The sequence below is a fragment of the Cnephaeus nilssonii genome (genome assembly GCF_951640355.1).
Source record: "Cnephaeus nilssonii genome assembly, chromosome: 4".
In the NCBI taxonomy this organism is placed as follows: Eukaryota; Metazoa; Chordata; class Mammalia; order Chiroptera; family Vespertilionidae; genus Cnephaeus; species Cnephaeus nilssonii.
The window spans coordinates 3403617-3547795 of NC_137075.1; the positions used below are offsets into that span (position 1 = coordinate 3403617).

The following is a 144179-nucleotide window of genomic DNA, read 5'->3' on the forward strand; positions in this document are numbered from 1 at the left end:
TGGCAAAACCCAAAGAAATGAGCAGAGGTAAAGGATTGGGTAGATTTGTAATTGCCCTCCTCCATCCCACACCATGCACCTCATTTGTCTCAACCCTCTGGTTGCAAGGTGGGGATCACTTTCTCTGCTAGTTTGAAGTGCTAGAAAAGGAGGGTGACAATGGGACAGTCTTGTACGTCTCACTGGTTTTTAAAAGTCTTTTGGCGCGGCCAGCGTGGCTCAGTGGTTGAGAATCAACCTATGAACCAGGAGGCATTGCTGAGAGATAAGTGGCAGGTTAGTGAGAGAATAGGGAGAATAAGGCACCAGGCCATGGCAGCTTCATCCCATTTCAACTCTCAAAAGAATATATAGGAGACTATCTCAAAGACTGAGAAAAGGAAAAATTTCTCAAACTAGACCCTCCCAAAAAGTTCATTAAAAGATATCATAAACTAAAAAGACAATCTGGGAAGAGATATTTGCAACAAACAAAGGTATCGTAGCCAGAATGAATTTTTAATGCTTATTAAGATAAAAGCCAAAAAGAAGGGCGAAAGGGGCAAAGTTATGAACAGGTGTGTGCAGAAGAGGAAATACAAATGGCTGGCCCTCACTAGTGATCAGGTAAATACACAGAAAACCATTCCACACCATTGGATCAACACAAACTTTAGTGCTAACATTCCAGCTCTTGATAAGGATGAGGAGCAACGGGAACTTGAACTGCTTGGAGAGTGTAAATTAGTCAAACTAGTTTGGAAAACACTTAGGCATTCATGTAGAACATGCACCTCCCCTAGGACCCAGCAATTCTGCTAATTCTGAATGTGTGCCCCAGGAGACCCACAGCACTGATGGTAGTTACTTTGCTGTGAACCACTAATTACCAAACACTGGTGGGGGCCAAGGCCCTGTGGTCCCAGCCAGAGGGGAGGGTCTACAGATGGAGGGGGTTGCAGACCTGGGCCTGCCCTCAGACTAGGCAGTACTCATCATACAGAGAGCACTAAGGAGTATGACCCAGCAACATTTTGGGATTCAGGAAATTTTTGGTCACCTGTACAGTCTTGAGGGGAACAATGAGGCATCTTGCTCCCTTCCCCAGTGCTGTTCCATCAGCATCTCCCAGCCATTATGCCGATTGTTTGAGTCAAGGTATAGTCCCAGGCAGGCCCCTGTGGGTATGGAGCTATGAGACCAGGGTGGGGTGATGTCCTGAGGGAAACACTAGACCAAGATAGGAACCAAGCACCCCCACTCCTTTTCCAGACATCCCTGCAGGAGGTGGGCTCTGAGCTGGCCCAGATGCGGGCTGAGCTCCAGAAAGATGGACATGGTAAGAGTTTGGAACTCGGAGAGAACCAAGATGGCGGCATAGGTAAACATCTGTATTTGCTGCCTCCCACAACCAAATTAAAATTAAAATATATAACTACCATCCAGAACCACAGGAAAGCTGGCTAAGTGAAAGTAGTACAACTAGAGAGGTAAAGAAGAAAGCACTTTGAGACTGGTAGGAGGTACAGAGGCGTGGAACAGGCTGGCTCCCAAGTGTGCGGCTTTTTTAATCGGGAGGGAGATAAAAGCTCCCGCTTGCTCTGAGCTCCAGTGCCAAGCTAGCCTCTGGGGGACCCAGACACATACGGGGAGAAACTGGACTGTCTGGCATCGGGCCAGGAACTCGGGGATGGCTTTCTTCCAGACGGAGGTGCTTGCAACCGTCATTGTTCCTGTGCTGGGACTTCCCTGGTGCAGGGCTGACTGGCAGCCACTGCTGTTTGTCACGCCCTAGAGATTCCCTGAGACCACGCCCTACCCAACTTAAAACCCCACCCAAGCTGTGCGCAGCAGCTTTTGCATATGAATGGCCTGGCCTTTCTTAGCCTAAAACCTGTCAAACAAGCTGCAGCTGGGTCAGGGAGCCCCAACGCTATCAAAAGAAGGCCCAAGGCCGGCACCAGCAGCAGCATGCCTTGCTTCACAGCTGGGCCTTGTCTGGGCACTTCCAAACCCCATACAAAGAGGAGGAATCTGCAGATCTCTCTGTAGCTCCTGCTGGGTGGCCCCAGGCAGTGGCTGATTTTGCACCGCCTTGGAGATCCAAGAGCCAGTGTAACCAGTGGTCAGAGTGAGACCATATCGGATTACAACTCTTCACATCCATAAGTGACACACTCAAAGGGCAGACTCAGTGAACACCAAAGCCCTACTGAAGCAAGCCCTGCCTCATAAGGGTGTTTCCTGCACAGCAGCTCTTCTATTATAGACACAGCTGGTCCTCACAGCCAATTGGCCTGGTGGTCAATTCCTCCCAGTGATACCAATAGCAATCAAGGCTCAACTACAACAAGACTGTGCACACAACCCACAAAGGAATGCACCAAGAGCGTCCACCTCAGGTGACTGGGGAGGCTGAGCCACTGGGCCCTATTGGACACCTACTACACAAGGGTCACTCTATCAACTGGGTAGACTTAGCAGCTACCCAGTACATACAAACAAATAGAGGGAAGCAGCCAAAATGCAGAGACAAAGAAACATGTCACAAATGAAAGAAATGGATGAAAGCAAACTACTGGCTATAGAGTTCAAAACCACAATTATGAGGTAACTCAAGAATCTTCTAGCCCTGGCTGGTTTGGCTCAGTGGATAGAGTGTCGGCCTGTAGACTCAAGGGTCCCAGGTTCGATTCCGGTCAGGTGCATGTACCTTGGTTATGAGCACATCCCCAGTGGGGGGGGGGGGGGGGTGCAGGAGGCGGCTGATTGATGTTTCTCTCTCATCGATGTTTCTAACACTCTTTCCCTCTCCCTTCCTCTCTGTAAAAAATCAATAAAATATTTATTTTTAAAAATCTTCTAGAAACCTCCAAAGAACTTAGACCTTCAAGGATCTTAGGGAGAATGCCAAAAAAAAAAAAAAAAAAAAAAGGACCAGTCAGAAATTAAGCATACACTTACTGAAATAAAAAATAATATAGAGATTCAACAGTAGACTAGAGGATCCCAAGAATCAAGTCAAAGATTTGAAATATGAGGAAGCAAAAACACCCAACCAGAAAAGCAAAAAGAAGAAAGAATCCAAAAATATGAAGATAGTGTAAGAAACCTCTGGGACAACTTCAAGCATACCAACATCCAAATTATGGGGGTGCTGGAAGAAGAGAGAGAGCAAGATATTGAAAACCTATTTGAAGAAATAATGACAGAAAACTTCCCCTACCTGGTGAAAGAAATAGACTTACAAGTCCATGAAGCACAGAGAATCCCAAACAAGAGGAACCCAAAGAGGACCACACCAATACACATCATAATTAAAATGCCAAGGGCAAAAGACAAAGAGAGAATCTTAAAGTCAGCAAGAGAAAAACAGTTACCTATGAGGGAGCACCCATACAACTGTCAGCTGATTTCTCAACAGAAACTATGCAGGCCAGACGGGAGTGGCAAGAAATATTCAAAGTGATGAATAGCAAGAACCCATAACCAAGATTACTCTACCCAGCAAAGCTACCATTTAGAATTGAAGGTCAGATAAAGAGCTTCACAGACAAGAAAAAGCTAAAGAAGTTCATTACAACCAAACCAGTATTATATGAAATGCTGAAGGGTATTCTTTAACAAGAGGAAGAAGAAGAAAAAGGTAAAGATAAAAAAAAATATGAACAACAAAGTGACAACAAATACATATAAACAAGTGAATCTAAAAATCAAATGAATAAAAAATCTGAAGAACAGAATAAACTGGTGAATGTAATAGAATCAGGGGCATGGAAATGGAGCAGACTGACAATTCTTGGTGAGGAGTCGGTATGGGGGTGCGGGAAGAGATTGAATAAAGATCTTATATACATGTATGCAGTACCTATGGATGCAGACAGTAGGGTGGTGAGGGCCTGGGGTGGGGTAGGAACCAGGTGGAGGGGAGCTATGGGGGGCAAAAAGAGGGACATCTGTAGTAATCTGAATAAAGATTTTAAAAAAAGAGTTTGGAACTCAAAAGTTTTTCATTGACAGGTGTGCCGCCTTGTCATGTGCCAGTCTGTTCCCCTCCCGGGGCCACGTAGATATGGTACATGGGCAAGGCGGCCTGGGGTAGGTCTAGGCTCTGCTCTTGGCCCTTGGTAGAGACAACCTGATCCTGACTCACTGATTCTATCAAGCCAGCAACACCGCTTCCCCCACCCCCCCGGCCCACCAACATCTCAGGTTCAGCTCTACCTTTACCTCTCCAGGTGGCCTCAGTATCAGCTCCTCTGGTTCCTAGTCACAGAGCCCAGTCACAGGGCCTGGTCCACACAGCAAAGGAAGACCCCTCCTCCAACCCCACCCCCAGCTTGATCTGGGTTGGGGGACTGCCAGGATCACCTAAGCCAGCTCTCACTTCTGTGGGGGTGCAGCCGCTTGGCCCCAGCCTTCCCCGAGTTCTCCCCTCTGCCTCTGGTGGGGCCCAGGGACTCCTCTTTGGGCTTTGGCTTTAGCCACTCCTGGGGACGGTCCCATTCTGAGCATCATTAGCCCAACCAAGGCCAGTGGGCTACTCAGCTGGGACCATGGCACAATTCCAAAGGGCTGGAGAGAGTGTGCCCTTTGGACAGTGACCAGCTAGGTAAACTAAGGGTGATAAGATCACTGAGGGTTAGAACCCTGGGTCCTGCCCATACTGCTCCCAGTATACAGACAGGACCAGAGCCCAGAAACAGCAAGGGGCCTCACCAGGGCCAAGGCCACAACCCCATCTACATCACCTTGGAAACCCTGCTGACTGGCGCCCAGGAAGGATTCCACAGTTGCTTCCCTCACAGAATCTTGGGTCCGAGTAGACCATGGCCTGCCTCCCTCACTTGATGTGGAGGAGGTGCCTGAGACTCAGTGAGCAGCACCCCCTACTCCCTGTGTCACTCCAGCCTCTGCAGCTGTCAGGGTCCTGAGATTAGATGAGGGGAAAACAAGATCCCAAGTCACACCCAGCACCCTCAGCAGGAAGGTCATCAAACTAGGAGCTGTTATGGGTTGAACTGTGTTCTCCACAAAAAAAGATTTGAGTTCTAACCCCTAGTATCTTAGAATGTCACCTTATTTGGAGATGGGGTCTTCACAGAGGTGATCAAGTTAAAATGAGAGAATTAGAGTGACCCCTAATCCATTATAACTGGTGTCCTTATGAAAAGGGGAAATTTGGCCACAAAAAAAACATGCACACAGTGGGAGCACTTCTTTATTTTTTCGGTTTTGGTTTGTAGAGAGAGAAGGGAGAGGGTGACAGAGAGCAGCATTGCTGTGGGAGCCAAACATCAATCAGATGCCTTCTGCACAGTCCCCTACATGAGGATCGAGCCTGCAACCCAGGCGTGTGCCCTGACTGGAATTAAACCAGATGGTTAACAGAGACACACCAGCCAGGCAAGGAGGAAGCACCTTGTGAACATGAAGGCAGAGACTGGAGTGATGCATCTATGAGCCAAAGAACGTTAAAAGACTGCCAGTGACCACCAGAAGCTGGGGGAGAGTCGGGAACAGATTGTCCCTCACAGCCCTCAGAAGTAACCAGCGTTGCCAACACCCTGATCTCAGACTTCCAGCCTTCAGAACTGTTCCTGTTGTTTAAGCCACCCACTATGTGGTACCTGGTTATGGCAGCCCTAGCAAACTAAGACAAAAGGTGAATAGGTGAACTGGATCAAACCCCATCGGCAACTCTCTGACTCCAAAGGGACCCTGATTTAGAAGGGGACTTTCACCTCAGCGCAGTCATGCCTGTAGCAGTGTGAGGTGTGTAGTAATAGTAATTAATGTTTCATGACTGCATGCCATGTGCCCAGCACAGCACTGAGCCTGTTACAGGGCTATTGAATTTCACCCTTTCAGCCAGCTGATGGGGAAGGAAAACTGTTATTGTTCTTGCTTCTTTCGTTTGTTTTTACAGACGATGCCCACAGAGGTAGAGTAACTTTCCCAAGGTCACCAGCTAGTATAATGTGGGGCCAGGATTTAAGCCCATATTTTAGGTGCCTGAGCCCACAGTCATTTTTTACCTTAAAATTTATTTTTCAATTATTAGTTTCAGGTGTACAGCACAGAAATTAGACATTTATATACCTTATAAAGTAATCCCACCTGGCAACACATATCTACATATATAAAAGGCTAATATTCTAAGTGTCCCTCCAACCGTCCAGCCACTCACAATGATGCACACTGACCACCAGGGGGCAGATTCTCAACGCAGGAGCTGCCGTGATGTGCACTAGCCATTTAAAAAGAAACGGCACTGTGGACCTGGTGCCAACCAAGCAACACTCGGTTTCCCCCAAGTGGGACAGAGGCCCCGCCACCACTCCAGAGCGACAGCCCACCAAACTGCACCCAACGCTACTGAGACCCCATGGCGCAAAATGTGGCCCACAGACCAGCCCAGCCTGGAAATGGTCACTGTGGGTGCCGGGTAATGACGTCACATAGCAATGCCTGGCTTCCTCTCCCTAGCAACTAGCCTCCTTACAGTTTCTTCAGCCTATGACTACAACTCGCTTTATAGCCAGGTGCAAACATTTTACACTTTAACCAAATGTCTGTGAAGCATTTTCCCGTGCCTCATCTCATTTGATCCTCACAGAAGTCCTGGAGTAGGTAGATAAGAGACTTGGTGGAATCCTATTAAATTAGCCAGAAAATGGAGATTTAGAAAGCTTAGAAACTTGACCAGACTGTAAAGAATTAAGAAATTGTGGACCTTGAAAATGACTTGGGTTTGATACCAGTCAAGGGCATATGCCTGGGTTGCAGGCTTGACCCCCACTAGGAGGAATGCCGAAGGCAGCCAATTAATGATTCTCTCATCATTGATGTTCCTACCTCTCTCCCTCTCCCTTCCTCTCTGAAATCAATAAAAATATATTTAAGAAAAAAGAAAATGACTTCAGGATTCTCACTGCGCAGAATATAGTCAAACACTGCTGCAGTTAAATATTTTACCCTTTGCTCTCCATGTGATCAATAATAATCTGCTTCGTGTTGATATTTACTGCTGTGTTGCTGACAATTACCTGAAAGAGAAGTTGGGGTGCTTCACTGGGCTGGAAAAAGTTTAGCTAAATCAGAAAGTGGGTCTAATTAAGCAAGTTTATTCTCTATATATAAAAGGCCAAATTGACTTGCGCATGCGCAATATATATAAAGCTCTCACTGGTGCCAATTGCATGCGTGTGTTTCGATCTGTCATTGTCAATCGTGAATTTGGTTGATACTTCTATTATAGAGACAGAGCAAATAGCAATATTAAAATATTTCTTCTAATTAATTTCCTTTCAATGTGCACAAATCCATGCACTGGGCCACTAGTAGTTATTATAATAGTATTGACTATATTCCATATGCTGTGCTTTACATCCCTGTGACCATTTATATAAATGGCAATTTGTACGTCTTAATCCCTTTTTGTTCACTCAGCCTCCCAACTCCCTCCTTGAACCCAGTCTCAACCACTAATTTGGGGACAGTGAAGACCATAGAATCCTGGGAATGAGGAGGAAGACAGACTGAGGTAGAGACCCAAAAAGTGTCAGGGTGGAAGGAGCTGGAGGTTGGGGATGGGACTGGAGGTGGAGCATGTTGGAGGCCCTGGGAGCCCCGCCCACCAGTCCAATGAAGCAGCATCCAGATCCTATCCAGCTGCTGTCCCCTCTCCCTGAGAACCTCTGCCCGTCAGCCACTCTCCACAGGACCCTGCCCATGACCCAGAGTCACTCTCCCCGGACAGGCCCAGGGCCTCTAAGTCCCCACTTGCTCACAGGTGAGCCCTGGAAGGGCCTCCCCAGGGCCAGGGAGGGGGGAGAAATGACCTGGGCAGCCCTAAGGGACAACAGGCTGGAAGGCCCTGGAGTTGGGGACTGTTGGCATTGGTTCGGCGTGTTGTTTGTATAGGACTCACTTGGTGCCACTTGCTTCCAGGAGTCTGAATGGTCAGAGGGCCCGGCCCACGGTCACTGTGGGCCCTGCCTTCTCGCTGACATTGCCCACCGTAGGCCCCCAACTTGACCAGCATGCACACCCCATAAAAATAGTCCATCCAGACCCCAAGAAGACAATCTACAATCCTCAAGGGTCTGGGTTGAGAGACACAAAAACTGAGATTTTGTTTCTTACAAATATGTAGTTGCAGGCTTTCTTGAGGAGCTAACAGCCTTCTCAGAGACCCTAGTTTGAGACAAATTGATTTAGACCAATTCCACCTTTTGTAAGGCTCAAGGCCAGCAAGGTACTGCTGCTGAGACACCCCCTGCCCCCCTGCTTTCCAGCCAGATCAAAAGATTTGCTCCAGTAGGGGTTCCTGCAGCAGAGCAGGATTCCATCCTGGGTCCTTACAAACTCTACATTCCTGTGACTGCAAGCCATCTCCTTGATGTTTCTCTGTTCTGGGTGTCAGCTGTGCACCTTGGTGTGTGTGTCCATATGTCTGTCTGCCTGTGCACGTATGTATTTGCCCAGGAGACTAGGAGAGGTTATTGGCCAGGAGTGGCAGTCACTAAGCTGGAGTTCAAGTCAGGTGGACAGGGCCTGGGACACGTAAGCCCTTGCTCTGGCCCCTGTCCTACCTTTTACGGTAACCCCCTCACCCACTCTACTTCTCATTTGGTTCAGGGACTATGTACATCCCCACCTCCAGGTCTCTCCTCTCTGGGCCTTGGTAAAGCTTTGTTCCTTCACTCCTGGAAAATGCTCCTGTTCATCTTTCTTTAAGGTTCAGAGGCCCAGAAACCCTGAATGTGGGGAGGACCTTCCTATGTGCGGCCCCCTTGTGCCTTTCCTCACTAGACACATTAAAGTGCAATTGCCAGCTTGGTGACTGTGTGCCCCCAAACCATAAGCTCTGGGATAGGGCGTGTTCTGGCCTGAATTTTGTTCTCCCCTGCACAGAAGGGGGCCAGGCATAGAGATGCTCAGTGAATAAATGAATGGATGATGGAACATAATGAGAAAGGGGCAGAAGGGGAGGAAATGTAGGATAAAGCTCCGTAAGGAGGGAGACTAATTGGCTTGCAGTAGGAAAGACAGGGCAGTGGGGAAGAGCATGGGGAGGGAGGGGTTGAGGGGAGAGAGAGGAAGGGGGAGCATACACCTGGGGAAGCCAGGCCTCACTTGTTTCTGAAGTCTCTGCAGTTCCTCCTCTTTAAATTTCAATGCAACTACCACCTCCCCCACCTGCTTTCCAATACTCAGCCCCCTCCTGGAACTCTTCACTAGGGGCACTGTGCCTCCTGGACCAGGAGTGTGCTAGCAGAAACGGAGCAGTCTGCACAGTGTGTGCCCTACACTGCCTGACCCATTTCAATGATTTCCTTCCAGGCCGCATGGATGTCACACTGTCTCGTCGGTTGGGATGGGGACTGGGGCAGAGATGCCTCTTTCACAGCTCCCTGTACACACACAACTCTCTGCCCTGGGCACTTCTCCTCAGCATCCTGACAGGGGCCTGGTAGATACGTTATTCAGGTCACCCCGGACTGGCCCTGGGCCAGCAGGAGGGGCTCAGCCATGTGGAGTGGAGACCCGGCTTCTTCAGGCTGAAAGATTTCCCACACGCTCCCATAAAAAGCCAGACTGTGACAAACAGGAGTGCCAACACTTGGGGGAAGGGGTCTGGCTTTGGGCATGTTTCAGGGTTTGGTGACAGAGGCTGGCTTACCACATGCCCACAGGGCCACCTCACCCAGTGTGGAGGCCCTGCTCTCATCTGCCCCTCTTGGTTATTCTCTTTACTGTGGTGTCCCTGGAGTCCCTCACCCAACTTTGGAACCCCCGAAGGACAGTGCCCAGGCTCCCCGGCATCTCTGCCCCTGGCCCAGGGGGGCGCCGCCTGGCTCAGTTGGTGCCCTGGGCTTCCTCTGGGGCTGACCCTGCCAGCTGCCTGACCCCCTCCGGGTGAGCTTCAGCCGCCACTCCTGCAGTAAGGTTATGGAGAGAGCCTGGGCGGGGGCCTCAGCTGGCCCCACGGAGACCCCCTCTCCACCCCAGCTCTGCACCTGGCCCTGCAGGCCGGGCACTAGCGTCGCCTGCAGGTGCACTCAATCCAGGATACCAGGTCTCTTCTGAGGCTTTCCTTTAGGAATGAAAAGTCCTCAATGGTAGAATCTCAGGCATAACAGCAGTTGGACTGCAGGCTTTGGCGAGGGAGATGGCTCCTATTCTGCTTAAGAAGAAGAGAGCTGTTTTGTTACTAGGAGTCAAGGACTTCTGGGTTCCCGATGGTGGATGGTGGGAGAGCTGGTAGGAAGGTGGACCCGACTTACCCCTTAGAACCTAGCACCCAGGATAGGAGCCTCTGCTCTCAGCTACCGACCCGGCCCTGGCTTCCAGGAGCCATGGGAACCGCGGCAACACTAAGCGGTGGGAGGAGGGCACACCAGAGTCCTCCCAACCTCGTCTCAATGGCAGAAATGATGAAACTGACCGCAGGCCAAGCTAAGGGGTGGGATCTAGGGGCGGGGACACTCGGGCTCGGTCGTCTCTGACACTTGAAAAGGCCCCAGAATCTCTATATTGGGGCGGGGGGGGGGGGGTGCATTTGGTTGGCAGGGGACTAGGAACCGATCTTGAGGATGCCTTAACGCATCCCGTTTTCACTTCGCTTCGGCTAAAAGCGGTGGAGCCAGCTGAGAATGGGGCACGCCGCCAGGGCTGTCTAAGGGGAGCCAGACACCTAGGACTTGAGGGACCCCCGCAGCTCGGGAGGGGAGGGCTCCGCTCGGACGGCGCCTGCGGGGCGGGCCGGGGGGGCGGCTTTGCTCCCCCCGCAGGCGCCCGGCCCGGCGTGGGCGCGGTCGGGAGACCCTCCGGTCGCTCGGCGGGAGCCGCGCCGCGGGGGCCGTGGGGAGTGCGCGCCCACCAGCCGCGCGGTCTCCCTAGGGCTCGTCCTAGGGTTCCTACTCTGGGAAACGGGCCTCGGGACCCCGCCCCGACCCAGCGCGGGCCGGGGGGTGCGGGGTCTGGGCCTGAGGAACACGGCTCGAACCTGTGCGTGGCTCCGGGAGCGCCTCCCTCGCCGGCGGTCCCGTACTCGGCTCGGCGGTCCCACGGCCGGGGCGTGCCGCCTCCGCCCCACCGCCCAGAGAAGGCGGTCCCGTTTCTTCCTTCATTAAGCGCGAGTCACCACGGCCTTCCTCGGGGCTCGCCGGGCCTCCCGCCGGCGACGGCGTAACAATGCCTCCCGGCGCCAGGTGGGCGAGCGCCGTCGGGGCCGGGGCCGAGCCGGCTGAGCCCGGGGCCGAGGCGCGGCTCCGTCTTTGGGCTCCGGGCGCCCGCTGGCCCGGAAGCTACGTGCGTCGCGACCCGGCCGGGGCGGGCCGGGGGTGCCCGAGGCTTTCCCGGAACCGGTCTCCGCCGACTCGGCGCGGACCTGGGCGGGGCAGGCGGGTCCTCCAGAGCCTTCGAGTCGGGAGCTAGAGCGGCCGGGCCGGCGACTGGGGCTGGCGACAGCGGCGTCACGCGAGGGGCGGGGCCGCCGCGGGCGGAGGCTGCGGCCGGAAGCGGAAGAGGTGCTGGGAGCGGGAAGTGGGGCCTAGTCGCCGCCGGAGCCCAGGAGACGGTAAGTGTGGTCCCAGACCCATCGCGGCCCAGTGGGCTCGCCGGATGCGGGCCCCTGGGTTCCCGAGCTGGTGTCGGCCTGCTCCGTCTTCTCCTTGGCACCGCGGGCCCCGGTCCCGACGCCCCGGGCCCCCGACCTCTCACCCCTGACCCGCCGCTCTTCCCCCGGGGGGCGGTCACCGGAGACCCCGACCTCCCGATTCCGCGGTGTCGGAGTCGGAGCCCGAGCGGCCTCTGAGGCCCCCGAAGGGATTCCGTTTGGGCCCTGCAACTGTCTGCGGAAGGGGGTCGGGTGCTCCCTAGACTCACCTGGCGGGGCCCTCCGGTCCCTCCCCGCCCCGGCTCGAGGCTGGGTCCGCCTCCTCCCCTCGCGGCCTGGAGTTTGATTCCGACCCGGGCTGGCGTTCCTCCGCCCGCCCGCCCCGCCCCGGTCTTTGCCCCGCCGCCGTGCGCGGCGGTTACGGGGGACGAAGCTCTGAGATCTCTGGGACCCGGCGCGGCAGGAAGGGCCGCGAGCGAGGGCCACAGGCTCCGCGTGTTTCATTGTGTGGATGGAGCCGCTCCAGCCCGGGGGAGGGGCTCGGCCCAGCTGACAGTGCCCGTGCCCGGCCGCCCCCGGCCGGAGCTGCTGCAGTTCCGGGTGCGGAGCTCTGGTGTGGAGCCGGGGTGGGGATTGCCCGAGCCAGGCCCCTTGACGTGGTGGAGCTGGCGGCCCTCCAGCTTCCCTGTCCATGCCCTTGAAAAGGAGCGTTCACTCGGTGGTGGCGGCTTGCAAGGTGGCAGGTTTGAAATTGCAGCGGTGGAGCAGCGTCAGCCAAAAATAACCATGGGGCCCTGGGGTGGCTGGGATCCGGAGGCAGCCGCTGGCCTGGCCGGCTGCTCTGGTCAGCCCAGTTCTGGCCAGGAAGAGCCAATGAGGACCTACTGGGTCTGTGCTCAGAGAGCTGGCACGCTCTGCCTGGCTTCCTTCACCGTGTAGAGCAGAGTCTTACTGAGTATGATTGTGGCCCTTGGCTTCTTTAACCTGTTTGCTGGCGTTTCAGGGAGTGATAATTGAAGAGAAATGGGCCCTGGAGCCCTGGCTGGGAATATAATGAGGGGCACTAGATAGACCCAGTACTTACCTGCCTAGAATGTACTGAAGGAGAGGTTATTTCCCCTGTGATCGCCTTGTGTGAAGTACTTTATAGCTTGTCATCTCTTTTGCCAAGTTGGCTGGGAGATGTTATCTGTATTTTCCAGGTATAGTAAATGGTAACCAAGAGCTAGAGTGGCTTGGTCAGGAGGCCAGCACTGTAGGGTTTTCTACCCAGAGCTCCCCGCCCCCTATGGTCCCTTGGAAGATACTTTAAAAATGCCCTTAAGGCATTTAACACAGACTTAGGTGTTACCTGGAATCTTTTCTAAAAAAATATTTTTATTTCAGAGAGGAAGGAAGAAGGGGGGAGAGAGAGAGAGAAACATCAATGATGAGAATCATTGATCGGTTGCCTCCTGCACACACACACACGCGCACACACACACACCGGGGGATTCAGCCCGCAACCCAGGCATGTGCCCTGACTGGGAATTGAACTCTGACCTGGTAGGTTGAAGCTCAACCACTGAACCATGTCAGCTGGGCCACCTGGAACCTTTTTAACTTAATGAAGAACTGCCTTCAGTACCTCTTGTGGGCACAGACTTGGGTTAGGCATTTGACCTAAAAAGATAGGCATCTTAGTAAAGGGATGACATACTGTAATCCTCACAGAACCCTGTAAGGGATTACCCTAGCGCCGTGGTTGGCAAACTGCGGCTCTCGAGCCACATGCGGCTCTTAGGCCCCTTGAGTGTGGCTCTTCCACAAAATACCACGGCCTGGGCGAGTCTCTTTTGAAGAAGTGGGGTTAGAAGAAGTTTAAGCTTAGAAAATTTGGCTCTCAAAAGAAATTTCAATCGTTGTACTGTTGATATTTGGCTCTGTTGACTAATGAGTTTGCCGACCACTGGCCTAGCTGTGAGAGGAAGCGGAAGGTCAGTAGCTTAATAACTTGCCTTAAAGGCACACATCTAAAAGTGGCATTGCCAAGATTCACACTGACATCTGTCTGACACTGAAGCTGTGCTCTTTCCTCTAACATGAGCATGTGCTGGCCTGGTGTGGACTAGACCGTGTCCTTCGGCTCTGGTGCTTTGTCTGCCCAGTGAGGATGGGCAGGGCATCTTCCTTGTCACTTAGGGACATGTGAGATACCTTCCACCTTCATTTCATAGCGTGGGCACCTGACCCAGGGTAATTGCAGGAAAACAGTGAAACATTAGTCAGCTGATCATCAAAACAGAACAACATTCTAAGTACTTGAGGAGCTGTGGGTAATTTTACATAGTATTTACCTCCAAGGATTGCTGGGACCTGGACTTCCAGGTAGACAGGGGAAGAAACCTGCTCATGGGTGACTGAGGGCAGAGACTTTCTTAGGATCACAGAGAAGCTCCCAGGAGTTTTGTCAGATATGCCTCACTGCTCTGCATTCCATTTTGCTCTTTTCCTGACAGACTTCTCTTGAGATGGGGCAGTCTCAGTGAGTTTGTCCAAAATGTGCTTGGTCAGGCAAACCTAAGACTGACCACCATTGGAGGTTGGCTATGTCCAAGTGAAGGGTTGGGAGTAAGGGTGGCCATGGTCTCTGGCCCAGCCTTCCCATGGAGGCAAGCAATGTCAGGGTTTTGGGGTGGGTGGAACAAGGAGCTGGCCTCACATAGCTATCTTTCTCAGCTGGTGGCTGCTACAGCCTGGCAATTTCCTGTAGCGGATATTGGTCCTTGCTGATCAAGGATAGTGACGTGGGCACATCAGCCTGAGATGGGCACAGGAGAAAAGTTCTAGAGCAGAGGATCTAGAAGAGGGGACAGTACTGTTGGCTAGAGGTGAAGCACTGCCCCAGCATGGCACGGAAGGTGTCTGGATGGTGCTGAATGCGTGTCGGGCAAAACACTTGGGTGCTCTGTCCCAGCATCTTTACTGGTGCTGACCCCGAGTGTGGACCAGCCAGGGCTGGCCAGACCACGGTGTCTGCTGGGCCAGGGGACGTTTGTGAGGCCCTCTTACACCTTCTCCAGGAGCTGCTTCTTGTTTCTGCCGGGAGCTCCTCCACAACTGGTGGTCCTTGCTTCTTTGAGGGGGTCCAGTTCAGGGCCTCCGCGGGCACCTGGGCTGTCCAACCTGAGCACTTTCCTCCTTGGCTCCTCTGTGTTGGCCCCCTGCCAACAGCCGTCTGCCCCTGGCTTGACAGAGCAGGTGCTTCCTAGGGCCCACAGACAGGCAAGAGGGCATTGAGCACAGGAGGCTTCCCTTCCTCCCATCTCCTGATGGTGCTTCCCAGCCCCTCCCTGTGTTCCCTCTCAGCACCTGTCCTGGCCCGCCTGGTTCCCCAAGTGCTCGGGCCATCAGGCCGATCGGTGCTGCTGTGCTGGGGAGGCAGCTTTCTGTTTGTTCATTGGCAGAGGAGGGTGTTGCCTATTGTCTGCTCTTTGACCACTGTGACCTCAGAGTTCTCTTTCACTTCATAAACCCCTGGCGGGGCTGCCTCAGGTGGAACAATGGACCTCTTCTCCAGGAGTGCCGAGGCTGGCTGGCTGCATGTTTAGCAGGGCTGTCCGTTTCTTGTGGCCTAGATGCATCACTGTAAGCGATACCGCTCCCCCGAGCCAGACCCGTACCTGAGCTACCGATGGAAGAGAAGGCGGTCCTACAGTCGGGAGCACGAAGGGAGACTGCGATACCCATCTCGAAGGGAGCCTCCACCCCGGAGATCTCGGTCCAGAAGGTGAGAGGGAACTGGGTCAAAAGGAAGGGCTCCTTCCCTCATCTGGGCCTGGGAGACGGCGGAGGCCTGTGGCAGCCCTGGGCTCCTTCACGTGGCTGCTGCCTCTGCTTGGCTGCACCTAGGTCACTGCCTGTCCTCTCTGGAGTCCTCCCTGGTTTCAGCTGCATTCCCGGCCTCAGTGTTTGCTTCCATTCTTGCTCTGGTGGATCTTGCAGAGTCTCACCACGTTCCTCTGGCCGACAGCAGGAACCTGGCTGGTGGGAGGAAGGCCCTGTCTGACCAGTGTCCCCATGACCTCTTGGCAGCCATGACCGCTTACCCTACCAGAGGCGGTACCGGGAGCGCCGTGATAGCGACACCTACCGATGTGAAGAGCGGAGTCCATCTTTTGGAGAGGACTACTATGGATCTTCACGTTCCCATCATCGTCGACGGTCCCGGGATAGAGAGCCGTACCGGACTCGCAAACATGCCCACCATTGCCACAAACGCCGCACCAGGTCTTGTAGCAGTGCCTCCTCGGTGAGTGGTGGCCAGAGTGTGCTTGCTGGGGCTTTAAGGCCTCATCTGTTCGTAGCCTTTCTCAGGTTGGCTGGTCTGGGTGAGTACTGCTAGCCCTGCACACGTGCATTTGGTGTGTGTGCGTGCGTGTGTTTGTGTGTGTCGTCTGGTTCAGGTACAGGGCTGAGCAAAGGGCTGGCTTCTCTGTCTTCTGGCCCATTGGCAGTGTCAGCTGTAGGGGCTCTGGTTGCGGCGCTGGCAGGCTCCTGGCCTGTCTTGTCTCCACATTGCCCCAGGTTCAGGCTGCTTGGGTGCAAGTGGCCAGGGATACCTCTTAGGGACCCTAACAGGATTGCTGGTGTGTGGTCTGGAGCTGTATGGCCTGGTCCTTCCCACTGAGAGATTGCCTCCACACATAGCTCAGTGCTCTGACTGGTGTGGATGGTACCCACATCTGCAGTCTCACTTCCACGCCCCTCCCCAAAAGCCCGGAGGCTGGAGTGCCTACGGGTAGGGGAGGGTCTTCTTATCAGCTCCGGCTGGGAGCTTCCCTTCTGACCTCCAGCCAGGCCTTCTTCAGCCTAGCCTCTTCGCAGGAGAGGCAGTCAAGACGAGGGATGAGCTGCCTGTGGGGTGGGACATGTAAAAAGAAATGACAGAAAGGCCTACAGCCTAGGCCTTGTCCAGTTGCAGGTCACTTGCCAGGAACAGGGCCTGGTGGTGTTTCTATTGTGCAAGGTTGTATAGATCTCTGCTGAGACCTGGAGCCCACACTGTAGTCACACCTCTGGGAAGGAAAGCCTGTTGTGTGTCTCCGAGGTTATGTGCTGTCTTCTCCCCCTCCTCCCTCCCTCCCTCACTCTCTCCCTCTCTTTTGCCAGCCACGAGGCCCCTGAGGAGTAGTGGTGGAACCAATGGAGGGCCAGGCATCTTCTCTGCTGAGCTCTCCAGTGACTACTTTGCGTGGCCATGGTTTGCAGGTTGACTGTGTGCACCCTCGTGGCTTGGTGGCCTCTCTGCACACTGCACACACTGCCACAGGAGGGCAGTGCAGGTCTCTGGCTCTGTGTCTCTTTTGGTGCCCTCTGTCATGAGGCTCAGGATGCGCCTGGCCTATGAGGAGCATGGGTGCCATGGCAGGAGCTGGCTTGGGGCCTGTGTGGGCCATCATGGTAGGAGGCCTGGAGGTTGACCAGCCAAGAGAATCCCTGGCTCCTTCCCTGTTGGAGGTTGGTGGCAAAAAGGTTGCTGATGAAGGCCGTTTCTGGTGATGATGTTGAGTCTGGCCATGGATGCTGTCTGGAGGCCTGTAGTAGCTTGGCTCTGAGTGGCAGCTGTCGAGTATGTGCAGGGCTGTGTGGGCAAGACAGAGGCAGGCAAAGACAGGCTAGGCATTCTGCAGCTGAAGCCAGCGTGGCCTCTGACCCTTCTGGATGATGGACCAAGGCTTGGGACAGCCGCATTCTTGCGCCGTTTTCACTGCGTCTTCACCCTGGCCGAAGCGTACTGGGAGGGGCTGGGAGGGGAACACATAATAGAGAAGGGTGTCAAGGCTGTGGCTCTCCGCATGGCCCGGCCCCTCAGCAGCAGAGGCTGGTCGTCTTTCTGAGCGTCCAAGTTGTCTTTACATACCTGTAGCTGTTTTTACTTTTCTGTTTTTGAAGTCAGTTTGTGTCTTGACGTGTCCCTTGCAATATCCCTATCGTTATATATGCTGTGTGCCTTATGAAATGCTGGGATCTGGAAAATCCAACCAACCAACCCACCGGCTCCTCACCGTCTCCACCTCTGCCTTTGACTGACACCTCAATCTGTCAATCGGAACCGCCTACCATGCGATTGGTCGGATGGCGTTTCGGGGGGCGGTGCATGCAGAGAAGCCAACAGAGCAGTAAGCGCAGCAGCCGGAGTGTGGAAGATGACAAGGAGGGCCACCTGGTGTGCCGGATCGGCGATTGGCTCCAAGAGCGATGTACAGCCACCTTTCGTAAAACTTTACCTCTCTACTTTCTACCCCCTTGTTAGACCAGACCTCTCCTGCCCGGAGGGGCCTCTAGTGCGCGTGGTGCCTTAGCGGGGCCACCAGTAATTGCCTGAATGACACAAACACTAGCAACTTCTGTTTTTAAGAGTGTAGCAGTGAGAGAGAAACCTTTTTTGTTTTTGAGAATTTGAATGCTGTGAACTTGCAGGAGCTGCCGGCCCTCTGCCCTCCAGTCCCTCACGCCCTGCTTCTTTTCTCTCCTAGATGAGATTGTGGGGAACCTGGGCGAAGGCACCTTTGGCAAGGTGGTGGAGTGCTTGGACCATGCCAGGTGAGCTGTGGCTGCAAAGTGCTTAAACACCTTGGACCCAGGAGGTTAGGGTTGGGATTAGTGAGCATAGGGTCATGTAAACTAGACGTGACCAGAGAGAGAACTGGCAGATCTGAGAGATGTGACACATGGTGGCAGCTCAGCTCTCTGGGCTGTGCCACTCTGAGTAGCCAGAGGGAAAATTAACTTCTGGAGTCATTATGGGGCAGGACGGCTCAGGGGCCTTCTAGGGACTCAAAGGGAATCAGCCAGGGGGGTTGTGAAGAGGTAGAATTCAGCTCAGGAAAAGGGCCTTTCAGCCCTGCTCAGGCTTCCACAGGCCCCCCTGTGCTGAAGGTGGGAATGCCACCAGGGGGTCCTGTTCCAGGAGGAGGCTGGTGGCTATTCCTATGAGGTCCTTTCCTGTCTTGAAAATCTGAGGAAAGGAGATTTTCTCTTGGGAGAGAAAAGCAGGGTGGGGAATATCTGACCCTCGGGCTGTATGAGGCCCGTGAAATCCTTTGGTCTGGCCCTCCCAAGACATTAGGGGTAAGTTAATTAAATGTTCCACCAAAGATAGCAGGCTAATGTTTAAGTTGACAATCTTGTGTGGCCTGCCAGTGATGGTATAAATATCCAAATGGCCCTTGGCAGAAAAATGGTTCCCCACCCTTGCTTAGAAGATACCTCTTCCCTGGGCCTGTGAGCTTTTCCTAGGGCACCAAGGTAAGCCTCCCAGAGGTCTCAGGCTACACCCTTGCAGGACCGAGCTGCTTGTTAGTTCCCAACCCAGCATCTGAATTCTGGCTGTTCCAGCCTCAGTAGGTCATCCTACAAGTCACCTCTGGGGGTAGTCACCTCTGGGGGTAGTCACCTCCGGGGGTAGTCACCTCTGGGGGTAGTCACCTCCGGGGGTAGTCACCTCTGGGGGTAGTCACCTCTGGGGGTAGGGGTGGGCTTGGGGGATGCAGAACAGGAGTTGTTAAAATCCTCACTGGACACTCGGTGATCTCTGATAGATGCTGTGGCTGGTAGGCAGGCAGGTGGGACTGGAGGGAATGTGGTAAAGGGAACAGCCCTTGGCCTCCTAGTGAGAGGCCCCTACTCTGGGCACCCTCACCTCTTGCCAGGCCTTCACTTCATCCTGGAACCCCCATCCCAGGGGAACCATTTGTCCATTTTTGCAGACGTGATTAGGAAGGTCAGGAGGCAGCCTGACAGGGATCGGGGCTGGCTCGCCTGCAGGTTGGGTTATTACTGGGCGAGCTCTGGGGCTGCTTTTGGTCAGTGGGAGAGGCCTGTACACCTCGGCCCACTCTTTGCTGGGGAGCTGGGAGGTAGCTGAGACCGTAGAGCCTGAGGTGCTAGAGGAGCTTGCTGTTTGGAGAGTAGAGGTCTGAGGTTGCATGGGACAGGCTGGGCGTCAAGTGTCTGTTCTCAGGGTAGGCCCTGTCCCTTGAGTCCTGGGTGGTGTCTGCCAAGAGTTGCTGGGTTGGGGTGGAAGGTGGGGGAAGAACTGGGCAGCTTTTCACGAGAACCTCTGCTTCCTTCCCCGGTGCAGAGGGAAGTCTCAAGTTGCCCTGAAGATCATTCGCAACGTGGGCAAGTACCGGGAGGCTGCCCGACTAGAAATCAATGTTCTCAAAAAAATCAAGGAAAAGGACAAAGAGAACAAGTTGTGAGTGTCAGCAAGGAGTGATGAAAGCTTTCACTGGGGACAGCAGCCTCTCTAACCCTAATTCCCGGGACCTTTCTGGGGCTGAGCAGTAGTATCCTCTCACTTGGTGGCATCATGCCCTCTCTGTGCACTCAGAACTAGGGGAGTTGGGTAAGTGATCCTTGTTGGAAGGAGGCTTTGGATTCCAGCTCAGGTTGTACCACAGCCAGCTCTGAGTTCTGAAGCAGGCCTCCCAGCCCTGCGTTTGTGGGCCTTACTGAGTGTGGTGGGCATTAGACAAGATAAACTGGAAGCGGGGGCTCACATCATCAGACGCCCACAGGAGAGCCACCTTTGGCATACGGACGCAGAGCCCTGCGGACTAGGAGTTTCCACTGAGATAGTTGGAAAAGGCACTGCTAGTCCTGTGGAGTGTCCTGGCATCGTTCCATCTTTCTTGGAGATGCAGGGATTATGCCCAATATCTTATGTAGGTAAGACAGGAGACCTCAAATCAAATGCCCCCCTAGCCCACCCCCCTCATAGCATTAAGTTCTTGCTCAGAGCTGATCTGGGTGATGGCTGGTGGGAGATGTCCTCTTGCTATTAACTGATCCTCTTTATGTGTCACACACTACAATGTGCATCTGCATTGTGGTGTGTGACCCAGTGGCCTGGGAGGGAGTGGGGACTGGCTTCATCTGAGGGAAGGGGTGGGGCAGCCAGCCCCCTCAGCACAGCCTGAGCCCCATCCATCTTTCTCCCCTAGCTTGTGTGTCTTGATGTCTGATTGGTTTAACTTCCACGGTCACATGTGCATCGCCTTTGAGCTCCTGGGCAAGAACACCTTTGAGTTCCTGAAGGAGAATAATTTCCAGCCTTACCCCCTACCACATGTCCGGCACATGGCCTACCAGCTCTGCCACGCCCTTAGATGTAAGTGTCCACACTCAAATGGAGCATGGGGAGGCTACACACCTGGCGGGAAAGTCACCTGGCTCGTCCCCATTCGCTCTGGCACACAGCTAACCATTCTGCTGAGCCTGGGACCTATCCGGGCCCCTTTGACTGAGCGGCACTTAGGTTTGAATCTGCAGATGCAGAGGCTGGTCTTCTCTGGGGGCCTTTGGAGCCAGCCTCTGCCCACAAGCACTCAGGAAGAAAGAGCGAGCTGCTCTAGAATTTTCCTAGCTATCAATCCTGTTCACACCTTCCTGCAAAGGATGCAAAGGTCCAAGTGACCTGGGAGATCCACCCACGGACACTGACTACTACTTCCCACCTGCCTGCTTGGTTGACCGCACCCAGCATTGCAGAATTTGTGGTGGTTGGAGCAGGACAGGAGGTAGATAGACCTAGAGCAGGGACTGTGTAGATGGAGGGGATGGTTAAGAGCACTCCAAGCAAGGCAAGTAGCTCAGTGATGGCCTGGATCTAGCACATGCTGACACTCGTGGAAAAGGGCCCATGTTGGGGAGAGATGGGCCACACTGCTGTGAGGGTCTTGAGTGCCAGATAGGAGCCTGAGTCTGAAAATGCTGGGATAGGGATTGGTGGGATAAGGATTGGAGGAAAAAGGAAGATTCCCTGCTTAGGGCTAGGGATGAGAAGAGGCAAGCCTGGCTTCATGGATGTTACTTGGTTTAATACTCTGTTGCCACCAGCTTGACACTTAATTTTTATTAATAAGGGGACCTGCATTTTCACTCAACAGCCCCTGCAAACGATGTAGCTAGTGCTGGGGAGATAGAACCACCCCAAGGCTGATGCTGTAGCTTTGGTGAGAGACCAGGCTGAGGAGGCCTGGCCCCTGCAGGGAGAGGCGGGGGGAGGTGTTTTGAATTGAAAGTCCCCCCTCTCCCCCTCTCCGGCGTCTTCTCAAGCATTCAAACCCTCCAAGGCCCCAAGCACAGAGAATCTTTGAGAGGGAAGCCAGTGTAAAGGCAGAGCTGTGTCTGTTCCTGCAGCCCACTGTGAGGGTCTCTGGCAGACTGGCTTTGGAGGCTGGATCTGGCCTAGAGCTGGCCGGAGCCAGAGAAGCCCAGGTCCTCAGAGCCCACTTCCCCCTCTCTCCTGCCTCTCCAGTTCTACATGAGAACCAACTGACCCACACAGACTTGAAGCCAGAGAACATCCTGTTTGTGAATTCTGAGTTTGAAACGCTCTACAATGAGCATAAGGTATTGATGGGAAGAGGGGAGGCCCCACTCCAGAGCGAGGTTACCCATTGGGACAAAGTTCTGATCTGGCTCTCTTCCTTGCCTCAGAGCTGTGAGGAGAAGTCAGTGAAGAACACCAGCATCCGAGTAGCTGACTTCGGCAGTGCTACCTTTGACCATGAGCATCACACCACCATCGTGGCCACTCGTCATTACCGCCCCCCTGAGGTGATCCTTGGTGAGTGGCCACAGCCCCAGCCCAGATAGAGTGGGCTGCTGCTGGGAGGGAATGAGCAGAGGCAATGGGTGCCTGCCTGCCTGCCCCCCATTGACTGCTTGCCAGTCACCGTGGCTGTCAACTTGGCCTGGCAGAGAAAGGGACCTGTACTGGGGTTGGGCAAGAGTCCTGTCAACCAGTGTGGCTGCTGCCCTGTGACCTCTGGGGCGAGAGCACAGCCTCAGAGCCTCTCCATGTTGGCTTTCAGAGCTGGGCTGGGCACAGCCCTGTGACGTCTGGAGCATCGGCTGCATTCTCTTCGAGTACTACCGGGGCTTCACGCTCTTCCAGGTGAGGCCCCTCCCTCACGGCCCCGCTCCCCTGGTGCTCACACGGGGCCTGCTGTGGGCAGACCATCCTGAGACTGAGCGTGGTAGATGCTCAGAGAAAGGAAGAGGCTAGGATAGCTGAAGCACTCAGGGAGTCTTAAGCTCAGCCATTAGGGATGAAGGGTTGGGGCTCAAAGAGTGACTATTTGAGGCATGAGGCTGTGGAGGTGGGCTGGGGCAGTTTGCGTTCTTGGGAGAGAGCGAGAAACATGGCCTTATCCTTGGCAAAGGGTAGCAGGCTGCCGCAAGGTCACAGAAACTGGGAAGGCACTTTGTCTCTTATCCTCCCTGAGGGGCTGAGGCTTGTACTGAACCCTGCTTGCTCTATCCTTGACCTTCCATAGACCCACGAAAACCGAGAGCATTTGGTGATGATGGAGAAGATCCTAGGACCCATCCCATCACACATGATCCACCGAACTAGGTAAGGAGCCCTGGCCCATAGACCTTTCCCATCTTGCTTGTGGGTCAACAAGCTACTGCAGTCTTTGCAGAAGATGCTGTGGCTCATCCAGGCTCATCGCTTTCCCTGTATGCCCCTCCGAGTGACCCGACAAACCTGCTGTCCTGCTGGGTCAGTCTAGGATTCCCTGCCTGGCTTTGCTGCCATTCCCCAGGCTCCCGCTATCTTCGCCGCCCCCACCCCCAGATGATCTCCTGTTCCTTCATTTTCAGGAAGCAGAAGTACTTCTACAAAGGCGGCCTGGTTTGGGACGAGAACAGCTCTGACGGCCGGTATGTGAAGGAGAACTGCAAACCTCTGAAGGTCAGTTCCTGGCTCCCCAGCTCAGCTCACGCCAAGGCACTGGGCAGACATGTGGCAGCGACAGGCCAGGCAGCCTGGTTCTACGGGAGGCTGCTGGGTGCTGGTAATGGGCTCCTTTCAAACTGCTCCAGAGCGGTTCCTAGCCCTACCCCTTCCCAGCAGGGTGGCTATGGGTGTAATTGGGGAACACCAGAAGAGCCAAGTATCAGAGACCGTACTACTTCCAGCCCCCCCTCTTCTCTCAGTTTTGGGAAGAACTAGGCAGGACTGAGGTGAGGGGGAGGGAAGTAGACATGACCAGGAAGCCTCTGTCAACTGCATTTGGTGCACGGACAGTAAATTTCACAGAGGCGATTTCTACCTACCTGTCAGGACTTTGCATGTGGGGCAGAGGCACCAAACCAGCAAAACATCCAGTAGCCTGACAAGTTCAGAGCCAAAGGCTTTAACAGGCATAAAAGAAAGGAGCCACTCACTGTCCAGGAGGGCAGTCTTCCAGGAGGCACCCACGCAGGAGGGCTTCCCACACCCCTGCCGTCACACTGAGATACCTTGTATCCCTGAGCAGAGTTACATGCTCCAAGACTCCCTGGAGCACGTGCAGCTGTTTGACCTGATGAGGAGGATGTTAGAGTTTGACCCTGCCCAGCGCATCACACTGGCGGAGGCCCTGCTGCACCCCTTCTTTGCTGGCCTGACCCCTGAGGAGCGGTCCTTCCACACCAGCCGCAACCCCAGCAGATGACAGGCACAGGCCACTGCCTGAGGAGATGGAACTGGGCTGCCTGGCCCTCTCTCCAACCTCTCACCACCGGGCCCCAGGGCCAGAGCCACCCAGTGAACAGTGCAATGTGAAGGAAGGCAGGTGCCTGCAAGGGCGGAGACATGCCCAGCTGCCAGAAAGCACAGATTTGACCCAAGCTATTTATATGTTGTAAAGTTATAATAAAGTGTTTCTTACTGTTTGTAACCCCTGGTACCAGTGCGTCGTCTCCAGGCTCCCTGTCTTATTAATTAATAAAGTCTTTCTTAGCAGTTCAGCTTGTGGAGAGCTAAGTATGAACTGGGCCAGGCACAGAAGGACCAACCAGTGAAAAGACCAGAAGCTGGGGTGTTCCTTTGGGCCCAGAAGGGCAATTTTAGCCTTTAGCCTGCTGACAGACCCTGTCTTGTACCTGTTCCCCACTGGCCTTTATATACCTCAGCTCCAAGGACTTTAAGGGGAAAGACCCACTGTAACTCACCGGGGGCATCTAGTTTTACTCGCTGTATGTACCCCAAAACCATAGCTGATGAAGGCTGTCAAGCATGGGACACGGTGGGCTCCTAGGGCTACGGCAGTATCTTACTGCAGTCTACAGAGTAGAACTTGGCAGAGCACAGGACTGTGTCTTTCAGCTTTATTTTAGTGCTGGTTTTTGGTCCCCCAAGAGCTGTTTGAATGAATCTTGACTACCTGACTGGGGGCCCTTGGGGACTGGGCACTGCGGGCAGGATGCCTCTGAAAAGAGCCAAAGACAGGAATCGTGCTTATCTTGAGTACCACTGTGAAATGCCCAGGCTGAGGGCACAGTGCCACCACGGGAGAAAAAATAGGCTTGAGCATAAATTCCCAGTGGCCCCTCAAGGCCATTATCCCCAGGCCACAGCAATTTACTAGAGCAAGCTCTTTTGGACCAGGGTTGTCCTGGCGCATTTTCTACTGTACCCAATCAAGGGACCTAATCACATTAATAGCCAGCCAGAACTTAGCGGTTGCTCACTAAAATGCCTGTAATCTAGCACTGCTCAGATTATGGCCTGTGACTAAAAAGGACCCAATCTTGGGAGCTGCTTGGTCCTGAGGGTGAGCAGAGGCCAAGGGAGGATGCACAGCCCAGGGCTGACAGTCTGTCCTCCCACTGCTGGAAACAACTTAACATTTGAGGAAGGATGGGAGGAAGAGGGACCAGCCCTCTGCCCTGCCTCCTTTGTTCCTGGCTATGCTCCTATAGGGAAGGAATAAGCAGCCTGAAACCAGTGCCTGCCTACCTGTGTCCGTGATCCTTGGTGAGCCTTCCCACTCACCCCTTTAACCAGATTGGGTAAGCACAAAGCAGAAGGCAGCCTGAAGCCCTGAGAAAAGCTTTAAACCACAAGTCTTTTGCTAGGGCAGCTGCCAGGCACTCCAGGGCATGGCTCCTGTTCTCTCAGCCTCCCGGGGCCTAGGCCTGTGAAGGTCTAGGACAAGCATGTCAAACTTGAGGTCGGCAGGCCACATGACTCATTTAAGTCAGCCGCGAGTTTGACATGCTTGGTAGGGGCTTAGTGCCTCAGGATCTGAGCAACAGTGTTTCTGTGGCTGAGCTCCACCAGCTAACTTACCCAGAACTGGCCTCATTTCGGCATCTCTGAGATGAGGTGCTGGCCCCAAGCCTGTTCAGATGGGACAACCAAAAAGGGTTCCAACAAGGGAGGGGCATGTGCCCTGCTCTTGGGTGATGGCTACGGAGGGGAAACCGTAGGGCTGTGTATGCGCTGGCACAGAGGCGGCCTAGGACAGAAGCACCAGGGCCCCCAGCTAGAGGGCACAGGTTAGGGAGCACTGCTGGCAAGATGGGCATGTTGGTTCCGCAGTAACATAACCTTGTATTACCTGTGAGGAAGCCACCCCTTTCCACGCCCCTCAGAGTGGGTTAGAAAGGAGGGCCCTTGGGGAAAATCCCAGCATAAAGCTTGGTGAGCTAAGGGAAAGGGTAAAAAGCCTCCGAATCTCCTGGTGGGACTCCACGGCCCTCACAGCGAGTGGGGAGTGCAGTCTGTCCTTCAGTGCACAGCTGCAGTGCGGTCAGCTGTACATGATCAGAGGGACACAACGCCACCAGCTCTGCAACAGGAAGCACAGGCCCCACACAGGACCTACCCAACCCAGGCCCAGCGGCTGTAAACCTGAAACACAGTTTGTGAGCTGCCTATGGTCTGTAAACAAAGCCCGACCTGGCCATGCAGGGGACCGAGTGTAGAAATGCCTGGAGCCACTGCACACTCGGCCTGCCACCTGCCTCCACACCCAGCGGGAAAGCCTTTCCTGGCGAAGGGCAGGTGACAGGTCCGCTTTAAGTACATGTTAGCAAAAGAAAAAATATATATGATCTGTCCTCTCACAGAAGAAACAAACCCCAAAGAGAAAAAAACTTAACAATAAAGGTCCATGAAGCTTCACATCCTCTTAAGGCATTCGTTGTCGAGTTCAGTGTCAGGAGCAGCAGGGGACTACCAGGTCCAGCTTGTCCAGAGTCCCTCTAGGCAGAGTGTAGTGGGATTACAAACTTGCAGCCAAAGGGTGAGTGGTAGTTGATCCCCACCTCCTGGAACACCTGCTGGGGAATGCCGATGTCGCACAAATAGACGCGGCCCGCATGCTCTCCCAGTGGGAGAGGCAGGCCCAGAGCCAGTGACCACTTGGCATCAATGCCCTGCTCGACTTCATGCACTGGAGGATCTATGCTGAGTACTGGTGCCCGGTTCTGGTTGGCCCAAGCCACAGCTGCCTTGTACCAGGGCTGATCCCGCAAGAAGGCGTTCTCGGGACAATCCAGACAGTTGATCACCAGGTCCACAGGACTAGTGGGCAGATCTGCAAGTGGAAAAAAACATCATCTGAAAATCCCTCCAAGCAGGGAACCTAGGTCGGGAGTAGAATCCAGGTGGCCCTTCAAGTGTCGTGTTCAGACACTCCTTCAGTGCTTCTCCGAGGCCAGCCTTCTAAGGCTGGGCCAGGCCTGAGGCACCGGGAGTTCCAAGGCTTGGTGGGAGGGATGCTAGAGACCGACGGCATGTCAGCCAGATGGACCACTGTCCCCACGGAGCTCAGAGGCTGAAGCACTGTCCTGCTGGGTGTGCAGACCTCCTCACAGCATAATCTGACGGACTTCCTGGGAATATGAGCTCCAGGAAGGCGGGGTCTACTGCCAAGTCCGCACTCACAGGGAGGCACTGACTGCCATTTGCTGACTGGCCCTAGAAGTGATCAGGCAAGAGCATGCTCACCTACTCTGCTCCGGGCTAGCCTGATCTAGCTGGTCTCTTCACTAGTCTCATGGACATGGGTCTTCCTTGCAGCCCACCTTAAGAATGGGGAGGGAAGCTGTCACCTCTCCAGGCATTTACAAGGGCTTCTCTGCTCTCACCAGGCCTCTGGGCCAGTATACAGTAAGAACAGATGTTTGTGAGCATGTGACTCTTGACCAAGGTAAGAGGTTAAACTGAGAATAGCAGAAGTCAGACCAAACAAGGCATCCTCAGGCTTGCACAATTGGGACAGGAAGCCTTTAGGGCAACAAGAGAAAGAACTGCCTGGAATGGCATCACGTTATAGATTACAAGAAGGGGAACTCATACCAAGCCCCCTTCCCAACTCTCAGCCTGAAGTAATGACTTTTCTCAGAGACCTTTGGCTTCCTTACGTAGGACGGGGCACCATAGGGCTGTCTGAGTGCCCATAGGCCTGAAAGTTAAGAAACTGGCTCAAGCTCTGGCTCCAACTTGCCACCTGACCCCTGGCAAAGCCCTTTCTGTGGGCCACATTTATTCTCTCCACTTAAACTCACTCTGATCAGATTTTACCGCCACCCTACTCCACTTGAAACTGCTCTTCCACACTACTAAATCCAGTGGTCAATTCTCATTCTTAATTTAGACAGCCTAGAATATCTTGCTGACACAGTTCATCATACCCACCTCTGTTCACTTGTCTTTCAGGTACCAGACTCTCCTAATTTTCCTTCTCCTTCACTGATCACTCCTTCTCTGTCTCCTTAGCTGGTCTCTGACTCCCTGACTTGTAAACAAAGAAAACAGTGTAACAACTTCTCTATCTACTCTCTCTTCCTAGGAGATACCTTATCCAGACTCATAATGGCTTTAAATACCACATATACACTTATAACTCCAGAGTGGATCCCTTCACTAAACTCCAGACTCATATTTACATATATAAATTTCCACCTGTTTATCCAGCGGTACCTCTGAGCTTCTGCTCTTCCCCCAAAGACCTCGTCCCTCAAATCTTCCTATTTCAGTGATGGCACCTCCATCCTTCCAGTCACTTAGGCCAAAGACCTTGGAGTCACTCATTTTTTTTAAAAAAACAACTCTTCATTGTTGAAAGTATTACAGATGTTCCCCTTTCCCTCCCCATTGTCCCCCTCCAATAGGATCCGGTCCCGCCCCAGGCCCTCACCACCCTATTTATCATCTGTGTCCCTGGGTAATGCATGTATGCAATATGAGTTCTTTGGTTAATCTCTTCCTCCCCTCTCCCCTTCCTCAGAGATTCATCAGTGTGTTCCATGTTTCCATGCCTCTGGTTCTATTTTATTCACTAGTTTATTTTGTTCATTAAATTCCTTGTTCATTTGTTCTGATTTTTAGATTCCATTGTTGATATATATTTATTGCCATTTTATTGTTCGTTTTTTATCCTTTTTTTCCCTTCTTCTTCAAGAAGATCCTTTAACATTTCATGTAATGCTGGTTTGGTGGTGATGAACTCCTTTCTTGTCCGTGAAGCTCTTTATGTGACCCTCAGTTCTAAATGAGAGCTTTGCTGGGTAATCTTGGTTGTAGGTTCTTGCTATTCATTACCTTGAGTATGTTGCCACTCCCTTCTGGCCTGCATAGTTTCTGTTGAGAAATCAGCTGACAGTCGTATGGGTGCTCCCTTGTAGGTAACTGACTGCTTTTCTCTTGCTGCTTTTAAAATTGTCTTTAACCCTTGGCATTTTAATTCTGATGTGTCTCAGTATGGGCCTCTTTGGGTTCCTCTTGTTTGGAACTCCATGAGCTTCCTGGACTTGTAAGTCTATTTCTTTTACCAGGTAGGGGAAGTTTTCTGTCATTATTTTTTAAAATGGGTTTTCAATATCTTGCTCTCTTTTTCTCTGGCACCCCCATAATGCGAATGTTGGTACGCTTGAAGTTGTACCAGAGGCTCCTTACTCTATCTTCATACTTTTGGATTCTTTTTTCTTTTTGCTCTTCTGATTGGGTGTTTTTGCTTCCTCATATTCCAAATCATTGATTTGATTCTCAAAATCCTCTACTGTTGAAGCCCTGTAAATTATTCTTGATTTCTGACTGGACTTTTTTTTGTCTTTGATAGTCTCATTAAGATCCTTGAATGTCTCACTAAGTCCCCCAAAGCTCTTTGAGCCCCCTGAAGATCTCATTAGGATCCTTGGGTAACCTTATAACCATGGTTTTGAACTCTGTATCTAGTAGTTTGGTTGCTTCCATTTCTTTCATTTGTAACATGTTTCTTTGTCTCCAAATTTTGGCAACTTCTCTATGTTTGTTTCTATGAATTAGGTAGAGCCGCTATGTCTCCTGGAATTGGTAGAGTGGCCTTATGTAGTAGGTGTCCTGTAGAGCCCAGTGGCTCAGCCTCCCCAGTCACCTCAGCTGGGCACTCTAGGTGCATCCCTGTGTGGGCTGTGTGCACAGTCTTGTTGTAGTTCAGCCTTGATTGCTATTGGCGTCACTGGGAGGAATTGACCACCAGGCCAATCAGCTTGAGGACCAGCTGCAACTACAGTGGGAGAGCTGCTGTGCAGAAAACACCCCTATGGAGCAGGACTTGCTTCAGTGGGGCTTTGGTGCTCACTGAGTCTGCCCCCTGTGTGTGTCGCTTGTGGATATGAAGAGTTGTAATCTGCTCTGGTCTGAAGCTGTCCACCAGGTGCACTGACTCTAGGGCCTCCAGGGAAGTGCAAAGTCAGCCTCTGCCTGGGCCACCCAGCTACAGAGATCTGCAGATGGCTGCTATTTGTATTGGGCTGGGAAGTGCACAGACGAGGCCCAGCTGTGAAGCAAGGCAGGCTGCTGCTAGTGCCAGGCCTGGAGCCACTGATTGAGAGGTATGGGGTACACTGAGGCCAGCTGCTGCTTGTTCAATTTTAGAGAAGTCTGAAGCCTGAGCCAGGACAAGCCGTTCTTATGGAAAAACCACTGCAAACAGTTTGGGTGAGAGCTGCAAACTGGGTGGGGCAGGGTCACAGGGAATCACCAGGGTGGGATGAACAGTATAGTCCAGGTTGATGGAGACTCAGATATGGTGATGCCTCTTGGCACTGTGGTGGGGAGGTAGGTCTCCGAAAAGGAACAACGGCCTCTGCCAGCACTTCTGTCTGGAAGAAAGCTGACCCCCAGTTCTTATGATGCCAGACAATTTAGTTCCTCTCCGTATGTCCCTGGATTCTTCCAAGCTGCTTCCCCAGCACTGGAGCTCAAGAGGGAATGAGTCTAAGTTTGTGCGCCAGCCCTTTAAGAGGAACTGCCTGGGATCCCAGTAGCCTCCAGGTCACTCAGCCACAATTCCTGCTGGTTTTTACAGCCTGAAGTTATTGAGACTTCTCTTCCCAGTACTGGTATCCTGGGCGTAGGGGTCTGGGATACCTTGCTCCTCACAGGAGGGCCTCTGTGGCCAACATATCCCTCCTGGTTAAAAACACGCCAAGTGGGTGTCAGACTAGACCAGTGGTCGGCAAACTCATAAGTCAACAGAGCCAAATATCAACAGTACAACGATTGAAATTTCTTTTGAGAGCCAAATTTTTTAAACTTAAACATTGGTACATTGTTATTAACTTAATTAGGGTACTCCTAAGCTGGCCTCTGCTAAAAACTCAAGGGGCCAAAGAGCCGCATGTAGCTCGCGAGCCGCAGTTTGCCGACCACTGGACTAGACTATTCCATGCCTCCACCCCTTCTACCAGTCTCAATGTACTTGCTTTAATTCCCTAGTTGTAGGACTTCCATTCAGCCAGATTTCAGGTGATTCTGAATGACGGTTGTTCTGTGGTTTAATTTTGATGTGGAACCTGAGCTGGATTATACTTTTCTTCTACTTAATCCTCCGGTGACTTTATATCTCACCCTGGTAAAAGTTCAAACCCTTACAGTGATCCATCCATAGGCTCTTGATGACCTGATGTGGAAATATCTAAGTCTGCTACTCCTCACCCAACCCTCCAACACTCTCTTCTCCGCTTTATTTGTTTCCAAAATACTACAAAAAATGTTACTTATTCATCTGTCCTAACCAGAATGTTAAGCTCCATGGAAGCATGGATTTAAGAAAAACAAAAACTATTGCTTTATCCCTTGTGTCAGGAACAGTGCCTGTTCCATTAATATTTGTGAAATGAATAAATGGGTCAACAGCTCTCTATCTGAGTATGGGACAAGGAGGGTGAAGGGATGGGAAGTAGGCAAGTCAATACCAAAGTAGTTCCCATTTGTACTATGACTCCTTACAACAGGCAGAGCATGCCTTAAACACAGGTGTTTTTCCACCTGTCGCCACTGGGCAGTACAATCAGACCATCAAACTACTGAGGAGGGAGGCAGCCTCAGCCCAGCCTCGCGCAAGTGCTCACCTTTGAGACTAGACACTTGTTGGCCTTGGGTCTTGCTGAAGAGAGACAGCTCATTGGTGATGGACTCGAGCATCTTGACAAAGTTGGGCAGGAAGAGGATCACCTGGACATCATGGTTGGCTAGGTGCCGTCCACAGCTGATACCCTGAGCCCCCTTCACATGGGGCCCACATAGCAAAGCCACTGTAGGCCTCTGGTGAACATTTTTGGGATTCAGCCTGGAACAGAGGTAAAGACGCATTCTCAATTGCAGACCTGGCAATCCCTTGCACCCAAACCAAGAGCCTCGGCACCTGTTGCTCTCAGCGTTCCTGATGGTCCCGGGTTGCAGAGGTCTACAGCGTGTCCCATACCCCAGTGTCACTTCATATGCTGGAGCTTCTCACTAGGCAGTTCATCCAGATCTTGTTCCACAGAACACTGTTTTCTTACCAACAACATTTACTGTTCTCACAGTGTGAACCTATCAGGTCCAAACTCTGCTTAACCTCAGCAGCCTTCTTTACTTTCCTTCCCCAACAAGCCTGCCCACTGCAGTTAGGTCTGGTCTCATCATTCTCTCCTGCACTTGTAAGCTCTTTCTTGATTCTGCTCAAACTGTTCCCTGCCCAGAAAGCCCACCTTTTCTGTGAGCTCCAGCTCAAAGCTCACCTTTTCCAGGATTACTCTGGCTCAGCTTCTAAGAAACTCACAGTAAGCACCAGACGGGATAGTTCTAAATCGTCCTCCACTGGTTACCAGTCCACGTTCTCTTTACTAAGCTGCCAGTAAGCTTTAATAAGGGCAACTTTGTAGATACTAATAGGACCAACTTCACAGGATGCTGTGTGGATCAGTTCTGAGAACAGAGCCCAACACACAAAAAGTGCTCGTAGATGTTGCACTATCATAGTACTCGTCATAGAGGAGGCAGCAAGCTAGGGGTTTCCCAGCCTCCGAGGCTGGCAATTGACTTGGACACCCACTTCCTGATGACATCACTTTGAGTTTCCTCTCAGGTCTCAGAGAAGCCGCACGTTAAGGTAGGGATGAGCCCTGGGAGCTGTGCCCAACCCAAAGGCGGTACAGTCTGCCCCTGGGCAGGGAGATGGGGGAAATGTACAGAAGCAGCCTCAGGTCCCTGCTTGGGGTGGAGCAGTGCCGGTTACTTACTGGTCTCCCAAAGGGAGAAAGATGACAGTGCTGTCAAACCAAAGAGGAAATCCCCAACCTCCAATAAATTTGGGGGATACCATTCATTTCTTCTATATTTCATCTTAAGGAAATAGGAGTACTCCCTTCAGACAGACACTGCATAGTTCTGGCATATGACTCACCTACGTCTTTTTCCTAAACGGACTCTCCCTCTCACAGAGGCATTCCCCATCGGAGGACTCAAAGCAGACCATGGTACCAACACACACAACAGTAGGGAGCAGAGCACAGGCACTGGAAACATCTATGTATATCAGACACCTGGCTCCATGTCTGAGCAAGGTCACATGGGCAAGTCTTTGGCTCTAGCTCTCTGAGCCTTAGCTGGCTCATCTTAGAACTCTAGACTACTACTTACCTTTGAGGTGAAGTTATGTGAAAGCACAGTGAAAAAGTGCGTGGTCGCTTTAGCCAGTTTGGCTCAGTGGGTAGAACATCGGCCCATGGACTGAAGAGTCCCGGGTTCAATTTTGGCCAAGGGCACGTACCTCAGTTGTAGGGCTCCATCCTGGCCATGGTTGGGTACGTGTAGGAGACAACCAATTGATGTGTCTCTCTCACATCGATGTTTCTCTGTCTCTCCCCCACCCCCTTCCACTCTCTCTAAAAATCAATGAAAAAATATCCTTGGATGAGGATTAACAACAACAAAAAGTACATGGTCCTTGATATACATGAAACTGCTTACTAAGTGGTAATCTTTCTCAAAGGAAAGCCAGCAAATGCTGCAAAGGACAGGGGACAGTCTCCTGAGAGTTCATATAGGCACAAGCACAGCCAGCTCCAAGAAGCTGGCTTGAGAGAGTATAACTTCTGTTTCTGGGAAGCCACTTAATGGCCTCAAATACTCCTAGGAAGAACTTATTCCAGGAGCTGCCCCAATGGCCAATTTTGGGGAGGTGCAGCAGTCACCAGAGCCAAGGGCCTGGTGCTCCATCAGAGGGCAGCTTGCACTATTTCCTTCTTTGGGGACGGGTGTGTGTGTGTGTGTGTGTGTGTGTGTGTGTGTAGGTGGGGGTGAGGAACAGGGTCTCCGTTGCCTCTTTGCTGGCATAGGAGAAGCCAGGAATCCAGCACGGTTGAGAAGCAAGCCTAAATCAAGGGCAAGGAGGAATAAACACACCTACAACGCTATAGGGCAAGGTGAGTGGAAGAGAAGAAGGGGAAACCTCACGTCCAGACTGGTTCCCTTTAGACACCTCTCTCCCACAAGGTTGCCACTGTCCTCTTTATTGACAAATCCAGCAGACACTTGTCAACTCTAATTTTGCTTGCTATCTCAGCAGCACCAATGCTGACCATTCCTTTATTCTTCAAACACTATTTCTTGGGTTCTGAAGCACTATCCTCTTAGTTTTACCTCTCTAGCTTTCTTTCAGCCATTTTGGAAGGCTCCTGATCACCCAACTATGCCTTTAGTGCTGATGTTTCCCAGAATTCCACCCTAGGCCCATCCTTTCTTTATACTCTCTTTATAGAACCTCATCTATTCTATACCATTTATGAGCTGATGACTTCCAGATCTCTATCTTCTGCTCAGGCTGTCTTTTAAACCACAGATCAAGACGGCTAATAGTTTGTTGGGCTACTTCACAGGCCTCTCAAACCTAACCTATCCAAAACAAGATCCACCATCTCCTCCAAACGTGCTCCTCTTCTCACATTTCCTATCACAGTGAATGTTATCACCATCCAACAAGATAGCCATGTTGGAAAGCTTGAAGTTCAGTGACTACAGACTCTCCACTTTTCATCACCTCCAACATCCATGCAATGGCCCTGCCCTGATTTTATCCTTAAAAAACAAAACAAAACTCTTCACTTATTTCCCCTTCTCTGATCTCTACTTCCCTGGTTGAGGCCACCATCATTTAGCCCCTGACTCAGTTTTCTGTTACAGTTTGCTAACTGGTCTCAATGTCTCCAGTCTTGCCTCCACTTAATCTACTCAGCCAAAGTCATCTTTGTAAAACCCAAGACTAATCATGTCACAACCCAACTGAAATCCCTTCAGCAGCTCCCTACTGCTCAGTTGCACCAAGCCCTGTTTTCCAGCCATACTTAATGACTCACAGCCCCTCACTTTCCACGGTCTCTCAATTCTCTCTGCTCTTGGCACATGCTACTCCATAGATCTAGACTACTTTTCTCCATTCCTGCAGGACTCAGCTTGGATGCCCCTGCTCTAGGAAGGTTGACTGGCTTCTTCCTGGAGTAGGAAAAAATGTGGCTTGCTGGAGAATCTTCTTTTTCCTCTACCACAGCATCGTGCTTTTTGGAGGCCCCATTAGGCTACTAGAGGGCGGAAGCAGTGTTTTCTCCTTCTCTGTATCCCTAGTCCTAGCACAAGGCTGGCACATTGTATCAGTAAATGTCCACAAATAAAATTAAGCACTGCTCCTGACATATAAACCGAAATGGTAGGTGCGAAGATACCAAACTCGAGCTCTCCCACCCAACTGTGAGGGTGGTTTTGGAAGTTCTCGGGTATGGAACTCAGGATCGATTTGTACCCCAGCCCCTTTGAATGACAAGTGCCAAAGGTTCTTAGAAGGCAGGCCTCTGGTCGTCAGCAGCAGTCTCAAAGCCAGCTCTCACCAGGAAAGAAAGAGCCAAAGGGTGGCTTGCTGGGAGAAAAATGAGGACTCACCAGAGATGGATTAGAGAAGCGAACAAAAACCTCCAGCATCCAGAAAGTTACTTCATAAAGGCATTCCCATTAGCCAAGCAGGAACTGTCTAATGAGCCTCTTGTGTGAGGCTCTGTGGTGGCCCATGCAGAGCAGCATCAATGCACACGCATCCCCCGCCAATCCGGAGGCATTTACCTGTTGGGTCCTCCGAGGAGGGTCAGTGCCATCTGACTGGCACACACGCCTGTCATCTCCAGTCTCCGCTCCAGAGTCAGCCCATGCTTTTCAGCCACAGACAACAGCTTTTTATGTAGCTCACAGGAAACACTTGGGACAACCAAGCCAGAATCTGCAGTACAAAAGGAGGTGTGGAGAGAGAGGGGCAGCGATTACAGGAAATCAGGTTCACAAATGCGTGTACTGAACCCAGAATTCTGTGAAAGCCAGGTCTTTCAGACTGACCCTCCCCGACCCATCTGCCTCGCCTGGGACTGAGACATGCTATGCAGCCCCAGAGGCTCAGGCAGTGGATGGGACACAGAGGAACAGCTTGTTCAGGTTTCCACAGAACAGGGTTTGTGAAGCTTGGACCACGAAGACCAAATCTACCAAGATATATTAGGTACTACCATGAAAAGGCTGGCAAAGAGCACGTAATAGCAACGAGAACATGCTTGTCCCAAAGAGGGAGAAAAGCTGTCCTGGCAGTGAGGTTTCTCTTACTAGCAAAACCCTTATCCTTCCCCAGAAGTGGAACAAACATGACCTAACCCTCCTGACCCTCTGGTCCCACTATTCAATTTCAAGGCAGGATGACTTGTTCACCCCATCTACTCCCCACTTCTTCCTCCTCCTCTCCTCTACTACCCTTCCTCTTTGTAAAAAATTTCAACTAGCAACTTGTTTTCTCGAAGAATTTGTTATTTTCTGCCTATCTGAGGTAATGTGACCCAATAATCATACCACAGGGAAAGAGTATATGGAAAGTAACCTATGGCTTGCCTTAAACTACTCAGAAGAATCTTGAACATTTTATTCACCATAAATAAAGAGAACGCTATAAAAGTTAGAGAGACTCAGTCACTGCAAGTACTTGGTTTTAAAAGGCCAAAGTCTGCAGCAGCTGATACTCTTGAAGTCTGTCTATAATAATAAAAGAGTAATATGCTAATTAGACTGAACAGCCAGACGACGCCAGGGATGCGAGGGCCGAGCCCCTTGCATGAATTTCGTGCATCGGGCCTCTAATCAATCTATCTATCTATCTATCTATCTATCTATCTATCTATCTATCTAAAAGGCTAATATGCTAAGTGTCCCTCCCACCGTCCAACTGGCCACTATGATGTGCACTGACCACCAGGGGGCAGACGCTCAATGCAGAAGCTGCCGTGATGTGCACTTGCCATTTAAAGAAAAACGGCAGCATGCATCTGGCGTCGACAAAGCAACACTCAGCTTCCCCCAAGTGGGACAGAGGCCCCGCCACCACCTGGAGCAACAGCCCACCAAATCGCAGCCAATGCTGCCGAGACCCATGGTGCAAAATGCGGCCCACAGCCCAGCCCGGAAATGGTGGCTGTGAGCGCTGGGTAATGATGTCATGTAGCAACGCTCAACTTCCTCTCCCCAGTGCCAGGCCATCTATATATATAAAAGCCTAATATGCAAATTGTCCCTCCAACAGTTCAACCAGTTGCTATGATGTGCACTGACCACCAGGGGCAGACTCTCTGATGGATAGGTTAGCTTGCTGCTGGGGTCCAGCCGATCGGGACTGGGCTAGATGGGCCGGACACGCCCTGCAGTCCTCCCACAGTCCCTCCCGGGCCCTGATTGTGCACCGCTGGGGTCCCTGGGCCTGGCCTGTGTGCCCTCTTGCAATCTGGGATCCCTTGGGGTATGTTGGAGAGCCGGTTTCAGCCCAATCCCCGCAGGCCCCTAATTTAACAATGAAGGGCACTACAGACCTGGCGCCCACAAAGCAACCACCCCGGGGAGCGACAGCCCACCAAATTGCAGCCAACGCTGCCGAGACCCCATGGCGCAAAATGCGGCCCACAGCCCAGCCCAGTCCAACAATGGTGGCTGTGGGCGCCAGGTAATGACATCACATAGCAATGCCCGGCTTCCTCTCCCTAGAGACTGGCCTCCTTGCAGTTTCTTCAGTACAGGAACACAACTTGCTTTATAGTCAGGTGCAAACACTTCACACTTTAACCAAATGTCTGAAGCATTTTCATGTGCCTCATCTCATTTGATCCTCACATAAGTCCTGGAGGAGGTAAATAAGAGACTTGGTGGAATCCTATTTTCTTTTCATTAGCTGGAAAATGGAGATTTAGAAAGCTTAGAAACTTGACCTGACTGTAAAGAAGTAAGAAATGGTGGACTTGAAAATGACTTCAGGTTTTCTCACTGTGCAGAATATAGTCAAACACTGCTGCAGTTAAATGTTTTACTCTTTGTTCTCCCTGCATGATCTACAATAATAATCTGGTTCACGTTGATATTTACTGCTGTGTTGTTGACAATTACCCGAAAGAGAAGTTGGGGTGCTTCACTGGGTTGGAAAAAGTTTAGCTACATCAGAAAGTGGGTTTAATTAAGCAAGTTTTTTTCAATATATATGAAAGGCCAAATTGACTTGTGCATGCACAATACATATAAAGCCCTCGCTAGCGCCAATCGCACATGGGTATCTCGATCTGTCATTGTCGATCGTGAATTTGGTTGACACTTCAATTATAGAGAAAGGGCGAATAGCAATATTAAAATATTTCTTCTAATTAATTTCCTTCCAATGTGCACAAATTCATGCACCGGGCCACTAGTAGTATTATATGCATCAGTATCAACACACATATGCCCAGAAAACCAGGACAGGAAAGAAACAGCGAAGTCAAAGACTTCACTGCATAGATCTTTCAGAAAAAAGAAAATCAACAAGGAAACAATGATTCTATAAATGACACACTGGGTCAGATGGATTTAACTGACATTTACAGAACATTTCACCCCAAAGATGCAGAATATACATTCTTCTCAAGTGCACATGGGTCATTCTCAAAGACAGACCACATGTTAGGACACAAGCTAAGTCTTTACAAGTTCAAGAAGACTGAAATCATATCAAGTATCTCCTTGAATCACAATGGCCTGAAATTAGAAATCAACTACAGTAAAAACACTCAAAAACATTCAAACATGTGGAGGTTAAATAGCATGTTATTAAATGATGAATGGACTATCAATGAGATCAAGCTTCCTGTAAACAAATGAAAATGAACATACAACAAGCCCAAATCTAGGGGTCACAGTGAAAGCAGTCCTGAGAGGGAAGTTCATAGAACTACAGGCCTATCTCAAAAACCAGGAAAATTATTTATTTTTTTATTTTTTTAAATATATTTTATTGATTTTTACAGGAAGGAAGGGAGAGGGATAGAGAGCTAGAAATGTCGATGAGAGAGAAACATCGACCAGCTGCCTCCTGCACACCCCTGACCGGGGATGTGCCCGCAACCAAGGTACATGCCCTCGACTGGAATCGAACCTGGGACCTTCCAGTCTGCAGGCCGACGCACTATCCACTGAGCCAAACCGGTTTCGGCAAAAAACCAGGAAAATTATTAATAAATTATTTAACCCTACAACTTAAAGAATTAGAAAGGCAACAACAAGAAAATCTCTGAGTAAGTAGAAGGATGAAAAAAATAAAGACCAGAGCAGAAATAAATGACATAGAGCCTAAAAACAAAACAAACAAACAAAAGATCAATGAAACCAAGAGCTGGTTCTTTGAAAAGATAAACAAGATTGATGAACTCATCAAGAAAGAGGACCCAAATAAATAAAATCAGAAATACCAAATAAACTGCAGTTCCAGTCAGACTGCTCCAAAACCACTCAAGCAGGAGGAGAAAACTGCAGTTTTTGCTGTAGCTCCAGCTGAGTGGCCTCAGACAGTAGCTGACCTGCACCCCATTGGAGACCCAGAAACGAGGGCATCTAGTGGTCGGTGTGAGATGACACCAGATTTCAACCACTCGCATAAGGGACACATTCAAGAGGCAGACTCAGTGAGCGCCAAAGCCTTCCTGCACCAAGACCCGGCCCATAAACGTGTCTCCCGCACAGCAACTCTTCCTTTATAGACACAATTCCTCCCAGTGACACCAACAACAATCAAGACTTAACTATACAAACAAGGACCAAGATGGAGGCATAGGGCGGAAGCCTGATTGTTGCCTACCACAACAATTTTGAGTCTACGACGGGAGAGCAGAGCAGACACCATCCAGAACCACCGGAGGGCTGGCTGAGCAGATGCTCTACAACTAGAATAAAAGAGAGGGGGACGCGGGATGATGCTGATGCCGGTGAGCCAAAGATCACACTTTAAGAACTACGGCTCTGGCGACACAATGGCGGCCTGGAACGTGCTCGGCGCAGTTCCCCCGGCGGTCTCCGGCTGAGGGGAAGGCTCCACTCGCTGCCGAGCACGGACAGACGAGCCCCTGGGAGACATGGGGTGGGAGACTCCGCACTTGCTGACCTCCGAGTCCTTCAAGAATCTCTGCGCCCCGGAAGTGGTCAGGTGCGCACGCCCGGCGACCGGCCACTGCTGCAGACCCGAGCGCCGATGTAGCGACCCCGGACCAGCCCGCTGCCGCGCACCGGGCACACCGGAGCTTCGCTGAGCCCGCTGCCCAGCGAGGTCCGTGGCAGCCGCCCTGGAGCTTTGAGAAAATGGCCGGAGGAATTGCTGAGAAGGAATTGACTGATGAGAGTTGGGATTGGGAAGACGAGGCCCCGCTGGGTCCTGGATCCAGGAGCGCTCGCCCGGCGACTGGTCGCCGCTGCAGACCCGAGTGCCGCTGCAGCGACCTTGGACCAGCCCGCCGCCGCGCACCGGGCACACTGGAGCTTCGCTGAGCCCGCCACCCAACGAATTCTGTGGCAGCCGCCCCAGAGCTTTGAGAAAATGGCCGAAGGAATTGCTGAGAGGGAATTGACCGACAAGAATTGGGATCAAGAAGACGAAGCCCCGTCCCGGGTGAGGCCGTGGGCCCCTGGATCCGGGTGAGCCTGGCCCCGGGTCCGGGCGAGGCCGTGGGCCCCTGGATCCGGGTGAGCCTGGCCCCGGGTCCGGGCGAGGCCGTGGGCCCCTGGATCCGGGTGAGCCTGGCCCCGGGTCCGGGCGAGGCCGTGGGCCCCTGGATCCGGGTGAGCCTGGCCCCGGGTCCGGGCGAGGCCGTGGGCCCCTGGATCCGGGTGAGCCTGGCCCCGGGTCCGGGCGAGGCCGTGGGCCCCTGGATCCGGGTGAGCCTGGCCCCGGGTCCGGGCGAGGCCGTGGGCCCCTGGATCCGGGTGAGCCTGGGTCCCGGGTCCGGGTGAGGCCGTGGGCCCCTGGATCCGGGTGAGCCTGGGTCCCGGGTCCGGGTGAGGCCGTGGGCCCCTGGATCTGGGTGAGGCCACGTGACCCTGGGTCTGGGAGAGGCCACGCGCCCCTGGGTCCGGGTGAGGCCATGCGCCCCTGGGTCCGGATGAAGCTGAATCCTGGGTCTGGGCGAGGCCGTGTGCCCCTAGATCCGGGTGAGGCTGGATCCCGGGTCCGGGTGAGGCCGTGGGCCCCTGGATCCGGGTGAAGCCGTGCCCCTGGATCCGGCCGAGACCAAACCAGAGGGAGTCGGACCTGCATTACCACCATTTGTCCACCATCCAGAGCTGAGGGGTCAGTGCCGACATGTACTCATAAGGAACTGGTGGACATTGATATTGGGTCTCAAAAGAACTGTTGGACCAGAAAGAAACTCACTACAGACTGATTCATTTGCCTGTCAGCATAACTATTATTGCTCGTCGCACATTCAATTCTTATAAGTATATCTCTAGTGACACATGATTTCGCTCATCTAGGGGAAATGATGAACAACATAGACTGATGAACAAGAACAGAACCAGAAACAAGGAGGCATCGATCGGACTATCGGGCCTCAGAGGGAGGATAGGGGAGGGTGGGGGGAGGGGGGAGAGATCAACCAAAGGTCTTGTGTGCATGCATATGAGCCTAACCAATGCTTAAGTTCAACAGAGGGTTGGGGCATCCATGGGGAGGGGTGTGGGATGGGAATGGGGGGATGAGGACAAATATGTGACACCTTAATCAATAAAGAAATTAAAAAAAAAAAAAAAAAGAAGACGAAGCCCCGCTGGGTCCCGGGTCCGGGTGAGGCCACGTGCCCCTGGGTCCGGGTGAGGCCACATGCCCCTGGGTCCAGGTGAAGCTGGATCCCGGGTCCGGGTGAGGCCGTGCGCCCCTGGATCCGGGTGAGGCCACGTGCCCCTGGATCCGGGTGAAGCTGGATCCCGGGTTCGGGTGAGGCCGTACGCCCCTGGATCCGGGTGAGGCCACATGCCCCTGGGTCCGGGTGAGGCCACGCGCCCCTGGGTCTGGGTGAAGCTGGATCCCGGGTCCGGGTGAGGCCGTGCGCCCCTGGATCCGGGTGAGGCTGGGTCCCGAGTCCGGGTGAGGCCGCGCCCCTGTGTCTGGGAGAGGCCACGTGCCCCTGGGTCCGGAAGAGGCCACGCGCCCCTGGGTCCGGGTGAAACTGGATCCCGGGTCCGGGTGAGGCCGTGCGCCCCTGGGTCCAGGTGAAGCTGGATCCTGGGTCCGGGAGAGGCCACGCGCCCCTGGGTCCGGGAGAGGCCTCGTGCCCCTGGGTCCGGGTGAGGCCACGCGCCCCTGAGTCCGGGTGAAGCCGTGTCCCTGGGTCCGGCCAAGACCAAACCAGAGGGAGTCGGACCTGCATTACCACCATTTGTCCACCATCCAGAGCTGAAAAGTCACTGCCGACATGTACACATAAGGAACTGGTGGACATTGAAATTGGGTCTCAAAAGAACTGTTGGTCCAGAAAGAAACTCACTACAGACTGATTCATTTGCCTGTCAGCATAACTATTATTGCTCGTCTCACATTCGGTTCTTATAAGTATATTTCTAGTAACACATGATCTCACTCATCTAGGGGAAATGATGAACAACATAGACTGATGAAAAAGAACAGAACCAGAAACAAGGAGGCATCGATCGGACTGTCGGGCCTCAGAGGGAGGGTACGGGAAGGTGGGGGTGGGGGGAGAGATCAACCAAAAGACTTGTGTGCATGCATACGCGCCTAACCAATGGTTAAGGACCACAGGGGGGTGGGGGCATCCGTGGGGAGGGGTGTGGGATGGGAATGGGGGGATGAGGACAAATATGTGACACCTTAAGCAATAAAGAAATTAAAAAATAAATAAATAAAAATAAAATCAGAAATAAAAGTGGTAAAGTAACCAACTGACACCACAGAAAGGATTGTAAGAAAATACTGTGAATAACTACATGCCAACCAGCTGGAGGATCTGGATGATATGGACAAATTCCTAAAAAAATACAATCTTCCAAAACTGAATCAGGAAGAATCAGAAAACTTGAATAGGCCACTAACAACTGAGGAAATAGAAGCAGTAATAAAAAAAACCTCCCAGCAGCACCAGCTGGTTTGGCTCAGTGGATAGAGCATCAGCCTGTGGACTGAAGGGTCCTGGGCTCGATTCCAATCACGGGCACATGCCTGGGTTGGGGGGGCTCGATCCCCAGTGGGGGGCATACAGGAGGCAGCCGATCAATAATTCTCTCTCATCATTGGTGTTTCTATCTGTCTCTCCCTCTCCCTCTCTGAAATCAATAAAATATATTTAAAAAAACACATTCATAATTAAACAACAAACAACAATAACAAAAAACTCCCAGCAAACAAAATCCCTGGTACATTCAAAGAAAACTAACACCTATACTCCTCAAACTATTAAAAAAAAATTCCAAGAAGGAACACTTCTAAGCTCTTTTTATGAGGTCAGCATTATCCTAATTCCAAAACCAGATAAAGACACTGTAAAGAAAGAGAATTACAGGACAATGTCCCTGATGAATATAGATGCTAAAATCCTCAACAAAATATTAGCAAATCAAATCCAGCAATCTATATAATAAAAACCCAGTGGTCGTAATGCCGTAACAACCAAAGACCGGTCACCAGGAGGTGCAATGATGGGTCCCGTGGCGCGCCAGGTCTGGGTCTTGCGCGATTTTGCACACTGGGCCTCTAGCATAAAAAGATCATACACATGACCAAGTGGGATTTATTCCAGGAATGCAAGGCTGGTACAATATTCACAAATCAATAAACATGATACATCACATAAACAAACTGAAAGGCAAAACTCACATGATCATATCAATAGATGCAGAAAAAGCATCTGACAAAATCCAACACCCATTTTTGACACCCACTCTCAGCAAAGTTGGAATAGAGGGAGCATACCCCAACATAATAAAGGCCATATATAACGAACCTACAGCGAACATCATACTGAATAGGCAAAAACTACAAGCATTTCCCCTAAGAACAGGAACAAGATATGGATGTCTGATTTCACCACTCTTATTCAACATAGTTCTGGAAGTCCTGGCCATTGCAATCTATACTAATAAAAGCCTTGGGGGTGATCAGGCCAGCAGGGGAGGGTATTTGGGGGCAATCAGGCCTGCAGAGGAGCAGTTAGGGGGCAATCAGGCCAGCAAGGGAGCAGTTAGGGGGCAATCAGGCAGGTAGGTGAGCGGTTAGGAGCCAGCGGTCCTGGATTGTGAGAGGGATGTCCAACTTCAGGTTTAGGCCTGATTCCACAGGGATCGGGCCTAAACCTGCAGTTGGACATCCCCCGAGGGGTCCCATATTAGAGAGGGTGCAAGCTGGGCTGAGGGACACCCTCCCCAGTGCACGAATTTCATGCACCGGGCCTCTAGTTAGACAAGAAGAAGAAATAAAAGGCATCCAAATTGGAAAGGAGGAAGTAAAAATCTCATTATTTATAGAAGACACATCAATGCTAAAGATGTCACCAAAAAACTACTAGAGTTAATAAATGAATATCAGGATACAAAATTAACACCCAGAAATCAATGGCATTTTTATATACCAATAATGAACTCTCAGAAAGAAACACAAAAACAATCCCATTTACCATTGTAACAACAAAAAAATTAAGATACTTAGGAATAAACTTAACCAAGGAGGTAAAAGTCTTGTACTCAGAAAACTACAGAATGTTGTAAAAAGAGACAGAAGAGATATAAACAAGTGGCATATACCATGTTCATGGATTGGTAGAATTAATATAATTAAAATGACCACACTAACACAAAGCAACCTACAGATTCAATGCAATCCCTATTAAAATACCAACAGCATATTTTACAGGTTTGAACTAATACTCCAAAAATTTACATGGAACCAAAAAGACCCCGAAAAGCTACAGCAATCTTGAGAAAGAAGAACAAAGTTGGAGGAATCACAATACCAGATATCAAGTTATACTACAAAGCCAATGTAATCACTGGCATAAGAACAGGCATATAGATCAATGGAACAGAACAGAGAACCCAGAAATCGACCCAAACCACTATGCTCAATTTAAAAGTTGACGCTTTGGCCGAAACCGGTTTGGCTCAGTGGATAGAGCGTCGGCCTGCGGACTGAAGGGTCCCAGGTTCGATTCCGGTCAAGGGCATGTACCTTGGTTGCGGGCACATACCCAGTAGGGGGTGTGCAGGAGGCAGCTGATCGATGTTTCTCTCTCGTCGATGTTTCTAGCTCTCTATCCCTCTCCCTTCCTCTCTGTAAAAAATCAATAAAATATATTTTAAAAAATAAAAATAATAAAAGTTGACACTTTGAAATTACACTACTGAGATAGCCTTTGAAATTCACATTTGAAGTCACATATTGATAAATAACAATTATAAACAGGGCAATGTACTAGCTGCTTTTCTACATGATCTCATTTTACAAGTATTATCCCAATTTACAGATAAGGGAACAGGCTCAGCAGCCCCCTTCCAGCTATGGAACTCAATTCTCTGACTCTACAGAAGCCTCCTTGTTGCAACCTTTAATAGTAACTCCTTCACCCCTATTCCTCAGTGTAGTAACTACAGTATCTGCTTTCTCTGGGCTCAGCCACAAAGCACTACAGGAGCACAGTGGACTTAACCCACTATAAATCCATGCAATCTGACTGCAATTAGACTCTCACTGATGTTTTTCCTGCCTCACAGGTTTAATGCCTTTCAATCTTCTTGATCACCCTATCTTTTCTCACTTGTTTTCAATAATCAAATCCTATCAAATTCCCCTTTGTCACTTCTCTCACATCTGTCTTCTTTTCCATTCAGAAGTCCAAATCCCTGGTACATTCGTTATGTCATGAGCCGAAATGATTTGAGCCTATTCTGGTCTCTCTTCTCATTCTACCCTGAATTCTATCATGAGACCAGTCTAAATAGACTCAGCCTTCCAAAAAGACATTTTGGATTATGAATTTTCAGAACCTTTCCGATGTTCCCCGTGGCCACAGGACAAGGACAGCACTGGCACACGGGCTCTCTGTGCTTTGTCCAAAGCTATTTTTAATTCCTGCACAACATAAACTTCCTGACCTGGCCAAACCAGCCAATGGCTGATCTCGCAGGGGCTCTTTCCTCGCTAGCACCTGCCCAGCCTACTCATGAATATCCTCTTCACGTTTGTCTGATGAAATCCTGCCCATGCTTCAGGGCTTTTGTGCTGTTCCCTTTGGAAAGCCTGCCCTGATCAGCCCAGTCTTCCAGACCTCTCCTGCTTCTCAACATGCAGTGCACTCTTATTGGACTCCAGGCATACATAGTATATTGCCATTTCCCAGTACATTTAATAACTTGAACACAAGGACTGTCTTTGAATGACTTACAATAAGCATAGCATTTTGACTGATCCAAAGTGTCTTAAATATTTCGTTTAGAATATTATGAATGTTGAGCAAAGATTCTCTGAGGCTTTACCACTCTCCTGACCAGTGTTCTTTGGGGACCTCTCACTATTGAACAAAGAGTGCTCACATGCGTCTAGCATTTTATAGCCAAACCTAACACACACGGATGTGGCCTCTGATATTATTTAGCAGGGTAGGTCCAAGCTGGAGGAATATCTGATAATCTGTGACTGCTGGAGACAGCAGTACTGTCAAAAGACTCAAAAGGGCTTTCCAGAGAGAAAAGACTTGTTTTAAACAAAGAGCTAAATTTAGTTGCTTCCTGAATGCGTTTTCCCAATCAACAGAACTTTTATACCATTGCTCCCCTGTAGCCCCCACAGCGGTGAAGAGTATTGCCAAGAGAAGAAGTATAAGCCATTAGTAATGGCTTAGAAACTGTTAACACCACGTGGCCGTAGTATATGGAATACCAGCAGCGAGCTCTCAGAACCTAACACCCCAGCCATCCCCAAATGGGTAGTTACTTGTTCTGTTGCCTCTGGGTCTGGGGATTAGTAGAAAACAAGGTATCTGAGGTTCTAGAACATGAATGCCACAAGGCTAGATTGAGGAGTTATCCAAGCCACTTTTCATGTAATGGCTGAGCTAAGTTGGCCAATTTCTGAGGGCATACGAAAGAGAAAAGACTATAGTCTATTTTGCCATTAAACTGCCCTTCTCATACTATATTCTCCTTTCTTGTTAACTTAACTGCATTCAGAAGAGGAAAGTAAATAGGATCAAGTTTTTAAGAGCCTTTACTACTCTGGGCTTCCATGTCCTCATCTGTAAAATGAAAGAATTATATACTAGGTAAGCAAGTAACCTAACACTAACATTGTATGAACCTAGGTTGTGTCCCCACATATTCCAGGTAGTTTGCCTTATTCTGACCCTAACATTTAGATAGTGGATCCAACTGGGAAAGTGTCCCCAGCACTATCTGAATAACATTCAGTAAAACCTGCTTTGAGGCTTATTTATGCCTTGGATCTGAAGCTGAGATAAAAATCACCTGTAGAGCCCTAAATGGTTTGGCTCAGTGGATAGAGCGTCGGCCTGCGGACTGAAAGGTCCCAGGTTCGATTCCGGTCAAGGGCATGTACCTTGGTTGCGGGCACATCCCCAGTAGGAGGTGTGCAAGAGGCAGCTGATCAAAGTTTCTCTTTCATTGATGTTCTATACCTCTCCCTTCCTCTCTCTAAAAAAAATCAATAAAATATATTTTTTAAAAATCACCTGTAGAAACTGCTCAGCAAGATAACTGTTTGCTGACTCCTTTTCCGACATAGACCCTGATAGGCAAAAGGGCTTCATTTCCCACTCCTTAGCACGGTTGACACTTGACTGATTCTCACTGTTATTCTCTCTCTGTTACTTTACTCCAAGGCAGGCTATCATCTCCCTGAGCTCAGGAATTCCAGGGAAACCACATACTGAATGACCAACCGCCTCAGTCCAGAGAGTGACCAGTAGAGGCAGTAAAAGGGGAGCAGTCAGAGGTAGATGGATGGCAGGATCTGAGGTACTACCTGAACTGCTGGATGATAGCTGCCTTCGAAAAACTTAAAACCTGGCCAGTTAAATTAAGCCTGATTCTGAGCTACACTGTTTGCCTTTACATAGGTGGTAAAAATCAAAGGAGTTCAGCAAGATACACTCAATGCCACTTAAGGAAACTACCTAAGTAGTTTAGAGGCACCTCTGCCGGAGTCTGCCAGTGAAAGATGGAAACAATTTAGGAGTCTTTCTTAGCTTGACAGTCTGCTTTTTTTTCTTCCACATGAGAAGTAAGTACAAACGGCTACACTCAGCAAAACCAAATACAACAGAGCTCTATAGCTGTCTACAAAAAGCCATGCCAGCCTGGCTGGTGTTGCTCAGTGGTTGAGCGCCCACCATGAACATTTCAATTTCTGGTCAGAGCACATGTCTGGGGTGTGGGCTCGATCCCCAGTAGATGCTGTGCAGGAGGCAGCCGACTGATGATTTTCATCATTGATGTTTCTCTCTCCCCCTATCCCTTCTTCTCTCTGAAATCAATAAAAACATATTAAAAAAAAAAAGCCATGCCAGATCTGATTCTTCTCCATGTAATTAACCCTTTGCACTCGCTTTTTTCTCGAGCTGCTACCGATGCTAACCGTGTCGAGTCACACTCGACATCCGAGTGCAAAAGGTTAAGCTAGCTCCATAATTCTCTCTATAAGCACTACTAGCATTCAAAACTTCAAACCAATTACTCAGTTCCTTCTCTACCTATTAAAATGATTATGATTCCCCCTTTAGCTTAAGATCGTTCAATAACAATGGTTTTCAAACTGTATTCCAAGAAGCCCAGATAAGAATGTGATTTGGAAGGGACAAGGGTGAGGTAGACCACCTCTCCCACAGCTGCTTTTACATGTTTGAAGACTCTACTGCTAAAAACAAAGAAAGAAACTTAAAAAACACTGGGGTAACAGACTAGACTATCATATACTAACTACAGTGACATACATAATTACCAAGGTACTGTTTTGTTATATGACAATTATGACTAGTCAACTCTCAATGACCAGGGCTAGCAGGAGATGAAGACAGTGTAGTAAACAAATGTAATTTACTGAAACCCTAATTTTAACCAGTGGTTTCAAACATCCATCTCCAACTGTTTTTTACCACAGCAAATAATTAGTGAAGAAGAGTTGAATTTCTGCTAAAATGTTCAGGCAGTAACAGGGAAGCCAAAGTGAAATTCACATAGATTGGATTATGTGAATCTAGATAGTTGGCCCCTATGCCTTTAGTTATTAATCGTAACATCCTATATAATAAAACCCTAATATGCAAATCGACTGAACGGCAGAACAACTGGTCGCTATGATGCGTACTGACCACCAGGGGACAGACGCCCAACGCAAGAGCTGCCCCCCGCCCATAGGCCCCGACCAGCAATGGCAGCGGGGGGCGGGGCCAGTGAGCGGGCAGTGCCAGGCCGCCAGCCAAGGCAGGTGCCAGTGGGGGCCCCCCAGATCACCCTGCCCGTCACCCCGCAGAGGGAGGTGACCGGCGGCACCAGGCCAGCCCAGGTGGGTGCAAGAGGGGCCCCGATTGCCCTGCCGGTCACCCCATAGATTGGCCCTGATTGCCAGCTAGGCCTAGGGACCCTACCTGTGCATGACTTTCGTGCACTGGGCCTCTAGTACTAAATTAACCGCAGAACAGATTCTGCCAGATGCAGGATATAAATGGACATGTAGAGAAATCAACTCCCCTACAATGGTAGGTCATTATGTTGTATTGGATATAATCCCCAAGAGAAAATAATAATGGCCAACCACCAAGCCACTTTAGTTAATTCCTACTATAAGACTCTGAGTCAGAATCTGGGTCATTCTGCTTCAAGCATAATAGGGAGAGCAGCCAGAAGGGTGTGGGGTCTGGTGCAACTCACCTGTGCAGAACTCCTTGCCCACACTGTGGGGCACTGTGATCCGTCGGTAGACTATGGGCTCTGACTCCAGGATGTTCTCATCGTGGCGGTACCGAGTAGGCCTTTCGCTTGGGACCCCCCTGGAACGGGTACCACTTCTCCTCTCATATGTATCAATCTCCTCAAACACAGCTGCCTTGTCAAACAGGGCTAGGTTCCCTTCAAAATCAAAATCTGTGTCTGGGATCTCTTCAATATCATCCCCAAAGCACTCGTCATCTTTATTCTTCATTTGGCCATTCTTTAAACCACTTTTCTTTGGAGTTGCCTGATTTGGGTGCCTGCTACTGGATGACCCTGGAGAAAAAATAGGAACTAAATTCAGTGTGCCCACAGAAAAGTGCTCAGTGGAAGTAGAAAATGCATTAGTTCTTTGTGGAGAGTGTTACAGGAATCAAAGTGAAGATGGTAAGCTATTCTTCAATCATATTAAGTAGCACAAACTACCACAAATTTCATGAAATAATAGATTTCATATATTACCCAAGTAATAGTGAACATAAAATAAGCAGGACTGCCCTGGCTGGTGTGGCTCAGCTGATTCGAGAATAATACCGAATTCCCGGTCAGGACACATGCCCAGGTTACAGGTTCAATCCCTGGTCGGGGTGTGAATGAAAGGCAGCCAATCAATGTTTCTCTCTCTCCCTCTAGAATCAATAAAAAACATATCTGTGGGTGAGGACTAAATAATAATAATAATAATAATAATAATAATAATAATAACAATAACAACAACAACAACAACAACAAAAGAAAATAAGCAGTACTCCTGGAAGTTTAAACCAGTTCTCTCTTCAGAAGGAAACTGGTAATGACAGAGGCTTTTAAAAAAAAAATTGTTGTTGTTGTTGCAATCCTCACCTGAGGACATTTCCCCCACCCCCACCCCCCACCCCCTATTGATTTTTAGAGCGTGGAAGGGAGGGAGAGATGGAGGGGTAGCGAAAGAGAGAGAGAGAGAAAGAGAGAGGGGGAGGGAGAAACATTGATGTGAGAAAGACACATTGATTGGTTGTCTTCTGCAAGCGCCCCAACCGGGCAGGGGATTGAACCTGCAATCCAGGTACGTGCCCTTGACAGGGAATCAAACCCACCACCCTTCGGTATGCAGGATGACACTCCAACTACTGAGCAACAATGGCCAGGGCTTAATTTTAAAAAAATTCATTTGAGAGAGAGAGAGAGTAAAAAACATCAATGTGAGAGAAACTCGGTCAGTTGCCTCCTGAACATACCCGGTACCCTGACTAGGGATCAAACCCACAACATGGGTATGTGCCCTGCCTGGAAATGGAACCTGCCACCCTCTGTGTACAGGACAACGCTCCAACCAATGAGCCACACAGGCCAGGGCTGAGAGAGGCTTTTCTGACAACTGAATATCAAAAAGTGAAAGGGCAGAAATACCGTAGTCTCCTCCCACAAGTCTGGGTGGGTTGATTCTGAATGTTAAATAATTAAGAAAGAATACTCCAATGTGACAGCCGCTCATAGGAAGATACTATTCAACCAGCTCTTAATTCTATCTTACCACACAAGCAACCTTCTGATTTTTAATTTGGCACCAGGCTAGAGCCCAGTGGGTTGGAATCCCTGGTTTAGACAGATTTCAGATTCTAAGCCAGATATATATCTCCCACTATACATCATTATTTTTAAATATATTTTTATTGATTTCAAAGAGGAAGGGAGAGGGAGATATAGAAACATCAACGATAAGAGAGAATCATCCAGGGGGGCAATGGTAAGATATGTACACATATAATACCTTAATAAAAAAATTGGAAAGAAAAAACAAAAAAACAAAAAAAAGAGAGAATCATCCATCAGCTACCTCCTGCACGCCTCTCCCTGGGGATCGGGCCTGCAACCTGGGCACATACTCTGACAGGGAATCGAACCTGTGACCTCCTTGGTTCATAGGTTAACTTTCAACCAATGAGCCACACCGGCCAGGCTAAAGTCGGTATTTTAACTTATAAACCTGTCCTTAGATCTTTGGGTTAATGTGATCTCTTTTCTCAAAAATTTATCACTTCTGGGTAAACAATTTCTGACCCATCAAATAATGACAAGGACCACATCGACCTGATCCTGCAGAGGCCACACCAAGATACACATCAGCAACAGGGCAGCCAGCCACCCTTTGTCTCTAAGACTCTATGTGGCTGGCACACATCAGTCAATTGCTCCCCTGGCAGTGAAGGCCCTACAGAATTCTCCAAACCATTCATTCCAAGAGAATCCTGAATTGAGTTTGTACTCTGATCCTCATCTGACCACCTGAAAGGATGAACCAGGTGCCCGGTCTGCCAAACGGAACTTCCAACATGGTCTAAATAAATGTAAGGTACTTCCTTGAAGACACTAGGCTCCTCAATTACTGAAAATACACAAGTAGAGGTTAGGATGGTCATAAGCAAACCCTCTCACAAGTACCATCCCAACTATCCTGTTCTAACTCTTCTCAGAGCAACTCCCTTCCACCCAATGGGCCGTGAGTCAGGAGACCTAGGATCTAGTCACAGTTCTGTCAGTAACTTGATATATAATCTTATACCTGTCATCCAACTTCTCAGTTCCCTTGTATGTAAAATGCTCACTATGTATCCCCAGCAGGGTTTCTAGTACATAGCACACAGTCTGTCAGTAGGTATTTAATGAATTAACCAACACCAGCAAGATTACTTGCAATAATTATTCTGAAAGCTATGTACTATGCAAATGTAACTGGTGTTGTAATCTTCCTAACTGCCAAATACTGGTATGGAAGAGGCTGTGGCTGGCAGTAAAAATGAGATTTAGGCCTCTGGGAAAAAACTAAAGCTGACCAAAATTACAAATGGAAGGAAGAACTGGCTGAGCCACCAAAAATAGCTCAGATTAATTATGAGCCACTAAGAAGCTTGTCAATGGCTGGGTAAGTTCTGATTCCAATAACTGAGCGAGAGCATGCTGTGTGCCACAGCTAGGTGCTAGGACTGCAGTACATAACCAAGACATGCTACTCAAAAAGGGAGGAGGAGAGAGATATAAGCAAATAAATAAAATATGATGTGATGAGAGTTAAAATAGAAGCTTATATAAAGTTAGAGAAATATGGATGAAAAAGCAGAGCTGGATTAGGAATGGGAGAGTAGGCATGAAAATACAAAGTCAGGATAACACCATTAACAATGTATGCTGGCAAGGGAAGAACTAGAGACAAAGTCCAGTTTGCAAAGTTATCAATGTGCTGCCTCAATATTCCGTAAAACTGTTCTGTGAGGAAACAGGGCGCTGGCCCAGCGGGTGTGTGCACACCCAGGTGCGCACAGGATGGTCATGGGAGCAGAGAGACTGCACTAAATATTCTATTTACATTCTTTTTACTAAAACCAACAAGAAATCAATCTTTATGAATTTAATGTATGGATGGTAATTGACACTCTTATGAGGTTTCATGTCAGTATTTGAGATATCTGAGCAAAGAGTGATGCGTTATAGAGCATCACAAGTTACATCATTTTTGTGTGTGTGGTAAAATATATGTAACATAAAATTTACTATTTTAGCCATTCTTAAGTGTAAATTCACTGCATTAAGTACATTCATATCATTGTACAACTACACAAATTTTTAACTAAAGCAGTGATGGGCAACCTTTTGAGCTTGGTGTGTCAAACTTCGCCAAAAAACTGAGCATAACTCGGGTAGTGTGTCACTTTGAGGAAAAAACATTATTTCGCAAATGTTTCATTCTCAGGAGCAGCAAATGTTTCATCCTCGGCATGCGGCCGCTGAGGCGGCCGCGTGTCATCAGAAATGGCTACGCGTGTCAGTGCTGACACGCGTGTCATAGGTTCGCCATCACTGAACTAAAGTATTAAAAAATGAGTGACTTAAAAACACTCCTATTAAAAAATGCATTAAAGGCCCAGCCAGGGTGGCTCAGTGGTTGAGTGTCAACCTATGAACCAGGAGGTCACGGGTTTGATTCCAGGTCAGGGCATATGCCTGGTTTGTGGGCTCAATCCCCAGTAGGGGGTGTGCAGGAGGCAGACGATGAAGGATTCTCTCTCATCATTGATGTTTCTACCTCTCTCTCTGTCCTTCTCCTTTCCTTTCTCTCTACAAGCAATAAAAACGTATTTTAAAAAATGTATTAAAGATAATACTAATAATGCAATCCTAAGTGAACAAAAGAATGGCAGAGCTAACACTTCCCATAGTACTCTTATAGGCCTTCAGCCAGCATGAGGTCTTTACAAATCAGTCTAATCAAATTTATAGAGATGAAACTTTCAAATTAAAAAGTATCAAGGTTATTCCAAATATAAATCCATATGGACTATCACTAAGTGCCAACTTCACCCTAAGTGTAAATACACCACATGGGGAGTCTACGGATTATCGCCCAGGGCCAAATCTAGCCCACTGCCCATTTCTATAAATAACGTTTTACTGTTTATTTGTTCACATATTGTCTAAAGCTGCTTTTGGGCTACAAAGGCAAAGCTAAGTATTAGAGACAGAGACCTTATGGCCTGCAAAGCCTCAAATATTAATTAATTAATTATTATTTTTTAAAATATATTTTATTGATTTTTTACAGAGAGGAAGAGAGAGGGATAGAGAGTTAGAAACATCGATGAGAGAGAAACATCGATCAGCTGCCTCTTGCACACCCGCCACTGGGGATGTGCCCGCAACCAAGGTACATGCCCTTGACCGGAATCGAACCTGGGACCTTTCAGTCCACAGGCCGACGCTTTATCCACTGAGCCAAACCGGTTCTGGCAAAGCCTCAAATATTTAAAATCTGACCCTTATAGGAAATTTGCTCACCCTGCTCTACATCATGCCTCTCAGGTATTCTTTCTAGCTATGATTGCCATGAAAATAAAATAAAAATTTGATTAACTGAACCTGGGACCCATTCTTTGACTATCAGTTTCATTCAAAGTGTTAAGTGTGTCACTTTTTAAACTACCGTCTTTGAACTCCACCCTTACTTACCCTTTGTGAATCGGGACTGGAACTCTGCAAACTACATTTTTCTGTCCCTAGCTGGCTTCCTGTCAGGTTCCAGCAGCAGCAGCAGGTACCGAAGAGGCCGGAAGGGAGGGACTATTTCTTCCTTTGCTTGCCATTTGTACCGGCACTGCCCCGGCAGTTGGCTCCGTCTCCAGCTTTGCTTCCTGACTTGTGTACACACCAGCTTCACTGCTCCCCGCAGAAGCACTGGCATCAGCTCTGTGAAGCCCCTTCTCTGAAATTTGAGGTTCTGATAGCTCCAACCTCTTCCCTTTTTGCTTTTTTAATCTTCCAACACTTACTCAACCATTTCCTTACATTAATTTTTTTCTCTAAAAACTAGCAGTTACTATTTTCTGTAGGGTTATACCAAAATTTTAAAAATGACTCACAGAGCCCTAACTGGTTTGGCTCAGAGGATAGAGCGTCGGCCTGCAGACTGAGGGGTCCCAGGTTCGATTCCGGTCAAGAGCATGTACCTTGGTTGCGGGCACATGCCCAGTAGGGGGTGTGCAGGAGGCAGCTGATCCATGTCTCTCATCGATGTTTCTAACTCTCTATCCCTTTCCCTTCCTCTCTGTAAAAAATCAATAAAATATATTAAAAAAAAATAAAAACGACTCACAGAGAATCACTCTGTTCTAACCAAATAATGTTTTAGAAAATTATTTTGAGATATTTGAATATTACTGTAAAAATAGTTCATGCTTATCTAATCCTTTTTAATTTGTATAGGTAAAGACATTTCTGATTTACAGACACCTACACATACAGAGAAATAGAGCATATATTTTCAATTCTAAAATCTCAGACAGGAGCCCTAGCTGATTTGGCTCAGTGGATAGAGCATCAGTCCTTGGACTGAAAGGTCCCGGGTTCAATTCCGGTGAAGGGAATGTACCTCAGTTGCAGGCTTGATCCCCGGCCCTGGTCAGGGCGCGTGCAGGAGACAACTAATCAATGTGTCTCTCTCACATCGATGTTTCTCTCCCTCTCTCTGTCTCTTTCCCCCTCCCTCCCTCCCTTCCACTCTCTCTAAAAATCAACAGAAAAACACAATATTAATAGAAAGGGAAAAAACTAAAGAAACAGAAAGTCAGCCAAGTTCTATTGCTGCTTTGGACTCACCCCTGGGAGCTAAGAAAAGATGCACCTGTGGTCCATGTGCTCATGAGTTGCATTACTGGTTATTTTTTTTAACAGATTTACCGAGGTATAACTCATATATAAAAACCTGCACATACTTAATGTATTCAATTTGATTAATTCGAACATATGCATACACTGTGATACCATCACCACAATCAAGATAATGAACATGTCCATAACTCCCCTTCACCCCGCAAAAAAGTCAATGACTCACAATTAATCACTCTGTTCTAATCAAATGTTAGTTTTTTATAAAGCAAAAAATATTTTGAGCCATTAAACCAGTGATGGGCAACCTTTTGAGCTTGGTGTGTCAAACTTCGCCAAAAAACTGAGCATAACTCGGGTAGTGTGTCACTTTGAGGAAAAAACATTATTTCGCAAATGTTTCATCCTCAGGAGCAGCAAATGTTTCATCCTTGGCATGCGGCCGCCTCAGCGGCCGCGTGTCATCAGAAATGGCTACACGTGTCAGTGCTGACACGCGTGTCATAGGTTTGCCATCACTGCATTAAACCATATCTGAACCTGTAAAATATTACTTTAATATAGTTCACTTCATGTTTATCTAATCCTTTTAAATTTGTACTTTTGTCTCACATCTAATCTACACTAATAAAAGAGAAACATGCAAATTGACTGTCCCTCCGCTACACCCAACAGCCAATCAGAGCGAGCATGCAAATTAACACAACAAAGATGGCGGTTAATTTGCATATGCAGGCACCGAGCAGTCTGAGTCTCGGGAACATCCTCAGGACCCAGGCCGCTCCTAGCCTGTAGGTCCACACTTAGGCCCTGAACGGCAGGGGTCCCAGAACGACTCCTGGCCACTCCAGGCCTACAAACGCAGGCGCCAAGCGGCGGTCCAGGTCCACGCCCCCAGCTCAGCGCCCACGACGTGGGGCTGGCTGCCGGACCTGGGGGCGTGCGGAGACCCTGGTGGCCACTGCCGCGCACTGCCCGGGGGTCCCCGCATGCCCCCCAGCCCGGCGCCCAAGACACGGGGCTGGCTGCCAGCCTCGGGAGAGTGCCCCTTTCCCGCTCCTCCCCCCCCCCCCCCGGTGGCAGGGCACACCCCTAGTCCAGTGGACACAATCTGGGCGTCCTCTGCCTCATGAGCTGCAGAGGAAACACCTTTTCTTTTTTTAAAAAATATACTTTACTGATTTTTTACAGAGAAGAGGGGAGAGGGATAGACAGTCGGAAACATCGCCTCCTGCACACTCTCCACTGGGGATGTGCTTCCAACCAAGGTACATGCCCTTAACAGGATTCAAACCTGGGACCCTTCAGTCTGCAGGCCCACGGTCTATCCCAGTGATGGCGAACCTATGACACGTGTGTCAGCACTGACATGCGTAGCCATTCCTTTTTTTTAAAATATATTTTTATTGACTTTTCACAGAGAAGAAGGGAGAGGGATAGAGAGTTAGAAACATCGATCAGCCACCTCCCGCACACCCCCCACTGGGGATGTGCCCGCAACCAAGGTACATGCCCTCGACCGGAATCGAACCCAGGACCCTCCAGTCCGCAGGCCGACGCTCCATCCACTGAGCCAAACTGGTCTCGGCATGCGTAGCCATTTCTGATGATACACAGCCGCTGAGGTGGCCGCATGCCGAGGATGAAACATTTGCTGCTCCTGAGGATGAAACATTTGCGAAATAATGTTTTTTCCTCAAAGTGACACACTACCCGAGTTATGCTCAGTTTTTTGGCGAAGTTTGACACACCAAGCTCAAAAGGTTGCCCATCACTGGTCTATCCACTGAGCCAAACCAGTTAGAGCGTAAACACTTTTTCTGACTGCTCATTGGCTAAGCTCCCTGTACGCCGCCACTTGCAGTGTTCATGGTAACTTGGGTTATAAGAATCCAAGAAGGTGTTCTAGGGTTTTTCCACCACACTTCTGGAGGAAAAAACGAAGGTCCGCTGCTGGAGGGGTTAAGAAATGTCATATCCTGCCCTAGCTGGTTTGGCTCAGTGGATAGAGCCTCGGCCTGCCGACTGCAGGGTCCGGGTTTGATTCTGATCAAGAGCATGTACCTAGGTTACAGGCTCCTCCCTGGCCAGGGCCCAGGTCAGGGCTCATGCAGAAGGCAACCAATCAATGTGTCCCTCTCACATTGATGTTTCTCTCTGTCTCTCCCTCTCTTTTCCACACTCTCTAAAAATCAATGGAAACATATCCTCAGGTGAGGATAAAAAAAAAAAAAAAGAAAGAAATGTGTCTTTAATATCCTATTAAAGACACATCTTGAAAATGCCTAAAGAAAGTTGTCATTTTTTCACAGTGAAGGGACTAGAGTCCATGTTGATGAAAACACCTTGGTGGCTGCAGTGGCTGGCAGTGGCTGCAGCAGTGGGGTGATGGGGCTGGCGCCTTCCCCTGATCAGCCCGGTCACCTCCCGTAGAGGGTGGCCAGACTGTAGCTTAGACCCGCTCCCCAGGGGGTCATCAGTAGGACATCCCCTGAGGGCTCCCAGTCTGTGAGAAGGGGCAAGCTGGGCTGAGGGAAACCCCCTCCGTGCACGAATTTCATGCACCGGGTCACTAGCGTATATAATATGCAGGTATATTAAGTAAATAAACCGATGATCCAATCAAGAGTTGTTATCAATGTCATGGAAATTGTTAATTCTGTTTTGTTGTTGTGGCTGTTAATCCTCACCCGAGGATATTTTTTCCACTGATTTTTAGTGGAAGGGAGGGGGCAAATGAGAGAGAGAGAGAGAGAGAGAGAGAGAGAGAGAGATCGATTGCTTCCTGCACATGCCCTGACCTATCAAACCTGTAACTGAGATATGTGCCCTTGACCAGGAATCAAACACAGGACCCTTCAGTGCACAGGCCAACACTCTAACCACTGAGCAACACCAGCCAGGATGAAATGGTTAGTTCTAAAGGAGGAAATACAAGAAACCAAATGAAATAATATCAATATTATGAGTCAAATACTTCAAGCTTATTTTAAGGCACTATTTAGGCCAAATCATAATTCCTCTGAAGCTGAATATAGTTTATTTTGAAGAAAGGAATGGGGGTGGTCTATTCGAGTCTCTGATTTCCAGCCAACTGCATTTATTTATTTATTTTATATTTTTATTGATATCAGAGAGGAAGGGAGAGGGAAAGATAGAAACATTAATAATGAGAGAGAATCATTAATTGGATGCCTTTTTCACACCCCCTACTGGGGATTGAGCCCGCAACCCAGGCATGTCCCACTGACCGGAATCAATCATGGTGGTGGTCATGTCAATAACTGATTTTAAGTATGGGTATGCAAAGCAATATGGGTATGGCTAAGCAGACATGATGGGGCAGGAGCTAAGAGGAAAAAGATATTGCAGCAGTTTCTGATAAAGGTTTCCTCACTCCTGAGGAACTTCTGGTTCTCAATTGGGCAACTTTGCCTCCCATGGGACATTTGATAATGTCTGGAAACATTTTTGTTTTCAACTGGTGCTGTTTGGGTGTACTACTGGCCTCTAATAGGTAGAGTCAAGACAATGCTGCTAAACACCCTACAATGCACAGGACAGTCTCCTACTCATAAAATTTTTTTCTGGGCCCTGGCTGGTTTGGCTCAGTGGATAGAAAGGTCCCAGGTTCGATTCCAGCCAAGGGCACTTGCCCGGGTTGCGGGCTTGATCCCCAGTAGGGGGCATGCAGGATGCAGCCGATTGGTGATTCTCTCTCATCATTGATGTTTCTACCTCTCTTTCCCTCTCCCTTCCTCTCTGAAATCAATAAAAATATATTTTAAAAAATGATCTGGCCCAAAATATCAAGAGTATTGAGGTAGAGAAATGATGCTAAAGATGATACACTGGAAGAGATGGTGTCTTTTCTCTTTTGAAGAATGTTAAATCTGGAACTACTGAAGCCAGCCAGTATCAATTCGAGGACAAAGCTAACACACAAAGAAGAGCTTCAGAGAAACAAGGATGAAGCCCTTATTGCACTACTAGAGGCCCGGTGCACAAATTCGTGCACCAGTGGGGTCCCTCAGCCTGGCCTGCAGGATTGGGCCGAAACCAGCTCTCCGACATCCCCCGAGGGGTCCTGGATTGAGAGAGAGCACAGGCCAGGCCAAGGGACCCCACCAGTGCACTATCGGGGCCGGAGAGGGACACGGGAGGTTGGCCAGCCAGGGATGGACTGCGAGAGGGCTCCAGGGTGTGTCTGGCCCATCTCGCTCAGTCCTGATTGGCCGGACCCCAGCAACAAGCTAACCTACCAGTTGGAGCATCTGCCCCCTGGTGGTCAGTGCATGTCACAGCTAGCGGTTGAGTGACCTTAGCATATCATTAGCATATTATGCTTTGGTTGAATGGACGACCAGATGACCAGACACTTAGCATATTAGGCTTTTATTATATAGGATACCAGAAAACATCAAACCTCTACTGTGACATTTCTTTACTATTTGAACCACTGAGTAGGGTTTCCTATTACATCTAGAACATCCTAACTGATATACTGTCTAGTACTTTAACGTTTACCGTGAACTTTTTCACAAAGATTACTTCATTAATTCTTATAATACTCTAAGAAACATGGAAATACTTTAAGATGATTATTTTCTACAGTCATTTACTAGCTGAGAGTAAAGGAATAAAGACACTAAGGACTCCCCACTTGTTATCTATTTTTTTTTTTTAACTTTACCTGAGGATATGTTTCTATTGACTTTTATAGAAAGAGGAAGGGGAAGAGAGAGAGGGAGGGAGGAAGAGAGACAGAAAGAGGGAGGGAGGGAAGGAGAGAGAAAAAAGAGGGAGGGAGGGGAAGAAAGAGGGATAGAGAAAGAGGGAGGGAGGGAAGGAGGGGGGAGGGGAGGAGCGAGGAGGGGGAGGGAAGGGGGGGGAGAGAGAGAGAGAGAGAGAGAGAGAGAGAGAGAGAGAGACCATCAATGTGAGAAAAACATCCATCGGTTGTCTCCCCCATACACAACCCAACCAGGTATCGAAACTGAAAACTTTTGGTTTACGGAACAATGCTCCTACCAACTCGGAAACCAGGCCAGGGTCCCCTTGTTATCTTGCAGAGTCTGTGTACCTGGCACCATCTTAGGCTTTCATATACACATTATCTCAGTTTGTCTTTAAAATAACCTGATTAAACTTACCATTCTACAAATGAGGAAACTAAGGGTACCTTAAATTTACATAGTTAATAATGTCTGAGTTGGGATTTGAACTTTAATCTGTCAGATTCCCAATTCTGCACTATTTCCACATATAAAAATGTGGAAACAAGAGTAGGGATACCACGTAACTCTGATAGACCTAGTAGAAAAAACCTATACGTAAGCAACTGGCTGACCGGCCAACTGGCCAGTAGCTATGAGGCGCAATGGCCACCAGAGGGCAGACGCTCCGACCGGTAGCTATGACATGCACTGACCACCAGGGGGCAGACGCTCAATGCAGGAGCTGCCGAGCTGCGGTGACTTGGCAGCTTTGGTTTTCGGGTGATGCACCCACAATCAGAGAGGAGGAGCCCATTTTTGTTTGCATCACCTGAGAATCGCCCTCTCACAATCACGGACCCCTCAGGGGATGTCAGAGAGCCAGTTTTGGCCCAATCCCCGCAGGCCAGGCCAAGAGACCCCACCGGTGCATGAATCCGTGCACCAGGCCTCTAGTCTATAATAATAAAAGCATAATATGCGAATTAGACCGGACAGCCGAATGAGTTTCTGGATGACCTTCCATGCAACCATGCTATGACACCCACTGGCACCAGGCCAGCCAAGGTGGGTGTGATGCGATTGGTTGGGAGCCGGTCATCGCCCCACGATCGCCCTGCAAAGGGAGGCCCAGGCTACGCCACCGTGGTGCTGCGGTGAATGGGCAGGACCTCCCTCTGCGGGGCTGATCCATCGGGGCTGATCCATCGTGGAGCCCCGGCCAGCTGGGCAGGGCCTACATCATTAGGGAGATTGACGGTGAAGCCCCACAATCGATTGCCCCAAAGAGGGAGGCCCAGGCTACTGGTGGCAGCGTTGCGGCAGGGAGGCAGGGCCTCCATCTGCGGGGGGGGGGGGGGCGGGCGATCCATCACAGAGCCCCAGCTGGGTGGGTGGGGCTTACCTCTTTGAGGCAATCAATTGCAGGGCTCCCAGACTGTGAGAGGGCACAAGCCGGGCTGAGGGAATGCGCCCCCCGGTGAATGAATTTCATGCACTGGGCCTCTAGTTATATCTATAAAAAGAGCATATAAGGCAAAAGCAAAAAAACTATTCAACACAGCACAATGGTAAAAAATGAAATTAGAAAGCAACAGCAAACAAGTATTCCTTTTAAAAAAATAACATTTTGTTAATGTTCATAGTGGATAATGCATAAAATATATAGAAAATTACATTTTGATGTATTTCCATTTAGTTAAAAATATGCATTAATCTTTTTCTTTTTAAAAAAAATATATTATTGATTTTTCACAGAGAGGGAGAGGGAGAGAGAGTTAGAAACATCGATGAGAGAGAAACATTGGTCAGCTGCCTCCTGCACACCCCCTACTGGGGATGTGCCCGCAACCAAGGTACATGCCCTTGACCAGAATCGAACCTGGGACCCTTGTGTCCGCAGGCCAACACTCTATCCACTGAGCCAAACTGATTAGGGCTATGCATTAATCTTATGAAGTTTTGTATCCTGCCTTCTTAGTTAGTAGAGTATCTTACTGTTTCATAAAAGATTTCTCCAAATATTTTTTTGTGGCTGCATAAATTATAGATACCATATTGACATAAGTGGGATTACAGTTGTTCATATGGAAAGTAATACAATAATTAATAAACAATAATATGTTTCACATACAACTATAAACCTACTTTTGCCCACTGCTGTATATACATCATATGTACTGAACTTTTAAGCTATTTCTCATTTTTTAAAAAAATATATTTTATTGATCTTTTACAGAGAGGAAGGGAGAGGGATAGACAGTTAGAAACACCGATGAGAGAGAAATATTGATCAGCTGCCTCCTGCACACCCCCTACTGGGGATGTGCCTGCAAACCAGGTATATGCCCTTGACCAGAATCGAACCTGGGACCCTTCAGTCGGCAGGCTGAGCTCTATCCACTGAGCCAAACCAATCAGGACTATTTCTCATTTTTATTGTTATAGACTCAGCCCAAACATATGATCTCTGATAACTCCAGCTGAAAAATCACTCATATTTGACCACTTGTAGCAGGTGTGGGTACTGTTCATCTAGCATTTACCCTACACTACTTACTTTGTTCTGTAGTTATCTGTGTTCTTAAGCTAACTTTCCAAGCAACATGTAAGCTAACAGTGGGCAGAACCTGTCACCTAATACTATTGGTATATCATAAGTATACAAATCTCTACTGAATTAAGGAATGAAAAGAGCCACATCAAAACAAACAATAAAAGTTAAAAGTCTAAAAGGTTATAAAGAAAAGGCAACTTGAGATTAACTATGAAAAAGAAAGGGAACCATCAAAAATGATGACAAGTGTGTTGTGTGACTGAAAAGGACAGGAAGATGAAGTTGTCGATCTATAATAAAAGCGTAATATGCTAATTAGACCGGACAGCTGAACGACCTTCCAGACGTTATTCCGGACATCCTTCTGGACAAAGCGCAGTGGCAGGGGCTGAGGCAGAGATGGTTAGGGGCGATGAGGCAGGCAGGTGAGTGGTTAGGGACAATGAGGCAGCCAGGCAGAGTGGTTAGGGGCAATGAGGCAGGCAGGAGAGTGGTTAGGGGTGATCAGGCAGGCAGACAAGTGGTTACAGGCAATCAGGCAGGCAGGCAAGCTGTTAGGGGCGATCAGACAGACAGGCAGGCAGGTGAGCGTTTAGGAGCCAGCAGTCCCAGATGTTGAGAAGGACAGGAAGATGAAGTTGGTCAGCTGCCTCCTGCACACCCCCTACTGGCCTAAACTATCAGTTTAGGCCCAATCCCGCAGGGATCCCTGTGGGATCGGGCCTAAACTGGCAGTCGGACATCCCCCGTGGGGTCCCGGAATTGCGAGAGGGTGCAGGCCAGGCTGAGGCGAGAGAAAGATGCAATTGACCATACGCCCACCAGCCAATCAGGAGTGAGTATGCAAATTAACCCAACAAAGATGGCGCGACACTTGCGTAGTCACCATGGCGATGATGCAGGCATTCTGCACCACCCCAGCCGCTCCGGGCCTCTGGGCAGCATGGGAAGGTAGAAAGGCAGCTCGGGGCTGAAGCAAAGGCAGAAAGGTAGCAGCCAGGGGAAGGAAGGCCCATTCTTGTATGAATCTTCATGCATCGGGCCTCTAGTAATAATATAAGAAGGGGTACATAGCAAGGGCTTCAGAGAAAAGGAGTTCAGTCATGTCTAGTATGGCCCAACCAACTGATAATGAGCTATCCTGGACTTACCACAACGACAAATGAAGACAAGCAATTAATCAATGGAGAGAAGACAGGGTCAAATAGCAAAATGGGAAACCATTTTTGGCTCAGCCCTAAGGACTCCACAAACAACTTGCAACCAACCCCAGAGCTATGTTTTTAGAAGGTGTCAGGTATTTTCTTGTGCTCTCTGCATAAAGATCTTCCATTCATTCATTTGACAAATATACACTACAGACCAACTATGTTCTAAATACTGTCAGGGAAGCAGAGAGAGAAAAAAATTTCTAAGAGGAATTATTGACATCAAACGTCAGCAAGAGAAAGATAAGAGAATGTAAAATAAATGAAAGGTGGGCAACTGTGTCTTATTCTTTTCTTTCCTCATATTTTAATACAAATATTGAAAAATCCTAGATGAATAAGCTACCTCAATACTTGACTTACTTTGACTAAGGGCCTGGCTCTGTATTAAACGGGCCTTTGGTCACTGGGAGAGAAAAGCATTTCCCTTGGAAAAGATAAACAGTGCTTCCCAGGTTTCTTTACCTTTCAAATATGTATTAAGACAGGAAGCTAGCGGTCTTCCCTTTGCCATTTTGTTGCCAGCCCCTTGGCCAGGATAACATAACAAACCCATCTATATATATAAAAACCCAGTGACCAGAACAGCGGAATGACCAGAACGACCAGAATGACCAGTGGCTATGATGTGCATTGTGGCAGCCAACCAGCCTGATCCAGCCCCAATCGGCCCCCAACACCCCGATCAGGGGCAGGGGGCTGGCCAGCCAAATACCCGTGGCCCCCCCCAGATGACCCCATCCCTAATCAGCCCCAAACACCCCGATCAGGGGCAGGGCCGGCCGGCCAACCACCCACAGCCCCTTCACCCTGCTGGCCCAGCCTAATGGGCCTCCATCGGGGCAGGCTGGCTGGACCCCACCCATACATGAATTTATGCACCGGGCCTCTAGTCTTATATAATAAAAGGGTAATATGCAAATTGTCCCCTGGACTGGGAGTTCGACCAGGGGACGGGGGCAGTCCACCAATAGCCCGGGGCCCCTCCACCCGACCGGCCCTGCCCCCGATCCACCACCCATACCTCAGTCGGGGGCAGGGCTGGCCCACCAAGGCCCACGGCTCCCCCCCACGGCCAGCCTCACACCCAATAGGCCCCCCCATTCCGATCAGGGGCAGGACCAGCCGGCCAACCTCCTGCATCCCCTCCCCCCGGCCAGCCTGGCCGATTGGCCCCAATCAGTGCGGGCCGGCTGGACCCCACCTATGTACGAATTCGTGCACCAGACCTCTAGTTGTTGTATAATCCTCAGTGTCACCTTTTTTCTTGAAGTGTCACTTTTTTATTGGTTTTTGTCACATACATATCATAAAGGGAACCTCTGTCCTGCACTTAGCAGGCTAAAGGGCACCTGAGCATCAAATTACAAGAGCCAAACTCAAAAGGTTTTCATGAGGAGGAGCCTGAAAATATCTGGGGCCTTCTTTTCAACTCTCAAATTCTAGGCCCTAGCATCAGTCAACTTCTTGGGCTAGAGCAGCAGCACCACCAAAATTTTCAAGTCTATTGGAAAATAAAGCACATTCAAGGAGGTTACAAAGATATAGTGGGACCATGAGAACTTGGCAAAAAATAACTTTCTGACCTCAGATAGAGGGCTCACTGTCAAACTGAATAGGCGATACACAAAACTGTTCCCTTAGCAGACCTCAAGTGGTATCTCTCTGCTCCCTGAGAATGAAACTTCATTTATCTACTTGAAAATACTTTAAGTGATCAGTTCAATGACCAAGGTCATAGAAACTATATATATATATATAAAAGGCTAAGTGACCGACTGTCCGTCCATCCGATCTTCAGACCAGCCGGTATATATGATGTGTGCTGGCAATCTATAATAATAAAAGCCTAAGCAACCATTGCAACTGAATGGACAACCAAACAGGCTGTGTGGGGCGACTAGGCCAGCAGGGGGGTTAGTGAGGGGCGACCAAATGACTAAGCAGCAGGCTGTGTCGGGCAACCAGGCCCACAGGGGGGGCAGTTGGGGGCAACCAGGCTGGGGGGGGGGTGGTGAGGGGCGACCAGGCTGGTGGGGGGTGTGTGTGATTGGGGGCGACCAGGCCGGTGAGGGGGGGGGCAGTTAGAGGCAATCAAGCAGGCAGGCAGATGAGCAGTTAGGAGCCAGTGGTCCCGGATTGTGAGAGGGATATCCGACTGCTGGTTTAGGCCCGATCCGGGGATCAGGCCTAAACCGGCAGTAGGACATCCCCCGAGGGGTCCCGGATTGGAGAGGATGTAGGCTGGGCTGAGGGAACCACCCCCGCCCCCATGCACGAATTTCGTGCACCGGGCCTCTAGTTTAAAAATAAACATTGATCAATTCTCTGAACGATGAATAGCTGGCAGCCTTACAGACTATAACTTCAGCCATCAAAGACCAAACTGTACACCTCAAATGCTTTTTCTTGGATGGTCCAGGCAGTAGTGGAAAAACATCTTTATAACGTTTTAATAAATTATATTAGAGGTCGTGGTAGTACTGTTTTACCCAGAGCATCTATAGAAATTTCTGCAAATTTACTTCTCAGTGGAAGAACCTTTCATTCCCAATATAAATTACTAATTCCATTAAATGAAACTTCAATTTCTAGACTTGACATAAAGAGTGAAGTTGCTAAACCCATTAAAAAGGCCAAACTTCTCATAATTGATGAATGCACCATGGCATCCAGTCATGCTATAAACGCCATGGACAGATTACTAAGAGAAATTATGAATTTGAATGTTGCATTTGGTGGGAAAGTTCTCCTTCTCAGAGGGGATTTTCGACAATGTCTCAGTGTTGTGATTGGCCATAGTACAAACAAGTTTAAAGTACTTAGTGTCTGGGGATGTTTCAGACAGTTGTCTCTTAAAACAAATATGAGATCAGAGGATTCTGCTTATAGTGAATGGCTAGTAAAACTTGGAGATGGCAAACTGGATAGCAGTTTTCATTTAGGAGTGGATATTACTGAAATGCCCCATGAAATTATTTGTAACAGATCTATTATTGAAGCTGACTTTGGAAATAGTATATCTATAAATAACATTAAAAATATACCTAAATGTGTGATTCTTTGTCCTAAAAATGAGCACATTCATAAATTAAATGAAGAAATTTTGGATATACTCAATGGAGATTTTCACACCCAATTGAGTGATGATTCCATTGATTCAATGGATGATGCTGAAAAGAAAATTTTTTTTAAAATATATAAAAAAATATATTTTATTGATTTTTTACAGAGAGGAAGGGAGAGGGATAGAGAGTTAGAAACATCGATGAGAGAGAAACATCCATCAGCTGCCTCCTACACACCTCCCACTGGGGATGTGCCTGCAACCAAGGTACATGCCCTTGACAAGAATCGAACCTGGGACCCTTGAGTCCGCAGGCCGACACTGAGCCAAACCGGTTAGGGGTCCCATTGAATTTCTTAATAGTATTACTCCTTTGGGAATGTTATATCATAAATTAAAATTGAAAGTAGGTGCAATCATCATGCTACTGAGAAATCATAATAGCAAATGGGGTCTTTGTAATGGTACTAGATTTATTATCAAAAGACTAGAGGCCCGGTGCACGAAATTCATGCGGGTGTGTGTGTGTGTGTGTGTGTGTGTGTGTGTGTGTGTGTGTCCCTCAGCCCAGCCTGCACCCTCTCCAATCTGGGACCCCTCGAGGGATGTCCGACTGCCCACTGGGATCGGGCCTAAACAGGCAGTCGGACATCCCTTTCACAATCCAGGACTGCTGGCTCCCAACTGCTCACCTGCCTGCCTTCCTGATTGCCCCTAATCGCTTCTGCCTGCCAGCCTGATCACCCCCTAACCACTCCGCTGCCAGCCTGATTGATGCCTAACTGCTCCCCTGCCAGCCTGTTTGCCCCTAACTGCCGTCCCCTCCAGGCCTGGTCACCCCTAACTGCCGTCCCCTGCAGGCCTGGTTCCCCCCCAACTGCTCTCCACTGCAGGCCTGGGTCCCCCCCCATCTGCCCTCCCTTGCAGGCCTGGTCCCTCTCAACTACCCCCCTCTGCCAGCCTGGTCCTTCTCACCTGCCCTCCCCTGCTGGCCATCTTGTGGTGGCCATCTTGTGTCCACATAGGGGCCGGATCTTTGACCACATGGGGACAGCCATATTGTGTGTTGGAGTGATGGTCAATCTGCATATCAATCTTTTATTAGATAGGATAGAGGTCTGGTGCACGGATGGGGACCGGCTGGTTTGCCCTGAAGGATGTCCCAGATCAGGGTGGGGGTTCCCTTGGGGCATGGGGCAGCCTGAGCAAGGGGCCTGTGGTGGTTTGCAGGCTGGCCACGCGCCCTGACAACCCAAGCGGAGGCCCTGGTATCTGGAATTTATTTACCTTCTACAATTGAAAGTTTGTAGCCTGGAGCAGAGCCAAGCCTCTGTGGCCGGCAGCCATTTCTGTTTGGATTTGTTTACCTTCTATAATTGAAACTTTGTAGCCTTGAGTGGAGGCTTATGCCAAGAAGGGCAGGCGGAAAGCTTGGCTTCCTCCGTTGCCTGGGAAACACAAGCCTCCCTCGTCCTCCTTGTAGCGGTAGCCATCTTGGTTGGGTTTATTTGCATATGTGCTCTGATTGGCTGTTGGGCGTGGCTTGAGTGTAGTGGAGTGATGGTTAATTTGCATATTACTCTATTATTAGATAGGATTGCGACCTAACATAATCGAAGCTAATGTATTAACAGGATCTGTGGAAGGAAAGGTTGTTCTGATTCCAAGAATTGATTTGTCCTGCCTGACACTGGCCTCCCATTTAAATTAATTTGAAGACAGTTTCCCGTGATGCCAGCATTTGTTAAACTATTAATAAATCACAATGACAAACTCAAGACAGAGTAGAAATATTACTACCTGAACCCATTTTCCTACATCGTCAATTATATGTTGCTTTCTCTCGGGTTCGTAGAGTGTGTGACGTTAAAGTTGTAAATACTTCATCACAAGGGAAATTAGTCAAGCACTCTGAAACTGTTTTTTACTCTTAATGTGGTGTACAGGGAGATATTAAAATAAGTTTGATCAACTTATCAGTCATTGTTTTTATTAATGTTGTTTTTGTATGTTTTTGTTATTTTTATACTAGAGGCCCGGTGCATGAAATTCGTGCATGGTGTGTGTGTGTGTGTCCCTCAGCCCAGCCTGCACCCTCTCCAATCTGAGACCCCTCACAGGATGTCCGACTGCCGGTTTAAGCCCGAATCCCTGTGGGATCAGGGCTAAACTGGCAGTCGGACATCCCTCTCACAATCCGGGGCCGCTGGTTCCTAACCACTCACCTGCCTGCCTGCCTGTTTGTCCCTAACCACTTCTGCCTGCCAGCCTGATCGCCCCCTAATCACTCCCCTGCCAGCCTGATCGACGCCTAACTGCTTCCCTGCTGGCCTGATCGCCCCAACTGCCCTCCCCTGCTGGCCTGATCACCCACAACTGCTCTCCCCTGCTGGCCTGATTGCCCACAACTGCCCTCCCCTGCTGGCCTCTTCGCCCACAAATGCCCTCCCCTGCCGGCCTCTTCGCCCACAAATGCCCTCCCATGCCGGCCTCTTCGCCCACAACTGCCCTCCCCTGCCACCTCCTCCATCGGGCCCCGCCTCCACTGTGTGCATGGCCATCTTGTGACGGCCATCTTGTGACAATGTTTGAGCATGATTTATGAGGGCACGACGACCACCTCGGCTATTATTAGTATAGATCATGTTTTTATTCTTTTTATATCATGTTTTTGTTGTTTTTATATCACGTCTTTGTTGTTGTTATATTATGTTGTTATTTATTAATCACTTTATCAATCATTGTTTTTATCAATGTTTTTATATCGTTTTTGTTATTTTTATATCATCTGTTGTTTTTATATCATGTTATTGTTTATTTTTTAATCAATTTATATATTATTTTCATATACATTTTACCAATTTTCTTTAATCTCTGACACTTCTATTATAAATGGTGAATAGTGATATTAAAATATTTTGTATTTTAATTTTATGATACTATATTATATATACTATTTTCACATGTAATTTTTTGCAGTAACGTAATTACCACACGAATCTCTCTTCTAATTAATTTCCTTTCAATGTGCATGAATCTGTGCACTGGGCCACTAGTTCTTTATAACTGTCCCCCACCCAAAGAGATTAAAATCTGTTTATACTAAATCTCTCATCAATGTTGGATTAGGTAACTAGAACCAACAAATCCCTCAACAATTCATACTAACCTTGAAAGAACACTTACAAGCCAGAATTGAAATTACTATATTCCAATAGTTTTATCAATCTACTAGTTCATATATCAGAAGGAATTCTATTTATAGATTTCTATAATAGAAACCTAAATCTAAATGAAGAAAATACTGATAATCTACATTACAACTGTGGTGGGAAGAAACCAATCTACTTCCTTGGAATCCTTACCATGCTAAATAAATGCTAAGTCAGTCAATCTCTGATACACCTTTTTACTCATCTTACAGGGCCACTGAACAGATAAATAGATGCAATTCTATTTTTTATCACAAACCAGTCCTGAGCCACATTTCATGATCAAATTCCCAGGCCACAGACATTTCCCACACAATCTGAATTCAAAAAAAGTCCTCTGAAAGAGAATAACATTTTTCTTTTTATATATATATATTTTAATTTATTTCAGAGAGGAAGGGAGAGGAAGAGAGAGATAGAAACATCAATGATGTTTCATCACTGATTTGCTGCCTCCTGCACGTTGGACCGAGCCCACAACCCAGGCATGTGCCCTTGACCAGAATTGAACCTGGGACCCTTTGGTCTGCAGGCCGACGCTCTATTCACTGAGCCAAACCGGCTAGGGCGAGAATAACATTTTTCTGTCCATGAACTCTTCATTTACATGTAGTTAATCTAGGAAAAGGGAATGGACCCAACAGCAAAAGCAGAAGCTGCATCACTTTTTAACATACCAAAGTGAATTGTTAAAGATCAAATAAATTACTTGTTTTCAAGTAAACTGCAGTCTTCAAAGAGAGTTGCTATGATGGTTAGTATATAACAAAAATAGGAAAAACTGTATCTTACCAACATCCAGCAATGACACTTCTAGGTATTTACGTAACTTATCTGAAAACTTATATCCACATAAAACCTGCACACAAATGTTTATGGCAGCTGTATTCATAATCACCAAAAGCTGAAAGCAACCAAGATATCCTTTAATAGGTAAATGAACATCTATACAATAAAATGTTGTTGAGCAATAAAAGAAAATGAGCTATCACGGCACAAAAAGAAATGGAAGACTCTTAAATACATACTGTTAAGTGAAAGAAGACAGTCTGGCCCTCACTGGTTTGGCTCAGTGGATAGAGCGTCGGCCCATAAACTGAAGGGTCTCGGGTTCGATTCTGGTCAAGGACACGTACCTTGGTTGCAGGCTCAATCCAAGGCCCTGGTCAGAGCACGTGTGGGACGCAACTAATCAATGCATCTCTTTCACATCGATGTTTCTCTCTCTCTGTTTCTCCCCCTCCCTTCCACTCTCTCTAAAAATCAATGGAAAAACATCCTTGGGTGAGAATTAACAACAACAAAAAAAGACAGTCTAAAAAAGCTACATACTGTATGATTTTAATTATGTTATAATCTGGGCTGGGGGCAGACTGGGAGAAAAAGATGAAGGGATTAAGAAGTACAAATTAATAGTTACAAAATAGTCACAGGGATGTAAAGTACAGCATAGGGAATATAGTTGATAATATTGCAATAACCATGTGTGTTGAACACTTTGTAAAGTATATGATCGTCTAACCACTATGCTGTACACCTGAAACTAAAATAATATTGACTGTAAACTGTAATTGAAAAATAAAAATTAAAAATATTATGTGATATTCTGGAAAAGGCAAAACTACAGATTGGAGGATCTAAGGATGGAATGCAGAATGTGACAGAATCTGTTACAAACATATGAGACAAGTCAATGGAGGTATGGATTAATAATTCTGATACTGCTATACGTGTATATTGGGATTGAATATATATTTTTTCTTTTTTTGGAATAATTTAAGTCAATGGATGGCAGAAGATAGGAGACAGGTGTCTCACTGTTGGAGTTACACATTAGAAAAGGAGGCTAGAATGATCCACATGCTAATAGATTAAAACTGCAGATATCTATATACTCATATTTAGCTTCATATAATAGAGAAGTTACATATATAAATACTTACAGGTATGTGTATATACACTGTTTAAGTATGCATATATATTTCCCTGCTCTGTCAGCTTAAAGGGCAACACCCAGTAGCGGTGCAGATGCCTAGGACCCAGATCATGGTTTGTAGTACATTGTCCAATAAAATAAAATAGGGCTCCTTAGAGACATGGATGATTCTAGGGCTGGGACAGGAAATACAGAAGATAAACCTGGAGCCTCTTGTAGTGCCAGAAAGTAAAGAACTACTGGTAAAAAAACAGTTTGTTTGTTGTTGTTATTTGTTTCCCAGTAGCCAAAGCTAAAACGATGAGCACTAAAATAAAGCAGTATTGAATGTAGTCCATACTGATAAAAATAGGTGAATGAATAAATACATAGGGGAGAAATCTCTGGTGAAGAATTCAAAAAAATTTATGTAGATACTCTGCATAACTCCCTGTTCCTTGGGTGTGGGCTGCCCAGAGTGGCTTCCTTACAGAGAGCACAGTTTGTAAAGGGGGGAAAAGAAGTCACTTTATAGAAGAAACCTGACACACACTACCTCAGCCAGGCAATCAAGGTCAACATCAAAAGTCATAAACCATTTTGATAGTAGATACCCTCGAAGTGATGTTAATGAAAATGACATTATCTCTGTGGTCTTCCTCCCCAAAACACCAGTCAAATAATGAGAAAAACATCAAATACCAATTGAGGGATATTCTACAAAATATCTGACCAGTACTTATCAAAACTAGGTCATCAAGAACAACAAAAGTCTGAGAAACCATCAGAGCCAAGAGGAGACATGGCTACTAAATGTAATGTGGTATGCTGGATAGGAACATGTAACAAGGACATTAAGAAAAAACTAAGGTAACCTGGCCAATGTGCTCAATGGTTAGAGCACCACTGGGGGCGTGTGTGGGAGGCAGCCAATCAATGTGTCTCTCTCACATCGATGTCTCTCCCTTTCTCTGTGTTCCTCTCTCCCTCCCACTTTCTCTAAAAAAAAAAAAAAATCAATGGAAAAAGTATCCTCAGGTGAGGATTAACAAAATAACACTAACAACAAAAACTAAGGCAGTTTGAATAATATAGACTTTAACTAATAATAATGTATCAACACTGGTTCATTAATTATAACAAATGTACCATGTTAATGTAAGATGTTAATGACAGGGAGAAAATATGTAGAAAAATAATATATAAATGGTTAATAAAAATGATCTCCAATTATATGAGATTATAAATTGCTTCAGTATTTAAACATTTAACAAAAAAAGTATGGGGGCGGGCTGGAGGGGGTCAAGGGGGAAAAAAGGGAACATATGTAATATTTTCAACAATAAAGGCTTATTTAAAAAAAAAACCACACCAAAAAAAGTAAACATTTTTGGTAAAGAAAGAAAAGTCTATTTTTAAAGAGAGAATAAAGCAAAGTAATGAAGGTTAAAGTCTAAATGTCATAGCCACAGCAATCAGACAAGAAGAGATAAAAGGCATCCAAATTAGAAAGGAGGAAGTAAAACTCTCATTATTTGCAGATGACATGATATTGCACATAGAAAACCCTAAAGACTCCACCAGGAAACTACTAGACTTAATAAATGAATTTGGCATGGTATCAGGATACAAAATCAACATCCAGAAATCGATGGCATTTTTATACACCAATAATGAACTCTCCAAAGGAGAAACTAAACAAACAATCCCATTTACCATTGCAATAACAAAAAATAAAATACCTAGGAATAAACTTAACCAAAAAGGTAAAAGACCTGTACTTGGAAAACTATAGTACATTGAAAAAAGAAATAGAGGAAGATACAAAAAAATGGAAATGTATACCATGTTCATGAATTGGAAGAATTAAAATCATTAAAATGTCTATACTACCCAAAGTAATCTATAGATTCAACCCAATCCCTATTAAAATACCTATGGCATACTTCACAGAATTAGACTACTCCATAAATCTATACGGAACCATAAAAGCAATCATGAGAAAGAATGAAGTTGGAAGGATCAGAATACCAGATTATCAAACTACTAGAGGCCCGGTGCATGAAATTCATGCACGGCAGGGAGGGGGGCGGGGGGGGGGGTGTTGTCCCTCAGCCCAGCCTGCAGTCTCTCCAATCTGGGACCCCTCAAGGGACCTTCATTTTTTCCTTCAAGAGTGTGGTGGAAAAACCCTATATTACCTTCTTGGATTCTTATAACCCAAATTACCAAGAACACTGCAATTGGTGGCCTACAGGGAGCGTAGCCAATGAGTTGTCAGAAAAGGTATTTACTCTCAAAATGGTTTGACTCAGTGGATAGATCGTGGGCCTGCAGACTGAAGGGTCCCAGGTTTGATTCCTGTTAAGGGCATGTACCTTGGTTGGAGGCATATCCCCAGTGGGGAGTGTGCAGGAGGCGGCTAATGGATGTTTCTCTCATTGATATTTCCGACTGTCTATCCCTTTCCCCTCTTCTCTGTAAAAAAAACAAAAACAAAAATCAATAAAAAAATTTTTTAAAAAGGTGTATCATCTGCAGCTCATGCAGCCCCTGGGTTGTGTCCACTGGCCTAGGGGTGTGTCCCTGCCAGCCGGTGGTGGCTGCTGGGGTCTCCGCACATCCCAGAGGCCAGCAGCCATCCCCCTGTGGAGGGCGCTAGGCTGGGGGCATGGACACGAACCGCCACTTGGTGCTGGAGCTTGGAAAGCCTCTGGGGCGGGGTGGGAACATCCCCGTCTCCAAACGCCCCAAGGCCAGCAGCCAGCCTGACCATGGGCCTCAGGCTCGGGGCTTGCAGGGACCCCGGGAAGCACACAGCAGTGGCCGCCAGGGTCTCGGCACACCCCAGAGGCCAGCGGCCAGCCCCTGGTCCTGGGTGCCTGGCTGGGGGCGTGGCCCCAAACCGCCGCTTTGTGCAGGAGCCTTTGCAAGCCGCTGGGGGCGGGACGGAACATCCCCGCATCGCTATGACGCAGGGATGTTCCCGCCCGCCAGGTTGCTTGGCGCCTACACCCATAGGCTCTGAGTGGCCAGGGGGCGTTCTGGGACCCCTGCCGCTCAGGACCTAAGCATGGGCCTACAGGCTAGGAGCGGCCTGGGTCTGGAGGATGTTTCCTGGACCCAGGCCGCTCAGCGCCCGCATATGTAAATTAACCGCCATCTTGTTCGCTCTGATTGGCTGTGGGCGTAGCAGAGGTGCGGTCAATTTGCATGTTTCTCTATTATAAGGTAGGATACTATGAAGCCATTATAACCAAAACAGCATGGTACTGGCACAAGAACAGGCATATAGACCAATGTATTAGAACAGAAACCCCAGAAATTGACCCAGACCATTATGGTCCATTAATATTTGACAAAAGAGGCAAGAACATACAATGGAGTAAAGCTTCTTCAACAAATGGTGTTGGGAAAACTGGACAGACACATGCAAAAAGATGAAACTAGACCACCAACTTATGCCATACACAAGAATAAACTCAAAATGAATAAAAGACTTAAATGTAAGCCAAGAAACTATAAAAATCTTAGAAGAAAACATAGGCAGTAAAATCTCAGATATCTCACATAGCAGAATTTTTGCCGATACATCTCCTAGGGCAGTGATGGGCAACCTTTTGAGCTTGGTGTGTCAAACTTCGCCAAAAAACTGAGCATAACTCGGGTAGTGTGTCACTTTGAGGAAAAAACATTATTTCGCAAATGTTTCATCCTCAGGAGCAGCAAATGTTTCATCCTCGGCATGCGGCCGCCTCAGCGGCCGCGTGTCATCAGAAATAGCTACGCATGTCAGTGCTGACACGCGTGTCATAGGTTCGCCATCACTGTCCTAGGGTAAAGGAAATAAGGGAGAAAATAAATGGGATTACATCAAAATAAAAAGCTTCTGCACAGCAAAAGAAACCACCATCAAAATGAAAAAGGAACCCACTGTATGGGAGAACATTTTTGCCAATGATACATCTGATAAGGGTTAATATCCAAAATATAAAAAGCACTCATATAACTCAACAAGGAAGACAAACAATCCAATTACAAAATGAGTAGAAGAGCCCTAGCTGGTTTGGCTCAGTGGATAGAACGTCAGTCTGTGAACTGAAGGGTCCGGGGTTCGATTCCAGTCAAGAGCACGTACCTCGGTTGCAGGCTCTTCCCAGGCCCAGGCTCTGGTTGGGACGTGTGCAGGAGGCAACCAATTGATATGTTTCTCTCACATCAATATTTCTCTCTGTCTTTTCCTCTCTCTTCCCTCTCTCTAAAACTCAATGGAAAAATAACCTTGGGTGAGGATTAAAAAAATAAAAATTGCGCAGAAGATCTGAAAAGACATTTTCCCAAAGAGGAATGACATATAAATGGCCAGGAAACATGAAAAAATACTCAAAGTCACTAATCATAAGAGAAATGCAAATTAAAACCACAATGAGATAACACCTCACATCAGTCAGAATGGCTATCATCAAAAAATCAACAAGCATCCTCGCTGGCAAGGATGTGGGGTGGGGCGGGGGGGGGGGGAGGAAGGCAACTCTAGTGCACTGCTGGTGGGAAGGGAGATTGGTGCAGCCACTATGGAAAACAATATGTAGTTTCCTGAAAAAATTAAAAATGGAAATGTCGTTTGACCCAGCGATCCCACTTCTGGGAATATATCCTAAAAATCTCGAAACATCAATCAGAAAGAATATATGCACCTCTAAGTTCAGAGCAATGTTATTTACAACTAGAGGCCCAGTGCACGAATTCGTGCATGAGTGGCATCACTCAGCATGTCCTGTGGGAATTGGGCTGAAACGGACAGTCCAACACTGCCTGCCACTCCCGCTCATCCCGGCCCCACGGCACCCAGTCTGGCACCTGTCCTGAGTGGGATGGGAGCGGGGGCTGGGACACGATCAGCCCTCCGGGCGGGCAGTGAGATGCCCTTGCTGGCCCAGGATCCGGATCCGTCCCACTGACGTTCGCACCAGTTGTCGGGAGCCACCTGGCGGCCGCTTTTATATCCTTTCTTCCTTGCAGAGCATCTAGGGAGGGAAAGCAGCCGCGGTGCCCGAGGCCGACTTCCAGGAGGCCGGCGGTGCTGTAGGAATCGTGCCGGCGGTGCTGGTCTGTCGGTGCCTGGCCCGTTCTCTGGAGATTGGACCTGCAGGACTACTGAGGGTGTGAGTGGCTGCCGCTGGGCTGGTGGGCCACCAGGATGCATTGGTCAGCTGAGCGGCGCTCCCCCTGTGGGAGCACACTGACCACCAGGGGGCAGCTCCTGTGTTGAGTGTCTGCCCCCTGGTGGTCAGTGCGCATCACAGCGACCAGTCAACCAGTCGTTGGGTCGCTCAGGCTTTTATATATATAGATAGCTAAGATTTGGAAAGAGCCCAAGTACCCATCAGTAGATGAGTGGACAAAAAAGCTGTGGGACATTTACACTATGGAATACTACTTTTACATATAAAAGCCTAAGCGACCGAATGACTGGTTGATCAGTTGCTATGACACACACTGAACACCAGGGGGCAGATGCTCAATGCAGGAGTTGCCCCTGGTGGTCAGTGCGCTCCCGCAGTGGGAGCACTGCTCAGCTGGCTGCCGGGCACCAGACGCTGGGCTCATGGCTAGCAAGTGTAGCTACGGCGGCACAAGCCTCTCCCACCTCTGCAGCAGCACTGCCAAGTGGTGGTGGCGGCAGCAAGTGCAGTGGGGCCAGGATGAGCAGGAGTGGCGTGGTGCCCGGCCCGGGCTCAGGCTCTTCCCTGGCCGCCTGCTGCTTCACACACTACTATATCCCTCGGGGGATGTCGGACTGCCAGTTTTGCCCTGATCCCCGCAGGCCTGGCCGAAACCAGCAGTCTGACATCCCCCAAGGGATCCCAGATTGCGAGAGGGTGCAGGCCAGGCTGAGGGACCCCACCGACGCATGAATCCATGCACCAGGCCTCTAGTGCAGCTATAAAAAAGAGGCTCTCTTACCTTTGGGAAAGCATAGATGGATCTGGAGCATATTATGCTAACTGAAGCCAGTCTGAGAAAGACAAGTATCACATGATTTCACTTATTTGTGGAATCTAATGAACAAAATGAACTGACCAATAAAATAAGACCGGAAGATGGAGGCATGGAACAGACGGACGTACCTTGATGTGGGGTCAAGGGGACAAGAAGATATAAACCAAAGAACTTATATACTTACTAGAGGCCCAGTGAGCTACTGAAATTGCGTGAGGAGGCGCCCTGCCTCTCGCCGTGCGAGGAGGCACCCAGTGGGGGGCTGGGACTTGCGCCTGACTCACAGCGTCCCCCGGCCCTCCTGTCTGTGTCCGCTCCGGGGCCGCCTGAGCTGCCACGCCAGCTCGAGCAGGCCCCCCTGCCTCTGTCTCTGCTACAGGCCTCACCTGCCCGCGCAACCTCCTCCTGTCTGGTCGTGACCCATTACAGAGTCCCAGCCTAATTTGCATATTACCTCTTTATATACACACACACACACACACACACACACACACACACACACACCTAGATAGATAGATAGATAGATAGGTAGATAGATAGATAGAGATATGCATAGCCCATGGACACAGGCAATAGGGTGGTGAAGACCTACCTGGGGGTGGGGGAGGGTGGGGATTGGGCAGAGGCAGATAAAGAAGAGACATTATCTGGGATAAACAGGAGACATTCGTAATACTATCAAAAATAAAAAATATACATAAAAAAAGAGAAAAGACTCATTTTCTTTTCAAGCATTCTACAGTTTTTGAAAGGATACAAAAATAACAATTCAATTTTAGTCTCAGGTTTTCAATCGTTGTCAATCCAGATAATTGCATAAGAAGCACTGAAGAGCCCTGCCCAGTGGTTCTACGTGGTTAGAGCATCAGCCCCGGCTCCAAAAGGTCTTGGGTTCAATTTCCAGTCAAGGGCACATACCTGGATTGCGGGTTTGATCCCTGGCTCTGATCGAGGCATGTGTGGGAGGCAACCATTCGATGTGTCTCTCTTACATCGATGTTTCTCTCTCCTTCTCTGTCATTCCCCTCCCTGCCTCCCTTCCACTCTATCTAAAATCAATGGAAAAATATCCTCAGGTGAGGAGTAATAAAAAAACAAAAACAAAAAAAGCACTGAAGAAAAGTACCTTGAAATATGTATTTTTTTTAATTTTGAAAATTTCAGGACTTTATTCACAGAATCAGGTATTTTCAAAACTTAAAAATGATGACCCCTGACATCAATGCCCACAGATTCTAGTGAATCTGTTATAATTCACTATTATATAAAAGATTCACATTATTTCGAGCAAATCAGTGAATTAACTATGGTTGTATAATGAGCAAATAACATTCAACAATTTGTTAGTACTAAACAAAACTGGACATCAGTACACACCAGTGCATACTCTCTGGATGTGCCAGTAGGGACAGTGAGTACAGCAAATTTTAAATTGTCAGTCTGTCAGAAACTAATTTCACAGAGGTTTCTAGGCAAGTGCCTTCCTCTCCTCTAATTGAGGATCAGAACCAAATCACAAGAAGAAAAGTTATTTAAGAATCCCCTGGAAGAGCCCCAGTGCAGATCCAACTCAGACATCACTATGACCATCAGTTACCAGATTAAAAACAATATCACTTCTGTCTATATGAACTCCAGGCAGATTTTTTCTTGAAGAAAAGAAACTGGTATGAGTCTCTAACAGTATATTTCTTTTCTTTTCTTTTTTTAAAAAAAAATGATTCAGAGAAAGGGGAAGGGACAGAAACATTAATGAAGAGAATCATTGTTTGGCTGCCTCCTGCACGCCCCCTACTGGGAATTAAGTCTGCAACCCGGGCATGTGCCCTGACTGGGAATCAAACCCTGACCTGGTTCTTGGGTCGACACTCAACCACTGAGCAACACTGGCAGGTCATCTAACAGCTTATTTCTTTTTCCTTAATATCTTATAGCTATGGAATAAGAGAACTGGGCTATATTTTTGTGAAGCTCTGCCAGCATCCTTTGTATTAGGGCAGTGATGGCGAACCTATGACACGCGTGTCAGCACTGACACGTGTAGCCATTTCTGATGACAAGCGCCGCTGAGGCGGCCGCATGCCGAGGATGAAACATTTGCTGCTCCTGAGGATGAAACATTTGCGAAATAATGTTTTTTTCCTCAAAGTGACACACTACCCGAGTTATGCTCAGTTTTTTGGCGAAGTTTGACACACCAAGCTCAAAAGGTTGCCCATCACTGTTAAGGTAATAAAAGATCTGTTTAAAGAATAGCAGCGGAAAAGAACTTACTGCCCTCAAATATCAGGTTAAGAAGAAATATCAACTTGCTCCAACTTACAAGAGTTGTGCCGGCGACGGAAACTTTTGGACTGGCTCAAAGGCTCCGTGTGCCTGTCCACGTAGCTCCTGGAGCACTGCTGCTGGGGGGAAGCGGCAGCGTCCTGGCTCTTCACATCCGTCCTCCTAGGGATGTTCTGAGGGGCGCTGCTGGAAGAGGCTGGCTTCTTGACCAACCTGCCCGTGCCGTTCTGATTGATACCCACTTGGTACCCAGTACCAGAAGGGCCTGATTCTGTCTGATGAAGGTCTCCAAAATGTTGGTTTTCTCCAGGACCTGGTATCTCCAGAATTTTTAACTCCATAATGTCACCTGCCCTGAAATGCACAAAAGAATCCAACTCTTAAAACTACAATAGTGGTAACAGTGATGAAACTGAAATCAAGAGCAACCAAGCATGTCAAACTTGTGGCCGGCGGGCCGCAAGTTTGACATGCTTGAGCTGTACCTTTGCAAGGCTGCATTTCCATGAGTTATCAAAGGCAAAAACTAGGAAAGGTGGTAGATCACTTAAAGACAAGACAGCCACCAACATTCAACAGACACAGCACTGGTCTTTAAAGAACCCTATTGTTAATCACAAAACTATCATTAGTATCTTAGATTTCTAGAATGTTTAATAGCTTTTTTTCATTCATTCACTCACTTGCTCATTCAGTAGGCGTATACATAGTACTTAATATGTGGTAAGCCCTGCACTGGAAATGGGGTATAGAGAGATGAAAAGCAATACATGCTTACAAAGAACTCACAGTCTGGTCAGCAGAAAGGACAGGTAGATAATCAAAAGTGTTAAATACTATGACATAAGTGTGCGTAAGAGACTAGAGAACCCAAAAGGAAAATACAGACGTTAGTTTGGCAGAGATCGATGAAACACGTATGCTAAGTCTGGGTGGGTATGGAAAATAAGAGTTGTCCAAGCAAGAGAGGCATTTGAAGCCAAGGCTCAAAGACTAAGAAAATGTGGCCCATTTGATGAACTGCAAATGTTATGGTGTGACTAAAAGGAATGATGTTTGTAGAGGGCCATTAGGAGGAAGGCCTGTGAAGGTAATCAATCAGGGGCCAGTCATAATCACATTGGATTTTTCTGGTGGCTGTAGGTGAAGAAACTAGAGTTAGGAAACCAGGCAAGAAGTAGGAGGGGATAAATAGGGCAAGTGACAATGAAAAGAGAGAAGGAAAAATAGAACCATGAGACATTTGAAATTCACAGGATTTTGGTGACAGGAACATTAAAGAGAAACAATAATTTATTATGGTTCTGAAGTTTCTAACTTGGGTGGAAGGTGTCATTAGTCACCTATTAAGGGTAGATCTTTGGGGGGGGGGGGGAGCGGAAATCTGCAGTAACAAATCCAGCTTTGAAAATCGTTTCTAAAAAAATATTTTTATTAATTTCAGAGAGAGAGAGAGAAACAGAGAGAGGAACATCAATGTGAGAAACATCAATCAGTTGCCTCCCTTACATACACTAACTGGGGATAAAACCTGAATCCCGGGTATATGCCCTGACCAGGATTCAAACAGGTGACCCTTTGGTGCATGGGACAATGCTCAACCAACTGAGCCACACCAGTCAGGACAGCTTTGAAAATCTTAAATTGAAGAATTAAGGATATCCACCTCAAAAATGACCAGAAGACAAAATGTCTGAAGTTCAGAAAATGGGTCTAAATTAAAGATTTGATATAGGCAAACAGAGAAGTCACCAGTAACAATGGCCAGTTTATAAATATTCTCATGGGGATAAATGACATGATATATGCAAATATTTAAGTCTAGTATTAAGTTATTAAAAATTAAATAAATGTTTATTATTACTACTAAAAAAGATCTGGGGTCTCAGCCTATATAATAAAGAGGTAATATGCAAATTAACTCACATCCTCACAAGATGGCTGCCTACAACCAGGCCGTCAGGGAGGTTAGTGAGGGACGACCAAACAACTGAACAGCAGGCTGCGTGGGGCAACCAGGGCGGCAGGGGAGTTAGTGAGGGACGACCAAACGACTGAACAGCAGGCTGTGTGGGGTGACCAGGCTGGCGGGGGGGGGGGGGGGGGGGGGGGACGTGAGGGGCAACCAGGTTGGCGGGGGGGGGGGGGGGGGGGAATGCCATTGGGGGTGACCAGGCCGGCGGGGGAGCTGTTAAGGGTGACCAGGCAGGAAGGCAGGTGAGCAATTAGGAGCCAGTGGTCCAGGGTTGTGAGAGGGATGTCTGACTGCCGGTAGCCTAAACTGGCAGTCGGACATCCCCCAAGGGGTCCCGGACTGGAGAGGGTGCAGGCTGGGCTGAGGGGAACCCCCCTCCGTGCACGAATTTCGTGCACTGGGCCTCTAGTATATTTATATACTGTATATTAGGCCCCTAGAACTGTAAGAAATGCAAAAAATTGACTGTTAATAACTCATTCTCGAATTGCCCCCCTTAAAAATCAAATTGCCCCCCTTAAAAATCAAATTGCCCCCCCTGTGGGGCATGTGCCCCATGTTGGGAACCACTGGACTAGAGAATGAGGCCACAAAAGGAATGAAGACAGACTACTTAGCTCTGAAAAGAACTACGAGTGTAAAGAGAAGGAAATGATAGTTGCAAACGCAAGTTGTATGTGGAATGGGGGCAGAATGTGTACTACAGGGGAAGCCTGGGAATGTTAGAATGCAGAGAGGAAAGAGATAGTTTAACAGTTGAAACTAAAGACACACAAAAGATGGACAGGGTCTCAAAGATGATAGAAAAGGATAGCATATAAAGCATCTATACTAATAAAGGGGTAATATGCTAATTAGACCGGGAGACCTTCTGGGAGACCTTCTGGACAAAGCCATGGTGGCGGGGCTGAGGCAGAGGCAGTTAGGGGCGATCAGGCCAGGAGGGGAGGCCAGTTGGAGGCTAGCAGGCTGGCAGGGGGAGGCAGTTGGGAGCGATCAGGCCGGCAGGGTGGGGACAGTTGGAGGCGAGCAGGCCAGGAGGGGGGGGCAGTTGGGGGCAATCAGGCCGGCAGGGGGGACAGTTAGGGGCAATCAGGCTGGCAGGGGGGACAGTTAGGGGCAATCAGGCCAGCAGGGGGGGACAGTTAGGGGCAATCAGGCCGGCAGGGGGGACAGTTGGGGGCAAGCAGGCTGGCAGGCAGAGTGGTTAGGGGCGATCTGTCAGGCAGGCAGGTGAGCGGTTAGGAGCCAGTGGTCCCGGATTACGAGAGGGGTCCCAGATTAGAGAGGGTGCAGGCCGGGCTGAGGGACAACACCCCGCCCCCTGCACGAATTTCATGCGCTGGGCCTCTAGTACATGATAAGATGAGTCCTGAACACAAAGGAGCTATTGACTTCAGAGGAGTTAAGAAATAAGATTGGATACACCTACAGAAAAGGTTATGTGTGTAAGTTTGCCACACTGGTAAAAAGAGGGATGTGAAGACAACTGAACTTCAGATATGCTGGAAAACACTAAGAAAAATACATCCCTGTAGCTAAGAACTTTAACTACTGGCTACATTGTGCTTCTGGAGATAAACTATGATACAGATCTACAGGGAAAACCAGTAACAACCTCAGAGTAAGAAAGCACAGTGATACAAAACTGAGAAGTAAAATCTGAAGCCATAAAGATTCTGAATTTGACCCATCCATTTAAATAATATAACACTGCATGCTTGATAGAGATAAGAAAAAAATTTCACAAACCCTGAACCATTAGCTGAGAGCCAATTATGATAGTCTACTGAAACAGCAGCAGGACTGCAAAATCTCACCTCCGACAAGAAGACTGTATTCAAAAGCAGCGCTACACAAGAGAATATTGGCAATCTGGCCTAGGTTCAGACCACCAGATCACCAGATTAGATTTGGAAGAATCCGTCGGGATGCTCACCTGAAGGTGACTTCTGGCACAAGGCACTTCACTCCATTGTGGAAAGGCCGAGTGAGAGAAATGGTCTGGCTGACCTGATCAACTGCTGACACTCTTCCCTGATAGACACCCAAGCTATCTCCACAGTTGATGGACACAATACTGCCCAGCCAATCGGTAGCCATGTTTCAGATGTGAGACCACTGTGGAGAGAAGAAACCAGGCAGTATACCTTAAGAAACAGACAAATCTTTAATTAAATTCAGTAAAGAATTATGTCAGGCTCTGTATCATGTGTTGCTTAATAATACATACTAATACTCTGTCACATCCTTAACTGATGTAATAAAACATAAAAAATAACTTTTTCCAGAAGGAGTATGCATATTAATGAAAAAGCAGTATCATATAATACGTATATATATAAAGATCTTACAATTGCTTTAAAGCACATGTACTAGATAAAGATACATATTTACCCAGATATCAAATCACACAAACTATAACTTGTTTATAACCTATTATATTTTAATATATCTGCCATTAGAATGCTTTCAAAAAGAATATGAGGAAATAATATATAAAATATTGGTAATGCAGAATAGCTCAAATCAGAATAACCCTCTTGAAATAATAAATTCTGGACAAAATTTTTCTTTAAAAGCTGGCTGAAGGCATTACAGAACACTACACCTGACAATTACAGAATATACATTATTTTTAAGTCTACACGGAATGCTCACTACTGTATGCTGGGCCTTAAACTAGTACCAATTCATTTCAAAGGACTGATATCAGTCCACAATAAAACTCAATTTGAAATTGATAACAATAGATCTCAAATATTTGGAAATTAAGCAAGACATTTCTAAATAACCTATGGGTCGAGGAAGAAATCAAAAGAGAAGTTAGAAAATAGTTCAAACTCAGTGATAATGAAAATGCAACATTTGTGGAACAAACTGAAAACAGTGCTTAAAGCCCAGCCAGTGTGGCTCAGTGGTTGAGCATCGACCTATGAACCAGGAGGTCACAGTTCAATTCCTGGTCAGGGCACATGCCCAGGACACAGGCTCGATCCCTGGTGGGGGCATGTAGGAGGCAACAGATGAATGTTCTCTCTCATCGATGTTTCTATCTCTCTTTCCTCTCCCTTCCTCTCTCTAAAATCAATAAAGACATATTAAAAAAATAAAAACAGTGCTTAAAGGGAAAATTAGAGCTTTAAGTACTTATATTAGAAAAGGAAAAAAGTTCAAAACCAAAGGTTGAAGACTCCATCTTAAGAAGCCAGGAAAAAAAGAGCAAATTAATCCAAAATAATTAGAAAGAAAATAAAGAGTATAAATCACTGAAACAGGAAACAATTCAGAAAAATAAACAAAACCAAATATTAGTTATTTGAAAACAATAAAGTTGATAAATCTTTACTACTAGGCTAATCAAGAAATAAAGATAAAACACACATTGTAACATCAGAAATGAACAAGGGGCCATCACAGGCATTAAAGAGGTGACTTTATGACAGTAAACCTGACAACTTACATGAAACACAGAAATTCTTTGAAACCCAAAAGTTACCAAAATAGATACAAGAAGAAATAGAAAATCTGAGTAGCTTTATATCTGTTTTAAAAACTGAATCCATCAAGAAAATGAGAAACCATATAGTAAGAGAAAATATTTGTAAAAAATATTCCTGATAAAGGATTATTATCCAAAGTATATAAAGAACTCAAACTCAACAATAGAAAATGAACAATCGCCTGGCCGGTGTGGCTTAGGGGTTGAGCGTCGACCTAGGAACCAGGAGGTCACGGGTCGATTCCCCGTCAGGGCACATGCCCAGGTTGTGGGCTCCATCCCCAGTGTGGGGTGTACAGGAGAATCAATCGGTGATTCTCTCTCATCATTGATGTTTCTGTCTCTCTCTCTCTCTCTCTCTCTCTCTCTCTCTCTCTCTCTCTCCCTTCCTCTCTGAAATCAGTAAAAATATATTAAAAAAAGAAAAGAAAATGAACAATCTGATTTAAAAAATGGGCAAAATATCAGGACACCTCACCAAAGAAGATATGTAGATGGCAAATAAGCATATGACAAGTTGCTCCATATTATATGTGATTAGGGAAATGCAAATTAAAACAGCAATGAGATACTACTACATACCTACTAGAATGGCCAAAATCTAAAACATTGACAACAACAAATGCTGGTGAGGATATGGACCAAGAGGAGTTCTCATTCATTGTTGATGAGAATGCAAAATGGTACAGCCACTTTGGAAGACAGTTTGGTAGTTTCTTACAATACTAAATATACTTTTACCATATAGTCCAGAAATCATACTCCTTGGTATTTACCCAAATGAGTTTTTAAAAAGCTGAACACAGATGTTTATAAAAGCCTTATCTACAACTGCCAAAATCTGGAAGCAACCAAGAAGTCTTCATGTAAGTGAATAATAAACCGTGGTATATCTAGACAATGGAATATTATTCAGCCCTAAAAAGAAACGAGTTATTAAGCCATGAAAAGAAACGTAAATGGATATTACTAAGTAAAAGAAGCCAATCTAAAAAGGCTATGTACTATGATATTCTGGATAAGGCAAAACTTTGGAGACAGTAAGATCAGTAGTTGGCAAAAGTAATCCAAAGGAGGCAACATAGCTTTTACAACAAATAGTACTGGAGCAAAGAGATATCCATCAATAAAAATAAACCTTGACCTAAGTCTTATAATTTTAATAAACATTTACTCAAAATGTATCTTGAACTTAAATGTAAAATATCAAACTATAAAACTTTCAGGAAAAAGATATGAGAAACCTCTGGTGAGGTAAAGAGTTCTAAGACTTGACACCAAAAACATGATCCATAAAAAGAGAAACTGATCAATTGGACTAATTTTATTTTTTAAATTTACTTCAGAGAGAGGAAGGAAAGGGAGAGAATGATAGAAACGTCGATGGGCTGCCTCCTACATGCCCCTACTGGGGATCCAACATACAACCTGGGCATATGCCCTGACCGGGAATTGAACCAGTGACCTCCTGGTGTGTGGGAGACACTTAACCATCTGAGCCACACAGGCTGGGCTCAATTGGGCTTCTTGAAAATTAAAAACATTTATTCTGCAAAAGACTTTAGGAGAAAAAAAAGGACACATTACAGTCTGAAAGAAAATATTTGCAAACTACATATGGACAAAAACCAAGGGCTAGGATCTAAAATATATTTTTTAAAAGTCTAAAAACCCAATAGCAAAAACAGAACAAAAATAATCCAATCAAAAGGGGCATGAAAAGATATTTCAACAAAGATATACAAATAGCACACGAAGCCCTGGCTGGGTTGCTCAGCTGGTTGGAGTGTCGTCCTGTGCACCAAAAGGTTGCTGGTTCTATTCCCAGTCCGGGCACATAGAGGAAGCAACCAATCAATGTTTCTCTCTCCCTATTTCTCCCTCCCACTCTTCCTCTCTCTCTTTCTCAAGTCAATAAACATATCCTGAGGTGAGGATAAGAAAAAAGCACATGAGTCCGGCTGGCGTGGCTCAGTGGTTAAGCGTCGACCTATGAACCAGGAGATCATGGTTCAATTACCGATCAGGGCACATGCCTGGGTTGTGGGCTTGATCTCCAATGTAGCGCACGCAGGAGGCAGCTGATCAATGATTCTCTCTCATCACTGATGTTTTTGTATCTCTCTCCTTCTCCCTTCCTCTCTGAAATCAACAACAACAAAAAAGATATTTTTTAAAAAGCACATGAAAAAATGTTTAACATCAACCATTAGGGAAATGCAAATTAAAACCATAATGAGGTATCATTACACACCTATGCTAAATTAAAAAATACTGATCATACCAAGTGCTGACAAGAATGTGGAAAAACTGGATTACTCATGCATTATTGATGGGAATATTAAATAGTGTAGCCATTCTGGAAAACAATTTGGCAACTTATAAAAAGTCTAAACATGCAACTACTGCATGACCCAGAAAATGCACTACTGGTCATTTATCCCAGAAGATTAACTTAGGTTTACACAAAAAATCTTTACATGAATGTTTTTATCATGTTTATTCCTAATAACACCAAACTGGAAGCAACCCAGACGACCATCAACAAGTGAATGGTTAAACAAACTGTGGCCCTGGTCGGTTTGGCTCAGTGGACAGAGCATCAGCCTGCGGACTGAGGGGTCTCAGGTTTGGTTCCGGTGAAGGGCACATGCTTGGGTTGCAGGCTCAGTTCCCAGTGTGGGGTGTGCGGGAGGCAGCTGTTCAATGTTCTCTCTTTTCATTTATGTTTGTCTCTCCCTCCCTCTCCCTTCCTCTCTGAAATCAATAAAAATATATTTAAAAACAAAACAAAACTGTGTACATCCATACCATGAGAAGAAATGAAAAAAGCCAGCCCCAAAAGGCTACATTTTGTATGATTCTATATGTAGAACACTCTAGAAATGACAAACTATAGAAATGGAAAAGAGATTAATGTTTCCCAAGGGGTAGGGAAGAGGTAGCAACAGGAGGGAAACAGGTATGTCTATAAAAGAGCAACATGAGGTATCCTTCTGGTAATGAAAATGTTCTGTGTCTTAACCATATCAATGTCAATATTCTTGTAGTGATATTGTGCTATACTTTTTAAAAATATATATATGTTTTATTGATTTTTTACAGAGAGGAAGGGAGAGGGATAGAGAGTCAGAAACATCGATGAGAGAGAAACATTGATCAGCTGCCTCCTGCACACACCCTACTGGGGATGTGCCCGCAACCAAGGTACATGCCCTTGACCGGAATCGAACCTGGGACCCTTCAGTCCGCAGGCTGACACTCTATCCACTGAGCCAAACCGGTTAGGGCAATATTGTGCTATACTTTTGCAATCAGGTAGGATATATGGAATTTCTCTGTATTATTTCTTACAAATGCATATGCATGTACAATGATCTCAAATAAAAAGTTTATAATAAAAAACCAAGGTCTTCTCTTGGGAAGATGGCTGCTAGATAGTGTGTGAGTGAGAGAACGAAAGGCGAGTGTGTGGACGTGCGGGGAGTGTCTATTTGTGGGTGAGGGACAGCTATACTCCAAGGGACTGTTGGGGACTGCCGGACCGGCTCCCCTGACCGGGCAGCCTCCACTGCTGCTGAAATCTCTCCCGGAGCGGCCGGCTCTGCCGCAGAGACTGCGCCGTCCTGAAGGGGAGAGCGGCTGTGGTCAGAAGCCCAGCCTTACCTTCAATCGGGAAGAATGGGATAGCTCCCGGGACCCCACAACCACAACGCCCAGGGACCAGCTGTGAGCCCACAAACACCGGTCTCAAGCAGCACGAATACACGGACTTGGACGAGCCCTGCACCTTCTCACAGAAATGTCAGATTTCACCCAGAGAAAGGCGAGGTCTGCGATCCAGGCTGAAGGGAGAAACGTGTGCACCAGGATCTAGAGGTTCAAAGGAAGTCTGCGCCCCACAAAATCCGCTGACTTTGGGGCCAGCATAATCCGCGAATGTGGAAGGGGGTCCACAGGGCCGCTGACAGAAGGGAACTCTAGAAATCAACCCATAGCCGGGCTGGGCACAAAAAGGCAGCCTGAAGCTTTACAGTAAACCGGCTGCGCTGTGCCAGGGGAAAAGACGTGCAGAGACGTGAGCAGTCACGCGCAGTGCCGGGGAGAAAAAGTCGAGAAATCCCGCACTTATACAGGCTCTTTTTTCTCTTTAAATCCTTGCTTTTGATTACTAAGCCCAGTACATAGGATCACCCAATTGGGGGCACTCTCAGAGACTGCAGGGGAAAGTTGTTTTTGTGGAACCTGGGGATCAGAGTGGGGAAAAATGATCAGAAAACCAGCTCTGGGGCAGTCCATACCCCCAAACCAGTATTAAGTGCAGCCGGGAAAACAAATTCTAAATACTGGGTAGAGAGGACTTATAGCCCCGGATGTCAATACAGAAACACTGCCACCCAGGGGTTGAATAACAAACTGACTCTTGTGTAAATACAACCACAGGCAGGCTGAGTAACAAAGAAATACTGCCTGCTGAAAACAAGATTCTGGTGTACGACACAGAGGAGCTGTGGAACGCAGGAAACTTCAATACTCAGTCTTGACTACCTGACAGGAAACAGGCATGCCAAACAGGACAGTAGAGGAAGTGAATGACCTTCACAACTGCACATTTTTATTTTTTACTTAACTAAATTTTTTTTTCTCACTTGATTTTACCCTTTTATTATATTTTTATTTTTAATCAGTATTATTACTACTATTTAACTTTTTTTTAAGTTTCATTTTACTTTCTCTTTATTTTATTTTGGGATTAGTGTTCTACATTCTATTTTCATTTTCCGTTTAGCATCATTTTACTGTATTTCAACTTTACCTTTATGCCAACACTCTCCTCTTCACTTTCCCCTTTTTGTTGTCATGTTTCTCTTACCCTATTCCTGCTTTAGATTTTCCCTATTCCTTCTTTTTATCCCATTAAAAACTCATCCTACTTATATATCTAATTAGGGGCCTGGTGCACAAAATTCTTGCACTGGGCGGGGGGGGGGGGGCGGGGGTCCCTCAGCCCAGCCTGACCCCTCTCACAGACTGGGAGCCCTCTGTGGGAGGCGACCAGGCTGATCAGGGGAAGGCGCCAGCCCCATCACCCCACTGCTGCAGCCACTGCCAGCACCGCAGCCATCAAGGTGTTTTCATCAACATGGACTCCAATTCCTGCACCATGAAAAAATGACAACTTTCTTTAGGCATTTTCAAGATGTGTCTTTCATAAGATATGACATTTTTTCTTTTCTTTTTTTTTTTTTATCCTCACCTAAGGATATGTTTCCATTGATTTTTAGAGAGTGTGGAAGAGAGAGAGAGGGAGAGACAGAGAGAAACATCAGTGTGAGAGGGACACTTTGATTGGTTGTCTCCTGCATGTGCCCTGACCAGGGCCCCGGCCAGGGAGGAGCCTGTAACCTAGATACATGCCCTTGATCAGAATCGAACCCGGACCCTGTGGTCGGCAGGCCGAGGCTCTATCCACTGAGTCAAACCAGCTAGGGCAGGATATGACATTTCTTAGCCCTCCAGCAGCAGACCTTCGTTTTTTTCTCCAGGAGTGTGGAGGAAAAACCCTAGATCACCTTTTTGGATTCATATTACCAAAGTTACCAAGAACACTGCAAGTGGTGGCGCAGAGGGAGCTTAGCCAATGAGCAGTCAAAAAAGGGTTTACGCTCAAACTGGTTTGACTCAGTGGCTAGAGCATTGGCCTGCAGACTGAAGAGTCCCAGGTTTCATTCCTGTTAAGGGCATGTACCTTGGTGGGGGGCACATCCCCAGTGGGGAGTGTGCAGGAGGCAGCTGATAGATGTTTCTCTCTCATCGATGTTTCTGATAGTCTATCCCTCTCCCCTCTTCTCTGTAAAAAATCAATAAAATATATTTTTTTAAAAAAGAGAAAATGTGTTTCCTTTCCAGCCCATGCGCAGAGGATCCCCTGCATTGTGTCCACTGGGCTAGGGGTGTGTATCCGGCCACACCCACAAGCCTGGCGGCCATGTGTTCACTGTGTCCGCCGGGCTGAAGGCCTGGACCCGGCGCACACAGCGCGCGGCAGCCACCGGGGGCAATGCCCCCGCAGCCCAGCGGCCCTGCATTCGCTGTTTCTGCCAGGCCGGGCAGCGTGGACCCAGGCTGCTTGCACTTGGCGCCCCTGGCCGCTCCTAGCGGGGGCGTTCTGGGACCCCGGCCACTCAGGGCCTATGCACGGGCCTACAGGCTCTGAGAGTGGGGCCCAAGGATGTTTCTGGGACGCATGACGGTGGGCACCCACGTATGCAAATTAACCCATCTTTGTTTGGTTGATTTGCATACTCACTCCTGATTGGCTGGTGGGCGTCACGGAGGTACGTTCAATTTGCATCTCTTTTATTAGTGTAGATTTCCGATCCCCTGTTCCAACTCCTCCACACACACTTCTCTCTTCTCTTTCTTCACTATCCAATTGTTTTTCTCTCTTCCCTTTTTTGGTTTGCTTTTTGTTGTGTTGTTTTTTTATTTATGTTTTTTGTTTTATTTTGTTTTGCCCTTCTTTCTCTCTGTCCTATTGTTGTTTGATTGCTAATTAGATTGGTTTGTTTGTTTGTTTGTGTGATTGTTTCTCTTTTTTTTGCTTCTGTTTTTCCTCTCCTTGTTTGTTATTAGTTGTTTGTAGTTTGCATTCATATCTGGGTGTTAGTTGTTTGCATTTTTTTGGATTAGTTTTTCTAGTGGAGTTTTCTCCCCATATAAATAGTTTTTCCCCCTTCTTTTTTATTCTCTTTCTTTTCTCTCTTACGTTTTTTCCTTTTCTTGATATCATTTTTGCACTCTTTTTTTTTTTAATCTCCAAATTCTCTTTTCTCTGGTAGTCACCTTTATTTGGGGTTATTAGTATCATGAATACATTTGTGTTCAGTGCCTTCTGCGTTTTACCTTTTTGTGTTGTATTTTGTGCCTTTAAGTCAACGCAGGAGAAAGAGAGCTACATAACCAGACACATGGAGAGGAGAGATCATGGGGAGACAAAGAAACAGTTCGCATACGAAAGAAAAGGAGGCATCACCAGAAAAGAAAGTAAACGAAATGAAGGCAAGCAATATGTCAGAGAACGAATTCAGAGAAATGATCATTAGGTCGCTGAAAAGAATGGAAGACAAATTCAACAATATGTGTAAGAATCAAGAGGAAATGAAAAATGACATTGCTGCAATAAAGAACACAATGGAAAGCATCAAAAGTAGATTAGAAGAAGCGGAGGACTACATCAGTGAGCTAGAAGACAAGGTAGGGAAAAATACCCAAGCAGAGCAGCATCTAGAAAAAAAGCTTAAAAAACAAGAGGAGAGTCTAAGGGAACTTTGGGACAACACGAAACAAAACAACATCAGCATAATAGGGGTACCAGAAGAAGAGGAAACTGAGCAACAAATAGAAAACCTGTTTGAAGAAATAATGACAGACAACTTCCCTGATATACAGAAGAAAAAACTCACACAAGTCCAAGAAGCTCACAGAGTCCCAAACAAAACGAAACCCAAAAGACCAACGCCAAGGCACATTATAATTAAATTGGCAGATACCAACAACAAAGTAAGAATCTTAAAAGTGGCCAGAGAGAGACAGAAAGTTACCTACAAAGGATCCCCCATCACATTAGCAACTAATTTCTCAACAGAAACACATCAGGCCAGAAGGGAATGGAATGAAATATACAAAGTCATGCAAAGGAAGGGTCTCAATCCAAGAATACTGTACCCAGCAAGGCTATCAATCAAAATTGAGGGTGAAATCGGGAGCTTCACAGACAAAAAAGGACTAAGGGAGTTTATCACCACCAAACCAGCAATGCAAGAAATGCTAAAGGGTCTGCTGTAAAAAGAAGAAATAGGAAGCAAAGAAGGAACACAGGCATAAAAAATAAAAATGGCGACAAACAAGTACCTATCAATAGTAACTTTAAATGTAAATGGATTAAATGCCCCAACCAAAAGACATAGGGTAGCTGAGTGGATAAGAAAACATGACCCATATATCTGCTGTCTACAGGAAACCCACCTCAGAAAAAAGGACGCATACAGACTGATGGTAAAGGGATGGAAAAAGGTATTTCAGGCAAATGGAAATGAAAAAAAAAAAAAAAAGCTGGGGTAGCAATACTTATATCTGACAAATTAGATCTCAAAATGAAGGACATAACAAGAGTTAAGGAAGACCACTTCATAATATTAAAGGGAGCAATCCAACAAGAAGATATAACTCTGGTAAATATATACGCACCCATATAGGAGCACACAAATACATTAAAAAAAAACAAAAAACTTCTGGAGGATATTAAGGGAGAGATTGACAGCAATACAGTCATAGTAGGGGACTTTAATACCCCACTAAGACCACTGGACAAGTCCTCTAAACAAATATCAATCCTAAATGACTCACTAGATCAGGTGGAATTAACTGACATCTTCAGAACATTTAACCACAAAGCCACAGAATATACATTCTTCTCAAGTGCACATGGATAATTTTCAAAGACAGACTGTATGTTGGCACACAGGCAAAGTCTCTTCAAATTCAAGAAGATAGAAATCACATCAAGCATCTTCTCAGGTCACAATGACATAAAACTAGAAATCAACTACAATAAAAACAATTTTAAAAAAGCAGACACCTGAAGGCTAAATAGCAACAATGACTGGGTTACCAGAGAGATCAAAGAAGAAATAAAAAGCATCATGGCAACAAACGACAATGAAAACACAACAATTCAAAATCTATGGGACACAGTGAAAGCAGTCTTGAGAGGGAAGTTCATAGCTCTACAGGCCTACCTCAAAAAACAAGAAACAATAGTAATAAATTATCTAACCCTACAAATCAAAGAGTTAGAAAGAGAGCAACAAGAAAAGCCCAGCGTAAGCATAAGTAAGGAAATAATAAAGATCAGAGCGGAGATAGACGAAATGGAGACCAAAAAAAAAAAAAAAAAAAACAACACAAAAGATCAACAAAACCAAGAGGTGGTTCTTTGAAAGGATAAACAAGATTCATGTACCTCTAGCCAGGCTCACCAAGAAGCAAAGAGAGAGGACCCAAATAAACAAAATCAGAAATGAAAGGTGAGAAATAACAACAGACCCCACCGAAATACAAAGGATCGTTAAAAAATACTATGAAAAACTCTATTCCAACAAACTGGACAACCTGGAGGAAACGGACATATTCCTAGAAAAATACAACCTTCCAAAACTCAATCAGGAAGAATCTAAAAATCTCAATATGCCAATAACTATAAAAGAAATTGAAACAGTCATCAAAAAGCTTCCAGAAAACAAAAGCCCAGAGCCAGACGGCTTCACAGGGGAGTTTTAACAAACATTCAAGGAAGAACTAAAACCTATCCTCCTCAGACTATTCAAAAAAATTCAAGAGGAAGGAACACTTCCAAGCTCCTTCTATGAAGCCAGCATCACCCTAATACCAAAACCAGATAAAGACAACACAATGAAAGAGAATTACAGGCCAATATCCCCCATGAACATAGATGCCAAAATCCTCAACAAAATTCTACCAAATCGGCTCCAGCAATACATCAGAAAGATCATACACCATGACCAAGTAGGATTTATCCCAGGGATGCAAGGATGGTACAATATCTGCAAATCAATAAACGTGGTACATCACATAAACAGAGATAAAAATCAGATAGTCATATCAATTGATGCAGAAAAAAGCATTTGACAAAATCCAACACCCTTTCTTGATAAAAACTCTCAGCAAGGTGGGAATAGAAGGATCATACCTCAACATCATAAAAGCCATATATGATAAACCCACAGCCAACATCATACTCAATGGGCAAAAACTATAACCATTTCCCCTAAGAACAGGAACAAGACAGGGATGCCCACTCTCACCACTCCTGTTCAAAATAGTACTGGAAGTATTAGCCACTGCAATTAGACAAGAAGAAGACATAAAAGGCACCCAAATTGGAAAAGAAGAAGTAAAGCTGTCCTTATTTGAAGATGACATAATATTGTACATAGAAAACCCTAAAGACTCCATCAAAAACTATTAGACTTAATAAATGAATTTGGCAATGTAGCAGGATACAAAATTAACACCAAGAAATCTATGGCATTTCTATACACCAATAGTGAACTTACAGAAAGAGAGACTAAAAAAGCAATCCCATTTACCATCGCACCAAAAATATTAAGATACCTAGGAATAAACTTAACTAAGGAGGTAAAAGACCTATACGCGGAAAACTACAGGACACTGAAAAAAGAGACAGAGGAAGACGTAAACAGATGGAAGAACATACCATGTTCATGGATTGGTAGAATCAACACAATTAAAATGTCCATACTACTGAAAGCAATCTATAGATTCAATGCACTCCCCATTAAAATACCAACAGCATATTTCACAGACCTTGAAAGAACTCTCCAAAAATTCATCTGGCATTAAAAAACGACCCCGAATAGCTGCAGCAATCCTGAGAAAGAAGAACAAAGTAGGTGGGGTCTCAATACCAGATTTCAAGCTGCATTACAAAGCCACTGTTCTCAAAACAGCCTGGTACTGGCACAAGAACAGACATATAGACCAATGGAATAGAATAGAGAACCCAGAAATCGACCCAAACCACTATGCTCAATTAATATTTGACAAAGGAGGCATGAACATACAATGGAGTCAAGACAGTCTCTTCAATAAATGGTGTTGGGAAAATTGGACAGATACATGCAAAAAAATGAAACTAGACCACCAACTTACACCATACACAAAAATAAACTCAAAATGGATAAAGGACTTAAACATAAGACGGGAAACCAAAAAAATACTAGAGGAATCCACAGGCAGAGAAATCTGACATATGCCGAAGCAATTTCTTCACTGATACCGCTCCTAGGGCAATGGAAAATAAAGAGAAAATAAACAGTTGGGACTACATCAAAATAAAAAGCTTTTTTACAGCAAAAGAAACCATCAACAAAACAACAAGAAAGCCCACTGTATGGGAGAACATATCTGCCAATGTTATCACCGATAAGGGTTTAATCTCCAACATTTACAGGGAACTCATACAACTAAAGAAAAGGAAGATAAATGATCCAATAAAAAAATGGGCAACGGACCTAAATAGAAACTTCTCAAAAGAAGACAGAAGGAAGGCCAAGAAACATATGAAAACATGCTCAAAGTCACTAATTATCCGAGAGATGTAAATCAAAACGACAATGCAGTACCATCTCACACCTATCAGAATGGCTATCATCAACAAATCAATAAACGACAAGTGTTGGCGAGGATGCGGAGAAAAAGGAACCCTCGTGCACTGCTGGTGGGAATGCAGATTGGTGCAGCCACCGTGGAGAACAGTATGGAGTTTCCTCAAAAAACTAAAAATGGAACTCCCATTTGACCCAGTGATCCTACTTCTAGGAATATATCCCAAGAAGCTAGAAACATCAATCAGAAAGGATATATGCACCCCTATGTTCATAGCAGCACAATTTACGATGGCTAAAATTTGGAAACAGCCTAAGTGCCCATCAGCAGATGAGTGGATTAAAAAATGTGGTACTATTCCATCTACACAATGGAATCCTATGCTGCACTAAAAAAGAAGGTATTCCTACCATTTGCAACAACTTGGATGGAACTGGAGAGCATTATGCTAAGTGAAATAAGTCAGTCAGAGAAAGATAAATATCACATGATCTCACTCATCTTTGGGAAATAATGAACAACATAAAGTGATGAACAAAAACAGATCGAGAGACAGGGAAGCATTGATCAGACTGTCAAACCTCAGAGGCAAGGTAGGGGAGGGTGGGGGTAAGGGGGAGAGATCAACTGGTTAGGCTTATATGCATATGTATGCATGCATATAAGCCTAACCAGTGGACACAGACAACAGGGGAGAGAGGGCATGAGTGGGGGGGAGCGGGGTTTGGGAAGGTAATAGGGGGATGAGGACAAATATGTAATACCTTAATAAAAAAAATTAAATTACAAAAAATAAATAAAAGCTAGAGAATAAAAAACTGAATAAAATAAAAAGCATAACTACTAGAAAAGTAGAAGTAAAATAATCTTTATTTGTAAACTATACAACTATGTATATAAAAACCCTAGGGACGATTGAGAAACCAAGATGGCAGCATAGGTAAACACCTGAACTTGCTGCCTCGCACAACCACTTCAAAACTACAACTAAAAGACAAAACGGACATCATCCAGAACCACAGGAAGGCTGGCTGAGTGGAAATTCTACAACTAGAAGGAAAGAGAAAAGCACACTGAGACTCAGAGGAGCTGTGGAAGTGCAGAGGTAGGGAGGCGCGTGCGCGGTGAGGGCTGGCAACTGAGGACATCACTGGCTTTTTCAATCTGCAGGGAGACAAAAGCTCCCGACTGCTCTGAACTCCAGTTCCAGGCGAGACTCTGCACCCAGACTCAGACGGGGAGAAACTGGACTGTCTGGCATCAGGTGGAACTCGAGGGGGGCTTTCTCTCAGAGGTGCTTGCAGCAAGTACCACGGGACACTGAGACCCGGGGGCCTCTTAGGGCAGGGCTGACGGGAAGCCATTGCTGTTTGCTCCGCCCTGAGACCCCGCCCCGTCCAAGCTGTGCATAGAGGCTTTTGCATATGAATGGCCTGGTCCTTTGAAATCTAAACTTACCTAACAAACTACAGCTGAGTCAGAGAGACCCAGAACATCCAAAAGAAGGCCCAAGGCCCCACACCAGCTTGCATTGCTTCACAGCTGGGCCTCATCTGGGCACCTCCAAAACCCAAACAAAGAAGAGGAATCTGCAAATCTCTCGGTAGCTCCTGCTGGGTGGCCTCAGGCAGAGGCTAAATTAGCACCTCCTTGGAGATCCAAGAGCCAGTGTACCCAGTGGTCAGACTAGGACCATCCAGATTACAACTCCTCAAATCCATAAGGGACACACTCAGGGGGCAGACTCAGTGAGCACCAAAGTCCCACTGAAGCAAATCTTGCCCCATAAGGGTGTCTCCAGCACAGAAGTCCTCCCATCGTAGACACAGCTGATCCTCACAGCCAACTGGCCTGGAGGTCAATTCCTTCCAGTGATACGAACAACAATCAAGGCTTAACTACAACAAGACTATGCACACAGCCCACAAAGGGGTGCACCAAGAGTGTTCACCTCAGGTAACTGGGGAGGCTGAGCCACTGGGCCCTATACAACATCTAGCACACAAAGCTTCTCTATCAACTCAGGGAAGCAGCCAAAATGCGGAGACAAAGAAACAGGTCACAAATGAAAGAAATGGAGAAAGCACACTACTGGATATAGAGTTCAAAAACACAGTTATAAGGTTTTTCAAGAATTTTCTAGAAAAGGCCGATAAATTGTGAGACCCTCAAGGATATGAAAAAGAACCAACTAGAAATTAAGCATACACTGACTGAAATTAAAAATAATATACAGAGATCCAACAGCAGACTAGAGGATCGCAAGAATCAAGTCAAAGATTTGAAATACAAGGAAGCAAAAACACCCAACTGGAAAAGCAAAAAGAAAAAAGAATCCAAAAATTTGAAGATAGTGTAAGGAGCTTCTGGGACAACTTCAAGCATACCAACATCCGAATTATGGGGGTGCCAGAAGAAGAGAGAGAACAAGATACTGAAAACCTATTTGAAGAAATAATGATGGAAAACTTCCCCCACCTGGTGAAAGAAATAGACTTACACAGAACCCCAAACAAAAGGAATCCAAAGCACACAGAACCCCAAACCAAAGGAATCCAAAGAGGACCACACCAAGACACATCATAATTAAAATGCCAAGAGCAAAAGACAAAGAGGATATTAAAAGCAGCAAGAGAAAAACAGTTAGTTACCTACAAGGGAGCACCCATACGATTGTCAGCTGATTTCTCAACAGAAACTATGCAGGCTAGACGGGAGTGGCAAGGAATATTCAAAGTGATGAATAGCAAGAACCTACAACCAAGATTACTCTACCCAGCAAAGCTATCATTCAGAATTGAAAGTCAGATAAAGAGCTTCACAGATAAGAAAAAGCTAAAGGAGTTCATCACTGCCAAACCAGTATTATATAAAATGCTGAAAGGTATTCTTTAAGAAGAGGAAGAAGAAGAAAAAGGTAAAGATAAAAATTATGAACAACAAATACATATCTAACAAGTGAATCTAAAAATCAAATGAAAAATCTGATGAACAGAATAATCTGGTGAATATAATAGAATCTGGGGCATAGAAAGGGAGTGGACTGACAATCCTCAGGGGGAAAGGGGTGTCGGGGGTGCGGGAAGAGACTGGATGAAAATCATACACCTATGGATGAGTATAGTGGGGGTGGGGGGTAAGGGCATGGGGTGGGGTGGGAACTGGGTGGAGGGGAGCTATGGGGGGAAAAAAGAGGAACAACTGTAATAATCTGAATAAAGATTTTTTTAAAGGAACCCTAGGGACTGTACCAAAAAGTTAAAAAATCCTACTAAAATTAATAAGTGAATTTAGCAAAGTCACAGGATACATGCTCAATATAAAATAGACAACTGTATTCTATAGAATAGCATAAAAAAAACTGAAAGTCAAAGTTAAAAATACTATTTATAATGATATCAAAAAACATAAAACACTTAGAAATAAATCTAATTAAAAATGTGCAGGATCTCCTGTAGAAACTGATGAGAAATATTTTTTAAATATCTAAATAAATGGAGAGATATACCACATTCATAGACGGAAGAGCTTAATGTTGTCAAGTCTCCCCAAGTGAATCAAATACATATATCAATAAAAATCTCAGCTGGCCTTTTGGGAGCTGAAAAACTGGTCCTAAAATGTATATGGAAATGCAAAATAGAAAAGCCAAAACAATTTTAAAAAATATGCAAAGTTAGATGTTTCACTACCTTCTATCAAGATTTACTAAAAACTGTAGAAATCAGTGTGATATTGTTGCAAGAATAGACAGACAATGAAACAGAAGAGTCCAGAAGTAGACCCACTCACATATAGTCAACTGACTTCTAATCAAGGTACCAAGGTAAATCAATAGATAAATCAAAATAACGTTCAATGAATGGTGATAGAATAACTGGATGGATATGTGAGAAAAATAGCCTATTCCTATCCCACACCAGATACAAAAATTAATTTGAAATAAACTATCTAAACATAAATGCAAAAATTAAAGCTACTAGGAAAACAAAATGCAGAGTATCTTAGTGACCTTGGGGTAAAGATTTCTCAGACAAAACACCAGTGCTAATTCTGATAAATTAGATTTCATCAAAATAAAACGTCATGTTCATCAAAGGCCACCATTAAGGAATACAAACTGGATGCAGAGAGAATGCCATGTCTGTCAGACAGGCAGAGACTGGAGTGATGCTGCCACAGCCGTGGATGGCCAGCAATCACCAGAGGCTAAGATGGAGCAGCTTCTCCCGCAGAGTCCCCAAGAAGGAGCCAACCCTGTAAATGACACTCAGATCAGACTTCTGGCCTTCAACACTGTGAGAATCAATTTCTGGGGTTTCTGGTGGTTGTTTTTTTAAAAGAATACAAACTGTCAGAGGTGCCAAAAACGATGCAGTGCGACCAGCTGGGAGACAGCTCCAGGAGTCCATGTGAGATGATGGTAAGCTAGAATAGGTCACATCAATGAAGGTGGGAAAGCTGATGGATTCAAGACCTATACTCGTATAGACGGTGGTTTGAATTTGGTGATAGTTTAGTGTGGTGGGTAACAGAAAAGGGAAAAATCACCTTCAAGAAAATAAGAGATGATTGGAACACACAATCCCACAACCATTTACACATACCATCCTACTGTGTAAGAACAGCAGCAGAGGTTGCATTTATTGCATTCTTACCATTTCAGGCATGAGCTACAACGTTAGGGGCCATTCTTTCCTTCCAATCGCAAGACAACCCAATGAGGTAGCTACTTTACTATCCGATTTTACAGATGGGGTATTTGCAACCCAGATATTATATTGGATATTTTACACACTTGTAACCAGAGCAAAAAGTTAGCTTCTTAGGCTCTGGCCGAGTGGCTCAGCTGGTTGGAACATTGTCCCGTACACCAAAAGGTTGCGGGTTCTATTCCCGGTCAGGCACATACCTAGGTCTAGAGTTCAATCCCTGGTTGGGGGATGTGCAGGAGGCAACCAATCAATGTTTGTCTGTTTCTCTCTCGCGCTCTAAGAATTAATAAAAACATATCCTCAGGGAGGTTCTAAAAAAAAAAAAAAGTCAGCTTCTTAATACAAAGGCATATTTTCTATGTTGTACATACTACTCCTTTCTTTTCTTTGAACATTCAGATAATTCCATTTTTCATTTATAAAAAATGCAGCAATTATCAATTTCACTTGGTGCTTGTCTTAAATCATTGTCTTAGGATAGAGGCTCAATCAGTTCAAAGGTAAAATAACCTTTTTGTCAGATTACAATGTACCAGAGCAGAAAACTATTTTTTTCAAACCAAATCATCCTCTGGATAGGTTTAGATAGTCATATCTTTTACAGGAAGGGAGAGGGAGAAAGGGATAGATACATCAATAATGAGAATCACTGATGGGCTGCCTCCTGCACGCCCTGCATCAGGGATCAAGCCCGCAACCCAGGCATGTGCCCTAACGGGGAATCAGACCATGATCTCCTGGTTCATGGGTTGACACTCAACCACTGAGCCACGCCTGCCAGGCTAGATAGCCATACATTTAAAATAATGGTACTATAGAGCATTATGTTAAGTGAAATAAGCCAGGCAATGAAAGAAAAATACCACATGATCTCACTCATTTATGGAAAACAAAGAACATTATAACCTGATGAACAAAAAGATACAGAGGCAGTACAGCACCGAACAGACTGGCAAATTACAGTGGGAAGGCTGGGAGTTTTGGGGAGGGGGGGAAAGAGATCAACCAAAGGACTTGTATGCATGCATATAAGCACACCAATGGACACAAGACACTGGGGGGGGGGGGTGGGGGGGGATGAGGGAATGCGACAGAGGGTAGGGGAGGCTGGGGGAAGGTCAAGGGGAAAAAAAGGAGATATATGTACTACTATATGTAATACTTTAAACAATAAAAAAAATCCATAAAAAATAAAATAAAATAATGGTACTATAATAAAATATTTAAGAAGATATTCCATATCATCTTGCCTCATCCCCAAATCACTCCACTGGAGACTACCTCCCAGGCAGCGAAGCACTTCAAGTAAACTTTCAGATTTACCATGGTAAAAAGATGGGCCTGCTTTCTTCTATTATAAACACCCCAAAACAATGAGGAGAAAAAAGGTAAACCATAGTCAAGGAGAAATATTCACAACAGAAGTATCTGATCCAGGGATTGTATCAAAAATATGTAAGGAAAATTTAGCTTGGCCGGTGTGGCTCAGTGGTTCAGTGTTGACCTATGAACCAGGAGATCACAGTTCGATTCCCAATCAGGGCACATGCCCAGGTTGCAGGCTCGATCTCCACTGTGGGACATGCAGGAGGCAGCCTATCACTGATTCTCTCTCATCATTGATGTTTCTATTTCTTTCTCCCTCTCCCTTCCTCTCTGAAATCAATAAAAATAAGAAAGAAAAAGAAAAAACAATATATAAGGAAAGCTTATAATTTTATATTTTTAAAGCAAGCAAAAGAAGTTATCTGAATGGCCAATAAACATATGAAAAGCTTTTCAACATCATTAATTAAGTAAAGGCAAATTAAAACACCAGACAATCCAAATGTCCATGAGATGAATGGATAAACAAAATGTGGCATATACATAGAATGGAATAATATAATTCAGTCTTAAAAAGGAAGTTCTGATATATGTTACAACATAGATAAACCTTGAAGACATTATGTAAGTGAAATAAGCCAGACACAAAGGACAAATTTAGTATGATTCCACTTAAATGAGGTTCCTAGAGTAGTCAAACTCAGAGAGACAGAAAATATAATGGTGGCTGCCAGGGGCTGGGGGAGCAGGGCATGGGGAGTTATTATTTAATGAGGACAGGGTTTCAGTTGGTGATAATGAAAAAGTTCTGAAGATGGATGGTGATGATGGTTGCACAATGTGAATGTACTCAATGCCTTGAACTGTAACAGTTAAATATGGTTAAAATGGTAAATTCTATGTATATTTTACAATAAAAAAAAATCAAATCAGAAAAAACACACACCATAAGATACCATTTTATAGCCACTACAATGACTTAAAATAAAAAGAACTGGCTCGCCTAACCGGTTTGGCTCAGTGGATAAAGTGTCAGCCTGCGGACTGAAGGGTCCCAGGTTCGATTCCGGTCAAGGGCATATACCTTGGTTGCAGGCACATCCCCAGTAGGGAGTGGGCAGGAGGCAGCTGATCGATGTTTCTCTCTCATTGATGTTTCTAACTCTCTCTCTCCCTCTCCCTTCTTCTCTGTAAAAAATCAATAAAATATATTTTTTTAAAAAAAGAACTGGCTGGTAATACCAAAAGTGTGTGATAATGTGGAGCAACTGGGACTCTCTTACAATGCTGATAACGTAAAATGATACAACCACTTTGGAAAACAGTTTGGCAGTTTCTTGTAATATGAAACACACTCCCATGACCCAAAATTTCATTCCTAGGATCTATCCAAGAGAAATGAAAACATATTCACAAAGACTTGTATATGAATGTACATAAAGGGGTAGGCAAAAGTAGGTTTATAGTTGTGAATATGCGCAGAGTTTAATCTTGTATTATTTATCTGTATCACAACTATAAACCTAGTTGCAAACCACCACCATCTCATATTTGCATAAATCCCATATATGGTCTCTCTACTATCACTCCTGCCCCTCCTACTATTCTTTCTCTGCACAGCAACCAGAGCAAAGTTTCAAATGTAAATCAGTTGTCATGATCTTGCTTAACAACTGTACTAGTAATCAAGACAGCCTTCCTTTCCATAACACTATCGTCCCGACATGATCGGATTTCTGCTGACCTCACACAGCTTCATCTCTCACCATTCCCTTTCCACTGTCCTGCACACACACTGGTCTTCCTACTGTCCCTCAAACATGTTAAGCTTGTTCCTTCCCTCCAGAACGTTGCACCAGGTAGTCTCAGAACACACTCTCCCCAGCTCTGTGAATGGCTAGTTCCATCTTGTCTTTCGGGTATCTGCTAAAATGTCACCACCCCAAAGAGGCTTTCCCTGGATACCCAATCTATTCCCCAACACTCTCAAACATCTTACCTTTTGTATGAGCTCAGAATACAGCACCCATATGAATTACCTTATTTGTTTACTAGAGGCCCAGTGCATGAAATTCGTGCATGGGGTGTGTGTCCCTCAGCCCAGCCTGTACCCTCTCCAATCTGGGACCCCTCAAGGGATGTCCGACTGCGGGTTTAGGCCCAATAGGGATGTCGGACATCCCTCTCACAATCCAGGACTGCTGGCTCCCAACTGCTTGCCTGCTTGCCTTCCTGATTGCCCATAACCGCTTCTGCCTGCCAGCCTGATCACCCCCTAACCACTCCCCTGCCAGCCTGATTGCCCCTAACTGCCCTCCCCTGCAGGCCTAGTCACCCCTAACTGCCCTCCCATGAAGGCCTGGTCCCCCCCCCCCAACTGCTCTCCCCTGCTGGCCTGGGTCCCCCCCAACTGCCCTTCCCTGCAGGCCCAGTCGCCCCCAACTTCCCTCCTCTGACAGCCTGGTCACCCCTAACTGCCCTCTCCTGCAGGCTTGATCACCCCCAACTGCCCTCCCTTGCAGGCCTGGTCCCTCCCAACTGCCCTCCCCTGCTGGCCTGATGGCCCACAACTGCCCTCCCTTGCAGACCTGGTCCCTCCCAACTGCCCTCCCCTGCTGGCCATCTTGTGGTGGCCATATTTTGTCCACATGGGGGCAGCCATCTTATGTGTTGGAGTGATGGTCAATTTGCATATTACTTTTATTAGATAGGATGTTGTGAGTCACCCCACTAGACTGTAAGTTCCATGAAGGCAAGGAACCTTGACTGTCTTGTTCAGTCAATAAGAATGCCTAGAATAAAGGGGAACTAAATAAATATTCAATGAATGAGACATAATAAATCTGACATAAATTAATCATTCAAAGTCTAGAGTACCTAAATATTTGTATCTAAATGCCTGGCTGGCCCTAGCCAGTTTGGTTCAGTGGCTAGAGTGTTGGCCTACTGACTGAAGGGTCCCGGGTTCGATTCCGGCCAAGAGCATATGCCTGGGTTGCGGGCTCAATCCCCAGTGCAGGAGGCAGCTGATCAGGGATTCTCTCTAATCATTGATGTTTCTATCACTCTCTCCCTCTCACATTCCTCTATGAAATCAATAAAAAAATATATTTTTAAATGCCTCACTGTTTTTGGAAATGGTTCTAAAAATACAATATCCTTTAAGCATACTCTACGCAAAATCCTATATAAGATATGACATCTAACACTGTCCTAGACACAGAAGGAAGTCAGGAAATAGCAGATGAGCATATGAGTATGTATGTAACTTACTGTTATAATAATGTTATGGTCATAAAGAAACCCCTCTAATGTATGAAATTATTGTGTGAAATGTTTGCTGACCCAAATACTCTGTAACTTCCAAACTGGTGAACACCCCACTATCTTGATGTGAAAGCCCTGAGCCCCTAAAGTGTCAACACTCTGCTCCTAGCATAAGGCACACCGTCTGGCCCACACTGATAAGGACACAAGTTGTTTACTACTGGCTATATAAGCATCGGACATTTCTTCAGTCGACGTCTCCTGCCTGACAAGAGGAGGACTCCCTGTCGCTCCGTGAGATGAGCCCCTGACTGCTCTGCTGTGTGAGCCTGAACCAACTGCGGCCGCCTGTATCCGTCTTCGTCATCGTCTATCGGTGTGCATCGCCAGGTGGCCTTTGCGGGAGCTTAGGACCACTAGGAATATGTAAATAAACCCTGTGTGATTGCATACTAATTCTGTCTTGTGTGTTCATGTGTTCCGGTTCGGCTCAGCTGTCTAGACATTGAAGCACCAGGGGATAGGACGTTATTGCTGACTCCTGGTCACCTGCGTTCGTCCCACTGAGTCTAGACAGATAATTAATTGGGGCTTAACTGGGACACTTACAATATTAAGTACAAAATGAAACACTAGCTTAGTGTTTTCCATGAAAAATAAAAAATAAATAGAATAGCATTTCAAGCTGTTTCAAATATTAATTTCAGAAATATATCTACATAAAATATAAAGTATAAAAAAGGAAAAATAACAAAAAGCATACAAAGGAGCAAAAAAGCACTCCTGTGGTCATCAAAAACATAAAAACCTAAAGACAAACTCAGGTAGCTCTCTAGTGATCTAACTGAGTAAGTATCACAAAACTCTCCTGACAGAACAGAAATAAAAGAACAATGCATTAGCAGGCTCATCCATAAGACTTTTTTTTTTTTACATTTTATTATAGAAAATTTCAAACTACAAAAATGTAGGTAGAATAGCATAATAAACCCTCACATATCCATCACTGAGTTGCAACAATTATCAATATATCTATAAAAATTTAATAAATCAGGTAAATTTCCCATACAACACAATTTCCACAACACTGATGACAGTAAATGGAACAAAATACACATATGTACTTCAGGCTTATTTTCCCCATCCTGATCAGCCTTTGTCTACTTAATGTCACAAAAGTATGAATTTCTTTTCTGATCATTTATGCCCATCATGATTCTATTCTGATGCTTATTTTAGATAGATGCAGAATGAAAAGCTACAGTAAGAATTTTTAAAATACCAGAAATTAATCAAATGTGAAAAGACTTTTACTTCTTTTTGTTGTTGTTGTTAATCCTCACCCAAGAATATCTTTTTCCATTAATTTTTAGAGAGGGAGGGAGGTAGGGAGAAACATCAATGTGAGACAGACACATGGATTGGTTGCCTCCCCCATATGTCCTGACCCAGACTGGAAATTTAACCTGCAACCCAGGGACTTGCCCCTGACTTGGAATTGAACCTGAAACCCTTCCGTGCATAGGCTGACACTAACCACTGAGCATATGCACGCAAGAGAATTTCCACACTACTTTTCATAAACTTGATCTGCCTAGATAATTGGATTATCGAAAAAAGATTTTTAACCATAACATTTATTACTTCAGGACAGGGATCAGAAAAGTACAGTGCATGGGCCAAATCTTGCTCACTACCAATAAAGTTCTCTGGGAACACAACCGTGCTCAGCTGTTCGCTTGTTGTCTGTGGTTGTTTTTGCACTACAATGAAAAAGTTGAACAGTTATGACAGAAACTACATGGCTCACAAAGCCTACCATCTGGACCTTTATAGAAGTTTACTGACTTATGCTTTAGGATAAAATTTTGTGAAAATGGATGAATACAACTTTCATTTTTCAAAAAGAAAAATGAAAAAAATATGAAATGGGCCAATTCCCAGAATGATACAAATTACCAAAAGTGACTCAAGAAATAAAAGAAAATGTGGACAGACCTATTATCAAGTAAAGAAATTGAATAAGTAACTAAAAATTTACTCATAAAGAAAAGTCCAGGCCCAGGGACTTCACTGGTAAATACTATCAGACATATAGAAAGAAATGACTGACAAACTCTTTCAGAGAATATAAAAGGAAGGAACGTTTTCCACTAACTTACCATGGCAGTACAGCTGATCCTGAACAATGAGGGAGTTAGGGGCAGACTAAAATCTCTGAACTTTTGATTCCCAAAAAACTTAACACTGTCCCTTGGTAGCCACAGGGGATTGGTTCTAGAACACTCCCACACCCACGAGGATACCAAAATCCACCGATACTCAAGTCCCTTACATAAAATGGCATAAACAATGCATCCAGTTGACCATTATCGGTAGATTCCCAACTGAGAATTGAAAATACTGTTTTCAATCCACACTTGATTGAATCTATGGAGAGAGAAACCCAGGGATATGGAGGCCAATTTAAAGAAAAAAACACGTGGCTCAGTGGTTGAGTGTTGACCTATGAACCAGGAGGTCACGGTTCAATTCCTGGTCAGGGCACATGCACAGGTTTCGGGCTAGATCCCCAGTAAGGGGGGTGTGCAGGAGGCAGCCGGATGTTTCTATCTCTCTCTTCCCTCCCTTTCTCTCTGAAATCAATAAAAATATATTTTAAAAAGAAAAATGAAAACAATTCGGGTACAAGTGGATCCACGCCGTTCAAACCTATATATTGTTCAAGGGTCAACTGTATCACTCTAATAACTAAGGCCAAATAAATATATCAAAAGAAAAAAATACCTCAGATCAATATCCCTCATGAACACATACAAAAATTCTTAACAAAATATTAGTTAATGGAATTCAGCAACATATAAAAAGTATTATACACCATGATTAAGTGGGGTTCATTACAGGAACACAAGACTGGCTTAACATCTGAAAATCAAGCACAGTAATATAATATACCATTTATATATCTTAGAGGGTTTTAAAAATACATTTTTATTGATTTCAGAGAAGGGAGAGGGAGAGAGATAGAAACATCAATGATGAGAGAATCTGATTGGCTGCCTCCTGCATGCCCCCTAATGGGGATCAAGACTGCAACCCAGGCATGTGCCCTGAGAATTGAACCGTGATCTCCTGGTTCATGGGTGGATCTATGCTCAACGACTGGGCTCTCAGAGGGTTTTTAACGTAATAAAGTTTATTTGTATATTTTAAAAACATCCAATTGTTATTTTATTTAGCCTTGCATTATTTTTACAAAGTCAAAATTTACAATGTCAGAAATTACATCCTTAACTTTGTGTTGTTGTTAATCCTAACCTGAGGATATTTTTCCCATTGATTTTTAGAGAGAGTGGAAGGAGGGAGGGAGGAGGAGAGGAAGAGGGAGAGAGAAACATTGCAAGTGCCCAGATGGGGACTGGGGATCAAACCTGCCACCCAAGGACCTGCCCTTGACCGGGAATTGAATCAGCAGCCCTTCAGTGCATGGGCTAACACTTCAGCCCAGAGCATATCCTTAACTTTGTTTAGCCCTAGCCGGTTTGGCTCAGTGGATAGAGCCTCGGCCTGAGGACTGAAGGGTCCCAGGTTTGATTCCAGTCAAGGGCACAAGCTCAGGATGCAGGCTCAATCCCCAGTAGGAGGCATGCAGGAGGCAGCCCATCAATGATTCTCTCATCCTTGATGTTTCTATCTCTCTCTCCCTCTCTCTTCCTCTCTGAAATCAATAAAAATATATTTTTAAAAAATTAAATGTTTAAACTACTTAAGTTTATGGAGAAAAATTTCAGATGCCAACTTAAAAATAAGAGATTTCCCAATGTTTTAGACACTTTCAAGCAAAAATATTTTAAGACCACACTGACCTTGAATATGTATGAAATGACGATGGGAAAAAGAATCACTCATGCCAAAACAACTTCACCGTATCTTAAGACAGCCAATTAAAAAAATTACTTTTTATAATTTGACAAATTCCAACTCCTTTTAATGTCTAACCTCACAATTAGTTTATTCTTGTAGAGTACTAAGACCTAAACCTAAAATCCCTGGCGTGAGCCAACCAGTGCTGTGGTCAAGTAATGCAACAACCTTCCTTGATCTTACTTTTCCTAGTGCAATCTAATACTGTAGGTCACACCAGTTCTTCTCACAGGCTAACCATACCACTGACTCGGATGACTGAGAGTCCACATCTTTTTATACATGAGCCCCTCCTAGGACACATCTCTACCATCATTAACTGGTGTAACTGAATTTTTTGGACTCAAGTGAAATTCCTCACATTCATAAGATCCTTCCATTCCATTAAGTTGCACTGGGCAAATCTTGAGATTAGCCAGATGATGCTTCATCAAGGTCACATATTTGCTAAGCATACCTTCCAGATAAGACTTCAAAGACATTCTGTGTATAAAGAAAGTGACAGAACCTCAACTCAGATCACCAGATCCCAGCGGTTTTATATCCATAAATCGAACCTTCAAAACACAGATTCTCAAAGTCATGACTCCATCTACTTTTACCACAATCTGGCAAATTCCCCCATCTCATCCACCATGCCATCATAAAAGACTTAAATGCCTTGCTAAAATTGACACTATCACTATGGATATTATATCCACTTTGAGCTACCAATTTGGATGTCCTGTCCTGTTGATCTGAATTTATGAGAATTCTAATAACCTGGCTACTCTGGCTGAGAATAACAGAAAAATTATACATTTTCCACTCTGCATTAACTACAGAATCTCAGGAATCACGAGGAACTTGAACATTTTCTAGTCCAATGTTTTTCAAACTATAGGTTTTAGCAATCAGTCAATTTAGTAAGTTGCAATCAACTATTTTTTCTTTCAATGAAATAATGTCAGAGTGCATCATATGTAGAAAGGGTAAGTTTTTATGTTGTGTGTGTGTGTGTGTGTGTGTGTGTGTGTGTGTACACACTTTGTGCATGCAGGGGGCACACTGAGTCATGATGTAATATGTATCTAGCTGTGGGTCAGTCAAAGGAGTTTGAGAGACACTGCTAGTCCCAAAGCCCTACCCTCACAAGGAAGTTCCAACAAAATATTCTAGGTAATCAAAAGTTGTTGTTTATAACCATCTTCACAGAAAAACCAACAAATAGGAATTTTGTGCTCAGTACACCTAATCTGCTATTCATTAAAAAAAAGACTAGAATCATTTGGGGGTTTCCAGTTGAAATAGGGACCTGCTCAAAAGACTGTCATTTATGCTTTGATGAGATTAAGACCACCATAGACAGACGGCAGGATGAAATCACTTTAGCCTGTGGCTACGAAGAGAACAAGACCATTCTGGGTCTTCAGTTCCTCTTCTGTTACCAGGGGAGAGGGTTTTAGGATTCCAGCTCGCTCTAGAATTGGGAGATTTACTGAAAACTAACTGGCCAAGCAGGCGAGGACTATGCCTCCCACGCAGCAAAATACCTTAACCACTTCTAAGTGAATTATTGTTAAATTCAATCAATATCACACGAAGAGCACCGATAATAAGAAGTTCAGCCTTACTCCAACAGCAGGAAAGAATCAGGGAAGTTCCCCGGATCCAGCAGAAGCGGGGCCCTGGCAGGCACCATTCATTTCTCAGCCTCCCCTCCCTTCCAGACCTAGTCCACGGTCCTCAAGCCGGCAGCCACGGGTGACACCCGCGCTCTTCCCTGCCACCTACTCTGCGGTGCAAAAGGAAACTGAGGCACAGCCATGAGCGGGCGAGCTGCAGCAGCCATCAACGAGGCTGAACCGAGCGGCCGGCCGGCAGCGGCACACCCCCTGCCTCCCCAAAGGGCCCCGAACCCGCGGTCCGGGCCTCCTCCAGCCACGCCCCCGAGGCCGCCCCGAGGCCCGGCCCGCGGCGCGCCCGGCGGCCTCGAGCGTGCGCCCGCCTCTCCGAAAGCCGACGCGGCCCGGACCCCCGAGCTTTAAGGCCACCCCGCCGGGCGGCCCGGACCCCCGAGCTTTAAGGCCACCCCGCCGGGCGGCCCCCGGAAGCCTCCCCCACGAGCGCCCACCGCCGCCGCGCTCGCTCCCACCTCCAAGCCGTCGGCCCGCGCCTCCTCGGCACAGCGCGCCAGCCAGCCCACACTCGGGGGTGAACCCAGGACCACGGGGCTACTCCGACCCACCCCCGCAGGCGCGGCCGCCGGAAGTGCCCGCGCACCACGCCACCGTCGTGAGGTCACTTCCTGTGGGACGCCCGGGAAACGGGGGCGGGCCGACGGGGCGGTCGCCGGGCAGTTGAAGAGCTTGGGAGCCCGCGGGAGGGTCGGCGTTGCTGGCCCGCCTACTGGAGGCCTGCTTGGCGGGGGCCCGACCCCGACCCGATCCCGGGCCGGAAGCTGGGAAGACTGGGTGGCCGGCTCCGGCTCCCCCGCCAGCCCCCCCCACCCCGGCACTGACATCCGAGCCAGCGCGGGGACTGGGGGAACCAGGAGTTGGGACCGTCTTTGGGCAGTTGCAGCCGTGGGTCGCAACAAGTAGGCCCGGGACGGATTAAAGGAAACTAGAAATCCCGTCGTGGTTGATCAGAATTTACCACCTTTGGCCCCTTTGGGGACTCGTGTCAGCCAAGCTCTGCGTGACTGTGACCCCTTCCCCCGAATCCGCCCCCAGTACTGGTTACGCGGGAAAATGCCTCTCCTCACCACCACCCCAACCCCCCGGCTCCCCGGTGGCGTTTTATTTTGGTAGTCTTGATTTTTATGAAACGCAGGTGTTTAGGGCCAACACTAAATAGAATGAAGAATTTAGAACTTAAAATGTACAAGGTCATCTTAAAGCCTGACACCGGTTTGCGAACCACTGCCTGAACAGGCAGCACGGAGAAGGGTAATGGTCCCCAAACGGGCTCTTGGAAATCAGTTGAGGAACTTTATGAAATGCTCACTTTCCAAGGACTCTCCCCTTCCCTCCCCTCCCCTCCCTCATCACCAGAGATTCAGTTTTAGGAGGACTGGAGAGGCCTTGGCATGTATTATGTTAAAGCAGGCATCCTCAAACTGCGGCCCACGGGCCACATGCGGGTGTTTTTGCCGTTTTGTTTTTTTTACTTCAAAATAAGATATGTGCAGTGTGCATAGGAATTTGTTCATAGTTTTTTTTAAACTATAGACCGGCCCTCCAACAGTCTGAGGGACAGTGAGCTGGCCCCTGTTTAAAAAGTTTGAGGACCCCTGTGTTAAAGGTTCCTTCTAGCTTGGGATCCACTGGTGTATCAGCCATAGGGTTGAATCCTGAGTTGAATTTATTTATTACAAACAAGCTATGCAATTCGAGACAAACCTAAGATAATAGCTATCAAAGTTGCTGTGAAGTTAAGTGAGATAATGTGTACCTCAAAATGGTTGATGGTTCCAAGTGACTGGTCATGGGTTGATGGTTCTTGGGGCTGGGTTATAGTATATAGGGCTTTATTATACTACTAGAGGCCCAATGCATGAAATTCGTGCAAGAGTAGGCCTTCCTTCCCCCAGTTGCTGGCACCGGCTTTCCTCTGGTGGGACCTGGGCTTACCTCGCAGCCCTGGCTTCCTTGGGAGGGTCGTCCGATTCCGTCCAGTCTAATTAGCATATTATGCTTTTATTATTATAGATTATTATAGATCATACTGTCTACTTTTGTGTATGTTCAAAAGCCACCATGATAAAGTTTTTAAATAACAAATATTTAAACACACTGGCCACTGTTCAACTTTACCAAGGCCAATGCAGCCTCATTTGATATGTTAATGTAGCTCAAATAATATTAGCTATAAAATGGTTAAGATAGGAACACCTTAGTTGAATTTATTTATTCCTCACCCCCCCCCCAACCTTGCAGGGGCCTGAACCCTCACCCCTTCTGAGGGAGGTCTCCTGCCCCCATGGCTGCTTTGCTTCCCATGCACAGCCCAGATCGGGACACAGGTGACAGAGACTTGGCCCAGCTCAGATCAAGACCCAGGTAACAGACAGAGACTTGGCCGACAGCAGCTGCCCTATATCTAAATCCAGCCTAGCACCAGGAATGCTCAGGACCTACTCAAGAATGCAAATAATCCTTTCCACTAATATTTACAGGGTAAACTAAGATTGTTGGTAGAATATTAAATTTGACAGTAAAATAGTAGTCAAGTTTTCAGATTAATAGGCTAATTGAAATAAGTGAATATCCAAGAAAATGTAATTGTACTGGACAAAAAGCTGTTCCTAAAGTAGTTACTAAAATTTCTATTGGTAGTTCACCTCATAGTAAAATTCCTGAACATGCAATGAATCTAAAGCAGTCATATTTTTGTGCAAAAATTAAAGTTATCAAGACTGCATTATAAAATTTACAAAAGCCTCCATTTATCAAAAAAAAGGGGGGGATAGTAGGGTAATATCATGTAAGGAAAAATATCCTATAAGTAAAGAAAATTTTTACTTTACAAAATTAATTTTCATTTGTAATGCTAACAGCAAGACACCCATGAAAAACACACATGGTGTCTAAATAAGACAAAAGAAAATCGTTTGGGCAAAAATAAAAAGGATCCCAAGATGGCGGCATAGGTTAAACACCTAACCTACAGACTGGCACAACAATTTCAAAAATACAACTAAAAGTCAAAACGGACATCATCCAGAACCACAGGAAAGCTGGCTGACTGAAATGCTCACAACTAGAAGGAAAGAGAAAACCACAAGGAAAATCAGAGGAGCCGTAAAAACCTGAGGTACGGAGACACGGGCGGAGACACGAGCCCGCGCGCGTGCGGGGAGGACGGAGCCGGAGAGGACGGGGCGGCTGACGGCCTGGCCGGCGTTCTCTAGTGGGAAGGAGATAAAAGCTCCAGATTGCGCTGAACCACAGCTCCGACTGCACTGAACCCCAGTTCCGGGCGAGACCCTGGGAAGCCAGGCTCATGCTGGGGGAATCTGGGCTGTGGGGCGGAGGCACAGAGGAGCCACGAAAGGCAGAGCTCTGGAGGCGCGCACGTGAATGTGCGCAGAGGACGGACTGTTGCCTGTGCCGCTGAATTGCCCTGGCGGGGAGGAGACGGGCTCCAGACCATGCTGAACCCCAGTTCCGGCTGCGCTGGGCCCCGGTTCTGGGCGAGACCCTGGGAAGCCAGGCTCATGCTGGGGGAACCTGGGCTGTGAGGTGGAGACGCAGGGGAGCGGCGAAGGGCAGAGCACCGGAGGCGCGCACGGGAATGTGCGCAGAGGATGGTCTGTTGACTGTGCCGCTGGATTGCCCTGGTGGGAAGGAGACAAAGGCTCCAGACTGCGCTGAGCCCCAGTTCCGACTACATGAAACCCAGTTCCGGGCGAGAATCTGGGAGTCCAGATTCATTGGGGGAGAGACTAGACTGTTTGGCGGCAGGAGAAGCTCCAGGGCGCTTTTCTCTCAGAGGTGTTTGCAGGGAGTACAGAGGGACACTGAGACCCAGGAACCTCATAGGGCGGGGCTGACGGGAAGCCAAGGCTGTAAGCTCGACCCTGAAACTCCGCCCCATCCAAGCTGAGCACAGAGGCTTTTACAATTTTGCAAGTCTAGTTGAATAAGGCTGTCTCCCGGCATAGACACAGCTGATCCTCACAGCCAATTGGACTGGAGGTCAAATCCTCCCAGTGTACCAACAGCAATCAAGGCTTAACAACACCAAGACTTTGCACTCAGCCCACAAAGGGGGGTACTAAGAGCGACCACCTAGGGAGATTGGGGAAGCTGAGCTACCGGCCCCTATAGGTCACTGACCACACAAAGCCACTCCATCAACATAGGGAGGCAGCCAAAAGGTGGAGACACCGAAGCAGGTCACGAATAGAAGAGATGGAGGAAAGTAAACTAATGGACGACACAGTGTTCAGAACCACATTTATAAGGTTACTTAAGAATCTTCTGGAGGACCAAGATGGCGGCATAGGGCAGACACCTGATTGTTGCCTACAACAACAATTTTGAAACTACAACTGGAAAACAGAGCAGAGACCATCCAGAACAATGGCCGGAGGAATTGCTGAGAAGGAATTGACCGATGGGAGTTGGGATCGGGAAGAAGAGGCCCCGCTGGGTCCCGAATCCAGGTGCGTTTGCCCGGCGACTGGTCGCCGCTACAGACCCGATTGCCACTGCAGCGACCTTGGACCAGCCCGCTGTCATGCACCAGGAGCACCGGAGCTTCGCCGAGCCCGCCGCCCAGCGAGTTCCGCGGCAGCCGCCCCGGAGCTTTGAGAAAATGGCCGAAGGAATTACTGAGTGGGAATTGACCGTCAGGAATTGGGATCAAGAAGACGAAGCCCTGCTGGGTCCCGGGTCCGGGCGAGGCCACACGCCCCTGGATCCGGGTGAGGCTGGGACCTGGGTCAGGGTGAGGCTGGGTCCCGGGTCTGGGTGAGGCTGCGTGCCCCTGGGTCCGGGTGAGGCCATATGCCCCTGGGCCCAGGTGAGGCTGGGTCCTGGGTCTGGGTGAGGCCGCGCCCCTGGGTCCGGGTGAGGCTGGTTCCGGGTCCGGGTGAGGCCGCGCGCCCCTGGGTCCAGGTGAGGCCACGTGCCCCTGGGTCTGGGTGAGGCTGGGTCCCGGGTCCGGGTGAGGCCGCGCCCGTGGGTACAGGAGAGGCCACGCGCCCCCGGGTCCGGGTGAGGCCACGCGCCCCCGAGTCTGGGCGAGGCCGCGCCCCTGGGTCTGGGTGAAGCTGGATCCCGGAGTTGGGTGAGGCCGTGCGCCCCTGGATCCGGGTGAAGCTGGATCCCGGGTCCGGGTGAGGCCATGCACCCCTGGATCCGGGTGAGGCTGGGTCCCGGGTCCGGATGAGGCCGCGCCCCTGGGTCCGGGAGAGGCCACGCGCCCCTGGGTCTGGGTGAGGCCACGCGCCCTTGGGTCCGGGTGAGGCTGGATCCCGGGACCGGGTGAGGCCGCACACCCCTGAGTCCGGGTGAAGCCACGCCCCTGGGTCCGGGCGAGACCAAACCAGAGGGAGTCGGACCTGCATTACCACCATTTGTCCACCATCCAGAGCTGAAAAGTCAGTGCCGACATGTACACATAAGGAACTGGTGGACATTGAAATTGGGTCTCAAAAGAACTGTTGTTCCAGAAAGAAACTTACTACAGACTGATTCATTTGCCTGTCAGCATAACTATTATTGCTCGTCTCACATTCGGTTCTTACAAGTATATTTCTAGTAACACATGATCTCACTCATCTAGGGGAAATGATGAACAACATAGACTGATGAACAAGAACAGACCCAGAAACAAGGAGGCATCGATCGGACTGTCGGGCCTCAGAGGGAGGGTAGGGGAGGATGAGGGTAGGGGGGAGAGATCAACCAAAGGACTTGTGTGCATGCATACAAGCCTAACCAATGGTTAAGGACAACAGGGGTGTGGGGTGTGGGATGGGAATGGGGGGATGAGGACAAATATGTGACACCTTAATCAATAAATAAAAAAAAATTAAAGTAAAAAAAATAAAAAGGATCCCAAATCAATTATATAGAAAAGATTCCTTTATTAACTTTTGGTCAAGAATATGTTTGTATATTTTCAGAAAACAACTCCAAGACCATGAGGATTCTTGCAACAGAGAGGAATCGACAGGTCTGCTCCAACCACGAAGACAAGAGGAGAAACAGTCCAGAGATGAAAGACACTGACTATGCCTTGCCATGATAGCAGTCAGCGGATGTGCGTCACTGCAGGTTGCCTAGGACCAAACCAGAGAGGGTCGGACCTGAATTGCCACCATGTGCCCACCATCCAGATATCATTGCTGAAATGTACACATAAGGAACTGTTTGACATTGAAACGGGGACTCAGAACTGTTGGACATTGAAATTGGGACTCAAACATTTTTTTGTTATTATATGTTTATTTCTAGTCTGCAGAGGCAAGATTTTTTAAAGGAAAGAAATGGGGGAAAATAGATACAGAGGCAAAGAAGCATTGAACAGACTGCCAAACTACAGAGGGAAGGCAGGGGAGGTTGGCGTGGGGTGGGGGGGCTGTAAGAGATCAACCAAAGGACTTGTACGTTGTACGCATGCATATAAGCATAACCAATGGATACAAGACACAGGCGGGGGGGCAGGTGAGGGCATCTACTGGGGGTAGGGGAGGCCGGGGGGAGGTCAATGGGGAAAAAAAAGGGAGACATGTACTACTATTTGTAATACTTCAAACAATAAAAAAAAAATTAAAATAGGAACACCTTGAGCTATGTAACAGCCAGGGATAAGTTTAATATTACACTGAAAGTGTAGTAGTGTTTGTTTATGGCACATGTGTGAGGCATTCTGGAATCAAATTTAACAATGATTATTATAGTAAAACTAGAGGCCCAGTGCACAAAATTCGTGCATGGCGGTGGGGGGGGGGCCTCAGCCAAGCCTGTGCCCATTCACAGTCGGGAGCCCTCAGGGGATGTCCGACTACATTTTAAAAAAATCACCCTGTACTTAATTTTCTTACTAACTCCTCCTTTTAAACTCCCCTCACTCTCACATTCTGTTTCTTCTTTTTATTTAACTACTAGAGGCCCGGTGCACGAAATTCGTGCACGGGGTCCCTCAGCCCAACCTGCACCCTCTACAATCCAGGAGCTCTCAGAGGATATCCTACTGATGGCTTAGGCCCACTCCCCATGGTTCTCTGCTCTCTGCGGGGCCTGGAGGTTTCCCTGCAGCCATGGAGATGAAGCCCCCATGCCCTGCTGTCGCTCTCTGCCTGCTGCCGCCATGTGCCATGTGAAGGAAGCCCCAATGCCCTGCAGTGTGCTCTGTCTGCCGGGCCTGGGGGCTTCCCAGACATGGACACACTAAGGAAGCCCCCATGCCCTGTTGTCCAGGCTCTGTCTGCAGGGCCTGGGGGTGTTCCCACCGCCACTGCCCACTAAGGAAGCCCCCATGCCCTGTTGTCCAGGCTCTGTCTGCAGGGCCTGGGGGTGTTACCACCACCACTGCCCACTAAGGAAGCCCCCATGCCCTGTTGTCCAGGCTCTGTCTGCAGGGCCTGGGGGTGTTCCCACCACCATTGCCCACTAAGGAAGCCTCCATGCCCTGTTGTCCAGGCTCTGTCTGCAGGGCCTGGGGGTGTTCCCACCACCACTGCCCACTAAGGAAGCCTCCAAGCCCTGCTGTCTGGGCTCTGTCTGCCATGTCCGGGGACTTCCCTGCCACTGCCCCACTAAGGAAGCCATCATGCCTGGCTTTGCAGGGCCTGGTGGCTTCCCGGCTGCCGAGATCAGGAAGCCGCCATGCCCTGCTCTGCTGGCACTGGAGTCTTCCCGCCTCAGCGACCATTGGGAAGACCCCAGGCCCTGCTCCTCCGCCGGCTCCGTGTGCACAGGGCCTGGCATCTTCCTGATCGCCGTGGCGACCATTGGGAAGACTCCAGGCCCCGCTCCTCCGCTGGCTCCGTGTGCGCAGGGCCTTGCGTCTTCCCAATCGCCATGGCGACAGGCCCTGCTCCTCCGCCGGCTCCGTGTGCTCAGGGCCTGGCATCTTCCAGATCGCCGGGGCGACCATCGGGAAGACTCCAGGTTCTGCTCCTCTGCCGGCTCCGTGTGCGCGGGGCCTGGCGGCTTCCCGCTGCAGCAGCACTAAGGAAGCAACCATGCCCTGCTCTCAGTGCTCTGTTTGCTGGTGGGACAGGCCAGACACTCCAGCAATGGGGCTGAGGGGACTGGGCGCCGCCATCTTGTGGGTATGGGGGCCGCCATTTTGTCGTGGAGTGACTCCTAATTTGCATATTACTCTATTATTAGATAGGATTTTCCTGGCCTCACCCCATTTTAGCATCCTTCTCTTTCCTGCTTTCTTTCCCTCCCTCCCTTTGAACCTCCCGAGGCCCCTCTACCTCCCTCCCTCCTCCGTTCTCTCCCTTCTTTCCCCGTGTCTGTCTCCTTCTTACTCCTTCCCCCCCCGCCATTCACCTTTCCCTTGTGAGCCTGAACCCTGCCTCCCTCCTTCCTTCCCTATTATTACCCTCCCTCCCCGCCCCCCGCCATGGTCTCTCTTTTAAACCGTCCCTTTCCTCTCTGGGACCTGCTTCCAGCCCCGCCTGAGCGCACTTTGATATTAAAGCTTCCGTTTGGGGGCCGTTAGCCCCCAGCCCCAGCCAGGCCTTCGACACCCCTCCTTCCCCGGCCTCCCCACCGCCATCCTCCTCCCATTCCCTGCCTGGGACGCCCCAACTTCTAGCCAACAAATTACACTTAACATGCCACCAACCTAACCCTGGCCAGTGTCTTTGGGGTCCAGCCCTCGGGGATGAAAGCGGTACCCTCCTTAGTGCCCGACTCTGCCCCAGCTAAGCTGTGCCTCCCCTCCCAGCATGGGGTGCCCAGCCCAGCGAGGGTGGCCGAGGCCCCCACGGCCTGGGCGCTGCTGCTGCAAAGCAGAAGTTCCTCCACCTGGAAGGCCTCGGACTGTCCACCCCTCCATCCTGGGGCTCGCGGGCGCCTCCCCGCCAACGGCTTGCGCCAGGGGCCACCGCCCTCCTCCCACGTCTGGGCGGGGCTCCCCGCTCCGGGCCACCTGCTCCCTGCACCAGCATGGAGCTTGCTCTGCCCCCGCATGGTCACCACCCCCTCCCACGTGCAGCCCCACATTTCCTTCCTTTTCTATTCATTCCTGCATCTTTTTCTTGTTCCCTTTCTGTATTTCTGTTTCACCTGTCGGCCTGTCTGCATGCAGGTCTGCCTTTCTCTCCCTCTCCTTTCTTATCACCTCCTATCGTACCCTATTCTACTTACCCCAGGCCTCGAAGCTGCCTGAGCAGGGGGCAGGGACGCAGCCTGCTGATCGGTCGTTACGTGACGGTGTCCCAACCAGTTTGCATATTATCCTATTACTAAAGGCCTGGTGCATGAAATTCATGCATGGAGGGGGGGTTGTCCCTCAGCCCAGCCTGTACCCTCTCCAATCTGGGACCCCTCGAGGGATGTCTGACTGCCCGTTTAGGCCCGATCCCACTGGGATCACTGGGATCGGGCCTAAACGGGCAGTCGGACATCCCTCTCACAATCCAGGACTGCTGGCTCCCAACTGCTTGCCTGCCTGCCTTCCTGATTGCCCCTAACCACTTCTGCCTGCCAGCCTGATCACCCCCTAACCACTCCGCTGCCAGCCTGTTTGCCCCCAACTTCCCTCCTCTTCTGGCCTGGTCACTCCTAACTGCCCTCTCCTGCAGGGTTGATCACCTCCAACTGCCCTCCCTTGCAGGCCGGGTGCCTCCCAACTGCCCTCTCCTGCTGGCCATCTTTGAGCAATTAATCAACAATAGAATAGTAGGCAGCTGCTAAAAGTTAATGAATAGCTACTGACCTGGAAAGAAGAGTTTTAAAAAAGGTCACAGAACAGTATGTACATTACAATCTCATTTTTGTGAAAACAAGCTACATATGTGATGTTCCCCAAACAAAAAATTTACATGTGTAAATGCACGGAGAAAAGTCTGAAAGGATAGATACCCTCTAAACTGTACTGTAGCTACCTGGGTGAGAGGTATGGCATGGGAGTACCAGAGTAGGTGAAGAAGATTTTCACTTTTTTTTTTAATATATTTTATTGATTTTTTACAGAGAGGAAGAGAGAGGGATAGAGAGTTAGAAACATCGATGAGAAACATCGATCAGCTGCCTCTTGCACACCCCCCACTGGGGATATGCCCGCAACCAAGGTACATGCCCTTGACCGGAATCGAACCTGGGACCCTTCAGTCCGCAGGCTGACGCTCTATCCACTGAGCCAAACCGGTTTCGGCAGATTTTCACTTTTTACTATGTCATGAGCCACATAACATTTCAGTCAACGACCACATAAATGACAGTGGTATACCATATAACCTAGGTGTGCAGTAGGTTTGTGGAAGTGCATTCTATAATGTTCACACAATAACGAAATAGGATAACAACGCATTTGCTCAGAACATTTCCTGTTTTTAAGCAGCACATGACTGCATATATTTCTGAATTGTTACAAAGATTATTTAACAATTATTTAACAAAGATTATATAATTTAAAAAATGAATAAACACTTTTTAAAATTGTTTAAAAGAGTTCTGAAATGGAGCTTCTTAAGAGCATTCCATCCACCCACTAACCTAGAAAAAGTTAGCTCCCACTTCACCAAAAACAGATCTGGCCATTCAGAATGGGGCATTGGTTACTTATGCAGAAAAGTGTGTTAAAGCTATTAAAAATTATAATTATAATTATAATTTCATGTATACTGTCAATCAGTGGGGAAATCCATTTTAACAACTTGGATCCCAATCAGAGTTACTTCCCACTTACACCCACAAAACGGGGAGTTTGCAGCAATCCTTCCTGTACCTCATATTCTGTGCTGGGTACTAAGACAGGAATAAAGACAGAGTTTCTGCCTTCAAGGTGCTCATATTCCAGAGGGAAAAACAGAATTACAACTACGGTAGCATGATACAAAAGCACCAAGCACTATAACAGCATATAAAAGGGGTCCCTAACAAGGAAGTGGGGGAAGGAGACACTAACGGGGGAGCACAGAGTTTTCTAGATGTGACATTTTGCTGAGGTTCAAAGGATAAAAGTGGATTAGTTAGGTTAAATTAATTAGGTGAAGAAGGTTATTCCAGTAAAGGGAGAAGTGCATGGATAGCCAAGGAAATGTGGGTGAGTGTGGCCCATCCAGGGAAATACAAGTAATTCAACTGGATAAAGTATATCTGTAAAATGAAGTGAAGATAGATTGATCTAGATTCTAGAATGATAAGCAGGAATCAAATCCCAACGGGCTTTCTGGCCCCTAAAGAGCTTAAATTTATCCTGAAGGCAATGGGAAACAAATGAAAACTTTTAAGCAAGAAACTGCTTATGGTGAGAGTGAGACCAGATGACAAATAATGATAATCCAAACTAAGGCAGACAGGTGAGGTTATGAAGTGAAGACAGACAGTATAAAGATGTTTATTTTTTAATATTTTTATTCATTTCAGAGAGGAAGGGAGAGGGAGAGAAAGAAACATCAATGATGAGAAAGAATCATTGATCAGCTGCCTCCTACACGCCCCCTACTGGGGATTGAGCTCGGAAACCCGGGCATATGCCCTTGACAGGAATCGAAACTGGGACCCTTCAATCCGTAGACGTCAACGCTCTATCCACTGAGAAAACCGGAGAGGACTATAAAGATGTTTAGGAGACAGAATCAACTCCCCGATTTACAGCTAAAGCAAAATATTGTTTGGTGGTGCTATTTACTCAGATATGGAACGAAGAGAATAAAGAAGTTGTGGGTAGGCAGTAATAGAGGAGGAAAAGGAGGTAGATGATAAATTCAGGTTTGCATATGTGAGTTTAAGGTACCTGCAGGAGCAGTTAAAATAATTAGATTTGGAAAACTGGGGACATTGCCCTTGACCCCACACTTTAGATGGTCCCCATTCGGTTCTCCTCAAGCCAAACCTTCCTCTTAGTGCTAAGGGGACATGACTTCCCAGAGCTCACCCCCCCCCCCCCCTTTTCAGACATGCTCCATTTCTCATTCCTAGGACTACCAGATTCCCTCCCCAATGGCCCGGGGCCACTTTCCGCCCGTAGACAGGCCTGTTCCCCAGGTCTGTCCCCCTAAGGGTGACCCTCACTGCCACTGCACAACACTCCTAAGTCCAAGGAGTGACCAAAAAAGTGGCTGTTTGAGAGGAGTGTGGATGGAGTTTAGAAATTCAGGCTGAGATGTTCACACATGCAGAACTAAGAAGCCGCTCACAGTATAAGGTAGAAAAGGTGTAAAAAGAAAAGGGGGACAAGTCAGGTATCTCCGTGTGTACTCTTGCCCTGGCCATGCTCATGTTAGGAGTAGGCCTGCTATTGGGCATCTGGAAACTGGATATGTGGGTCTGAAGCTCAGGAAAGAGATGTGAGATTTAGAAGTCATCAGTAACCAGGCTGAATTAAAGTCCTAAAAGTGGGTGACATGGTCCAGGGATAGCAAGCAGCATGAGAAGAGTCAACAGCCAAGAACAGAACATTTAAGGGATATACCAGGTGTACTGGTTAATAATTCGGATTTTTCCAATAGATGGAGTTACACATATGTTGACATATATGCGATTTGATATGTATGCTATTTCGTTGTATTGACAACAAGCTTCAAAACTTCATATGTCAAATTTGCTGAAGGTGTTAACATCACAGATATTTTTAGACTTAAAAATGTCAAATTTCGTGCCAAAAAAGAGCATTTGTGGGAAGTTTTAATTCATTACTTTATTTTGAAGGAAAGTGCTGCTGAATACTTCGGGAAGCTTATGGTGAACATGCTCCATCTCAAGATACTTGTGAACGCTGGTTTAAATGCTTTAAAAGTGATGATTTTAATGTGAAAGACAAAGAATGTCCATGTCAACCGAAAAAGTTTGAAGACCAACAATTACAAGCATTATTGGATGAAGATGGGTGTCAAACTCAAAATAAACTTGCAGAAAGGTTAAACGTTGCTTAATAAACAATTTTCGATAGTTTACAAGCAATGGGAAAGATTTTAAAGGAAGGAAAATGGGTGCCACATCAACTGAACGAAAGACAAATGGAAAACCGAAAAGTCATCAGTAAAATGTTGCTTCAACGGCACGAAAGAAAGTCTTTTTGCATCGAATTGTGACTGGGGATTAAAAGTGGATTTATTTTGAGAAATCCCAAATGCACAAAATCATGGGCTGATCCAGGTCAACCATCAACATCGACTGCAAGGCCAAATCGCTTCAGAAAGAAGACAATGCTCTGTGTTTGGTGGGATCAGGAAGGTGTGATGTATTATGAGCTTCTAAAACCAGGTGAAACTGTTAATACTGATCACTACCGACAACAAATAATCAATTTGAACCATGCTTTGATTGTGAAACAACTAGAATGGGCCAAAAGACACGGCAAAGTAATTTTGCTTTATGATGACGCACCATTGAAGCATCCATCTTATATAAAAACTGCTGTTTGAAATTTTAACCCTGCTATTTTGGCTTCTGTAAATGCTTGCTTGCTTAAATAATAAGGAAATAAGACTACTCCCATTCCAGAGAGGCCATAAACCTTCCCCGGACAAAGTTATCAGTGCTGGCGCCAGGCCAGGACTTTGGTTGAGGTCTCAAAGCCCAGCACATAGGGCTCTTTAAGAACTTGCAAAGCGGACCAGAAAACCCCATATTTGGGAGACAAAGAGGGTAAAAAGGTATAAATACAGAAAACTTCTATGTGTCGGAGCCCAGAATTTGAGAGACATTTTTCTCTGGGCCCTCGTGTAATAATAATATTAATAAATGTAACTCCATCTCTCTAAGCGTAGCTTGGTTCTTCTCCAGTTTTCTGTAACACCATCACACACTTCAAAACCAGTTAAAGACACGTTAAAAGATCTTGCCTGGGAAGTATTAACCCACCTGCTGTGTTCACCAGACCTTGCTCCTTCAGATTACCACTTGTTCTGATCAATGGCACACATACTTTCTAAGCAGCACTTCAAAATGTACGAAGAAGAAGAAGAAAAAAAAAACCAAGTTTTTTTTTTTTTTAAATGTACTTAGAAGTGGAAAATTGGGTCTCTGAATAGTTTGCCTCAAAACAAGAAAAGTTCTATTGGGATGGTATCCACAAATTACCTGAAAGATGGGGAAATATGTAGCTAGCAATGGACATTACTTTGAATAAAGCACTTTTGATGTTTCTCTTGAAATTATCGTGTTTTCTTTGATTACAAAATCCGCTATTATTAACCAGCACACCCAGTACTCAGAAAAAGAATGAATGATTCCAAGGAAGTTGAGAAGCAACAGCTAGGAAAATAAGAAAACCCAGCCCTGGCTGGTGTATCTCAGTAGGATGAGGGTCGTCCCATGCACCAAGAGGTCGCTGGTTCGATTCCCGGTCAGGGCACATGCCCAGGTTGTGGGCTTGATCCCCAGTAGAGGGTGCACAGGAGGCAGCTAGCTGATCCATGTTTCTCTAGCAATGTTTCTGTCTCTCTCTCCCTCTCTCTTCTCTAAAAAACCAAGTAAAACATATTTAAGAAAAAGAAAAGCAAACCCAGCAGTTGGTGATGCCCAAGAAACCCAGGAAGGAGAGGTTTTTTGTGTTGTTTTTTTTAGATAACTTTTATTTTTTCATTGATTTTTAGAGAGAGCAGAGGGGAGAAACAGAGAAACATTGATTGGTTGCCTCAAGCCTGCAACCGAGGTACATGCCCTTGACTGGAATAGAACCCAGGACCCTTCAGTCCGTGGACCAAGGCTCTATCCCCCCAGCCAAACTGGCTGGTTCAAGAAGAGAGTTTCAAGAGATTGGTTGACATACTAAATACTACAAAGAGCTTAAATCAGCAGAAGCCTGAATATGTCCATTAAACTAGCAACTTCCTTTGCAGGAGGTGACCCAGCGGATCATGGGAAGACGCTGCCCCCATCACCCTGGTACTGCTGCCACTGCGGGCCACCACGGCTGCAGCCCTTGGCCCTCGCTTCTTAGCACTGGCCCCGCCCCCCGCCCACTGGTGGGTAGGGCGTGATCTGGGGCCAGACCAGCTGTGGGAGGGGCTGTGGGAGGTTGAGGCACAGCAGGTCGCACCCCGTCCAGGCTCTGCGGAGGTGTGGCGCCGGCCCGGGCCCACCCCGCTGCCTCTGTGGAAGGGGCAGCACTGGGACCTGGACTGCGCAGCCCCCTCTCCCGCTGCCCCTGTGGAAGGCGCCCTGCCTGCACGCCTCTGAGGAAGGGGTGGCGGCGCTGGACCAGCCGGCACCGCGGCCGCTCCCGTGCTGCCTCTGCTCCCGCTCCAGCGCCCATGGCAGCGGCCCTCCGCCCTCGCAGCCGCTGTGGCTTTGTCAGGATGAACGTCCGGAATGTGTCAGGTCTAATTAGCACATTACCCTTTTATTAGCATAGAGTATCCTATCTAATGAAGAGGGAATATGCTAATTGACCGTCACACCCTCACATAGATGGTGGCGCCCAAAGCCAATAAGGAGGGAATATGCTAATTGTCTGCCATGCCCTCAAAGATGGTGGCGCGGACAGCCACAAGATGGCAGCGCCCAGTCCCCTCAGCCCCACTGGGGTAATATGCATGCTGCACAGCCGGGCCTACCCCTGGGCAGGTCCGGCCGCTCCGTGCGCCTGCCTCTGGAGTCCCCCAGTTCCCTCAGCCCCCCTACCACCCAGGGCCGACCCAAGGTGCAGGCAAGCCTCAGATGTCGGCTGCCCAGCTGCCCAGGGCCGGCTGAGGCTTGCACTGCTGGCAGTGGCAGCAGCAGAGGTGTGATGGGGGCATTGCCTTCCCCTGATCGCCGGGTCGCCTCCTGCCCCTGAGGGCTCCTGGACTGTGAGAGGGGGCAGGCCGGGCTGAGGGACCCCCCCCTCTCCAGTGCATGAATTTTCATGCACTGGGCCTCTAGTTAGTATAGATTTCCCAATGGACAAAACTCTCCAGATTGTTGTAGTCTTTGAATCTTTGTCTCCTGTGAGATGAATGTTACTAATTTGTTAGTTTCTACAATGCAGAATGTCTGCTTTTTAGTTTTCTTTATATTTGGGAAACAAAAGATTTAAAAATCAATATTTTAAACAGTCATAAGAGTAATTATTTTCCATTTATTTAGTCCCATGGTTATTTTTGTTTATCCTGATTATTTGCCAGTAGTTTTTGAATTCACTTATTCTTTGAAGTTGTATAAATCTTCATCCAGTTCTAAGATATAATCTCCTTAGAAGCCTGCAATTTAGAGTAAGTCAGAGTCCTTTTATGAATTTTTCTAAAGCTATAATATACCTACAAATGCATCAGAGTAAAGCAATGACTATCCATGAATGCCAAAATTTAAAAGTGGCATGGTTATAGATTTGATAAAAACTTTGCTTTTCTATAAAACATTCCAAGACAACAATTTCTTGGTAAATAATAATTCCTGTAAAATGACATAGAGAATAATATAAAATTTGTATACTTTTAGATTCAATATGTAATTTCAGCATATAAAGTAAGATTTTAAAACGGGGCATATGGCTTATAGCAAGCAGTGTATTGAGCATGGAAAATAATTCATAAATTCCCAATGTGTGAAACGCAAATACCAAGAATATCACTGGTAGATGCCTCCACAGAGAATCATCACTCTTGGCTTGCCTGGTGTCCCTGACTGGACACCTGCTATGTCTGAAAGTTTCCTGTTTGAACTTGACTCTGAATCTGTGCAAGCTCCTTCCTGAAGCAGACTGAAACCTCTATAACATTATATATATATATATATATATATATATATATATATATATCACAGTTAATTTTATTTGACAAAGCTTCCCATGTAATTTCAAGTATATTAAATTGGCCTAATTTAGTTCAAAAATATTTCTTTTAAGAAGAGAGAATAAATCCTTGAGTCATTTCAGGGCCCTTGAAATGTTCCAAAGCTATCTCTCAGTTAAGTCTTGAAATTTAACTTGGAAAGACTCAAATATACAAACCCAAAGATTATATTACAAACTCTTTGTAATTATTCTAAAAGATCAATCAGCCCTAGCTAGTTTGGTTCAGTGGATAGAGCATCGGCCTGCAGACTGAAGGGTCCTGGGTTTGATTCCAGCCAAGGGCACATGCCTGGGTTGCAGGCTCAATCCCCGGTAGGGGATGTGCAGGGGGCAGCTGGTCAATGATTCTCTCTCATCATTGATGTTTCTATCTCTCTCTCCCTCTCCCTTCCTCTCTGAAATCAATAAAGAAATATATTTTTTAAAAATAAAATAAAATACATCAATCAAATTTAAACTGTGTTTAAAAATATGTATATTTTATTGATTTTTTACAGAAATAAAGGGAGAGAGATAGAGAGTTAGAAACATGGATGAGAGAGAAACATTGACCAGCTGCCTCCCGCACACACCCCACTGGGGATGTGCCCGCAACCAAGACACATGCCCTTGACCGGTATCGAACCTGGGACCTTTCAGTCTGCAGGCCGATGCTCTATCCACTGAGCCAAACCAGTTTCGGCTTAAACTGGTTTTAATTTTAAAAATTTTGTCTGGACCATAGAATTAATCCTTTTTTTAAAAAATATCAGGCCAATAAAATATATCCTAGGCTGAAATTTTACCACATGTAGTACACAGACACATATACACACGTACACATAAAGACTATATTTTGAATACTAAATTTTCCAGAGAAAACACAAGAATTATTTTCCTCAAAAATGAATTACCATACTTCATGCATTCTATTATCACAACTATATAATTTTTCCCAACTTAGTTTGTACTTTTAACTCTTAGAAGCCTCACATTTTAGGTGGCAAGTTAAATACTTAGCATTTCTTAGATTAGTAATACATTCACATTTTTAAGGATATATTTCAAATAAAATACAAGACATATTCAATTAATAGATTTAAATCTATCCTCTAGATTGTCCATTTGAGACAAACTCAGATTAATTAATGTTTCAGTATCCTGCTATTTCAAACCTAGGTATTAAAAATTATTATTATTGTTTTTACTATTTAACCCAGCAATGCTCCAAAGCTTTTAAGTTACCAATTATGCATATGAGACTGGAGAAAAGGTGGAGGGGGTGGGGAGCAGGCCCTGCAGCCTCTTCTAGGACTGCAGGTTTCCAGCCTCCAGCAGCTTGGTGTTAACACTGCCACATTTTTCCTTAGCGAGAACATGCTAAGGTTCAGATGATAATAAGTTCAGCTTCTGATAATATCAGGACTCTTAAGTAAAGAAACTGTTCTTTGGGAAGGGGGGTTAGAATGCTGGCCTTGGGATATAAAGGCTCAGGGAGGGGTCCCTTTCTTTTTCTCTGTGACCCATATGCTCCCCCTCTTTTGGGATGTCCATACTCTTGTGGCCTTTAGGGCCAGCCCTTCCATGGGCTATTTGTTCTACAGTTGTGAGCATTATGTTAGCTTTCTGTTTCTGCCTCTGTCATCTCTACGTTCACAGACCTTCTGAGCCTCTTTTAATAGCTTTTCTACACTTCTATCCTTCCAGTTCTCTAACTTTTGTAGTTTTCTTGAGATGTTAGGCCAACTATTGGTGACAAAATGTAATTTTAATATTCCTTGGATTATACTGAGAGGCTTTATTATAAACCCTTCATTTTAGTTACATTTATTTATTATACCTTAACAACTTTGAGATTTTAAAGCCAATTATTGCCTAAACCATTTTCGTAACAGGGATAACTCATCAACCTTCAGTGGCTTTAATGTGAAAGTACTATTTTATTTTATTTTCCTTTATAAAAATAGGAGTACTGCTAAAGGGTACTTGTACAGATCTGTTCCTCCCAGTGTTATGGGGAAAAAATAGAACATTGGGGACTAGTTATGGTTATGAGAAATATTCATTATGCTGTTAACCATGAATGCCTTTTCTGTTCAAAGTAAGGACATACCAACCTGGCTGGGAGTTCCACGCCCCTGGGACCTGGGAGTCAACTTTGGAATGCGGTCCATTATAATTCAAGAACTGCCCATTATCATGGAAACATTAATCTTGTTGCCCAAACCCAGCCTGTATAGCTCACTTACCCATGCCTGTAATCTCTACTTCCCCATGTAATCTTTGTCCCTATATTCACAAACCAGGGAAGAGCAAACCAAAGTCCCCAAAAGATAGAAAGCCAAAATTACATTACAGACACACAGACAGAAATCTCACTAGCTATGAGTTTCTGGTGGCTGAAGTCCTGAGAGGGAGAGCAGAAAGATTCCCCAAGATTAAGAATTCTTGGCAGCTGCTGGGACGTTCCTGCAATCTGTCACATGTTCAGCCTCACCACACATAATTGGGCTTCTCCAAAGCGGGACTCTCCCCATCTTTAAACAAATTAAACAAGCAACAAAGAGACATAAAACATCAATAGGAACACTCTTATACAGGCGTGCACAACACACTAAAAGTTACCACCACAGAATGTCCTGCATTAAAAAAACGACCAAAGCAGAGCAATGTCTGGTTCTGGAACTGCCCCTCCCCAGAACCTCAGCATTCTCCCAATGGGCTATTTTGGCCCAGGCATGTGGCTTGCCTGGTTGCCTCATGTATATGACCCTTGTATCATTTTCGCCATCTTCCAAAGAAAAACAGTCTCAGGCCTATTCTGTAGCATCCATGAAGAGATGGGGCTTAGGCTAAGAGGCCACCCAAAATTGGGTGGGGGGCACCTCCCCTTAAATCAGTCTTTCCCTCTCCATGGGTACAGAGTCCTGAGCACATCCCCAAATTTTAAGAAATGGCTCACCTATCCAAATTTCAAATGACAGACTAGGAAACAAAAACATGGCGAAAATGAGACTTTTAATAACACTCCCGAGAGTGGGCACCCATTTTACAGGATCACAGTAAAGGTGAGAGGCAAGCAACCTGGTAATTAATGGGCTGGGGCCTTTTCTAGTTGCCTCTGCCTCCCTTTGTCTAGGGCAGTGGTCGGCAAACGGTGGCTCGCGAGCCACATGCTGCTCTTTGGCCCCTTGAGTGTGGCTCTTCCACAAAATACCACGTACCTTAATTAAGTTAATAACAATGTACCTACCTATATAGTTTAAGTTTAAAAAATTTGGGTCTCAAAAGAAATTTCAATCATTGTACTGTTGATATTTGGCTCTGTTGACTAATGAGTTTGCCGACCACTGGTCTAGGGGAATCTTCCTTGGACCTGTGTTATCTGCCACCTATACCGCTCATACCCTCTCTCTCCACCCCCACATCCTGTTTGCTCTGGGAAAATCAAGTAATGGCCTGGCCACCTACTGTTTCTTTTCTATGAAGATAAATCAGAGGGATGCTTCCTACAGGGGGGAAAAGGGGTGTAGGCATTTATTAACTTCAGAATAGTTCTGAGACAGTCTAAAATTTCTTATTAATTTCCATCTTTTTTGGAAGAAAAAATTTTTTCTATGTTTTTCTTTGGAAGCTTCTAATTTCCAAATCAGGATATGCTTCCCATATAAGTCATTCAGTTTAATTTCAGAGCTGGCATTTTTCTAATTTTTGCATGCAAAATGTTAATGTAGGTAGCCAAAACAACTGCATTTTGGCCATTTCTAAGTTGATATTTTTTAGTTAAATCTTCCAATTTCTGTATAGCATTTGCAAGTAAAGGCTTCTTATCAGGAGTATTAAATGAGGGCTGGTGTTTGGGAGCTTCTGGCATTGAAGGCATAATTTCCCATGTTCTATATTTTTTATTTTTGGATATCTGTAGTCTGAGCAAATTTTCTAGACATGTTATGTACCAAGCCTTATGGTAGCCCCCTAGATGAGCCATTTAGTTAATACTGTTGAATTGGGACTTCCCTATGGAGCTCCTGCACTTCTGACACCTCCATAAAGATTCTTAGTCACCTAAGAACACCCCAGAATCAGAGGATGTGCCCCTTTATCTTCAAAGCTGAATGGGATCAGCTCATTTATACGGCGAAGGTTTTTTGCTCAGACTCTCAACAATTCCAATTGAAAAGCCAAAATCAAAACCAGCACCCATTTTTTCCCTCATGTTCCACCTTAGCCTGGGTTCTGTCAACACTGGTTCCACCTCAAGGATTTTAAAATACAGTTCAAATAAAGTCAGACCCTCTACCAAAAGCAAGGGAAGGTCCAGGATCCAAGAGACAACTCACCCAAGTTCATCCAATGGATGGAGAACCCAGCACCAAGTCCGAGTCCAAGAGATGGTCCTGGGTGAGCTTTGGAATCCTGCCATGACTACACTAAGTAATCTATACTAATAAAAGGATAATATGCTAATTAGACTGGGAAACCTTATGGGAGACCTTCCAGACATCCTTCCGGACAAAGCCATGGTGGCAGGGTTGAGGCAGAGGCGGTTAGGGGCGATCAGGCCAGGAGGGGAGGCCAATTGGGGGTTATCAGGCTTGGGGGGGCAGTTGGGGACAAGCAGGCTGGCGGGGGTGGCAGTTGGGGGTGATCAGGTCGGCAGGGGGGGGCATGGGGGCAATCAGGCCAGCGGGGGGGGCAGTTGGGGGCGAGCAGGCCAGCAGGCAGAGTGGTTAGGGGCAATCAGGCAGGCAGGCAGGTGAGTGGTTAGGAGCCAGTGGTCCCGGATTGCGAGAGGGATGTCCCAGATTAGAGAGGGTGCAGCCTGGGCTGAGGGACACCTCCCCGTGCACAAACTTCGTGCACCGGACCACTAGTGTTAACATAAAGCATTCAAACCTGTAAAGAATTTTTGTGAGGGAGAAACCAATATGGCGGCATGGGTAAACACCTGAACTTGCTGCCTCCCAAAACTACAACTAAAAGACAAAACGGGTATCATCCAGAACCACAGGAAGGCTGGCTAAGTGGAAATTCTACAACTAGAAGGAAAGAGAAAAGCACACTGAGACTCGGAGAAGGAGCGGAGGTGATTGGTGAACCACTAGACCAGTCGCTATGATGCACACTGACCACCAGGGGGCAGATGTTCCAACCAGTAGGTTAGCTTGCTGCTGCGGTCCAGCAGATCGGGACTGGGTGAGATGGGCTGGACACACCCTGGAGCCCTCCCCCTGGTCCCTCCCCAGCCTCTAAAATATTTCTTCTAATTAATTTTCTTTCAATATGCACGAATTTGTGCACTGGGCCTCTAGTGTGTGTGTGTGTGTGTGTGTGTGTGTGTGTGTGTGTGTGTGTGTGTGTATTTTAAAGGCTATAACAAGAAACAAAGAAGGACACAGCAATTCCACTTTTGGGTTTTTAATCCAAAGAAACCCAAAACACAAAATCAAAATGACATATGCATCTGTTCATCTCAGCATTATGTACAGTAGCCAAGATATGGAAGCAACCTAAATGTCCATAATAAATGAATGAATAAAGAAGATGTAGTAAATATGTATAATGGAATATTACTCAGCCATAAAAGAGAATTAAATCTTGCCATCTGCAGTAACATGGATGAAGCTAGAGGGTATTGTGCTGAGTGAAATAAGTCAGAGAAGGACAAATGTCAGATAATTTCATTTATATGTGGGATCTAAACAACAAAATAAACTAGCAGAACAGAAACAGACTTACAGATACAGAGGGCATTTTGATGGCTGCTAAATGGGAGGGGAGTTGGGGGATGGGTGAAAAGGGGAAGAGATTTAGAAGTACAAATTAATCCTATATAATAAAGAGCTAATATGTTAATTAGACCAGATGGCAGAATGACCTTCCGGAACGACCTTCCTGAACGACCAGTGGGCGGGGGGCGGGGCCGCACAGCCGCAAGGCAGCTGGGGCTACGAGGGCCGAGCAGCCAGGGCTGTGAGGGCCGAGCCTTTTGCACGAATTTTGTGCATCGGGCCTCTGTAGTTACAGAATAGTCATGGAGATGTAAAGTGCAGCACAGGGAATATAGTCAGTAATACTGTAATAACTACATATGGTGTCAGATGGGCACTACAGTTATCGGGGTGATCACTTCGTAAGTTATATAACTGTTTAATCGTGGGGTTGTACACCTGAAACTAATATAATATTGTACATCAACTGTACAATATTAAAAATACAAAATATTAGCAAACTGAATTCAAGATCACATTAAAAGTACCATATACCATGATCAAGTGGGATTTATCCCTAGGACACAAAGATGGTTTGATATATACAAATCAATACATGTGATACACCACATTAACAAAGTTAAAAATGAAAATTATATAATCATCTCAATAGATGCAGAAAAGCATTGACAAAATATAAAATCCTTTCATGACTAAAAAACACTCAACAAATTGACTATAGAAGGAACATACTTCAACATAATAAAAGCCATATATGAAAAGCCCACAGCTAACATTATACTCAATGGTGAAAGGTGAAAAACTTTTTCTTTAAGATCAGGAGCATCACAAGTTACCCACTTTCACCATTCCTGCTCAACATAGTACTGGAAATTCTAGCCAGAGCTTTTCACATTGGAAAGGAAGAAGTAAAAATGCCTTTGTTTGAAGATGATATAATCTTTATGGGGTACCATTAGATTTTTAGATTTATCAATAAAAATATAGGATGTCCAGTTAAATTTGGATTTCAGATAAACAATTAATTTTTTTTTTACTATAAGTATGTCCCAAATATTGCATGGGACATACTTATACTAAAAAGTTGTTAGAGCTCTTGAGGGCCAGCTTGGAAAGGGACTTATTAGATCTGTGCCATCATGTGTTCCCTAAAAATGCTCCTTTAAAACAATCAAAACAAAAATTACTAAGGAATGGTCCGACTGGCATGGCTCAGTGGTTGAATGTTGACCTATGAATCAGGAGGTCACAGTTCAATTCCCGGTCAGGGCATATGCCCAGATTGTGGGCTCGATCCCCAGTGGGGGCATGCAGGAGGCAGCCAAACGATGATTCTCTCTCATCATTGATGTTTCTATCTCTCTCTCCCCCACTCCCTTCCTCTTAGTAATTTAAAAAATTACTAAGGAATGAAAAAAAAAATCATTTGACAATGACATGATAAACAGGTTTAGTAAAGGATTGCCTAATGAGCTCTCTAAAGTGTTAATAAAAGAGAGAACCACAAAGGAGCCTAGTATATCCTAGGATAACAAAATACAGCAGTGAGACTCAGCAGAAATACTTGAAATTCAATATTGTCCTTGAGATATACCCAACAGCAAACTGGAAGTTATCAATAATGGGCACACAGTAGGTCAACATTGAGTGCTCAAGAATTGAGGGTCCTGTGGGATTGCCACCATGTGGGGCCTTCGTTTTGAAGAAAATTTAAAAGAGAGACTAACTGAAAGACAAAAATGAATTTATTAAACTTGTCAAGCAATAGAGACCTGCATTTATTTGGAAATACAGTCTTTCCCAAATAACCCTTTAGCCAGTCTTATATGTTACACTTAGTATGCACAGAAGATTCTAATTGGCCCGTAGACCAAATATGAACAGCTTCAACATTCTATAAGACTTGTTTATCCTGGCCTCCTGGTTCCTGATGTAATTTTTAAAATTGAGATATAATACATATACCATAATATTCACCCTTTTAAAGTCTGTAATTCAGTGTTTTCTTTACTATAATCATGAAGTCGTGCAGCCATCACCACTAATTCCAGATCATTTTTCTCAATTCAAAAAGAAACTCTGTACCCATTAGCAGGTATTCCCCATTCCTCCATATAATATGTGGTTTGGTTTCTTTCACTTAGCATAATGTTTTCAAGGTTCACCCATGTTACAGTATGTATCAGTGCTTCATTGTTTTTAAGTTTGAATAATATTCCATTGTGGATATTACACATTTTGTTTATTCAGTCATCAGGCGATGAACATTTGAGTTATTTCTGTTATTTTAGCTATTATGAATAACATTGTTATGAGCATTTATGAGCAAGTCTTCGTGTGGATATATGTTTTAATTCTCTTGGTTGTATATCGAAGAGTAGAATTTCTAGGTCGCATGGTAACTCTATATTTAAACTTTTAAGGAGCTGTTTTACAAAGCATCGACATCATTTTACATTTCCACAGCAATATATAAGTGTTTCTTTTTGCAGACACTAAAGTATATCATGCTTCCTTAAAAAGACATTCAGAAGCCTCCAAAATGAGACAAACACAGATTATTCATGAGAACTTCCATGAAGGATAACTGATTCCATCTTCATGGGTACTCTGCAGCTACAATTCTCATAGTTGGAATAGCACAACTAGAAAAGATTCAAAGTTGTCTCTGACCTACCAAAGTAACATATGATCCCACTCTGTTCTAAAGCCCAACAAGCTAGTTTAAATTCATTGACTAAAGTTGTCAGACAATCATACAGTCTGTGATTTCCTCTTGGTCAACCAAGGGGAAGTCTGGACTATAGCAAATACTACTTGCTGCACCTATGTAAATAAATCCAAGGAAAATATAAAAAGACACTTGACTCCCTACAATAGATCCAAATGAATTCTGGAACATGTTTTCATTGCCTGGGCTTTAATAGTTTAGGTCCTTGGCTTCCAGGCCTATCAAAATGCTAATAGTCATTTTGATTCTGATAATTGCCTATGTTACAATTGGCCAATATAGCCTGTCTAGAATCTTAAGTACTGGTAGACCCTACTAGTGGGGTTAGCCATTGTCACAACAGATGGTCCAATAACATCCTGGAACAGAAGAAGAAAAGATTAACCCTGGTTCAATTATAGGCTACAGTCAATTACCGAAGTGTATGCTCTTCTTAATCAGCAGAGTGATCTTAGCAAAATCTTGGCAATGATGAAAATCTGGATGAATGTTCTGAGGCCTAACTTTGTTTGTACTTGACCAAAAAAGAGGACTGAGAAAGAACAGACCCTAATTGCTGGAACTGATCTGATGCTCGCAGCTAGACCTCAGTATTTTTATAAGCTGGCCTGATGCTCGTTGGCCACTTTGTTCTCAGTTCTTTTTCACATTCAAGGTTATTTTGAGAACATGATAAAACAAAATAAAGCCACTTTCATAGAGACAGAATGTATGTGGGGAGGGGAATAAGGAGTTGTTAGTGGGTATAGAGTTTCAGTGCTATAGGGATGGATTTTAGTGACCATTGCATAATATTGTGAATATATTTAATACCATGAACTGTACACTTAAAATGGTTAAGATGTTAATTTTATGTATATATTACCAAAATTTTAAAAATGTAAAAAAACAAGACCACTTCATAGTTTTGTTTAAGCACAGGTCAAAGCAAGGTCACAGAGATACCCACTAAATATCCAATCAGAGTATTGTCCCCATTTTCTGACAGCATCCAATCTAGAGCTAAAGCTCCCCTAAATCTTTCAACCAAAGCCTAAATCCTATAATAAGTTTTTTCTAATATCCTCTCATTGAGATACCTTACAGTTTTCTGTGGTGTGTGTTCTTCCTCGCTGCAATGAATAATAAACCACTTATTTAACTACAGGTGTGTTCTTTCTTTCTTTTCTTTTTTCTAGTTTATATGATCTTTTGATTAATACTTGCCTAAATTTCAGGAGGGCTGTTTTTTAAAAACATATATTTTTATTGATTTCAGAGAGGAAGGGAGAGAGAGAGATAGAAACATCAATGGTGAGAGAGAATCATTGATCAGCTGCCTCCTGCACACCCCCAACTGGGGATCAAGCCCGCAACCCAGCATGTGCCCCTGACCAGAATCGAACCTGGGACCCTTCAGTCCACAGACCAGTACTCTATCCATTGAGCCAAACCGGTTTGTTCTTCATAGTCTTTGGCTGAAGGGTATTGACAATATATATATGAATTATATTTCTAAAAAAACGAAGAGTAATACAAGTTATGTGTTCTTTTCTCCATTTTATAAAGTAAGCATTCTTGTAACCACACCCAGCTTAGAAATAGAACTCTATCTCCACATGTCCCCTTTCAATTGTAACCCCACAAAAGTACCCATTCTCCAGGCTCTTATAGTAATAATTTCCTTGTTCATTATAGATTTATCACCAATTGTGTATTGTTCATTTCCTAAAATTTGATATGTCTTTTAAGTCTCTCTCTCTTTATTTTTATTGATTTTAGACAGGAAGGGAGAGAGAGGAAAGGAGAAGGGAGGAGAGGAGAAACATTGGTTAGTTGCCTTCTGCATGCATCCCGACTGGGTATCAAACCTGCAACCTGGGTATGTGCCCTGACTGGGAATCGAACCTGCCACCCTTTTGTGTACAGGACGACCACCAACTGAGCCACCACAACCAAGGCTTAATCCACATGTTTTCCCCCCATCCCTTTCTTTTCCTTATAGTTATTCTGTTAAAGAACCCAAGCCTTTAGACTAGAGTTCTCAGAAGTCTGAATTTTACTGATTGCACACTTATGTTTCCATTCAGCATGTTTCTTCATTCTCTGAATTTATTAAAAATTGGCAGCTGGATCCCAATTGGCAAGTTCAATCCCTTGAAATATGGTAGGTAGTGTTGGGTTCTTTCATCAGGAACCACATGCCTGGCTTTTTCTGTTTTTATGCTAGCAGTTGTTGGGTGCTAGGCCCAGATTCATTAATTTATAGGTGGCTGCAAAATAGTGACATTCTAATTCTGTTATTTGTTTTTAATGTATTAATTGGAATACTTTTATTAACAAATACTTTTATCTATTTTTAATTATCTGTAGGTATAGTTCATGTAAAAAGGGTAGAATAAATGCTTGCTTTTTGCCTTGGTTTTTCACTTTTCAATATAGTAGGTTTGTTCCTCTGAAGATAATCAGCTGATTTTTTATGAGCTCATGCATTCAAACATATTTGATGGGTTTTAATCAGTGGAAATATTTTTATAACACTCAAATTGTTCTATCTTTGGCCAGTTGGAGCCTTTTCCATAGGCTCCTGAATGGCTTAATCCACTCATGGTCATCTTGTGGCTTAATCCACTCATGGTCATCTTTGCTTTGTGGTATGTACAACTGTTTTAAGCTCATCTTTTACATTTCTTGCCCCATATCTGTAACTAGTGTTTCTCCAAGAAACCCTGGATGGTAGTATAGGCATTAGGAATGCTCATTGCTATGAGTTGGTCATTGTTTCTAACACTTAGAAATATATATACATAATGTCTACACTAATAAAAGAGAAAGATGCAAATTGACCATACCTTCACAACGCCCACCAGCCAATCAGGAGTGAGTATGCAACTTAACCCAACGAAGATGATGGGTTAATTTGCATACACAGGCACTGAGTGGCTGGGGGCGGGGCCACGGCGACAACGCAGGCATTCTGCACTGCCCCAGCTGCTCTGGGCCTCTGGGCAGTGTGGGAAGGCAGAAAGGCGGCTCCGGGCCGGAGCGAAGGCGGTGCCGGCAGCCAGGGGAAGGAAGGCCATTCTTGCACGAATCTTCGTGCATCGGGCCTCTAGTATATATATAACATATATACCTTTTATGCTTTTAAAAAAATATTTTTTATTGATTTCAGAGGAAAGGAGAGGGAGAGAGAGATAGAAACATCAATGATGAGAGAGAATCATTGGTTGTCTGCCTTTGGCGTGCACTGGGAATTGAACTGTGACCTCCTGGTTCATAGGTCGACTCTCAGCCACTGAGCCACACTGGCCGGGCAACATATATACCTTTTAACTTAACCTTTTCTATATTACATCTGTATCTCTTTTTTTCCATACCAAAAATCCTGGTTCTCAAGGATACAGGGGATTAGGAATTAGAATAGTCTCATTATTAATTGCTCATTTATTTTACCCTAAATTACCATATAGTCTCAAAATAGAAATACTAATATTAATACCAATATGATTATTGAGAACTTACATAAATTGTGCATATACTATCCCCATTCCTTTCTCTCACTATTTTTTTAAGAAAAAAGGTTGACAAACTCATTTTTTAGTGTTTTAGTTTAAACTGCATAATTCAGTGGTTTTTAGTATATGCTGTACACCTGAAAATAATACAAAATAATATTGAATGTAAACTATAATTGAAAAATAGCATAAAAAGTTATATAATCATCACCATTATATAATTCCAGGATATTTCCATCACTCCTAAAAGAAACCCTGCACCTTCCTTTATTTCATCCCCTGGCCCTTGGCAACCACTAATGTACTTTCTGTCTCTATGAATTTGCATGTTCTGGACATTTCATATAACTGGAATTATATAATATGTGGCCGTTTGTGTCTGGTTTCTTTCATTCAGCATGATGTTCTCAGGCTCATCTGTGTTATAGCACAGGAAACAAGTTATTTTTTAAGTAAAAAAAAATGAATCAGTACAAGAATGATTGGGCATCTTTAGCTCAGTGGATAGAGCATCAGCCTGTGGACTGAAGGGTCCCGGGTTTGATTCCGGTCAAGGGCATGTACTTTGGTTGTGGGCTCGATCCCCAGTAGGAGGCATGCAGGAGGCAGCCGATTGATGATTCTCTCTCATCATTGATGATTCTATCTCTCTCTCCCTCTCCCTTTCTCTCTGAAATCAATAAAAATATATTTAAAAAAAGAAATCTGGGCCACAGTCTGCTGGTGTGGCTGACAACCAAAGGCCTTGTTCTCCATCTATGATTAGCCTTGGGTTCTAATATGGCTGCAGGACCTGAGCCAGATATGACTAGTGAGGAATAGACCACAACTTTTGAACCTCTCTCTCTCTCCACACTGACCAGAACCTACCCAAGTGAGACTACCTTCAAGGAAGACTATGCACAGTTGTCCCCAAGACCCAGTAATCTTTCCCACCATCCCTCACCCCAAGGCTCTGGACCTCACCCTCCTATATGTGTCTGCCTGATCACAATGAGTAGGATAATGTGTTTATGAGTCAGCAACTTGGGAGGCTCTCGAAGGCAGGGGCCATGTTTTACTCACTTTATACCCCCCAGTGCCTGGTCCAGAGAAGGCAGTTAATTAATGTGTGTTCTGTCCCCAACCAGATTGTGAGCTGCCTGAGAAGAGTGGCTTTACCTCCTAACCACCTACTTTTCTTCTCCTATAGTAAAACTAGACACAAGATTGAGAGCAGGGTGGGAATGTAGATGAGCAATGGTTTAATTCAAGATTCAAAAATCTCCACTATAGGACTTCTGCATAATATCTTTATTTAGCTCAGGAAGATGTTTCCTACACATTTCTAGATATGTGGATATGATTTTTTTCTATCACATTTAGTAAGTTGTTTTTTAAGCATTTACATATAATAAATGCCAACAAGCAAGTACAATACAGGCTAAAATGAAAAGTTCCTTGCATACAAACATTTTTAAAAGACATGTTAATACAGGGTATAGAGAAAGGAAACCAATAGAAGGTGATTGAATTACCATCCCCTAATTCCTGATCTGATGCTGGTTCCTCGATATAGGACTCTCTCTGTTCTTTCCTCTTCCAACACCCAAGTCCCTAGCTCCTCCTGGATAGGAACAGAGGCTGCCTGAGGCTGGAGGCAGCACTGTTCCTGTCTGCAGAAAGGAAGGGAATCCCCCAGGCACACGTGGTCCCAGACTCAAGTGGTCGGATTCTTCAGCCTTGTTCAAGTGGGGAGCCCATCTCTGTGCCAGTACCCTGGGCTGCCTCTTCTCTTCACTTTTGATGGTTCCCAATTGTTAAAGAGCTTGGAGAGGCCCCGGTGTGGCTTGTTCTAAATGTTTCTCATGCCAGTCAGCCCCCACAGAAAGCCAGCTAGATGCTGGGCCCAGGGACTTCCAAAGAGCTGCAGAGGGCTGAGAACCTCCTAACCCTATCAGACCTCCTAGCTCAAGCACTAGATCAGAAGGCTCCATCAGCTCCTACAGTGTCCACTGTCTGCATTCAGTATGCAGAAGGGAAAGTCCAGGGTGGGGTATAGGCACGATCTTTTAGGAGTGCCTGCAGCCAGACAGCAGAATATCAGCCAGTCCAGTATTTGTGGTTTTCAAGCCAAAGCTTAGACCTCCCTGGGCCATCCCCCTGGCCTGTCTAGGCAGCCAGGCCAAGGAGACAGTTATGGGCCTTACTTCAATCGGTGTACCTGATCAGGACTGGTGGGAGGGGCATGATATGGAAGGTAGGGGGATCTCATTGTGGCCCTGTGCTTGACTTTACCTCCATCTAGCACCACCAGAGACACAAGCCTGAGTGGCTTTTACAGGTACAAGGCTCTGCAGGGCTCTCAGCCGCCTAAGAGCGGACCTGCACCTGGAAGTGCTCGCAGTGGGCGTGCTTCATGGTCAGCCCGTAGATGGGGGTCATGTCCGCCTTCACGCCTGGTGGAATGCTGAACTCCAGCTGCTGCAGCATGATGGCCAGGAAGAGAAAGACCTCGAAGCGGGCAATGTTTTCCCCAATGCACCTCCGCTTGCCGAGGCCAAAGAGGACCACCTGCTCACTCAGTGCCTTGTTGATAGTGCCATTGGGGGTGAGAAAGCGTTCTGGTCGGAACTCAGATGGGTCATCCCACAGTTTCCTGTAATCAGAGTGAGTGACTGAAGAGGCAGCTCAGAAGCATGTAGGGGGTTGCACCCCAGCCCACCGAGTAGGGGATAGGCAAATGGCCAGGGACAGCAGGGTCTGAAACTCAGAAGAGGGTGGAGTTTCTGCTGCCCCATATCAACTTACTGGTCATGGTTGATCTGCCACTGGTTCACAAAGACA

At 46.4% G+C, this 144179-nt stretch overlaps 3 protein-coding genes across 6 annotated transcripts in view; 1 reads left to right on the plus strand and 2 right to left on the minus strand.

Annotated features, from left to right (window-relative positions):
• The first annotated feature begins 11471 nt into the window (after positions 1–11471).
• CLK3 (CDC like kinase 3) lies at positions 11472–24397 on the plus strand. Of its 3 annotated transcripts, none has more exons than XM_079768862.1 (13): positions 11472–11566; positions 15223–15374; positions 15680–15896; positions 17751–17847; positions 18124–18190; positions 19731–19847; positions 20596–20762; positions 21912–22006; positions 22094–22223; positions 22471–22553; positions 22936–23015; positions 23267–23357; positions 23926–24397. In XM_079768862.1, exons 2-13 carry the CDS (start codon positions 15223–15225, stop codon positions 24100–24102), a joined length of 1473 nt encoding a protein of 490 aa, XP_079624988.1. In that variant the 5' UTR covers positions 11472–11566; the 3' UTR covers positions 24103–24397. The 3 variants fall into 3 exon arrangements, with proteins under 3 accessions (XP_079624988.1, XP_079624989.1, XP_079624990.1); XM_079768863.1 differs by having other exon boundaries at positions 11519–11566; positions 15140–15374; XM_079768864.1 differs by lacking the exons at positions 11472–11566; positions 15223–15374; positions 17751–17847 and having other exon boundaries at positions 15777–15896.
• A 156-nt stretch (positions 24398–24553) lies between these two features.
• EDC3 (enhancer of mRNA decapping 3) lies at positions 24554–114233 on the minus strand. The gene is made up of 7 exons (XM_079768861.1): positions 113150–114233; positions 85010–85191; positions 81133–81449; positions 49938–50273; positions 35796–35949; positions 31775–31992; positions 24554–26973 (listed from the first exon to the last, which is right to left on the minus strand). The coding sequence occupies exons 2-7, from the start codon at positions 85171–85173 to the stop codon at positions 26639–26641; spliced, it is 1524 nt and encodes a 507-aa protein (XP_079624987.1). The 5' UTR covers positions 85174–85191; positions 113150–114233; the 3' UTR covers positions 24554–26638.
• Positions 114234–142636: 28403 nt separating this feature from the next.
• Positions 142637–144179, minus strand: part of CYP1A1 (cytochrome P450 family 1 subfamily A member 1) — a 6501-nt gene continuing 4958 nt past the window's right edge. For both annotated transcript variants that reach the window (XM_079769707.1, XM_079769706.1), the window contains 2 exons: positions 144144–144179; positions 142637–143991 (listed from right to left, as the gene is read on the minus strand). The exon at positions 144144–144179 is cut by the window's right edge and continues 51 nt beyond it. In XM_079769707.1, the coding sequence (XP_079625833.1) occupies positions 143706–143991; positions 144144–144179 (322 nt within the window). In that variant the 3' untranslated portion in view covers positions 142637–143705. The remainder of the gene's footprint in view (positions 143992–144143) is intronic.

Coding starts and splice junctions, on each gene's coding strand:
- CLK3 (XM_079768862.1), top strand. CDS start 15,223: ATGCATCACTGTAAGCGATACCGCTCCCCCGAGCCAGACCCGTACCTG. Junction 15,375..15,679: donor CGGAGATCTCGGTCCAGAAG/GTGAGAGGGAAC, acceptor ACCTCTTGGCAG/CCATGACCGCTTACCCTACC. Junction 22,007..22,093: donor CGCTCTACAATGAGCATAAG/GTATTGATGGGA, acceptor TCCTTGCCTCAG/AGCTGTGAGGAGAAGTCAGT.
- EDC3 (XM_079768861.1), bottom strand. CDS start 85,173: ATGGCTACCGATTGGCTGGGCAGTATTGTGTCCATCAACTGTGGAGAT. Junction 81,450..85,009: donor GTGCCAGAAGTCACCTTCAG/GTGAGCATCCCG, acceptor TGTGCATTTCAG/GGCAGGTGACATTATGGAGT. Junction 50,274..81,132: donor CCGTCGCCGGCACAACTCTT/GTAAGTTGGAGC, acceptor TTTTTTCTCCAG/GGTCATCCAGTAGCAGGCAC.